This window comes from Arachis hypogaea, chromosome 1 (genome assembly GCF_003086295.3).
Source record: "Arachis hypogaea cultivar Tifrunner chromosome 1, arahy.Tifrunner.gnm2.J5K5, whole genome shotgun sequence".
In the NCBI taxonomy this organism is placed as follows: domain Eukaryota; kingdom Viridiplantae; phylum Streptophyta; class Magnoliopsida; order Fabales; family Fabaceae; genus Arachis; species Arachis hypogaea.
This window is the reverse complement of record NC_092036.1, coordinates 2,093,280-2,237,458: the sequence shown is the minus strand read 5'-3', so window position 1 is coordinate 2,237,458 and position 144,179 is coordinate 2,093,280. Positions and strand designations below refer to the sequence as shown.

Genomic DNA, 144,179 nt, shown 5'->3' with positions numbered 1-144,179 from the left:
TAATCTCTCACCCCACTAAACCATCATATCAGTCTACTGAGACTCTTTTGCTACCTACAAAACCCTATTTTCAGCCCACCAAGGTCACACTTTAGGTCAACAAAGTTTTAACTCAGTCCAAAAGATCATATCAACCTTCCAAGAACTCACAAGATAATAAGAATAAGAAAAATGACAGTGGCTGCACCCTCACAAGATCTGGAAGATGCGTAAAACAAACTCCCAATCAGTAAAAGAGAACAGGGACTCTCATGACTCATATGAGAGTGATGAAGATGAACTATACAAGTCTCCTAAAATTCTAGGCGATAATCTTTATAGCAGTAATAATGATAGTGGACAAAGTGGCGTAAGAAAGAACAAAAAATTTATGGTCAGGAAAAAACATAGACCTCCTGAGTCTAGACTAGGGGATAAAGAAATAGACACAAATGACGCTAACTATGAAGGTTTTGAAGATGAGCAAAGCTCTGAATCTGGTAGGTTTATCTGCTTAGGGTTATTTATGTTTTAATTGATTTAGCAAACGTTTATGAAAATTTATGTTTTAATTTTTTTGGTAGATGTAGAAGAGGATGATGACGACCTTAATGGTGTGTTAGATGTTGAATCATGGCATTCAGATAATTTTGGTAAGGAGTTGGATTCTGATGAGAAATCACCAACTGTGTATCTTTAGTTTAATGATAAGGCCAAGTTTGAAAACCTCAAAATTGAGGTTAGTATGATATTTAAGTTAAAGGCTGATTTTATGCAAGCTACTAGGGACTATACAATCTAATGAAGTAGAAATATTTTATTTATAAAGATTGATAAAGTTAGGGTCAGAGTTATTTGTAAGACAGAGGATTGTCTTTGGGTAGTATATTATGCATGTAACACGCAAGATGGGTCTTGGCCAATTAAAACTCTAGTTGATAGTCACATTTATCCAAAAAAAAAAAAGAAAAATAGAGTTTCCACCCAAATTTGGACACTAAATAAACTAGTACCTAAGTTTAGGAAGCATCCAACTATGAAGCATCATGAGATTTATGATTAGTTTGTAAAAAAGTGTAATGTGCATCTGAATAGTACATGTATTACTAAGACTTTGAAAGCTACTAGAAAAATTGTGGAGGGTGATGAGATAGCTCAGTATGGATTGGTGTGGGATTATGCTCATGAATTACTGACTAGAAATCTGAGATCCATAGTTAAGGTTGGTGTCATCCCCATGTCCGAGAGTCTCCTTCAGTTTTAGAGATTCTATGTTTGTCTTAATGCTTAAAAGAAGGAATTTAAGGCAGATTGTTGACCTTTAATTGGGTTAAATGGTGCGTATCTTAAGACATTATATAGGTGACAAATTCTGACAGTATGTGGACAAGATGCTAACAATCACATCTTTGGGATTGTTTATGCAATTATTGATGTGAAAAATAAGGATAACTAGCACTAATTTCTAGAAGTCCTTCACAATAAACTTAGAGACTACAAAAAGAATAGATGGTGCTTTATTTTAGATCTGCAGAAGGTAACAATCTTTTTTATTCACATTATGTGTTCTGAGGACTATATTGATTTAATGAATATTATTCAAGGACCTTTTTAATTTAATAAATTTTATTGGAAGACTATTTTGATTAACAATTTTTTTGGACTTTGTATTTAGTGTAGAGATTAATTCCTGCCATGTAGAAAGTAATGCCAAGGATTCACCACCAATTTTGTGGGTGGCATTTATGGCACAATTTTTCTAAGCAATGGTATAGCAGTGAGTTAAAAGACTTAGAGTGAAAATGTGCTCAATCAAGGACAAAGAATGAGATTGATAGAAATATGAACATAGTTAAGTTGATTAATGAGAAGGCCTGTGAGTATTTTGACAAATGGCCGAAGGATGCATGGATGAAAGCGTATTTCAGTGAACCTCCAAAGGTGGATAACATATGCAGAAACTCATGTGAGTCATTCAATGCAAAAATCAAGTATGAAAGGAGCAATCTCATCCTGACATTAGCTAAAGAAGTTAGAAGAATTATCATAAAGAGTATGATTGACAACAAGTAGAAGCTGATCAACTATCAAGGTTTCTCCCTTCTATTCCACAAAGTAGAGTAGAATCAATGACAAAATTGTCTAGCCATTTAACTTCTCAGTGGTCTGGTAATGAGAAAGAGGAATTGTATGAAGTGCATAACTAGCCAATGAATATGGTGGTTGACCTGAAAAAACACACATGTATCTGTAGGTTCTGGTAACTCACAAGTAACCGCTTCAACTCTTATTTAATGATCAATTCAATCATGTAACCCATTTTAATTAATCATTTAATTGGTTTTGACAGGTATGCATGTATGCATGCAATATCAGCCATATAAGATAAGAATGACAAGAGGGCTAAAGATTACTGCCATGATTAGTTGAAGATGGATATATATAGGAGAACTTATCCTTTCAATGTTAATCTGGTAAAGGGACATGATCTATGAAAAAAAAAAACATCACCTTCAGCTCCAGTCTAACCCTCAATTAACCTAAACCTAGAAGATCTACAAAAAAAAAAAGGAGAAGGGATAAAAATGAACAACGAATTGGGTCAAAAGCAGAATAAAGAACTTGCACAAACCACAAATGCAATTGCAATGTAATGTGGTGAGGTTGGGCACAACAAAAGAACTTGTGCAAAGAAGAAAGATACAAATGTTGAGGAACAAACCACAAATGCAATTGCAACTTGCACTTGTTGTCCCTGGTGTCCTTGAAGTAAATGCTGTCCTTGTTGCAACTAATATTGCTCCAGAAGTAGTAGCAGTAGCAGTAGCATCATTACCTGCACTTCCACCTCCCATCCAGTCTCCTATAGAGATTGACATTAGAGAATTTGAAAATATTTCACCAACTCAAGAGACACAACAAGTTGTATCTTTAAAAATCATCAACATTTTCATAGCTCTAACTTCAGATTTTAAACTGCCTAATCTCCATACCATATTCACTCTCCATTTATCATAGGCATTCTCAACCTCTAAATCAGTTCCTGCATCTGTCTTTGCGCCACCTTCAGCCACTCTTTAGTAGTCTTTATCACCAACCCACTTAAAGTAATTGCAATGACTTTTTTTTTACAATTTTGAAAAAAAAATTAAAAACACCCAAAAACAGAGAATAAGATGAGAAAGTATTAAATTTTTTTTTGAAATTGCTCACCCGTTGTCTTGGAACAATCTATCTGAGTTCTCTACTATCCCAAAATTTTTAATCACATTTTTCAACCCACAAAAATATGTTTCATCCTGAGTCTTCTTCCTCATTATTCCTGTGGAAGAGCTAGAACCATGATTGTCATGTGACAGACACGATAACCTACTACCACGACCTATATTTTCTATCTCCATCATCGTTGCAACCCAATAATTTCAACTTCTACTCAAGTATAGTGCCATCCAATGCAAGTGTTGAGGAAGTCTTATTTATGATTGAATTTGGAATTAGGGTTCATTCACTTAGGGACGGATTTAAATTGATTTAACATTCTTATCTTGTCAGCAACAAGATGATGCTACTAAACATGTGCCAAGCTGATAGTTAACAGACCACGTCAACAAGCATTAGCCACCTCAATGAAGAAGATGATAGAAGGACTAGTGCGACTAAATTTATTATCTTTCGAGGTCGAATTTGATTAATTTATTTTTTTGGAAACAAAAATAGAGATCGATATATTTTTCAAAAATAATTTTGATTATTAACTCTTTTTATTAATAATAAAAATATTTTATATTATTAATATATTAAAATTAAATTTTTATTTAATTATTAACAATTTTGGTAAGTTATAATAGTTTATGTGAGATATGTTAGCTAGAGTTATTTAATTATTTAAAATTAATTTTATACGAAGTGAGCATCTTATTTTTTTCCTCCTTCCTCCTTACTCCAACTTATTTTAACAGGTGGGGTGGGAGAGGGTTTTCCCATTAATACGATATATAAGTACTTTCATATTATTCTCTAACAATTTCTTTTATCAAATTTGATTCCTAACAAAAAAATCTTTGATCCGGTAGAATATTAAATAAATTAATCCTTAACAAAATAAATATACAAATTTGTTTTTTTCTTTTAAAATTTAGACAATTTAATCCCTCAATTTATTCTTTTATTGTATGAGAAACAAATTTGCAATAATATTTTAAAAGAAAAAGAACTACATTGTCAAATTTTTGTTATTAAGAACTAATTTATGGCATGTAAAAATTATTAGAGACCAATTTAGGATATATTACTCATAAAGTTATCTTCAAAAATAAAATGTTCTATCTGTTGCAAATAATTCACATGTTATTTTAATTTGTGCAAGTAAATGCACTTATATTAAGAATTTAAAATTAAAAATATTTTAAAATATAAATTTACAAAACTGCCCCTATTTAAAAACATTTTATATCAATAACAAAAAATATATTTAATTTTTACTAAAATCATAAATAATTTAATGATACATTTGACAATTCAATAATGAACAATATATACAAAAAAAAAGAATATCTAACTAACAAATAATTTGAGGGAAAAAAAGAAAAACCATTTTTATTACTTGTGTTCAAAACAAGCATGTAGAGTTACTCATATGTTCTCATGTAGTCAAAACAAGCATGCCACTTAGAATTTACTTTTTTGAGTATCCAAACTTGGATGCCAACAATCATTTGTTTCTATTGGCATTAAAACATGCTGTTAAAAAACAATGGAACAGGTACAATTTTCAAGGCTTTTTCACTGTGCATAACACGTAAGATTTAGTTGTACAATTTTTCACCATTGGTTATGAGGGTTACACGGAAGCGCAATCCTAGCATACCCTTCTAAATTTGTCTTTCCACTTTTTCACAAATCCCTTAAACAATTCACTTCATGCCTTTGCCTTTTGTTTGCACCTCCCAAAACCCTTCATATCATTGTAGACTAGTAGAATCCCTTCATCTCCGGTCTTCGTCGTGGTCGCCACCACCACTACCACCACTCTCTCTCTCATATAGAGAATTTAAGAGTTTAGAGTTTAAAAAATATAGTGGAAGAGAGAATTATGGTAAGGACAACGAAGAGAAGATACAACTAAGTGATTACTATATTTAGATATGCACAAGAGGTAGGAGTTGGACTAGTGTGGCTATATTTGGATGAACAAGGAAATAAACAAATTTTTCTTGGCATGATGGAAAATATTAATAAAGATGCAGAGAACGATGCAAACAGTTTCACTGCAATGAGGGGAAGCATGGAAGCAGGTGACGGCTGCTGTGGCGATAGCGGTGGTGCGACAGCGGCGGGAGATGAGGTGGCTTTGAAAAAAGGTCCTTGGACAGCCGCAGAGGATGCAATTTTAGTTGATTACGTAACGAAACACGGTGAAGGGAACTGGAACGCCGTACAAAGAAACACAAAGTTGGCTCGATGTGGAAAGAGTTGTCGGCTAAGATGGGCTAACCATTTGAGACCAAATTTGAAGAAAGGTGCTTTCTCCCCTGAAGAAGAAAAGCTCATCATTGAACTCCATGCTCAATTTGGAAACAAATGGGCTCGAATGGCTGCATTGGTATAACTCCTTCCTCCCTTCTTCAGTTATCTTTGTATAAAATTTATAATCAAGAATATAATAATTTAATCAGAATTATTAAATTATTTAATAATTTTTAAATATCAACTTGTTGCTGTAGTTGCCCGGAAGAACTGACAACGAAATAAAGAATTATTGGAACACAAGGGTGAAGCGGAGGCAAAGGCAAGGGCTTCCTCTGTACTCAGATGACCCTGATCGTCCGACTATATCAAGCACACCCACCACCCCTATAACTCATCTAGGAACAAACTTCATCAACAATTCTCCCACAAGCAAGTTTGAGTTTCTCCACCACCAAAGTTATCTTCATTCTCCATCTCCGCATCATCACCACCACCTCAACCATTCTCCTTTAACATCACCACTTCACAGAGCTCCGTCTTATTCCCCTTTATCCTCTTCATCACTTCACACACCACTCTCCACTCCCATTTCATCTTCACCTCTCTCCTTCACCTTCCATAGACCTGCACCCTTGTTGTGCAACCCTCTTCGCTTTAAGCGTTACCGTTCAACTTCAACTGTGAATCCAACCACACCAACCACGCCAACCCACTTATCTGATCTTGATAATGGGTTTAGGTTCCCAGTTCATCTCAACTCTTCTTCTTCTTCTTCTTTCTCCCATTTCTTTCAGAACCCATCCTTGTTGGATCCTGAAAGAAACATGGTATGTTCGACTTCTCCTTCTAATTTCCTAAGCAAGATAGAGCTCCCTTCAAACCAATTTTCATTGTCATCGCAACCGCACCAAATAGAGCCATCAGAGTTTAAACTAGATGATGTTGAGTATAATAATGACCCTAACTGTTTAAATACAAGTAATGGGTTGGTTGGGGATATTCTATCTGAAGCTCAAACCATGGCTTCTAGTCATCAGAATTTTAAAAAGCGAAGCTACTTCGGCTTGAATGAAGGGCAAGATGAGGCTTTTGAGGGTTGCCAAAGCTTTGATGACTCGGTTCTTAGTTCTCTTTATTGGTCTTCTAGTTCAGGTTGATAAAAAAAAACTTTTAAATCTTAGTTGTTTTTGTTTGATTTACACTACATCAATTAAGCTAAAAATTCAAGTATAATTGACTTTATGGAAAGTTAATAGTCGAGAGTTTTTAGATAATAATTTAATTCAATCTATTAAATTATTTAACGATTTTCAACTATGAACTGCACTTGAATTTTCACTCTCAATCAATTACTTCTTTGTATATTTGAATAGTTGGATCTTCTCGATTGCTTTTAGCAACCTAAGTTTATTTTATGTCACAAAATTAAATCTGATTCTTTCATCTCAATATATTTTTCTAAATTATTTAAGAATTTCCTTAGGTTTAGGAAGAAGAGTCTAAACTAAAATAAATTTGCATGGGTTGAAAATATTAGTATACAGTTTTTTTCTTGTTATATTGATGCTTATGTACTAAATTTTTAATGTCTTTTGACATAGTTTAATATGTCTCTCATAACTGATAACATAATATGAGTGCATTAATTTTTTACTTTGACCTCTTGGAGTTATTATTTTAATTCTAAAATTGGAATGCTTCAAAATTCATTTCAAATATAATATACATTCTAATTGTATAATACTACTACATAGCATGTTTGAAAAATACATTCTAATTGCCACATACGTGTGATAAGTGTGATGAAAAATAATGACTTTTTTATAACTTAAGTAAACACATTTTGATGGAATAATAATAATAATAGTTCTTATTGTGACAATAATGCATATGGTCTTTGGGGTTGATACGTTTTAAAGTAAACATCAAATATTTAAAAATTATTTGGTTTCATACGTTTTAAATTAAATATTAATTTTTAATATTTTTTAACAAATTAAACACACTAAACTTTAGATATGGTGGCAATCATGTTGATTCTATTTTCATAATTTTTGCAGGACTAAAACCAAAGGAAGAAGCAACAAACTTAGAGAAATCCATGAATGAGGACTTGTCAACATTGCTCCCTGTAATGCCTTCAACCTTACAATGCCAACAGAATTGGCAGCATAATAATACAACAGAAGTCTCAAATAATGTCCAATCTTCTTGTCTTATGACAGACGACAATTTTGGACTTGATATAAAGCCTGTAGCTTCATTATTTCCTCTCAACAATGCAACTAACCATGATAATAATAATAATAACACAGGATGTTACTCATGGGACAATTTATCTGGGCTATGTTGACCTTGACTCAAATTATAAATAATGGTCACAATTTATGTATCATAATGACTTTAGAAGCTATTTATTTTGTTGTTGAAATCTCGTGATTGATGTAGATGATACTTATTATTGTTCAGAACATTGATTTTTCAGTTGTAACATGTTTAGTGTTTAACTATTAATTATAATTTGAAAAAGCTTCAGGAGACAATACAAATCCAACCCAAATAGTATTCAATATTCATTGATTCTAAATATAGCATAATTCGGATATTGTATAAACACTAATTACTATTATGTATCAATTTATTATTCATTGATTGCAATAAATTACAATAAATTCAATATATATTAATTTGTTAGAAAGCAATAGGGTTGGCAATGGATAGGATAGGGTAGAGTTTGGACTTTACTCTAATTCTATCTATAGGTTAAAAACTTTTTTAAAATTCTATCCTATTCTATATGCGCATTGAGAATTTCTCAACCCTAACCCTATCATCACCCTAAAGTTTTAAACCCTACCTTACCCAATCCTATCCGCGAAAATATAAAAAAAATTTAAGCAAATAAAAAATAAAAAATTAAGTTCAAATTAAAATTAAAAATAATAAAATCTTAAAAAAATTTAACATAAAATTACAAATAATACTATCATCAACTAGTTTAGTGGTTACTTCAAATTTTTATAAGAGAAAGATTGTGGATTCAACACCCACTTACTTCACTACATACATAACTTTTACATATATGGTATATAATATATTAGGGGTGCGGATAGGGTAGGGTAAGGTAGGTATACCCTGAACTCGTACTCTACCCTACCTGCAGGCGAACTCCCATCGCACCCTACCCTATTTGCAGCGGGTCGGATAAACAACCCCTATCCAAACGAGTTGGTCCGAATTAAATACCTGCAGGTAGAATATAAATTGCCAACCCTAAAAAGCAACTAATTATACATTTTTAATAATTTAACATTTAATTCACCACTAATTTGTTGCAAAGCAACTAATTTTTTATATTTTAACATAATAAATAAATAAATAATAATTTTATATTATTGTACTCAAATATAACTAATAAATAAAAAATATATTTATATGAAATATCTAATATTAAATTAATTTTACTTTTTAAAAACTCTGTTTAAAAGATATATTTTCTTAAAAAGTCACGCATATTTCTCTAATATTTATATACAATTTGAATGAGAAAAATAAGTGATCTGTTAGGAGTTAATATTCAAAATCGTCCGTGAAAGATACCTCGATCTCCATATTAGTCCCCGAAAGAAAAAGTTAATCAAAAGAGTCCCCGAAAGTGACACGAGTTAATCACGTTCATCCTTCCGTCAATTTGCTTGATGACATGGCTAACGTCTGCTCACGTGGCACGTTAACTGCCATGCTGGCAGAGAAGGAATACGACGCCGTTTTGAGTGAATGTCCAGATAGACATGATACGGTGTCGTTTTGTGGAGAAAGTGGATTCAAAACGTTGCAGAGTGGATTCACCCTCTTCCATAACGAGTATCTCCATGTCTGGCTCCAAATTGTTTCGTCTCCCTCAAGCCATGCCCTAACCCCTTCACCTTGCATTCGAACATTGCCATCCACGTTTGTCGTCGTTGGTTGCGATCAAAGCCGATGTCATAAAAGTGGCGTGACGGTTAGAGGTAAGCATTAAAGTTTTTTCCTTTTTTTTTGAAGTCAGTTTGTAGCCTGATGTCATAAAAGTGGCGTTCTGTATATCTCTGTCTGATTAGGGGTAGGGGTTTGTGTGACTATTGTTTAAGTGTCAGAATGTATTTCATTGAATGCTGTTGTGATGATATTGTGTTATGGGTATTTCATGTTAATGAGAGTTAGTTTTCGTTGTTGCATGTTTGTTTTGGGGTTAGTGTTTGTTATGTTATGATTGAGAATAGGCAGTTGCAATCTGTGTGGGCTAAGGAGGTTTTCTTGTTTCTGCTTGTAGATGGAAGGTCCTCCAATGACCTTTGTGTTTCACCATGGGGGACTGTTTAAGAAGAATGCGGAAGGAGATATGATATACGAACCCGATAATACAGAGGTGTTGATGGGGGTTGAAGGAGACACGCTTGACGTCTTCTTTGTAAGGGGTTATTACAGGGAGTTGGGTTACATTGAAGCTGGAAATTGTTGGTGGAAAGATCCTGGAGTTCCTCTTTCATCAGGGTTGAGAAGCTTACTCACAGACGTAGACTTGGTTGCCATGTGCAAGGATTGCAGGAGAAACTACAATCTGATCAATATCTACCTGGAGCATTGTATCTCTCAGCCTTGTATAGTAGACCAGATTGAGGAGGAAGTAGTGAATGTGGAAGCAGAAAAGTTGAAACAGGGGAAGTGCAGCTCCCAAGCTGTGAAGAAACCCACAACAATTGATCCTCATTCCCAGAAGCAAACCTCTCACCCTAACAGAAAAACCTCACAGCCCAAGTCACAGCCCAATCCAACAATGAAGCCCATATCTGAGCCCAATCAACCAAAGGTGAAGCCCATGTCTCAGCCTAATAAAGCAGCCCACCAGCCCAAGAAGACAACATCTCAGCCCAAGAAGACAACTGCTCAGCCCATGAAGCCTGTTCCTCAGGCCAAGAAGACCAGTTATCAGGCCAAATCAGTCCCACCTCAATCAAATTCGTCATCAGAGACAGGCAATAACTCACAAGGGGCAAAAGACAAACAAAATAGCAGTGGCTGCAGAGTCACAAGATCTGGAAGACAAGTGAAGGAAGCTCCCCTCCAGGAAGATGACACTGACTCTCATGACTCTTATGAGAGTACTGAAGATGAACTGTATAGGCCTCCAAAAATTGTAGGAGACAACCTCTATAGCAGTGAGAGTGATAGTGACTCTGGGAAGGGAAAAAGAAGTGGAAAAAGGGACAGCAGGTCTAAAGTCAGAGAAAAGCAGAAGCCCCCTAAGAAAAGACTAGCTGATAAAGAGATAGACACTGATGATTCCAACTATGAGGGGTCTGAAGATGAAGAAAGTTCTAAGTTTGGGATGTTAATTCCATTAGGGTTAGTTGTTTCATAAATTATTTTACAAATGTTAGGGTTTCTAATGTGTTAAACTTTTTGTTACCAGATTTAGATGATAGTGATGCTGCCTCAGATGCTGACTCCTGGCATTCAGAGGATTCTGATAAGGTGTTGGAGTCTGATGAAGAATCACCAGCTGTGTACCCTCAGTTCAATGACAAAACAAAGTTTGGAGAGTTGAAATTCGAGGTCAGTATGGTATTTAAGTCCAAGTCTGAATTCATGCAAGCAACTAGGGATTATACAATCCAGTGGGGTAGAAATATTCTGTTTTCAAAAAATGACAAAGTTAGAATTAGGGCTGTCTGTAAGTTTGAAGATTGTCCCTGGGTAGTTTACTGTGCATGTAATAAGTAAGATGGTTCTTGGCAAATTAAGACACTAGTAGATAGTCACACTTGTCCAAGAAGGAGGAAAAATAAAGCTGCAACCCAAACCTGGACTCTGAGTAAACTAGTACCTAAGCTTAGAAAACACCCAACCATGAAGCATCGAGAGGTTTATGACTGGTTTGTTAGAAAGTGCAATGTCTATCTCAATAGCACATGCATTACAAGAGCTTTGAAAGCCGCTAGGAAAATAGTCGAGGGTGATGAGATAGCTCAATATGGGTTGGTATGGGACTATGCCAATGAGTTGCTAACTAGTAACCCCGGCTCCACAGTTCAAGTGTCTGTTATCCCCATGCCTGAGAGTCCTCCCCTGTTTGATCGCTTTTATGTTTGCCTTGATGCCTGCAAGAGGGGTTTTTAAGGCTGGTTGCAGACCCTTAATTGGTCTTGATGGAGCGTTTCTGAAAACACTACATAGGGGTCAGATTTTAACAGCTTGTGGGCAGGATGCTAACAATCACATACTTGTGATTGCTTATGCCATAGTCAGTGTTGAGAACAAGGACAATTGGAAGTGGTTCCTTGAGTTACTGCACAATGACCTGGGAGACTACAGGGAGAACAAATGGTGCTTCATTTCAGACATGCAGAAGGTTAGCACTTTATTGATTTACGATAAGACAATACTGGGACTATTTTGATTTAATGAAGTAACATTGAGGGATGTATTTGATTTAATGAAGTTATTGTAGGGACGAATTTGACATGTTATCTTCTCGTGTCTGTTTTAACTTGCAGGGGTTAATACCAGCTGTTCAGGAAGTATTTCCCAGGGTACACCATCGATTCTGCATCTGGCATTTATGGCGCAATTTCTCAAAACAGTGGTCTAGTACTGAACTGAAAGATATGGTTTGGGAATGTGCTCGGTCTAGGACAACAGTTGAATTCAACAGAAACATGAACAGAGTGAAGCTAATTAATCAAAAAGCATGGGAATATCTCGACAAATGGCCAAAAGATGCATGGACAAAGGCCCACTTCAGTGAACTGCCAAAGGTGGATAACATATGCAACAATACCTGCGAGTCTTTCAACGCAAAAATCAAGCATGATAGGGGCAAGCCGATTCTGACATTAGCTGAGGAAGTAAGAAGAATCATCATGAAGAGTATTGTTGACAATCGGAAGAAGCTAGAGAATTATCAAGGGATTCTCCCCCCTGTTCAGCAGAGCAGACTTGAAGCCATGATAGCGTTGTTTAGCCACTGGGCTCCTCAATGGTCTGGTGATGAAAAAGAAGAACTGTATGAAGTTCATGGCTGGCCAACCAATATGGTGGTTGACCTGGGAAAGCATACATGCAGCTACCGTTTTTGGCAACTAACAAGTAAAAAATTCAACATTAAGTTACTGTAATTTACTTTTATGCACGATCTTCAAATAATGATTGGTTTGTCTATGCAAGGGATGCCGTGTGTGCATGCAATCTCAGCTATACAGGATAAGAATGACAAACGTGCTGAAGACTATTGTCACGACTGGTTGAAGATGGAAGCGTACAGGAAGACTTATTGCTTCAATGTGAATCCAGTGAAAGGTCAGGATCTGTGGGAAAAAACTCCACACCCAACTCCCGTCCCACCACCATTTAAGGCAAAGCCTGGAAGACCAACAAAGAAAAGGAGAAGAGACAAAGAGGAACAACCCACTGGGTCAAAAACAAAGATGAAAAGGAAGTATAACCCTATCAGATGCATGTATTGCAGTGAGATAGGACACAACAAGCGAAGCTGTGCAAAGAAGAAAGCTATCGAAGCTGAGGAGCATGCTAGGCAGCTGCAGCTGCAACTAGCTCTGGTTGCCCCTGCTGCAGAAGGGGCTGCCCCTGAAGCAACCACTGTCCCAGCTGAACGTAATCCAGCTCCATCACCAACACAGACTCCAACAGTAATTAATATTAGCCAGTGTGACAGTATACCACCAACCCAAGAAACACAACAGGTAATCTGCCATATGTGATTCATTTTAAACATTTGTTATTTCATAAATCTCATTTCTTTAATAAGCTAAATCTAAATCTAGATGTACCATTAATTTCTGTAGGAACAACTCACTGCTAGGCCATCAAAGTTAAAGGTCATTAAAGGGAAAGCCAGACTTCAGTCGTCTCCTAAACCTACTGAAGCAGCACCAGTCACTGTCTCTGCTGAGACAATCAAGGGGACTAGTTCAGCCACTGCTAAAAAACTGGCCGACTTTATGACCTTCGTTCCTACTCCCACCTTCAAGCCCCCAAGAAAGACTGATAAATGACTTTGATTAGTATTGAAATGTATTATGGTTGAATTTGTTTTTTGTGTGAGGATACTTTATGTTTTTTTGCAAAGGGCAATTGAAGTTACATTATCTACATTTTGGTTATCTATGTCACTGAAAGTTGTACTATGCCCTTTATTTTGGTCTACGATACTTTTTAGGTTATGTATCCTCATGTAAAAGCTTATGACTTTGATGTGGTCTGTTTCCTATGTTAAACCTTTTGGTCCTTAAGAAAATGTGACATCTAGCCTTCTATGGCAACTCAATATTTAATAGTACTTTGACTACTCAATGTTTAACACTACTTTCACTACTGATTATGTCCATTCCTTAGTACATGTTACTTTAATAGTCATCCGAATTGGATTGTGTTGTCTTCATATAAAAAAACCAAATGCAACATCTATTCTCATTCAATGGATTCATCTCATTACACCATGAAGTGTTTGGAATTTGCTTTATTTGAAACGAGACAACAAACTACAAACAATCACATTAAGCACAACTACCACAAACAGGAAAACTATTAACATTTTCAATGCTTTTACTTCAGCTTCCAAGCTGCCCAGTCTCCATGCCACCTTCAACCTCCATTCATCACAGTCACTATTAACCTGCAGCTCAGCCCCATAATCTTTCTTCATTCCACCTTGGCCCACCCCTTCATACTCATCATCCTCAACCCACTTAAAGTAGTTGCAGTGACTGCCCTTCTGAAAATTCAGAAATCAAAAAATAAAAAATTAAACAAAATCCCAACACACAAAACAACATCAAAAACCCTTAAAGTCTTACACAACACTCACCCAGTACCTTGGACATGCACGGAATAGTCTATCTGGGTTCTCCGTTGTCCCAGATTTTCTTATCACAGCCTTCAACCCACAGAAACATGATTCCTCATGGGATTTCCTCCTGCTTCGCATTGAGGCGCTGGAACCATTACTACCGTTCGAGAACAACGACACACCACCACCACCACGGCCTCCATTTCCTGCCTCCATCGTCGCCCCAAACCACCAATTTGAACACGAACCCAGGCATATGGCCATCTGATTGATGTAGGCGACCTATTTATCGTGGAATTTAGGATTAGGTTTCAAACACTTAGGGACTTATTTGAACTGTTTTGTCAAACTTACCTTGTCAGCAATAGGTCATGACACGTGGGCCTCTTCCACGTTGGAAGCTAACCACACACATCAGCAACCGTTAGCCAGGTCACCAACGGAGTTAATGGAAGGACGAACGTGATTAACTCGTGTCACTTTCGGGGATTCTTTTGATTAACTTTATCTTCCGGGGACTAATATGGAGATCGAGTTATCTTTCAGGGACGATTTTGAGTATTAACTCGATCTGTTAGCTTATAGTTCAATCTTTATTGTGCATTATGAGTCATAACTTGACTTTATTTGCCTTCATTCTAAATTTGTAACAGACGATCTTAATAACCATTATTCTGACTTAATGACAAACGGTCATAACATTAATTTTATTCATCAACTTTATGCCTATAAAGGCACCAATTTCTATATTTTAAAGAAGACCTAGTGATAAGTTCTATTTCATTTTTAACATTCTATAATTATAGAATTCTTATACCTTTTGACCACTTACTGACTTGAGTATCGGAGTGTCTTTTATAAGGACGGAGCTATATAAAATATTAGAGGAATCGAAAATATTTAGACAATAAAATAAAATTAAAATAAAATTTTAAAAGAGACTAAACTAAAATTTATATATAATTTACATGTAAAAAATTAAAATTAGGGGGTCATTACCCCCTTTCTACAATGTAGCTCCGTCCCTATTTACAGGTATCACCTTCCGTATTCTTCTTGTCAAAATATACATTTTTTAAAAACAAAAATATAAGTTCGATTTTTTTAAATGAGATATTCGTCAAAAATTCATTCACATGTGAACAATAAATATTTACAATTTGCTTGTTTTTAGATCGAATGATTTTTGTTGGAGTGTACCTAATTCTAGTGTTTAATGTATAATCCTTACTTACACAATTTCAGTTTAACATTAATTCGTGCATATTAATAGAAATTAACTAGAAATGTTAGGCAGCTAAGCATTCTTTAAATCAAGTCTAATCAATTAAAATATACACTTATGTTTGTGAGTATTTGTTTCTACTTTATCTTCTTCGTACACAACTTTCATCTGCGTTTATTTTTTTTTTCGTTGACTATTTTTTTCATTCTTTTTCTTCTGCGGCTTCTCTTCTTTCTTCCTCTTCCTCTCTTTATATATCATCGTGGTACAATTTTTTTTTTGTTCTATTTTTTTTATTTTTGTCTTTCTCAAAAAAGAACAATAACAAAAAAAAACAATAATTCAACAATATTCAAACTTTTATTATGGACAAAATATCTACTATTAATTCAGAGATTCAATGGAATAAAAAATAGATATATAAACTAAGAGAAAAGAACATATATATATTATCATAGATATTGTGTCAGTGTTAAGAATTTTTTTTTAAAATTTTGGGACTTTTTTATTTCTTATAATTTTTAATTGGTTAAAAAAATTTTAGTGTTACAATTAAAAAACTTTAATGTTATTTTTCTGCTTTATGTTTTTTTTTTTCAAACGTTTCCTCCTCTCCATTCTCCTCCTCTTTTTCTTTTTGTTTTACTCTCTCATAATTCTTTTTGTTTCATCTTTATAAGAAGAATCAAAACTAAAAAATGAGAATAAAAAATTCAAACATAGAAAAAAAATAAAAGAAATCTATAATAATACTAGGAGAAAAAAAAATAATAGTAATAAAAAAAAGTATATAGGAAGGAAACAGAGAAAGAGAAGAAGAATAAGGAACACAAAAAAGAAAAAGTGCGCGATTTACGTATATTATGTGAGTAATTTTTGTAAAGTTTGGACCAATTTTGTTAGACTTAGTTATAAAAAATGCTTGTACATATAACAATACTAAAAATTTACATCCATAATACATTTTATTCAATTTGAATTTTTTTTTGGTGACTATTCAATTTGTAATTCTTATTTACTTTTAGAAACATTTTATTAACATAATTTATTGCAAAAATCTTACCATTCAATTTTTTTTATTAACCAGAAATGCTGCAATTGATATTGCATAATTTAAATTACATAATTTGACATAAACACAACAATGTTTAAATTCTCCAACTCCATAATTTTTAAGAATACACTAAATTATATGCATCATAAATAACGTCTGAGATTCCACAATTATAACATTCAAAAACCTTCAATACTTACATCCAAAACTAACATTTTGGTGACCTCAACATGATTGGCAATTAACAAATTCAAGTAATTAAACACGAATGCTATGTTTAACGGAATAAAATAGAACAATAAATATAATACAAAAGATAGAAATACAAAAATTAATATTTTATATTTTATTTGTCAATAAAATATAACTCAAATAACATAATTTTTTATATTCATCTAAAAGTCATAGGTTTGAGTCTCACTTCTAATTTTATAAAAAAATATTTTATATTTTATTTGATAATCAACTAAAAATAAAACAATAAATTATAAAAATCTAATTTATTCTAATTTCTTTTATACAAAAACAATTAATAAGAAAAATGTAAAACTGTAATTATGAAAAATGAATAAACATAATAAAAAAAATAAATTCTTCTCTCTTGTTGATACTTTAGTATTTTTTCTGTTAAAAAAAAATACAATATATATTAATTTAGATTAAACATAATTTTGTATCTTTATGTTTTTTCTTAGTATCTCATACTTAGTCAGGCGTGCAAAGCTTAGTTAGTTCAAATCACTTCAATATCAAGCCAGTTAATAGTTATCGTGTACTAACAACTCTGATCCCTTGTGAGTTGTGAAGGTAACATAAAAAGTACAAATCTTGCTATTTAGGCACCGGTTAGCAAAGGGAAGTAGGGAACTTTGAAACTTCATATTTTTTGAAAATGATACCATTGGAATTTTTAAAATGGAAAAAATAACCCTTGTCATCTTAAGAAATAAATAGAGCTTGTGTGTGAATATGAGTGAAAGTTTGGACACTACAACTTATCAAACTACACAATCTCAAATATTTACACATCCTCCCAATAGAAATGTAAATTAAATTCTAAAGCCAGCTATTTTTCTAGAATCTCCCTTGGTCAAGTTTCATTGATAATTATATCATTTGTTTGTGTTGGTTTAATCCTCCTTGTCTCCAGCTTTATACTCATTGTTTTCAACTTCTGAAACAGAGCTCCTTGCTTGAGTAGCAGCCTGTACTTGATTTGAAACTCTCTGGTATTCATCACCTCCTTTAACAAAAAATGTCTGAAGAATCATCATTACTGCAACAATACCAACAAGAATGTACACCAATCTGACGTCAAAAGATCGCTGGAGATATCGCATAAATGAAGGGCCACTCATCTCTTTCTTTATGGTTTTTCCTTCTCGATATCCTTCTACAAATTTAGAGATCTGTGTTGCTTGATCCTCTTCTTCGATGCTTTCAAAACCAACAACCTGAAAATTGTTAAGAGAAATGTTATTGGCTTCAGCAGCAAAAAATTGAGGTATTTAATATGTTTGCATATCCTCACTAGTAAGATACCCCATATAGTCTGAAAGTCAAAATTGGAAAATCCCAGATCGAGTTATATATTGAAAGAATTTGTATATTCATATCAAACATATTTAAGTATTTAATAGTCAATGAGTACACAAAGCTACTGGTGTATATGATATGAACATCAACATATGAAACTTGCTTCTTCTAACTCAACTCCATCTCTCAAATATGCAAGCATAAACGCGTGTGTCCAAGTTGATATGAATACAGAATGCATATATGTAAACACACATGATAGGATAACCTAAAATAACTTGTTTCGGGTAAAAGGCCAGACTTACTGAAAGGTACTCATCGCTGTTATCCCAAACGACCAGTTTTGGCAGTTTAGTGCCAATATCGAATTTTTCAGCAAATTCTTCCATCTGTCTAACTCCAACATAACCAAATATTAAGTCACGATTTGCAGATGCAGCAGCCTTCAATAACTTAACCAGCTCCTTTGATCTTTCTTCATCTTCATCGTCAACAATTGCCAAAACTGTCTTCCTACCATCAGCTTGAATCAACTTAAGTGTGTCACGGGATACAGGCACAGCCAAGGGAATCAGATTTTGTTTTACAAAATCTTCCAAAAATTCATCTGCAAGTGAAAACCAAAACCATAATTGTTAATTCCCATAATTATGTAACAAAATTAAAAACATATAAAGACATTAAGACTGTTGAACCAACATAACACCACATGAGAAAAGAAAAGAATAAAATATTAAGTATAATTCAAGAAATACAGACAAGCTGAACAATAGAGTAATTGATTAGCAATCACTAATCAAGACTAAAGCTGATATTTCATTTATACACAAAAAAAAAAAGAAAAAAAATACTAGAACTGTGGTATTTGTGGCCTCAAAGCTACATTAGTTCCTATCCTGAAACAAAAAAGACCTTTTAGAAGAACTTGCTATGTGTTAATAATCACTTAGTCTCAGATTTTGTTTCCAGTCAAGTTCCATAGCTAATTTTGTCATTAGCTTATTTGATTCAATAGTTAACTGGGTCTAAGCCATAGAATCATCCTAAAGAAACTGAGAGTTGAACTACGTAGGGAACCATAAAGATTGCCCTATCCAATAACAACTGCAAGGATGAAGACACAGGGCTACAAGTTCCACAATTACAATCTAGCCAAATGCACCAAACATTTAAATAGAGCTCAGTTCTATAACCTGCCTCACTATCTTCTAATTCCGAAAAAAACAAATGGATGGTGAATAACAATACACTAACCTTCAAAGGGGCCATAGAATGTACTCCGCTCATTGTATTTTAGATTAAGGGAAACCAATGCAGGAACCTTATCAAAGTCATACAACACCATAAGATCCTCTGAAAAATCTTTTGCCACAGAGAACCATGCATTTTTCTTATACTTTATGCCTAACTTCTCCATCATTGAGCTGTCCAACCCAAAACCTATAAATATGGGGAAAAATTCGCCAGCTTCTTCAACAAATGTTTTGACAGCAGAATCTGAATCAAGAACAGCAACATCAGAAGCAGCAAATTTCTTCAGATAACGAACAAGTAATTCGGCTTTCCTTGGTCCACGGTACTCTACAGGGACGCCATGATTAAACAGCATAATGGTTGGATATGCACTGCACAGCAAAATAGAAGTTTCATCTAAGCTCATTCACAGTAATCACTTATATCAGAATGAAAAAACAAGGTACAGTGGCTCAGAAACATACTCAACATCATATTTTTTCGCAAGGCCAGTATGCTTGTCCGCATCTACCTTCGCTATGACTATGGGATCCTTTAAGGTTGCAAGTACAGGTGCGGCAGCATCTAACTGCAAGGCAGATAATCACAAATGCTAAGGTCTTCAGGAACCAAAAGTTAGAGAATCACAATGAGTACAGTTATTACAAGTGCAATTCTATTCTATCCCAATACCCTTTGATAAATTTTGAGTATAGATAATATGAATTTAATTTTGATGCATTGTAATTTTGTATAGTTTTACATGTCCATTCAACTACATAATGTCACCTAAGCAAAACTAAATACTTTTTACATTGACAACTGTGAATTGGTCATCCAAAAAATAGATGTATTTAGACGACTGACCCTTCGGGTATCAAATTAAACTCTAGATAATACTGAAGTTTAAAAAGTTAAAACCATTACAATGATAAGACAGTTTATACGAATTTAATTTTGATGCACTTCTAGTATTTATCCTTGCATCCAATCACAGAATCTCACGTCAACAAAAATAACTACTTTGAATAGTAGTTCAAAAGAACTTATGTGATCGAATGACTGTCTAAATCAATTTACATTCTAAAAATTAAACTCAATTTACATTTCACAATTATTATTACACAAAAGTGTTCATGCTCACTACAAGCTACTTTCCATATGAGTAACCCTTCATTAACATGCATAGAGCAACTTGAAAGATGCACCAATCAAATAAACAATAAAGTAATAAAACTAAATCTGAGGTAGATTTCTTTCTAAGGGGAATACAAATAAAAATCGAAGAAAGAGGGGAAAAGGGGGTACCTCAGGGGAAAGGCGCTTGCAGTGACCGCACCAGGGAGCGTAGAAATCAACCAAGATGTGATCGAAGGAAGAGATGGCGGAATCGAAGTTGGATTCATCAAGAACCAGCACAGTCCCGTCCATCGCGAACTTCTCCCCTTTGCAAAACTGGATCCACACCAGAACGGTGAAAGTAACCACAAGAATCCTCTTCATCTTCGTCGTCATCATCGCTCTGTGTTGGATTCCAACACCAAAGTGTGTATAATAGTTGTGACTTGTGACTTTTCCTCCTCGGAACTACTTAACCTTGATTCAGTTGATTCCTCTCTCTCTCTCTCTCTCTCTCGGGTTCCCGTGTTTTTGAACTTGAACAAAACTTCATAAATTTATTTAAATAAAATTTTAACCATTAATGCATGTATATCTTAGTTACGAACACAAATATTATAAAAAAAACTTTTAAACTACTTTTGTTTATATAACATTACTCATATAAATATGAAAAATAAAAAATTATACTGTATTATTGACAAGTTCTAATCATGTTAAAGTCAATATGCCAATCCCAAATATGAAGGGTAAAACTTCTTATCTTTTATATTTTATATATTTATATATATATATATATATATATATATATATATATATTTTATATGGTGAATATTTACACGCACTAATGTTTATGTAAAATTAATAGTACAGAATTGTTACATAACACATAATTTTGACAAATTTAATTAAATTATTATTTAAAAATTTTTAACTACTAATTTTCTATGAAAACAACTCCATAAAATTTTCACCATTTTATATATATTATACCAACAGTGAAATGATTTTTAATAAACAGCATAGTTGATCTTTTATAATATAAATACTAATTTTATTTATGATTTAATTATTTTGCAGGTCCTATAATTTCACCGAATTTTTAATTAGGTCCTTATATTTTTTTCTTTTCAATTGGATTCCTAGACATTAAATTTTTTCAATTTAGTCCCTATTAATGTTAAACGTTAAAAAAAACATTTGTAAATTATGAAATTACCTATATGCCTCTGTCTTCCACCTATAAACACTTCATATTTCTGATTTCTCTGAGATTTCTTTTTTTTCCCATTTTTTGTTCTTTTCAAATTTTCTCTTCCACAAATCTATGGATTAAAGTCATGGAACCTCTTTTATTCTCTCTTCGAAAAGCTGTGTTTCGAGGAGTTTCAATCTGAAGGAGAAAAGACACCTGTGTTTTTGTGGAGAGGCGGTAACTATGGGCCTTTATTGACCGCTTTTGAACATGGTAAGAAGTACGTTGCTTGTTAGAAGATTCTAAAATGTATTTTTTTTAGTGGATTGGAGATGATGACAGTTCGAAGAATGGGTGGCTAAAGAAAAAGAAAAGGGAGGTTCACTATTTTTGTGATGATACTCTAATTCTTTGAATTTCTGGAACAATAAAAAATCTTATAGAAGATTTATTTCTTACCCTAACAGAAGATGCAAGTTTTTGAGTGGATTGATGAAGGTGATGGAACAAGAAGCGTATCTGCTGCTGTAACTGCAAGATTATGGTAAGTTTGAGGCTGAAATTAGGAATTAGATGCATAAAAATGGAAGATAGAGAGACTAAACGTGAAAATAGAGAGATTGATTGTTGAAATTGGACAAATAAATACTTGTGTGAATAGATTATGTGATGACTTTAATGTTGTCCAAGAACAAGTTAGAAGATTAGAAGAAAATACGAAGAATAAGTGCAAAATGCAATATATGCTATTTATGTTTTTCATAGTCATAGTAATTGAAATGTGGTTTGTAAGGGTTTAAAGTTCATTGTGTTGTAAAATTTTAATGTAAAAAATTCTACAACTTCAATTTAATTACTGTTAATTATGTTTAGTTTCATTATATTTTGCATTAATATATTGTATAATGTTTAGTTTGATTATATTTTTTCTGTATGCCAATAAAACACAATTAAAGAAAACTTTAGAGTTCAATATTTAAAGTTGCACCATATGTCCACAAGTTACAAAAAATAACTGGCCATATAACCTGCCACATACCTAGAAGTTCATTAAAAAAGTATTTTTTATACCATATGTCCACAATATATTACAAAATAAGTGGTCATATAGTATGCCACATACCTAATCCAAAATAAAAGTCCAAGAAGTGTAACAATTAAAAGTAGTCCAAACTTATAACAAAATATCAAAATAGTAGTCTTACATACATAATAAATATTGACCACAGAAACACAACACTAACAATAAATCCTACACAATTCATCACAACATATATTATTTAATAGCAACCCCAACAATCCTAACTCTAAATATAATCATGCTTCAGTCTTCAGTTAGGTCTATTTGTAGACTTGGTTGCCCTGTTGAATTCCTCACTCCTAACTTGAGTCGTCCACTCCTCCTCACACCAAATACTTTGTCTTTGATAAAGTTTGAGAAGATGTTCTAGGTGGTTGCTGAGAATCTGTAGCTGCGACATGTAAAAGAGGCTGGGAGGTTGGAACCTAAGAATCTGAACTAGCAACTATGGGGGGTGGTTGAGTAGAGGCAGCAATAGCTGTGGCGGGTTTAGGTTGTGAAGATGCAGCAGTAGGTGTGGTGAGAAGTAGTTGTGAAGATGCAGTAGCATTCCTTCCTCTACTCCTTCCTTTGCCTTTTCCTCCGCCCCTGCCTATTCCTACTTGTCTTCTTCTTTTAGATCTACAGTTATTTACACCAGATTTAGTGTCAGCAGCAGCAGCAGCAACAGCTTCATTCGCAATAGCATCTCCATTTAGGCCAGTTGCATCATCTATGTTGGCTGCAGCAGCAGCAACAACAACAACATCAGACTCTGACACCAGGTATAACAGCATGTATTCTTAGAAAATGAATTACATACACTAGCTTAAATGCCATCTATGACAACCTATTCCAATCAATACATGAAACACAAAATATTTCAACTAAAAAACAGTAAAACAACAGCATATATGTTCCCAAAATACAACACATTCACTAGTTTAAATGCCTTATATAACAACATACCCCAATCAACACATGAAATACAAAATATTTCAACCAAAAAACAGTAAAACACATAATGGCAACTTAAAAGTACTAACTTTTTATTGGTTGGACATAAATACCCACTTCCTTCTACTAACATGTCCAATGTCATCCGATAGCTGGTTAATAAACTAACCCCAGTTGTCTCTGTCAGCCTCTACAGTAGCAACAACAATTGAAAAATAATTATCGTTCGGATCTCTTCCAACAGCCACCAAAAGTTGTTGGCCATGATCACCCTTCAGGTGACAGCCATCTACCCCTATGATAGGACTGCAACCAGCCAATAACCCTTGCTACATGTACATCCTCATAAAACTTGGCTAGCTAGGCAATCATTTCAACCTAAATCCACTAAATAGAAATCAATTTTAAAAAACTTTTAGCAATAAAATTAATCATAATCATTGAAACTTAAAATAATAACCAGGCAACTAAATCAATCTAAATTCACTAAACATAAATCAATTTTCAAAAACTTTTAACAATAAAGTTAATCATAATTATTGAAATTTAAAAACACTAACCAGCCAACCAAATCAACCTAAATCCATTAAACAAAAATCAATTTTCAGCAATTTTTAGTAATAACCATAATCATTGAAACAGAAAACACTAACCAGGCAACAAATCAACCTAAATCCACTAGATAGGGATCAATTTTCAGAAACTTTCAGCAATAAAGTTAATCATAATCATTGAAACTTAAAAATACTAACTAGCCAACCAGATCAAACTAAATCCACTAAATAAGAATCAACTTTCAAGAACTTTTAGCAATAAAGTTAATCATAATTATTGAAACTTAAATACACTAACCAGACAGCCAAATCAACCTAAATCCACTAAATAGGAATCAATTTTTCAGGAATTTTTATTAACAACCATAATCATTGAAACAGGAAACACTAACCAAGCCACCAAATCAAGCTAAATTCATTAGACAGGAATCCATTTTCAAGAACTTTAATTTCAGCAATAAAGTTAATCATAATCGTTGAAACTTAAAAAATACTAACCAGCCAACCAAATCAACCTAAATCTACTAAACAATAATAAGTTTTTAGGAACTTTCAACAACAACCATAATCATTGAAATAGAAAATACTAACCAGGCAACCAAATTAACGTAAATCCACTAGACAGGAATCAATTTTCAAGAACTTTTAGCAACAAAGTTAATCATAATCATTGAAACTTAAAAATACTAACCAGTATTCAAACCTAAATCCGCTAAACTAGAATCAATTTTCAGTCACTTTCAGCGATAACCATAAATAGGAAATACACGAGACTCAACATGATACTTACTTTGTGCAGCCATTAGGCCAAATCTTCAACCATACGATAGGAGGTAGTGGATGGGCATCAGCTGCTGTCTCAATTCCGTGGCTGGACTCTTGGTTCATAGCATCCGTCAGTGGAGGCGGCGTCGACATGGATGCGGGCTGCTAAGAGGTAGGAGGCAGCATCGTCACCGTAGACGGAGGCACATAATTGGGGTTAGGGACCATGATGAATGGCTAGTCCGCTAAATTAGCAACCTGTGGCATCATCGGGGTGGTCGAAGTAGAGAGAGAGGATCCAAAAGTCCTGGGGGTATTGGAAGAAACCCTCCCTCTACCCCGACCACGGCTAAGACCACGACCAGCAGCCTGATTCGCAGCATGTCTACCTATCAACATGTTTGCAAATATCAAATTATCAAACAATCTCAGCAACAATTTCTCAGTAAAACAGTAATTAATACAACAATTAACGCAATTAGACAATTCCAAACACTCCAATAATTCAAAACCTAATGTATTGAATCTAACCTAACTTAATCAACTTAAATCCATTAAGATTAGAAAACTAAACTGAACTAACTTTGAAACTGATTCAAAATTGAAATTGAAATTCTAATCAAACCTAAACTAAATTAAACAAAAATTAAATAATCATCAAACAATCTCAGCAACAATTTCTTAATAAAATAGTTATCAACACAACAATTAACATAATTAGACAATCCAAATATTTCAACAATTCAAAACCTAATGTATGAATCTAACATAACTTAATCAACCTAAATCCACTATGATTAGAAAAAACTAAATTGAACTAACTTTGAAATTGTTTCAAAATTAAAATTGAAATTCTAATCAAACCTAAACTAAATTAAACTAAAATTAAATAATTAGTAAACAATCTCAGCAACAATTTCTCAGCAAAATAGTCATCAACGCAGAAAATAACAAAATTTGAGAATTTCAAATACTTCAATAATTCAAAACCTAATATATTGAATCTAACCTAAATTAATCAACCTAAATCTACTAAGATTAGAAAACTAAATTGAACTAACTTTGAAACTGATTCAAAATTAAAATTGAAATTCTACTCAAACCTAAACTAAATTAAACTAAAATTAAAGGAATTCAAAAAGAGTTGCTCAAGAACGTGTAATGAAGAACATAGCAAGAAATAAGGGAAGAGGTGGATGTTGCAGCCTTGGTTGCCAAAGTTGCGGTGGTGGCAGATGATGGTGACTGCATATGGTGGTGACGGCGAAGATGGGAGAGAGAGGGAGGGAAAGAAAGAGAAGAAGGAGGCATCAGCGTAGATAGATAGATAGATAGATAGAGAGAGAGAGAGAGAGAGAGAGAGAGAGAGAGAGAGAGAGAGAGAGAGAGAGAGAGAGAGAGAGAGGTTACTGACGATAAATCCGACGGTACTCAGCATTTTTTTTGTAGTGTTATGTTAATCTTGTGATGCAATTCACCTCTCCTCTAAATTGTGCTTGAAATTCCTTGAACTTCTCGTTAGTATACACATGCTGGAATTGAGCTTCTATTGATAATTTTGTTGCACATAGTATGACAGTACGAAAATCTGTAGCATCGAATTCTCTCTCTCTTTGTTCTCTACCTTATAGGCAATTATCATATTGTTTGACGAATTAGATCCCTGAGCTATTATGCATAATAAACTTGTTAAAAAAAAGCATGCATGCTCTCGCTCCTTTGTTTGTTTCTCATCTCGACCCAGAAGTGGTGATCAAGATAAACCAAGATCCATAAATGACGATTTTCAAAAAATTCTAAAAAATGATAAAATACGTGAATCAGAATCAAATGCACCGAAAAGTGTAAGGGTTCGCAACGTTATCTGAGCAACAATACACATAAATATCCAAATACTAAAAATAATAGCATTAATTAATTCTAATAAAGACATCGTTACCTGAAAGCCACTTATTGTCTCCAATACCATACTTCATAAGAAAATCGTTCTACTTTCTATCAAATGCATCTTTTGTAAAAGAGTTCCAAACAACAAGACTCATCTCTTGTTCAATTTCTTCGTATCTCTTGTAACCATTTAATTTTTGTAGAATCTTCTTCATAATATGCCAAATACACTACCTGTGAATGGTTGTGGACATACAAGTCTCAATAGCTCTTTGCATTGATGCACTTGATCAGTAAGAATGCCTTTTGGAGCATTTTCTCCTATGCAATGAAGCCAACATTCAAACAACTATTTGAATGATTGAATATTCTCATTTTTTATCAAGCACATCCTAGAAGTGTAGAATGACCATAGTGATTAACACCAACAAAAGAACCAAAAATCAAATTATACCTGAATTAACAACACAGAAACAGAATAAGATATGCACCGAAAGAAGAGTCTCATATGCACCCAAAGTTGTTTCACAAAATACATAAACCAAACAAAAAATTACTTATTTGTATTGTAAGTGGTATTGAATGAAATAACATCTCCAAAATACTCACAAGCAGCCTGCTTCTTGCGTAAACCCAAAAAGTAATTTTGATTGAGTGATCAATCTCAAGTTCAAGTTCGAAAAAAATTTATGATTCTTCTCTTTCATTCTTAATAAGTATTTTCCAAATTCTTTGTCATCGTCTAGTTCGGAAACATTATGGACTTCCCTCGTAATGTAAATTCTCACATCTTATTCGATAAAATTTAATTCACAATGACCCCTTGCTGTTGCGACAAATGATTGATATGTTTTGCTTAACCTGATTCCTGCTTCGTCGCTATTCTCAATTGTACGACGTACAAACATGCTTAACTGTCTGTGTTGTTTAAGCGTCTCTGCTTGATTTGGACAGCATGGATGTGAATGATGCAAAACAACTTTCGAAATAACCCAAACACCAACGTCCTTCAATATATGCATATAAATTCTTGGAGGATAATTTAATCAAGTTGAGGGATTTATTTTTTGAGTTTGAGATATATTCGATTTCTATTTTTCCTCTATATTACATGTAATCAATTAGTTCTTAATTCATTTTCTTCTTATTTGTGTTCTGAATTTTCGTAGAAAAACCTGTAAGTTTAGAATAATCTTTATAGAATGTTTCAACTTCTTCAAGTGTGTTAAAAGTCATCTCCCCCTTTGGTACAAACTGCTCATCAGCATAATAGAAAAACTAAAAAAACACCGAAAACTAGTCCTAATTAAACCAAAATGCCTTTCCAAATGTACCGAAACTAGGAACAAAACCAAACTCAATGGAAAAAAATTCAAAAATCATATATTATATTCAAATTCAAACCTTCAACCATAAACACCAATTTTCACAAATAAAAATAAAATTATTCAACTACAGGAGCATCAAATACTAACGAACTATATTTACGAGGTTTAATTTGAACCAAATTTCATCCACTTGATTCATTTTAACACAATAATTCCATTCGCTTTAGTTCAACTGACAGTCTAAACTTGCATTATTCATTGTCTTCAAAAACGAAATATCTATTTAAACATGATTTCATCACAGCTTGATTAAAAAAAGGATCCAAATCTTCAAATCAGATCAAAGAGCATTGATCGTGAACGAAAAGAAAGAAGAGAACACAGAAAAGGAAGAGAATATAAAAGACGTAGAAAATACTGAAAAAAATTGAAAAAAATACAAAATCTTGCATATAAAAGACACACACACACACACACACATATATATATATATATATATATATATATATATATAGTCACACATTAAGTCAAAAAATTATTAAAAGTGTAAAACTGAATTAGATTATAACAACTTAATTGATTAAATGACTTGAATATAAAACTCGATTGTATTATGAATATACTTTATATATAGTCACACATGTTAAGTCAAAAAATTATTAAAAATGTAAAACTGAATTAGATTATAACAACTTAATTGATTAAATGACTTGAATATAGAACTCGATTGTATTATGAATATACTTTATCCAATTTCAATGCTACTAATTATTAATTAACTTGGGACATCCATCAATTCTATACAATATCCCAAGATCCAATAAACTTCACATAGCAGTTATCAAATTGAATTCACTTGGAGCTGTCTAGGGGTGTCAAAAATCCCCAGGAAGCGGGGATCCCCGCGGGGACCGTCCCGAATGGGGCCCCAATGGCGGGGAATTTTTCCTGCGGGAACGGGGATAGGGGACAAAATTCTCCCAAAACAGATGTGGGGACCCGAGCGGGGATCCCCGTCCCCGTCCCCGTATTCCCCACAATTCCCAAATATATTAAATTACTTAAATATCCTTATGAATTTAATTTTTATTATGGTTTTTAAGTAATTTCACTTTGCATATATATATATACAAAAGTTAACCCTAAGTCCCTAACTCCTCTTCCCAATTCCCAGTTCCCACTTCCAACTGAGAGCGCCGCAACCTCCGAGTTCCCAGTTAACCCTAACTCTCCTTCATCTCTGCATTCTCTCCGTCATCCCAGGCTCCTAGCCAGCAACCTCCGACCACCATCGTCACGGCCTCGTCACTGTCCGTTTCAGCCGGCCCATACTGCATCATCACCGCACCGCCCCGTGCGCCCTGTTCCGTTCGCTCTCTTTCCGTCGTTCGCCGCTCTTCTCGTCACCGGCGTTTCTGACCTCTTCAGCCATTTCTCTCTTATCCCTGGTAAGATTCACTACTCTCTCCTTTTCTTCTTTTATTTTGGGATTTCAGTTTAGGTTTTTGCTTTTTTTCATGAATTTGATGGTGATTTTGATTTTTTGAAGTTGGTGGCTGTTGTTTTTGTTAATGGATATTTTGTTCTATGAATTTCTGATAATTGGTGGCTGTTTTTTTCATTATTTTCATACTTTAATTTTTTTATATTCCATTAATTCTGAATTCTGATTTTATTAGCTGTTGCCTGTTGATGAGTTTATACTATGCTATTCTGTATTAATAATTTATATTTTGTAGAATGAAAAATTCTGATTTGTTGCACCATTTATATATTGAATTATAACCCAAAACGGTGATACATGAATCAACTAAACATAAAGCTGATTCACCTTCTTATTGTGCTTAATTTATTGGTTGAGCTACTTTAGTACAAGGATTAAGTGTGTTTCAAGCCTCAAGTTTTAGGTTCTCTGTTTGTTGTAGTAAGTGTTAGTTATGAGTTTTGATTGCACTTAGGATTCAGTATAGTATTAGTTCTAAACTTAAGTTTTCACCTACTGTAATTTCTGACTTTAATATGTATGTACACGGATTTAAGAAAACTCCCCTTGCAGTGCAAAATGTGATTGATTGCATGTGGTTGAAAGAAAGTAATACATAGGTTTCAATCCTTGAGAGTGATGTAATTAGTAATTTGAAATTATCTTTTAATCCAAGTTAAAGCATAGATTTTTTTTTTTGGCGTTTTGTCTTTAATTATTTTCTCTATAGATTTTTTTCTTGTAATTCTGAAATTGGAATATATTGTTCCCAGTGGTTCCTCCAAATTAAGTTATCTTGGCATTTGGATTGATTAGCTGAAGTTAGAAATGGTTAAAAGGTTAGCTGGCCAAAATGAGATGATGAAAAACAAAAAATACTAAGTGAGATCTTTAGAATATTGATTACTTAAGGGATGTAAAATAAGCAATCTGACTTCAAAAAATGACCAAAACACAAGCTCTATAAACTGTTACTGCATGTGTATGTAATCCATAACGTCACATGTTTGATATTTTTCTATATTATAGAAATCATTAAAGATCATACTGTATGTAATCTATAATATCACATGTTTGATATTTTTCTATATTATAGAAATCATTAAAGATCATACTATTTTCCTGAAGTTTATTTTCTGAGCCACAAATTAGTAGTATGCTGTTTCCTGGTGCGGGATTAATTATATTGAATTAGAAAAGTACAATAATGAAAAAGTCACTTAATAATTTGTTTCTTAGCATTGGATACACTCTTCAGGTAAAAGTACTAATAACTCAAATTTTATTTCGTATTAAAGTTCAATTTCATGTTAAATTTAACTCGTAAATTGTTGGTTGATATAATATAGGTAAATCAGGGTCAAAAATTTCAATTCCTTGGGACTATATGATGGATATGGAGATTTAAGAGTTTAGGTAATTATTTTTTTATTATGTCAATTCTTATTAATTATATGGTATTCTTGTTTATGATGTATGTTAACATATTCATGTTTGTGTTGTATTTTAACAGAGAACATGAAGTTGAAGACTTTATTTTATGGTTTTTTAAAGAATGGATGTTGTATTTAAAATTTCGTTTTATGAACTATGATCACTTGATTTTATATTTCTTTATTTGTAAGTTGTAATCATGGAAAAAATATATATGTTTGTGTGTTGTTTTGACATATATTTTTTTAAATTTTTATGGTAATTTTCATATAAATATTCAACATAAGCAAATGGGGAATGGGGACCAGCGGAAAACACGGAGAACGTGGAGAATGGGGATGGGGGCAATTATTCCCCCACGGCGGGAAATGGGGTGGGGACGGAGATAAAATTTGAGGGCGGGGACGGAGAACAGGGAGGCATCCCCCGCTCCCGCCCCGCCCCATTGACACCCCTAGAGCTGCCACCCCGGATTTTGATTCTTTGCTTTCCCATAATAAATGCCCAAAGGAATCATTTGATACCCTCCTAAAGAAAGAAGGTGCGTGATTTGTACAATATTTTCACATTTTTAAGGTTTTTTTTTTTTTTTTTTTTTTTTTTTTACATGAAAGTTGATTTGTATTAATTATTAGGACCTAGAGTGTCCTTGTAAACCAAATTACAAACTTCAGCAAGTATCTCTTCCAGCCATATCATTTAATACTATTCTGCAAACCGTAAAACCACCCAAAAAAATGAACACAATCTTCATAGATAAATCAACCACGGACAACAAAACCACCACATACATCATAAAACATCCAAACAGTATCCAAAAAAATTTCAGATCAATCACATTAATCCCCAATAAATTTTTATTTTTTAAAAACTTTCAAAAATTATTTTCATTAGACAAATTGGTCCTCATTTATTTTGAAAAAGAAATTATCTTAAAATATATTTTTTAAAGATCTAATTATATTATAATAAAATTTATTAGAAATTTATTTGTCCAACACATTTTAAAAATTTTATTGAAAACGATAAAAGACCAATATGTTAATGAGGGTAATTTTTGAAAATTTTTAGAAGATAAAAAATTTTCTAAGACCAAAGTGTTCGATCTAAAATTTTCTAAAAACTAATTTGACTATTTATTTTGAGCTGTGGTTTCATTCTTTCTAAAAATAAAAAATAAAAATAAAAATAAAAAATAAAAATAAAAATAAAAAACTTCAAAGTGATTCAAGAAAACCTGTTTTTGTGAGAACAGCATTCCTAACTTTACTAAGGTCCCTGCCTTTGAGGGTCCTCCCAACACCTTCAAATACTGAAAATGATGAAATCTGAGTCCTTGCAAGCCTCCTTGCAATGATTTCATGTGGTGGTAGCTTTGGATCATACTCATCATCATCAATTTCCTCTTCATCATTGTTTTCTTCTTCATCATCAAAAGAAACACAAAAATTTTTATTATTATTATTATTATTATTATTTTGCTTCTTGTTGGTCCTATAAATCGTTGACCAATCAGGAACGTTGACCGGGGCTGATTGCTGATGCAGAACGTTGACCTCATGTGAAGAACTCGCACAGCTGCTGCTGGTGTTGCTGTGGTCCCTCGGAATCATTCTTGCTGCAGATGGCAGTTTTCTTGGAACAGGAAGAGGAGGAGAAGAAGGTGTATCCATGCACCTCTTCAGTGCTGAACCACTATAATAATCTCCTCTCTCTTTCATAACTGACCAAACCTCTTCTTCTTCAAATTCTCCTTCTCTTAAGGATCTCCATATCCCACTGTATTTATCATCCATTAATTAATTACTACCTGCATACACAAATTCACAAGAAAATTCTTTCATCTCAGAATTAATTAGAATTTTAGGTCTTTAAGAAAACAAAAATAACAGGAGAGGATTTTAGGATGTGAAAAATGGTAACTGATATTTCTTCAAGCAAGGAAAAATTAAAGAAAAAAAAATTAAAATGTGTACCTTTTTTTGGAATCAGGGACTCAGCTCCAAATTCTTATGTTGATTCTAGACACAGTTTATTCCTGAAATAATTAGTGAAAAAAAAATTGGAATGAAGGTGATAAAATCACATATAATAACTATATATTATAATTGTGATACAAGAATTTCTATGTTGATGAGAATCCAGTAGATTCCAAAAGTTTTGCTTACCTCTCAATATGTTTGAAAGAGTGAAGCATATTATTATGATATGAATAATATTTATGGAGAGCAAGAAACACAGCAACAGTAGCTTAAAGAGTTAAAGGGCACAGCAACAAAGCAACCAAATTAAAGAGCAAGAATAAGACACACCTAACTTGTGTGCCCTAGATATATCATGAATATAGCTAAATGATGAAAAGGAATATTTTTTTTTGTATAATCTTTTAATGTTATTCATATGAATTTCATTTTAATACACTGTATGTGTAAAATAATTCTGTATATATATCTAATTATATAATATTAAAATAATTATTTTTTTATTGATTATATAAATAGTCATAAAAAAATAATATAATTAAATAACATTATAAAATATTTTATATTATCAGTATATTAAAATTAAACTCTATTTATATTGCCCAACTTTTATTGATAATTTCTGCAAATAATTAGTTCATTTAAAAGGGGTATGCCAAAAAATTGGAATAAAATTTGATAACTAGATCCCTTATTTTATTTTTCTAGAAACATTCGGCCATTTGTGTACATCATTAAAAAAATCCACTTGGCATAATAAACAAAATTTTAAGGATAAAAAAATTTGTTTTCTAAACATGCTGAAATTCTATTTCTAAAGTTTTTTGAAAGTATATCTCTCCATAATATTAGAAAGACAAAAAATAACCAACCTAAATAGTCCAAACTTATTTTATTGCATGATGCATTAAATAAAACTAAAAATAATAATCTTTTGTCTTTTTAGTTAATAGGGTTTTTTTTTGTGACTTTTAGTTAATAGGGTTTAATTATTCTATTTGATCTCTATAAATTTGTAAAATTTTCAATTAAGTTTTTATACTTTTTTTTTTCTTTTTAGTTGGGTCTTTGCACCGATTTTTTTTAATTAGGTCCTCTTAACAATAATTGGTTTAATTATATAAGGACCCAATTAAAAAAAATTAGTGCAGGAACCCAAATAAAAGAAAAAAAGTATAGAGACTCAATTAAAAATAAAATTTGGTGTAAAGACTCAATTAAAAAAAAAGTATAGAGACCTAATTGAAATTTCGCAAAACTATAAAAATCAACAGAATATTTAAACCATATTTTTATTTACCAAATATTTCCGTTACTTTATTTTGTATAATATAAATCTTTGTGATTATTTTTTGAATTTACTCACTTTTTGCCAAAACAACGCCTAATGGTACCTAGGATTTAGGAAGATTAACTTTTGAAAAGGAAATTAAAGGTAGAGGGGAAGATGCAAATCTCTTTTATAACTATCTTCATTTGACAATGCATCTAATGGAATCAGGAATCTTTGATGCCCAACAGAGGAAAAAGAAACAAAGGATGTTGAATTTCATGTGACACAGTCATTGATAGTGGATGCTTAGTTGTTTTTTTCTTCCCTCCATTTCAATTAAATAAAAAGTTATGCATCTTCGTCTTTTCCAAATTGTGGCATTTCAGGGCACAGAGTTTTCCTTTTCTATCATCCCCATTTATAGCTATCACAAGCCCACTTGCAATTACTATTTTCAATTTTCCGCCATTTGATTTGATGATTTGAGTATAGGTAGTGTTTGTTATGATATCTAAAAATTGATGTCTAATTATCAAAAAAATTTAAATAATCAATATTTAATTTAAAAATATAAAAAGTTTAATTATTCTGTTGGTCTTTATAGTTTTGTAAAATTTTTAATTAGATCTCTATATTTTTTTTCCTTTTAATTGGGTCATGTATTAGTTTTTTTTTTAATTGAGTTCTTATACTTTTTTTTCTTTTATTTGAGTTCCTGCACAATTTTTTTTAGTTGGATCTCTATGCAATTAAGACAATTACTACTAAGAGGGACCTAATTGAAAAAAAATTGGTGCAGGGATCTAATTAAAAGAAAAAAAAGTATAGGAATCTAATTAAAAATTTTGCAAAACTATAAAGACTAACGGAGTAATTAAACCAATATAAAAATTAATAAAATTTATTAAGATTTATTATAAAAAATAAATTAAACAAAAGTTAGAGAATAAATAAAAAGTATCATAGAAGTGGCTTTGAATATTTTCTTTAAATGAGAATCTGTCTGTTAAAATTATGAGTTGTATTATGGCTTGTACTATGCAGTATGCAGAACATCATTTACTCTCTCCATTCTAAATTATTAACTGTTTAATTTAAAAGTTTCATAAACATTGAAAAATTATTAATATTTCTCTATATTAATGGACGGCTAATAGATAAAGATTGGTTATTGTCAAGGAAAGAGACAAAAAGTGTCAAAGTTTTCATTATAAAAATACAAAAATGCACTTAATTTTAACACACAAAATAAATAAATATTTAATTATTTTATATTTTAAGAGTATATATTTATAATATAATAATATCAAAAATTTAAACTTTTAATAAAGTTAATGTATAAAAATATAAAAACAATTAATAACTTTAATAAAATATTTATTTTTATGATATTTTTAAAATATAATATTAAAACACGTATTAATAAATTCCATGAATAAATAAAATCATATATCCACAAGTAGCTTTTTTTTTTCTACTCTCGTTTTGATTTCTTTATATTATGTGGTACTTAAGCGTATATCTCAAATGAATGGTACATATTTATTATTTGTTTATTAAGATATAAATTTTTTATATATATAATGATATATAAATACACACAAAATATATATGCTTTTTGTATCCCTTTTTAATAGTGATAGATCTAAAGTTTAATGATAAAGACAAAAAATATATAAAAATAAAATTTAAGTATAAATATATTTATAATTTGAAATTAAAACTAGAATTATATAAAAAAAAACATACATATATATAAATTAAGTTTAAATTTCTAATAAATTAATTAACCGATAAAAGATATATTAATATAAAATAATTAAAAAATAATTTATAATGATTCTCTCTTTAAACATAATTAAATATTTTTATTTTATATATGTTCTAAAATAATTATTTAACTATTTACTATTTTCTTTTCTTTTGCAAAATTTCACTTGTTATAATATTCATGGTATAAATAATTTTTTTAAATAAAAACAATTACCATAGACAATATCATTTTAATAAAAAAATATAATATATTAATATATAGATAATATGCATTTTAATCTTAAACAACTTTTAAAAATATTACTAATAATTTTAGTTATATTTAGAAACTAAGTTTCAATTTGATTATTAACTACTTATTAGCTAGTGTTAACTATCACTATTTATTATTTTTTATTGAGTTAATTGATTTATTTATTTTTTGTTTCCATGCCAGAAATTAAACTTAATAAGATAATTATAATTTTTTTTATCATAAAACTCAAAATATTTATATATAATTTTATTTCTTTTCCAAGATATTTGTGAGTGGGGACGGATCCAGAAATTTTAATATGGAGGACCGAATTTTGGATAATTGTTTTCATTCTATAAAAATAATTAACACATAATTATTAGAGTTAATTTTTTAAAAGATTTATCAAAATATATACATATATATAATTATAAATTTTTTTCATAATTTTATTTTTAATATTATATAAAAGAAATATAACAATATCAATAATACATTATAAAATTATAAAATACCAATAAGTTATAGCGTGTTTAGTTAAAAATTATCACATATCTTATTAATTAAAATTAATTCTTTCAAAAATTTTAAAAAATTTAAAAATAAATTATAAATTATTAATTGTTTAAAAGACAGTACCCTTATAGAAAACAAGATATAAGATATCTTTATAAAAATTTTTCTTTTAACCATGTAAATTTAGAAGAAAAATGAGTATTTTTTACAAGAAAAAATATCTAAAGTATATAATGTAATTACTAAAATATAACTACGTAAGTCATTATTAATATAATAATATAAATGTTAAATATGTTAATATAAAAAAATAAATGATTTTTTTTTAAAATAAATTATTTTAAAAAAATGACATCGTATAATACACAAAATAAATTAAAATAAAAATATAATATATAATTATATATTTACTGCAAAATATATGTTTTTAGGATTTAGTTAACATATGGGCACATAATAGGATTTTTTTAAATAAATATTAATTATTAAAATATGTATTTTTCAGCGTTTATATCGAAAAATATCACATCACTTATCTCGTTTACGGTGTAAACGAAATAAGTTAATATGTATTTCGTTTATATCGTAAATGAGATAAGACTTGAGAAAACATGGTTGTATCACGTTTATACATGTGTTGTGTAACAGTCTTATCTCTTTTACAGTGTAAACGAGATAAGTAGAACAAAGGTCTATATAGAGATGGCAACGGATCTCCATAGGGGTGGGGACATGCCCCCGCCCCCCGTCACCATAATCCGCCCCCCATCCCTGTCCCGTCTCTGCCACGGGTGACGGGAACCCCGTATCTGCCGAGGTCCTGGATATTCACGGATATCCGCAGTTTTTACAAATTAACAATCTCAAACACAGAACCTTAATAATTTCAAGCACAGAACATTAACAATTGAACAAATCCTAAATTTACAAATAAAAATTCAACAACAATTGTCCAAACAGAAACAAAACTCATAAGATTAACAATTTCAAACAATTTCAAATACAGAAAATTAGCAATTGAACAAATCCTGAATTCCCAAATTAAAATTCAACAACATGCAATTGCAGAAATAAAGGTATAAACACAGAAGATAAACAATTTGAAACATTGAACAAACCTTAAACCCCAAATGTTGAAACAAAAGACTTAAAAGAAACTAATCAAATAGATAGCGACTTATTGATGCGGCGACGACGAGACTTCGGGAGGCAGCGACGATGAGCGGTGAAGAGGTTGTTGGAGGCGACAACGATTGTGCTGGTGGCAGTGACGATTCTGCTTGAGGAGGCAGTGACGATGAGCGGTGAAGAGGTTGTTGGAGGCGACAACGATTGTGCTGGTGGCAGTGACGATTCTGCTTGAGGAGGCAGAGACTAGGAAGACCGATTAGTAGGCTGCAATGATGATGAACGATCAAAGAGCAGGAGGCGGCGATGATGAGGCAGCGGTGATTTGCGATGTGAATGAGGGAGGGAGGCAGTGACCAACGGTGAGACTTGTACGCAGCGGAGAACCTTGGAGTCGCTGACAAACCCCAATTTGACGGTTTATCTTATATTGATTTTAGGGGATTTTATAACCTTTCACCCACATTTATTTAATGAAATAGCATGGTTTTGTATATTCTCCTTTAATTGTGCTTAAGAGTGAAAACATGCTTTTTAGGTCTTAAAATAGCTAAATGTAATTTACCTTGATTCCATTAGATGCCTTGATATGTTTGCTAAGTGATTTCAGATTTAGGAGGCAAAGATTGGATCAAGGGAATGAAGAAAAAGCATGTAAAGTTGGAGAACTCATGAAGAAATGAAAGAACCGGAAAGCTGTCAGTCGCTGACGAGGTGACGAGGTAGAAGGAAGACGGCAGTGACGCTGTTGTTAGAGAAGAGAAGAAGCAGCTGGAGGCAGAGGATCGGAAGAAGGAGGTGGCTAGGTCAAGGTGAGGCTGCTGGTGCTGGGTGAAGGAAAGAGCCTAAGAGTGAATCTGAAGTGAGGGCATGAGTGTGAGGCTGTTAGGGTACCATTAGGGTTTTTAACTTAACATATATATATATATATGGGCATTTATGTAATTTTATATTTGTGGGTATTATATGGGTACCCACGGGGCGGGTACCTCTTCCCCTGCCCCCGCCCCATTTAATAGACGGGTACCCGTCCCCGCCTCCCGTGGGGATAAAACGCTTTCCATATCTGCTCCCCGGCGGGTAAATTCCCGCGGATACCCGCCCCGTCGGGAGAAATTGCCATCCCTCTATATATGTATGTCGTCTACATGGGTCATTTTTACCCTTTCACTTTTTTAGTCTTTTCTCCTACTTTTAACCCTTTTTAGTCATATTTCTGAGTTACCTGAAGAATATGGCACATGCTGATAACCATGACGGAGAGATTTATAGGCTCAACGCAACTTGGCACATTGCAAGGGTAGAGGAATTTAAGATTGATATTGTTTTTCTTTTTATGGTTATAGTAAAGCATAGATGTTACTCCTTAATAAGTAGGGTAATTTTATGTAGGTAGTATGCAGTACATGTTAGGATATAATGTTAAGTACGCTTTAAATTAGATGTTATTGATTTTGTTATTAATTTGGGTTACTAAGTGAGGCTAGGATTTGTTTAAATGGACGGATATGATGTTAGGTTTAAATGCTAGGGGATTAACAATTTGTGATAAACCTAATGACATAGCATAAGTTATCTTATGAGACACTATTTTTATTTATTTAAAATGTCTCTGAATAAATTTATTTAAATTAATTAAAATAGATGTTTATTACTGTAGTCATTAGTGATCTTATGAGATATTTTTATGTGCATTATACTATACAGACGTTAAAGTTAATTATTTTTTGTGACATTTTGATTATTCAAGTAAATTAATTGATGTAAATAAATTCATAAATTATGTGTTTGTACTTGTTTGGTTGAGTAGTTTAGTTATAAGCTAAATTAATTTCTGATCCGATATTTCTTAATGTTTATCAGAGGCCTCGCCTACTTCTTTCGAAGAGGGTGAGTCATACATTCACATCGCCGGACGCCATTGTTCCGTACCAGGATTTGGCGATGCGTTGCCATTCATGAATTTTGTGTTCGACAACTCCCTTATCAAGACATTCGTCAAGCATTGGCAGTCAAAGGCCCACACCTTCCACATGCCATAGGGTGAGTGTACAATCACCTTACAGGACGTTGCATACCACATCGGGTTGCACACCATTGGAGAGCCCGTGGGCTATTTGCAACATATTCCACGTTCGACTCCTCACCGTCGACCTCCATGTCTTCTACTGGAGTGGCGACATGAATTGGTGATGGTGCGAGAGGTGGCTCATCCTGGACAAAGTCTGACGATCCAGATCCACTACTACCAACGTCGCCAACCTTTGTAAAAAGCTCCATCACTTGTTCCGCCGTGATTCTCTCAATGATGTCAAACATCAGCTGCACATGTTCGTCTTCATGGAGCTAAAACAGACAGAACCGAAAAACTCCATTTTCCATCGGTGCTAGCAACTTATACCCTACCCTTCTGATTTCTTTTCTCCCACTCCCACCGATGCTAACCAATAACAAACTCTTCAATTTCGCCAACGAGTTTACTGGCCAAGTACGCAACAGAATAGGATTTTCACACTCAAATGTTACCCTATTATCACTATTTCTCATACGGCAATTAGGATATACATACACTTACAACCAAGAAAACACCACTGCTAGACATTTTGACTTATTTTCGGGAGGAATAGATAGCAAAAAAGTAGTGAAATATCTGTAGGGATACTAAGGGTTGCACATCTTTTTATAGCCGTTGAAAATTTGTCTTAACATATTTTATTTACATTGTAAACGAAATATACACTGCATTTATTTTTAGTCTTATCTCGTTTACAGTGTAAACAAAATAAATTAACACGTATCTCATTTACACTGTAAACGAGATAAGTGATGTGATGCTTTTCGATAAAAACATTGAAAAATGCATATTTTGATAATTAATATATTTATTTTTAAAAAAATCCCACATAATAAGCTTATTATTTGTAAAAAATTTTAAATGTTTTCATTTAATAAAGCCAAAACAAATACATTGAAAATTTGAATTTTTCTTTTATATTTTTAATAAAAAGTTTTCAATGACAAACTCATCATGAACTCTTAGGATACATATTAGCTAAATTCAAATTTTTATTATAAAATTCAAATCTATTAAATCATAATTGAAACTCAATTAAAAAGTCACGTTTAATAAATTTTAAATTCGAAAAAATATACTCTTAAATCTCTATTGAGTTTTGAGCTAAATCAGATCTTGTAGACCCGTCCACCAAATTATGAAGCCGTCACAGCCGTCATTCAATGCATTTGGGATACTTGTGTTACCAAATCTTGAGAAGTAAAAACCAATCTTGTCAGTGAGAATTGTCAGGGTCTTAACCAAATCAATCTTCTTAATTAAGATTCAAAAATTTTAACCGTGAGGAATTGCATCATATGATAGTGCATTAAAGTGGCGGCTGTAAAAGTGAAGAGAGTGGATCCCACAAAGTAGTGTTGCGAGTTGCGACAATTATTTGTGACGTTAATGCAGTATCAGCACAATTAAATAGTCATCATAGGCAAATATCATTTGTTAATCGTGCAACTAAAGTTTGCCACTTTTTCTTTTGTGATCTTCGACTTTAATCAACGAAAAGATTAGTGCCACCTTTGACTCATGTTTCTATTTTTTTTCTCCTTTTTTTTCCTGCAAGTTGTATTGTAGGTCTTTTTCTTTCTTATTTTTAGGATATGTTTGGGAGATTAAAATTGAGGATTAGATTTTCTTTTGGTGTTCAAAATTTTCATTTTCAAAACTACCCTTTTATATGTTTTTTTTTTGGACAAAATAGAATATTAAATATAATTTTACTATACATACAAGTTTTTTAGGCAACCAAATCCAACTAAATTAGTCCAAATCCAACAAAAACCAACTTCAAATTAGAGTGTGCATAAATACGCGCTCTCCTAATTGTTGAATAGCGAGAACGTCATTATGAAAAACGGTTCTTCTTTTTTTATCAAAACCACAATGCTCAAAATTCAAACCATGCTTAAAATCTCTCAAAATTATCGTGAAAAGTCAAGGAAATTTCAAAGCTAAATTCGAAATCTTCACCAAAAACCACAAAAAGAGAACACGAAAGATTATTGAAGGTACTGTTTAAGTATTGAATTTCTACACTACTTAGGTATTGAATTGTCTGTGTATTGTATATTTAAAACAAACAAATCCCATCAAATAATTGAAGAAACTAATTTCAAAACAACCAGCAACATGGTAAAATCGAACAAAACAAGAAAATATAAAAACTAAACCTCACTTCCATAAAAAAAAGAACATTACGTAGATTACACCGAAATTGTGTCAAAAAACAACAAAATGGATTCATAAAAACATCGAAAATCTATCTTATTCTCTTGAATCTCTGAATTGATAATTCATAATATGTCTATGATAATGGCTAAAATTTGACTGCACCACTGAACCACTATAAAAAAAAAAAGATTCAACTGCAAAAAGTAAATCATATATTCGCAAAACTATTAATATGCACAAACTCAATTTTTCATGTTTAAAGAATATCACTTTTACCTCACTTATAGCTTTATTTTTCTTTCTTTTTTTTTTTTTGAAGCATTTGCAATATGTTTTTCCATATTTAATCTCAATCTATTTTTCGGACGTCTTCTTGTTCTCATTCGTGGAGGGCTTTGAAGCTCGTTAATATCTTCCAACGAAGTATCATCGTGAGATAACTAACAAATTTTTTTGCTTTTGGCTTTGTATTCATGCATCTCAACTATAGAATTATCATAAGCACAGTGCAGAATCACAATCAACTCCTCAGATTCTGATGCAAATTCACATATATTTGTGACCAAAACACCAAATTGTCAAATCTTCTACTTCTTGACTCTGATAGAGGCTTGTTGTGGCTGCTTTTGATATGTGTGTTCCTCCTCTTTACGTTCTTACTCCATCGTTCCAATATATATCTTGGCGACACTTTATTTTCTCGCTCAAAACTTAACGCGCTCAAAGCTTTAATGCACTCAAAGAGTGACGGCATAGTATCCCTGTTAACTCGAATAATAAACACTGGTATTTAACTTCAGATGATAAGGCGTCGTATGTAACCGCAAACTTGTTGAATGTTGAGTTAAAAACTTGTTTCACAACTTCATATACCGTATAACTTAGAGTGAACTGTGTTGATCTTGTGATGAAATTCACATTTCCTCTAAATTATGCTTGGACTTCTCTGAACTTCTCGTGAGTATATACATATTGAAATTGAGCTTCTATTGAGGATTTTGTTGCACACAGTATGATGGTATGAAAATCTGCAGCATCCGATTCTCTCTCTACTCTTTACTTCCTAGGCAATTATTATATTTTTTGATGAATTGGATAAATGAGCTGTTGCGCGTAGTAAACTTGTTAAAAAAAATATGCATACTCTCGCTCTTTTGTGTGCTTCTCATCCCGATCCAAAAATGGTGATCAAAATAAACTGGAATCCATAAATGACGATCTTCGAAAAGTTCTGAAAAAATGAGAAAATACCTAAATCAAAATACACCAAAAAACATACAGTTTGACACCTTTACTGCATAAGCAAAACACATAAATATTCACACACTAAAAGTAACAACATCAGTTAATCCTAATAAAGACATCATTATTTAAAAGCCACTTGATGTCCCCAACACTATACTTCATCAGAAAATTATTTCAATTCCTATCAAATGATTCTTTTGTAAAAGAGTTCCAAACAACATGACTCATCTCGTGTTCAATTTCTTCATGTAGCTTGTAACCATTTAATTTACTTGGGATCTTCTTCATAATATGTCAAATACACCACCGGTGGATTGTTGTGGGCATACAAGCCTCAATAGTCTTTTGCATCGATGCACATTGATCGGTAAGAATGTCTTTCGTAGCATTTTCTCCCATACAAGGAAGCTAACATTTAAATAACAATTTGAATAATTGAATGTCCTCGTTTTTCATCAAAGCACATCCCAGAAGTATTGACTGACCGTGGTGATTCTCTCTAACAAAAGAACCAAAAATCAGATTATACCTAAATACAACGACACAGAAACAAATCATATACACCGAAAGTGTTTCAAAATACACATAAACCAGAACAACATATTACCTGTTTGTATTGTAAGTAATATCGAATGAAATAACATCTCCAAAATACTCACAGATAGCCCTCTTCTTGCGTTTGCCCAAAAAGCAATCTTAATTGACTGATCAATCTTAAGTTTAAGCTAAAAAAAAAATTCTGATTCTTCTCTTTCATTCTTAATAAGTATTTTCCAAATTTTTTTGCATCATCTAGTTCCAAAACATTGCACACTTCTCTCGTGATGTAATTTCTCACATCTTTTTCAATAAAACTTAATTCATGATGACCCTCTGCTGTTGCGACAAATAATTGATATGTTTTACTTGGTCTGATTCTGACTTTCTCATTATTCTCTATTGTACCTCGTATATATACATGCTTAATTGCCTTTTGTGTTGTTTAAGCATCTCTGCTTGATTTGGACAGCACGGATGTGAATGATACAACACAACTTCGAAATGATTTAAACACCAACATCTTTCAATATATGTATATAAATTCTTGCAGGACAATTTAATCCAGAAGAGGGATTTATCTTTTTGGTTGGAGATATGTTCGATTTTCATTTTTCCTCTCGGTACATGTAATAAATTGGTTCTTAATTTCATTTTCTTTCTTATTTGTGTTCTAGATTTTCGTAGAAAAACCTGCAAGTTTAGAATAATCTTTATAGAATTTTTTAGCTTTTTCAAACGTGTTAAAAGTCATCCTAACCTTTGGAACATACTGCTCATCAACATCACATAGAAACTAAAAATACACCGAAATTGTTCCAAAATAAATCATATTAGTATCTAAAATATACCAAAACTTTGAAAAATATATTCATCAAAATAATAAAATTAGATTCAGAACTCGTACATTACATTTAAATTCAAACCATCAACCATGAACAATAATTTTCAGAAATAAAAACAAAATTATTCAACTACAGAATCATAAACAACTAACAAACTAAATTAACTAGATTCAAATCATACCTCATGACCACTTGATTCGATTCAAAACAATAATATAATTTGCCCTGGTTCAATTGAAAGTCTTAACATAAAAATACATTGAAATATTTTCAAAATACACCAATTTATAATAGAAATATACCGAAATAAGAACGGGACAGATTTATCACAATAATAATTCAAAGTTAGAATTCCTACATTATATTCAGTTCAAACCATCAACCATGAACAATAATTTTCAAAGACAAAAACAACATTATTCACTACAGAATCATAAACTACTAATGAACTACATTAGCTATAATCGAATCACACCTCAGCCACTTGATTAAATTCAAAATAATAATCTACTTCACTCTAGTTCAATTGACAGTTTGAACTTGAATAATTCATTCTCTTCGACAATGAAATACCTGTTCAAACTTGATTTCACAGCTTGATTTCAAAAACTTTGATTCAAATATTCAAATAAGATAAAAGAACATTGAACTTGAATGAAGAGAACACAGAAAACGAAGAGAATATAGAGAAGGAAGAGAAACGCAGAGAACAAGGATGGAACAAAACGTAGAGTCGCAAAAAACATTGAGAAAATTCGAAAGAGAAAACGAAATCTGCATGAAAAAGGCAGTTATATATATTCGCGCGTTGAGTCAAAAGTTTGTTATTAGAAGTAATAGTGCGTAGAGGTGAATTAGGTCAGCTATTTGGTTGGACTTGGTTGGTTAAATGATTTGGATGTAGAGATAGATTAATTGTACTAGATATATAATATTATTTATTAAAATTTTAAAAATAAGTTAAAAGACCAAGAATAATTAAAAAGTTAAAAAATAAAAGAGTAAAATTATCAAAATGGTATCTGAAAGTTCACAATGCTGACAAAAATAGCCCTAAAAAATATTACGACAAATAAGTTTTTGAAAGATTTAAAAATACGACAGAAATAATTAGATGTTAAATATATATTCTAAAAAAGACTTTAGAGATCATATTTTGATACAATTTTTTGCAAGCATCGTTATAAAAATAATATATTTCTATCCTTAAAATTTGATAATTTTATTAGATCAAGTGATTTAAAAAAAATTAATTGTAAATGACCAAATTTTTTTAAGAAAATAAAAAGAAAACTCTAGAGATCAAATTTTACTCCGAATTTTGTTGTACAACTTTTAAATATTTATTCAAATATTATCACAAAAAATTTAAAACAAATAAATAAGTCATTTGCAAAATACAAAAGTTTTTTGTCACTTATGAAAAATATAATATTTATTAGTTATTTTTGTCGCGCTTTCAAATCATTCAAAGGATATTTTGTCGATAATATCTTTCAGAAACCTTTTTAACAGTGTCAAAATTTTTTGGGTTCTGAATTGATAGTTAACTCAAAATAAAACATGCATGGATATTGATATTGCTATATACTTAAAGTAACAATATCATTAGCAAGATAATCCAACCTAGACCCAACCAACATCAAGAGGTTCAATCTTGACTAGCCTTGACAAGATAATTCGTTTTCCTCTTGGATCGAATTAGATCAAGTTTGTTCTATCAGAATCTAATGCATGCAGCAACCCATTGGCCAGCGACTAACTCTTAAATGGAACTTAGATCCGCGATGAATTAGCCCTTAGCCTGTCGGACTTGGAGATACCGTGGGCAACCAACCCGAAAAAAAAAAGAATCTAACTAGCCTCCTTGACATAAAAATCTCGCTCTTCATCAGGTGGACTTGCAAGAACTTGGTCCCAATCTTACAATCATCAAATAATTAACCGTACAAATGCTAGAAATAAGATTTTAGTAGCCTAACCTCTAAACAAACTAACTCTATCAACTCTTTATAAAATACCTTTCAAGTAGAAATTATTTCATAATTCATTTTCATTAACTTAATAGCTAACTTAAACATTAAAGCCTCTTTTAATCATCTCTTCTTCGTCAATGATTGAAGTAGAGACATCAATTCCCATACTTTTATGAAATTCAAAATGGCTCTTTATTCACTCATTGTGTCTACTACATTATTAATCTTAACATGAGATGCAAACTTTTCGACTTGAAATCTATAAACACTCATTTCAGTTTTGCCGACTATACTTGATCTAATGAACCATTTTATTTTCTTCCTATAGCAACGTGTTGAGTATGAAATCCTTGTGTTCATTTTCTGACATATAAATATTCTTGAAGATATGCTTTAATTTATATTATGGTCCTGAAGGAATAATGTCACTCCAACATAGAATGAATACATATAAGAAAATTTTGGAATTAAGGTACATGACAAAGTAGCTGAAATAAACCATCCCCATGTTATGCCAAATTTTCACATCCTCGATTATTAGGATAGAAAACCGCACCACATGAATCAAGGAGGATGTAGATTTGTTTCAAGCTGAACCCTTATCATATTAATTGAGTCAATTTTGGAAGGATTGGTAGTAAAAGTAATCTACATGCAGAGAATCTGTTTCCATATACTTTTAAAAAAAAAAATTATATATTGATATATAATTTGACTTATTTCCATAGATTTTAATTGCATTTAGTTTAATGTGTAGACCAAACTTATCACTTGACCGGTTCATCAGTTTTTTTTTTAACTGTCTCGACTAATTCGATTCGATTTTGATAACTACGATTAAAATGAATCCTACCTGTTTAACGTATGAAAAACCAATGCAAACTCACCTCATCACCAAAATACTAATATTTGTTTAAGTCCCCTTTTTTCTTTTGTATTATTTATATTTTTGAAATAAGGTGAAAATTCAGGTGCAGTCAACTTTACGTGAAGTGAATAGTTAAAAGCCTTTAGATGATTTGATTGATTTGACTAAATTTTTATCTAACGGCTTTCATTTATCAATTTTACATGAAGTCGACTGTACCTGAGTTTTCACTTTGGAAAAATGTGAAAACTCATGTGCAGTTGACTTCACTTAAAGTGGATAGCTGAGAGTCGTTAGATGATTTGATTGGTTTGACTAAATTTTTATCTAACGGCTTTCATTTATCAACTTTACGTGAAGTTGATGACTGAGAACCGTTAGTTAGATTAATACAAACACAAATACACAAATAGTGGATATTTCCTAGGGTGTGCACGTCTCACATGATTACATGAACAATAAGAACAAAACATTGGCCTAGATTCTAAGTTGTAGCGGCGATGTGAAATTGTAGCAGCAGAGGAACGCAAAGTGCGGAATGTGGGTCAAGGATCTCTCTTGATATTGACAGCGAAACACCAAAGGCACGCGTGAACTTCTTTTGCCATCTCTCATGGTAGACCATATTTCGAATAATCAATTAATATTATGGGACCAAACCACACCTTTCTTCATCGAAATGGTTAGCTTTTCTTTGTCAATACATTAATCTCAATTTCATGCTTGTGTCATTAATAAAGTTTTTTTTTTCATGGAAAGAACCTGTATTTTTAGTTTGTTAATAAGTTAACGGTAGAAATTCACATATATAGTTGTCTTCACATAAAGTTGCTAGTTGAGAATCGTTAGATAATAATTTAATTAAATATATATGTCAAATCATTTAACAATTTTCAGATAATAATTTAGTTAAACATATATGTCAAATCATCTAATAATTTTCAACTAATAATTTCGTATGAAAATAACTGTACGTGAGACTTTTCTTAAGTTAATATTATGTTAGAGTAAATATATGCTATTTTGATGTTTTAAGTGTGAATTATAAGTTTTTCATTATTTATTACCTTAAAAGTTTTAGATCAAAATATGGTATCTAATCATGTTCATGTTTTTCCTTTAATATATTAAGTAGAATATTCTATATTTCTATCTATAACGTTATGATTTTGGACACACTTTATCGTTCGATATCATTTGATTTTTGAAGTCATTTAACTTCTTGAATTGAGATCAAGAAAGTCTAATTTTTACTATTTTGCAAAAAAACTAATACAAAAGAATATAAAAAAAATTTTGGTAGAAAAAATACTTCACTACATAAGTGTTTATTACAAATAATTTACACACTCTAATTTAACTCTTATTTTTATTTATAATCATTCACTTACTAAATGAACGATTAAGATTAAATTTAATCAACAAAATCAATGGTCCAAATCAAGTAATTGATTTTATTAATATAAAAAAATATGTTATTTAATTTAATGTCTTTTATTTTAAAATACTTGTAAAAAAACACATATATGTTTATTATCATTTTAAATTTTTAAAGTATTTTTTATATTTGCATTACGTAGTTAGCATCATTTATCTAGTAAACTATTTGAATTATCAATATATACGACTTAAATCTTTAGCGATTAAACGAACTTTATATATCAAATAAATATCCATTTACAACTAATTGGTTTTACACCTTCAGGTAATTCTATGAGATCTCAAATGTCATTGTCTTTCATAGATTTTATCTCTTTTTTCATAGTATCGATTCACTTTTCATAATTAAAACTTTGAATGGCTTGTTAAAAATTGATTCGATCATTTTCTGCTAAACCAATGACATCCTCATATTCTTGAAAATAGACTATAATATATTCATTCGAAATTACACTTCTCTTTTATCTGTTGGATCTTTTTAATGACACTTCTTGAAGTTGTTGAGCTTGTTGTATGGGTTGGGGTTGAAGAGGATTCTCATTATTATCCTGTACTGTAGTAGTATCTTGAGCAATAATAATATTTTCATTGTTTTCTTGTCTTGTAACTGGATCTACAATAAGAATCTCATTGTTCTCTTATACTATAACTGTATTTTGGACAATAATAAGTATAAAAATCTGATCAATATTAGTTACAGAATTCTTATCAAAAGCAACATCCCTAATATTTTCTTCCTCCAAACTCAACCTCCTCAAGAAATATCGCATTTTCTATTTCAAAAATAGACCTTGATGCAGGATTGTAAAATTTGTACCCTCGTGAACGCTCATCATAACCAACAAAGTAGCAACTAATTGTTCTTGAGTCCAATTTTCTTTCATGTAGCCTATAAGGTTGTGCCTCAGCTGGATATCTCCAAATGTGTAAATGCTTTATACTAAGTCTTTTCCTAGTCCAAATTTCATAAGGGGTTTTGTTAACTACATTGCATAGCACCCTATTAAGGATGTACACTGTGGTCTTTAAGGCTTCTCTCCAGAGTGATTCAGATAAGGAAAAATGACTAATCATACTTTTCACCGTGTCCTTAAGAATTCAGTTTCTTCGCTCTGCAACACCATTCATGCTAGGTTTTTTGGCATGGTGTATTGCGGAACAATACTGCATTCCTCTAGAAAAAGTGAAAAAGGCCTAAGATGTTGTTCACCTGAATCATCATATCATTCGTAGTATTCACCACCACGATTAGATTTGACAGCTTTAATTTTCTTTTCAAGTTAAAGTTCAACTTCAACTTTAAAAGACTTGAAAGCATCCAAAACTTGAGACTTTTCATGAATTAAATATAAATACCTATAACGAGAATAATTATCTATGAACGTAATAAAATACCGTTATCCGTTCCAAGAGACAGTAAGGCAGCTTCAGCTGAGGAATGTGCCATTGCTTTGTACTCAACTTCAGCTGAGGAATGTGCTCCTGTGTGCTGCTTCTTGCTGCGCCAAGATATCAATGATCTCCCAAGAAAGAAACAGAATCCAGATATATACAAAACGGCGAGTACCAAGGCAAGCACTCTAGTATAAGTCAGAAAAAGTAGTCAGAGTGAATTCATCAGAGGTGGAAAAGAGCACTTCCTTAACTGGAGCACCCTTGACCTTGAGGTAGCGAAGAACACGGAGCCCAGCCTGAAAGTGCTTGGTAGTGGCATAATCAAGAAATTGACTAAGCTTATTCACGGTGAAGCATATATCATGACGTTTATTGGTATTGGCTAAATAATTTGACACCCAATCAACCTCCAATAGGGTGTGACATCATCCAAAGGGGTTCCCCCCCCTAATGTTTTAGGCAGCAAGCGCCCTTACCTTATGGAGCCTAGCCCGGCAGCAGCCCTTTTCTCATCCTTTCTGGGACCATTCCGCAGCGCCTGAGAAGGTCGAGTAATTCTAATTGTGAAGTTTGTTCTCGATTAGTCATGTGTGGAGGGAGAGAACGGTGCAATTGCCCCACACCAAGTCTCATCCCCCTACTCCAAAAGGCTTCACCCTCTGGGAGTTTGGTCCTATTGATTCAATCTTTATGCCTGGCACTAAATCCTATGTTGGTGGCTGTTCCTTGCCCCGAGGCTGTAACCTAAGTTACGACCTCTCCTTCAAATTCTTGGAGAGTTATGTGGTGTAATCCATTGGGGTGGTGGCCGATTTGGCATTCATCAGCCCAAACTCATCAAGAAAGTCCAAAGTATACTTGCATTGTTACATTGCAATTACATCTAGCCATTTCTAGACCAAGAAATTCACGTAGACCTTTGATTCTAAACCTGTCATCAAGTAATTTTACAATCTCAGCAAAATCACTTCCTGCCAAATCTAGATCGTCGACATATACTAGGATACATGTAAAACCAGAATTAGAAAACAAGCAACAGGCATACAAGAAAATAAGGAAGGGAAAGATAAGTAATAAACCAACCTTTATTATCTGCCAAACTTAGTATAGTTTAAAACGTTGAGACTCGCCAAATTTTCTGAAGTGAACTCATACATTTGGTTAGAAAACTAGCAAAACATAAGCAATCTGAATAAGTATGAAATATCAAGGAAAGCATAAATATATTTTCACTTTGATACAACAACACATAAAAGTATTACAGGTCAAAATTGGCCACTATAGTTATCATTCCTTAATCTAGTTCTACTTGCAGTTAACAATGTTGGCAAACTTCATAATCCCATGTTCTATATAACAATTAACAGATTTTGGTATTTCAAGGCAAAATTTATGACAAGAAAAGTTGCAACTTGTCAATCAACTGGTATTAGTGCCTCAGCTCCGGCCACAATCTCCAATATCTCCCCTGTGATCTTTGCCTGCCGTTCACGATTATAAGCAACCGACAGATTCTTCTTCAATTCAACAGCATTATCGGTTGCATTAGACATTGCAGCCATCCTAGCAGCAAGCTCACTCGCTAGTGATTCCTGCAAACCCCTCAAGATCTGGCTGTTCAAATACAGAGGCAACATAGCATCAAGAATCTGAACCGGATCTTGCTCGAACTCCATAATCGGCGGCGTAGCAAATTCCCTGACAGCAACATCCCTCTCCACTGCCAACTTCCCTTCCTTTGTAGTCAACCTAAAGTATTCGTCATCAATGGCATCAATGCAGTTCCCATTCACATCGCGAACCTCGCCTTTAGCCGTTAACGGCAACAGAGTTTGAATCACAGGATCAAACTTCACCAATGACACAAACTTGGTGTAAACAATCTCAACCTTGTCAACCTCCTCTGTAACAAACAGTGAATACACATCATCAGCAATGATTTGAGCTTCTTTCACAGTGGGGAAGCTCCCACATTCAACGAACCTATCAACCCTAACACTTCCCTTGCGGCTGAAAAACGCGTTCCCCTTCTTCCCAACGCTAATCACAACGCAATTCAAGCCAAGCTTGTGTAGCTGTTGGATCCGAGCTTCGGCTTTCTTCAAGACGGCGTTATTGAAACCGCCACAGAGGCCGCGGTCTCCGGTGACGACAACGAGGGCGACGGAGTTGACGGGCCTGACGTCCGTTAGGGGGACGATGACGTCGTCGTCTCGGAGACGGCAGTTGATGTCGTGCAAGACTTCAACGAGCGTTTCGGCGAAGGGTCTGCCGTTTAGGACGGCTTCTTGGGCCCGTCGGACCCTGGCAGCCGCGACGAGCTTCATTGCTTCAGTGATCTTGTGAGTGTTCTTAACGATGTCGATTCTTTCTCGGAGTTCCCTAATGCCGCAGCGAATGGAAGGAGGAAACGGAGGGCGAGAGTGAGGGAACGGTGGTTGGTGGAGTGAGGGGGAGAGTGGGTGAGAGAGGTAAGGTTTTGGAGGAAGGGAAGTTGAGAGTGATGAGGAAAACATGAGCGGTGGAATGAAGAAGCTTTGGGTTGGATTTCGGGGGGAGTGGGGATAGTGGTGGTGGTAGGGCTGGCGCTACTTTCCAACCCGTTACAATTTATTTTTAGTATTTATTATTGTTCAAAAATTAAAACCAAAGAAAATTACAAACATTAATATTATGTTTCTAATCAAATTTATCATGTAGAATTTTCTTCATGTAAATTTTACAACGGTGAGTTATTACTTATTAGTTTATAATTTAGTTAAATTTATTAAATTGTTTTAATTATTTTGTTGATCTTTATAGTTTTATAAAATTTTTAATTAGATCTTTATATTTTTTTTAATTAGTTTCTGTACCAATTTTTTTTTTTAATTAGGTCCCTCTTAGCAGTAATTGGCTTAATTTTATAGAGACTTAACTAAAAAAAGAAATTGGTACAGAAATCCAAATAAAAGAAAAAAAAGTGTAGGGATCCAATTAAAAAAAAGTTTTAGTACAAAGACTTAATTAAAATTAAAAAAAAAAGTATAGGGACCTAATTAAAAATTTTGCGAAACTATAAGGATCAACAGAATAATTAAATCTAAATTATTTAATAATTTTTTATTATTAATTTTATATAAATATATATACATTTGAGTTTTTATTAATTTATTATTTTAAAAATTTTATTTTATATTTATAATAATTCATTAATTAACGAATAAATTTTTAAATAGAACTTAAATTCGCTATAAATTAATCTTTAATCTATTTAAAAATACTGAAACAAAATTATGGGTAAAAAACACAAATAAACCATGGGAGAAAAATTGTTACATGAATAAGCCAAATTGAATATTGATTCACGAATGAGCCAAAGCATACTTATATGTAATTCAAACCTATTTGGTTCGAACTATATTTGCATATAAATCGAACATATTTGGTTCGAACTACACACACATAATTCGAACCTAATTGGTTCGAATTACACACGAATAGGTGCCATCACATAATTCGAACATAATTGGTTCGAATTACTCATGATTAAGTGCCACCACAAATTCGAACCTAATTGATTTGAATTACGTACAATTGGGCTATATAAGGAGTTCGAATGAAGCAAATTCGAACCACTTCTCATTTTCCATACCCCACCAAATTCCAGAGAAAACGACCCAGATTCGATCCGAGAAATAGTATAACCGAAGACTCAACTGATGGGGGACGATCCTGCAAGACTGTACCGGTTGGATGGGGTTGCTCATATAGCCGGGGTCATCAACGACGATGTTAGTACATAGAAAACTTTGTGCACACGGTTTATTTGAGTTAGTGGTTTTGCATGTGGTTTTAGTGGCAGTTTATGTTAGTGGTTTATCGTGGTGGTATTGCAAATGGTTTATATTAGAGGTTTTGCGTGCGATTTAGTTGGTGATTTATGGTAAGTGGTTTTTTGTAAGTGGTTTTATATGCGGTTGTGTTAATGGTTTATGTAAGTGGTTTATGTTAGGTGGTATTGTTAGTGGTTTATTGTAGTGGTATTGCAAATGATTTATTTTAGTAATTTTGCATGCGGTTTAGTTGGCAGTTTAGGATAAGTGGTTTTTTGTAAGTGATTTTATATGCGGTTGTGTTGATGATTTATGTAAGTGGTTTATGTTAGTGGTTTTATATGAAGTTGTGTTTATGGTTTATGTAAGTGGTTTATGTAAGTGGTTTATTGTGTTAGTTTTTTTTTTGTTACCAGTATTGTATGTGGTTCTAATAATGCGGTCCATTTAATGCGCAGCCACAGCGATGCATCAGGAGCATGCAGCGGCAACAAGGCATGCCACTCGATGAGCGTTATGTTCCCTACTTGCAGATGGCCGGGTTATACCATCTGGCTAGGTTGAACGATAGATGGTTTCGGTTAGATGAGCCCCTTGTCAGCACCTTCGTCGAGCGATGGCGTCCTGAGACGCACACCTTTCAAATTCCCTTCGGAGAGTGCACGATCATGCTTCAGGACGTGGCGTACCAGTTGGGGTTGGCAGTGGACGGGCGTTATGTCAGCGGTTGCCTTACAGATTTCCATATGTATATCGAGGGTGGACGTCCAGCGTGGGTGTGGTTCGAAGAGTTGCTTGGAGTGATTTCTCCTCCGAGCCAGGTTCAGAAGTTCGCAGTAAACTGCACCTGGTTCCAGGAGACATTCGGAGAGTGCCCCGAGGGAGCCAATGAGGAGACTGTGCGGCGCTTTGCTCGTGCCTATATCATGATGTTGTTGGGCACTCAGCTGTTTGCCGACAAGTCCAGCAACCGCATTCACATCAAATGGCTTCCCTACGTAGCTAGGCTTGAAGAGATGGGTTCCTACAGTTGGGGGTCTGCAGCATTGGCATGGTTGTACCGGTGCATGTACCGAGTGGCAAACAGACATGTGGTGAAGTTAGCGGGCCCACTTCAGCTACTTCAGTCCTGGATCTTTTGGCGCTTTCCCAGGTTTAGGCCTGCTGGGTATGATACGTGCAGCTGGCCTTTGGCATCGAGGTATGCTACTCAGGCTTTTCTATTTCAAGTTAAAATAGCTAATGTTCATGTACGCTTGTACTGTATTACAAATCTGTCATACTTCTGATTAAAAATAACGCCCACGTGCGCTGCAGGTGGTCAAGTTACATCCCTTCCTATAGTGAGAAAGGTCCTAGAGTGCAGAGCACGAGACTAAAGATAGACATGTTACAGCCCAGGTATGTGAGTGTTGTTCCGATTACTTTTATTTGAATAACTAGACATCAGATGTTTCTGTAAAGGGAGTTGGCGTGACAACATAGCTATTTTTTGTGTGCAGTTTATCTGGATGCCGTATAGCTCCCCTGAGGTACTTCAAGTTGTGCATCCAGAGGCGTTGGAGCCTCGACACATGGCGGTGTGGCGGTCTGTCACATCACTGATATACTTTGCCGTTGTAGAGTGGCATCAGGTAGATAGGGTTCTACCGCAGTTCGGTAGTGTGCAGCCCCTCTCGCGTCCCACCCTTAACACCGACTTTCTGATGTCGAAGGACGGGAGAGGTGATGATCGTTGGTTCCCGTCTGCTTTACAGCATTGGCATATTCTTTGGGAGACCCGTGCGGACCACGTCTTCCGGTTTGATGTTGTTGCTGACCCTGGACCTTCGCACACCTACCTAGACTGGTGGAGTCAGCATGGAAAGAGGTTCTTGTCACTCGAGTTTTATCTGGGGGATCCGAGGGGCGTTCCTATTCCTGTCGAGGCATCATAGAGGGGTCTTGGGCGAGTTCCTGACATGGATCGAGTCGATGACGTCCCTGATAGGCGTCGGGTTGAGAGGAGAGCTCGTGTCGGGACACGACGGCGCCAGTGTGAGTGGAGGTGGCTAGAGTAGGCTATGGGGGAGGCTGATGAGACAGGTTGGGGTGGTGGTCAAAGACGAGGGCGTGGAGGCAGACGGAGGGCACCCGTTGCGGGCCACGACGATGGTGATCTTCGTGACGTGGACGGTGGGGGAAGGGGTGCAGTCAGGTTGTTAGTCCCCATCATGGCGGCCATGGTGGAGAGGGGTACGCCACCGGAGATCCCACTGCCCATGGTGAGGCTGGACTTGGGGAGGGGCCACTCGGAGATTACTTCGTTGGAGTTCCCCCTGACGACCACACATTTCAGGAGAGTACGCCATGGGTGAGTCCGGGCAGCACGTTTTCAGACTTCCTTGCCGGTGTTGGGTATGATGGGGATTTTGGTGGATCCCCCTTCTTAGATGAGATCAGTGCCATCATGCATGATGATGAGGCTGCCCGTGGGCAGAGTCAGACGACGGGGACACAGGCACCGTTACATGTCGATCTGAATGAGCCTCCCTCCGTGCCTCCTCCTGAGTATTTCGCTTTGGGTGGTACCCCAACTTCGGCACATACTGCTGGGTCACATTCAGTTGTCGGGCCGTCCTCATCCCGACCGGTACATGTCCAGCCTAGGATGCCTGCACAGCCAGCCCCGCAGGACGAGGACGAGGACGACGAGATCAAGGATGAGGAGCCGCTTATCCGGAGAGGTCAGAGAACACGAGTTCCACGTCGTTGCTTCACGGGGTCGCACCTGTTTAGATGATTTCTGTGTCGAGTTGTATATTACCTATCTTTGTCTATGTATTTTGTTATCAGTGTTACTTCGTATCCACCTTTAAATGTATGTGTGTGTTACTATGAAAACATCTGTATTTTGCGTTTTGATGTTATTTAATTTCCGCATCATGTCTTAATTAATTTAATTTGTAGACTAATTTATTCCCATGTGTGTTCAACAGACATTTCGTTTAAAACTCCTTAAACGAAACATATTCATCAATTACGATCCCATGCACGTAACATATTCAGGTCTGTTCCTTAGTAATTCGAACCATCTTGGTTCGATTTACAATTTGTGGAATTCGAATCAATTAGGTTCAAATTATGTGATGGCAGCTATTCGTATGTAATTCGAACTAATTAGGTTCGAATTATGTGTGTGTAGTTCAAACCAAATAGGTTCGATTTATCTGCAAATGTAGTTCGAACCAAATAGATTCGAATTACATATAAGTATGCTTTGACTCATTCGTGAATCACTCTTCAATTTGGCTTATTCATGTAACAACGTTTCTCCCATGGTTTATTTGTGTTTTTTATCCCAAAATTATCATTTTTAATAATACACGAATTCTAATTTAATATTATTCAAAAATTAAAATTTAAAATAATCATAAACGGCAATATCTACATGATTAATAAAATTTATAATTTTTGGTTAATATTTAAACAATTTTAAATACCAAAAATTGAATTTTATATTTTAAATTTTAATAATATAAAATAAAATATTAATTTTTGTTGATAAAAAGCATCTGTCTCCATATTTCTCTTAAGCTTTTAATTGATTCATTACATTTTAGCTTTCCTCACCGATTGCCGAAATTCTAATCCACCATAGCACCCACCCCCCAATCTCCTCTAACTGTACCCGCCGGCGACATCCCAACGACGGTGGCGATTTCAACACTATAGTGGCGACAACACCAGCCAACAGCGGCAGCCATTCCACATCCACAACCCATAACCACCGCCACACAACAGTGGTTGCCTGCTCATCTCATCATTGATCTCAACCCCCGATTCCACATCTCCGCCCTCTGTGGTTAGTGTTTTTTGAACTGTTCATTTGTAGTTCTGCAGTTAGATTGATTCTTTTTCTGGAATTTAATATGATATGTGAATTCATCTTTCCACTTAGTATTTTAGTCACGTACACCTTTTCTTTTTGGATATTTAGAACATTCAATCGTTTTATTTTGTTTATCATAGTGTACAAACTTAAAAGCTTAATATTGTGGAATGAAGGGAGTGATGGAGTATCATCTTGTAAATTGTTTTTGAAGTTTGCAATCTCCAATCCAACCCTGTAACATGTTTCAACTGTTATTCTTTGAAAAGGAAACGGCAAAACTAAATAAAATGCGGAGGGTTCTGGGGAAGATTTCTGGGTTACTGAGCAATCGAAATATGGTTGGAGTGGATAAAACTGGAAACAAATACTTCACCAAAATGGAAGAGGTTGATGGTATCAGTAAGTGTTTCTCTCTTTCTCCTTATGCATATGCTGCAGTTATTCTGGTTTTAATATTGAATTATGTTATTATTTATTTTTATAGATTATATGGGTGATAATACTGGACCGTGCTATTATTTATTTATTTATTTTGTGGTAAAAGAAGAATTTCATTAAGGTGGAGAGAAGAAGAATACAATTTAGAGGATAAGAGGTCCTCTATACCTGATCAAAACAACGAAAGAGTTATCTATAAAGAATAAGTTTCAATCTCTCAATATGTCTAGGACGGAAAGTCCTCCTTAAAGAGTTACACCAAATAGATGCCAAACATCTATGCCAAAAAACTTGCTTGTTAGAAAATTTGTCATTGTAGGTGTGTGCATTGTGCTCCAACCAAATACTCCAAATAGTAGCGTATATTGCACAGTGCCACAATGATTTTGCCTCTTTTTCTACTTCTGAAACCAATAAAAACCTAGTTAAGAGGAATTCATCTAAGGTTGCAGGGACCACCCAATATTCATCAAAGATGGCAAACAAATTGTTACACAAGATCACATGCGAAAATGCAAAAGCAGATGTGAACTTGATTCTGAGTTTTCCGAAAAATAACACACATTTGGGGAGACAACCTATGTGGCCTTTGAACCTAAACCCTAAACATGTCATTGGTGTTAATTCTGTTAAGCATATCTATCCATATTGAATATTTGAGGGAGCTTTGGACTTCCAAATAGGTTTTGTCAATATGGGAAGAGATTGTATTTTGGGAATGCATTAGAGATGAATGATTTACAACTAAAACTACCAAAGGAATAAAGAGACCATGACCTTTTGTCGGGGTTGGAATATAAAGAAAAATGATCAAGGAGACTTAAGAGTATCATAAGTTCAGAGGATTCCTTATCATTTAGGTTATGGAAGAATTGGAAGTCCCATGTGAAGAAAGAACCCCGTCTAGGGTAGAAGGCCTGGATAGGGGAGTGATTCAAGGAAGATAGTCAATAGAGATGCAGAAACTCTTAAGAGAGGTATCTTCTATTCAGTTGTCTTCCCTTAAGTTAAAACAAGAACTATCACCTACATTCAAAGAAAGATGTGGTTTAGAAATAGTATAACCTTGAGAGATGAACTTCCAAGGGCTAGAATGAGTAGTATGGGCAGCAGCATTAGCATCCTAACCGGTCTTGTCCAAACCATACTTATTCTTGATAAGTTGATGCCATAGAGAGTGAGGTTCTAAAGGAAAGCGACAAAGCCATTTAGCTACCAGTGTAATTTTCTTACTTCTTAGACACAATATTGCCGAGACTCAAGCCTCCTTCCTTGTTCAGCAAATCATCCTGGTTTGTATCCATAGTTCCACACGAAAGAGTCTCTCATAATCTTTTCAATGGTGTTGGCCACTCCTGCTTGGACTGTGCTATTTTTTTTATTATTATTTAAGGGTGTTTTGCTGTGTTTTGGGTTTTACTTTCTTGTCTTGTAGGATTTCTGGTCTTATCTAGTTTTTGTAGGCAAAAGGGATATTATTTTTCCATATTTGTTTAATGGATTTCTTGATTTTGGAGATTCTGTTTCTTATACTCTGGTTTCATTGTGAGGGATGTAATTCAAAGTAAGAAATCTAAATCAAATGAATACAAATGATATAAGAAACCCATCTAAAACTAAACAAGTAACAATCTATAATGTGTATGTAATTATGTATATGTTTTAGGGTGGTTTCTTTGGCAAGAGTGTCCGCTCCTAACAACCTTGAAAGTATGGCAATGTTCCCTTTTGTTGGACAAATTGGGAATTAATACTCAACATGACCCTTGAAATTTGACCCCGGCTCAATTTAGCCCCCAATTTTTCAATCGACCCAATTTGTACCCTAAAATTTTGAGTCGTGACTTAATTTGGCCCTTCCATCCATTTCCGTCACCGGAGAGTTGACGTGGCAATTTTAATTGACACCTGGCACTACATAAACGACATCGTGTAGTTGTTGGCGCCCAAAATGTATTAAAACGATGCCATGTGACATGAGAAGGGAGTTAAACAAAACCCCAAATGTAAAACACTTCATTACTGAAACCTCAATTGACCCTTCTTCTTCCCCCTCTTGTATACGTTGTGGCAACGGAAAATCAATCTTGTCGCCGTAGGTGAAGTTTGAAGCTTTTTGCACTTGTTTCGTCGGCCTATAGTGAAGATAAAGAACCTAGGAACCACCATTTGTTCAAAAAAAAGTTAGTAACAAAATCATTACTCCCAACATGCAATGCTTTGTTTTGTTGGAATATGTTGGTTGAGGTTTGTTGTTCTTTGTTTTTTACTCTATTTGATCAGTGAATCTTTCAGGCACTTAGGTTGATTATGGTTGTTAGTACTGGTAGGGTTCTTGTACGCTAGGGTTTAATTTTTTTATGTATGTGACTGAGATCAACTGACTCTGATGCATTGGGCAAATGGATATTAGTAGCAATGTTGTTTGATAGTAAAAATAAATGAGGCTTGTTGCTGGCATTTTTTTTTTTGTTTTCGTGTTAAGAGAAGTTGGAATGAATGGAAGACTTAATAGTTTATGTTTTCGAATGGAGGTTCATGATTGTTGATTTAAAATAGACTGAAGTAAGTGTAAATGTTAATCATTTCTACAACCACACCATTGCGGAACCTTCCCAGCTGCCATGCGAACGCGATCTACTTGAGCTTTGGGAAGCTTTGCTGCCGCTCCTCAGCATCCTCCCCAACTCACCAAAAACGGCTTCAATTTGGGAGATTTGGGGCACAATCTAGGTTTTTATGTTCAGATCCCTCGGGGCTAAATTGGTGCTTATAAGATTTTTGCCACATCATATAACTGTTGACTGTGCCAAGTGTCAATTAAAATTGCCATGTTAGCTCTCGGGTGACGGAAATTGACGAAAGGGCCAAATTGAGTCCCAACTCAAAATTTTAAAGTACAAATTGAGTCAATCGGAAATTTGGGGGCTAAATTGAATCGGGGTCAAATTTCAAGGGGCCATTTTGAGCATTAACTTGACAAATTTGTGTTGAGTTACTTAAAATGTTATTTTGATCTGTGAGCATGGGTTTGGAGTGTAAAAACTGTAATGCTACTTATATTTTCGTTGTTGTGTGATTTTGCTTTGTATGTTTGTAGGCTGTATCTACCTAATTCTGTTGTCTTGTTTTGGTTTATTAGTGAAAGAGAAAAGATGGGTGGTGTTTAAGGGAGAGGAGGACCCTACCTCAATTCCAGGTATATATTCGACTTGTTGATTTGTAGTAGCTTTCTCTAAGTTGCTAAATTATTTGAATTTAGAGCCTTCTTTTGTTCTGTTGATTATGGATTTGTTCCATCCAATTTTCACATCTCTTTAATGAATTTATTTTCATAATCTTCTGTTGCTAAAGATATTTCTTAGTCTTCACCACCTTCAGCTTCAGTGTGAAAGGCATGATTATATTTAAGTTATTCAGATAACAGTCTATGTTTATTTATTTCTTTTTTCTACTGTTGATGAATAGTTATTGTCCAATTACTTTAGTTGAATGGATATGTTGGCTGAACGGGCAACGCAAAAAAGCTCCAACTCCAGAGGTAAATTGAAATGCATATCATATCATAAATTCATCTAATGACAAGGCTATTTAAGTCTATATATTTTCCAGTTACGGTTTGGCTAGATGACATGACATTACTTGCAATGCTTTCCAATAGAATTGTTGTTTGTATTCACTGGTTAATTTGTGGTTTCTATTGTGGAAGGAAGGAAGAGGGGAGGGGGAGGAGGGGGGGGGGAGTGTTGATCTGTGGTGAATAAATATATAATGTTGTTGTAGTCTCTCATTGGTAAAACTGTTGTGTCTTCTCTTCTTGTTTTTGTTACTTTTTTTTTTTTTAATAAATACAAGAGTAGCATTGAAAGGAACCATAGAAGTACCTATGGGCAATATAAGGCATACTCAAGTTTTGTGAACAAAAAATATAGAACATAAGTAAACTAAGAAAACAAGAAATGCAACAGGTTAGCCTTATCCTCTGATTAGTAAACACTCTTAAAAGTTATAACATTATGTTCTTGTTTATGCCCCCACAGTCAATATAGTCTCTTCAACAGATATAGGCAAGCTGATATCATCTCTATTGTGTATCATATTATTTTAAATACTATAATTGATAATTGAATAGCACCAATTGTTCCAAACTAATTTGTACAGATCATTTGTCATAAATAAATTAGCATGTTTGGCCATGAATAGTTCCGAAGATGGTGTGTCATGACAACTTTGGAATCATGCAAGTCTAATGGGTATTATTAGATGAATGTATAAAAGAATGAAATCAGAGATCCCTGTGATTCATTGACTTATACAATATATATATATAAGGAACATATCAAAGTGAGAATGGTATTTTTATATGAGAATGTGATTGTAGCCGCTAGATCAAATTGTGTGTAGATTAAATTTATAATTAACAAAGTCATAAAAAATCATTCTTACATGGTAACCACTTGAGTTATATTCTAATTCTTTAACATGAATATAGTTCTAATCAATTGTTTAAAGGAATGGAAATATGTTTGTTTTGTCTTCTTTTTTTTGGTGGTTTTTTCTTGGCCAAGGCGCTCTACTTTTTTGGTGAGGGGGGTTGTTTTTTGTTTGAGGTTTAAATGGGGTTAGGATTATAAAGGGATGAATAAATAAGGGATAGTTGTTCATCAATATTTTCAACCAAAACTAATCCATTAGTTGGTTACTCCTATTTGTAACTTTTGCAATGGAATAACAAAATCTTAAACTAAATAATGGCCTCTATTGTTTACTGAGAAGTTAAACTTTTATGAAGAGGCTTTTTGGCAGAACAACTTATACTATTGCAGTAGTGCTTGATAACACTTTCTTATTCCTCTCAGGAAATGATGGAATTGGAAGCAAGGCGTGAACGTGTTAGACAAAATGTTGCTCGTATGTGTAACTTATATTTCCATGTTAGCTATTAAGTGCAATGAAACAATAATTTTTTCGTAAAAAGTCTAGGTCTACAGTCCCTAACACTCTCTTCTTTTGTTTGCGTGTTTCTTTTTAATTAAGTTCTAAAGAAAGAAGAAGAGGAAAGGAGAGCCAAAGAAGGCAGTACAGGCAAACGTGTCAGCACTGGTTAGAAGCTTAAAATTGTTACATCCCAAATTTTCTTCTACTACTTGATTTATCGATTAATTGAATTTTGATGCAGGAAAGGTTGCTGGTCCAGACTTGAAAAGTTTTATCCGGCAAATCCCAGTTGGCTCAGAAGGTCATCACCATACATTGCTTTTCTTTTTAAATTATTTGATTCTTTTTGGGGGGTAAATAAAAATGTTTTGCTTAAATTCAGGGTAATGAAGATCGACTTTTTATCTCAAGTACTTAAACGTTTCTACCCTCAAAGCAGAATAATACATCAATTTTTTTTTTTCACAAAAGAAGCCATTAAATTTTTATCATTCTATGCAGATGATTTACTGATTTTTATGCTTTGCCATCTAGCATTGAGGTTTCGTACAATTACAATACATTAGTAAACCAGCTCTCTTATTAATACAGTTTGAGTTTGACATAATTGCATTATAGGTAGTGAGGTTGAAGAATCATCTGTTGCAAGGGGTAGCTTGAGGTGAGTCTTTTTGGAATTGATGGATCAATAGACAAATATCTATTTGAAATTGAAAATGCACATGCTTTGTCATGTGTCGCAGTCATGTTTTTTGCTGAGTTCTTGTTTTCGATTTTTCAACTTGTGTTGCTTTTAGGCTCTGTTCAAGTCATGCTTCGGGCTGTTAACATACTCTTTGGTGAAATTAGTGATAAATTGTTAGCCTTATATACTTCAACTAACATTTTTTATATTATATAATATTATTTTTCCATTGAAATAATTTATTTTGATATAAATATTGTATAATATCTATTGAATTTTATCTCTAACTTTTGATATTCCATTACTTTACTATGTGTAATGTCCAAAATTATATAAATTAAGTGTTAGGTCGACCCCATTGTCCTGGTCCTTTTTGGATTATTTTTGGATGAAGTTTAGGTCTCTTTTTTTTACTGGGATGAAGTTTAGGTCTGGAAAAAGCCCATCCAAGAAATGGGGTCGGGCCTGGGACTGGGTCTGGGTTTGGGTTTAGCTAAACCTGGTCCAGCCCATGTTCCAGTGGGTGTATTTTGGTTGAGCTTCTCTAAGGAGTAAAATTAATTACTATACATACCTAGAGGCTAGAGTGCATCTCTGATGTTTACCAGAAGAAAAAAAAAAGCCAGTGCATCTCTGATGCTGTACTATAGAAAACTAAGTGTCATTCCTTGGTTACCAGTACTCTGACATAGAAATTCATCTTCTATGAAAGGTACTTCATTTTTCTTTAGATGTTCTTCATTTTGTGTGACCTGAAGGTCACGAGTTAAAGCCGTAGAATCTACAGATGACTTTATCAAATTATGTTGCATACATTACACCCTTTGGGTGCAACCCTTTCCTGGGTTATTTTCTCCAAATTCCAGATTGTATTTGTCATTAAGTAATGCTTTTATTTTTCACTTTTTCATATAAAAATACTTTAGAAGTAACCATTCAACATATAGTAATTACATACTCTTTTTGCAGGAGTACTCAAGAGAACAAAACTGAGAAAGAAAAAGTGGAACCTGAGTAAGTTCACAGCCACATGAGTGGATATTCCAAGTCAATTAACATTAAAATGAGCCAAATTTCTATAAATCACATTTTCATTTGGAGATCTATATAAAAATCATAACTCAGCTAATTGAGACAAATCTATGCTATAAACACAATTATTTCAAACATGTTGAATTTCTGAAAGTAATCATTTCCCAAGCTTTTGGCTTATGATATATAATTTCTGAACTTTCTTATTTGCTCCTTGTTAATATATTGTTTAGGTCCTCGGAGCCAACAGGATCTGGTGCAACTTTTAGGCCAGGAACCTGGCAACCGCCAACTTGAGTTTTTGTTACAACAAAGAGGGGCCTTTTTGACATCAACATTCTTGTGTTAGCCTCATGCTATGTTTATTAGAAATTACATGCTTGGTTTATTTTCTTGCCAAAATTTTTTTGACAAATTTCTTCCCATACAAAATTGTAGTATTTCCTTGTTCATTCATAAACATCAATTCAACAAATATGAACACCAGAATAACCCAACATGAGGGTACAGCCAAAACAATGGTGACCTATGGATTTATGATGCGGTAAGCTCTAAAATCAAAGGACCAGATAAGGGTATTTCCTTTAGACATCCATTATTTTCTGTCATGGTGAAAGGACAACCATTTGGTTACTTTGAATCAGATAAGGGTATTCGTTAAGACAGAACATGACACATTGATTCAAGGTCTTCATATCAACTGTAACTGTTCAACTATTAGCCATCTCTTATTTGTTGATGATTCTATATCTTTTTGCAAGGCTTCCCAATAAAATTGTGTCAACCTGTTGGTTATCTTATTAGATTATGGGGCTATCAATGACCAAAAAATTAATCTGAACAAATTAATTGTTTTTTTTTTTAGCTTTAATACTCTTTTAACATATACAATTGGCCTTCATTCTATGATTCAAAGATCAAAGAAAATAATTTTTAATTTCATCAAGGAAAAGGTCAGAAAAAAAACTTCGGCTTTGGAAGTGAAAACTACGCTCTTTAGGTGGTAGACAAGTTCTTGGTTTTGGAAGCGAAAACTACACTCTTTAAGTGGTAGACAAGTTCTAATTAAAGCTATTGGTGAGACTATCCCTGTTTATATTCTAGCTGGTTTTAAGTTTTTAAATTATCTTCTTATTGAATTTCATCAACTAATGATGCAATTTTGGTAGGGTTAAACAAAAATTATTTGAATAAGCTAGGACAAAATGAGTAGGAAAAAATGCAAGGTGGTCTTGGTATTAAAGACTTTAAGGGCTATGAATCTGTGGTCCAAGGCTAGTGGCAAATTTGTAAGTCTCATAAACTATATCTACAAGTTCGAGTCTTAATGGAGACCGTGGATTGAGAAATCTTAAATAGTGTATTAGAGTATGTGTGTGTAGGGGTGGCAAGCGGGAAGCCCGCCCCGTCCCGTCTAGTGAGGCGGTTCCAGAATCTCAGCCCGCTCCGTCTAAAGTCTTTTTAATTATAAATATCTAATAAACATAATTATAAATATTGTTCTCAAAACAAAATAAACATAATCACAAACATAATTATAAATATTGTCTCTAAAACAAAATAAACATAATCCAAAACATTCAATTTTCATCTTCATTCTCTTGTAAGTTGGGTTGGGGAAAGTTGAGTTTTGGCAAAACAAATTGTAAGAATATCCCTTGCCAAAAAAATACTAAGCCCGGCGGGGAAGCCTGTCCCGTCCCGCCAAAACCCACGGTTTCAGCGATGCGGGTTAGGCGAGTTTTTGCTATTTGGCGGTCCCAATTTTTCAGTCCGACCCACCTTTTTCGGCGGGTTATGGGGGCCAGCCCGGCGGGTTTAGACCCGTTTGCCACCCCTATGTGTATGTGATTGCATGACAAGAAAAAAAAACTATGAATCTAGCTCTTCTTGAAAAACATTGTTGGCGTATTGCAAGTCAGCCTCATTCCTTATTTAACCATGTCTTCAAGGGTAAATATCTTAAATATGAGAATGTCATGTCAGCCGAAATCGGTACTAGTCCTTCATGTTCATGGGCTTAGAAGAGAATTTTGGAATGGAGAAAGGTAGTAAAGAAGAGTAAAAAGTAACTTTTTTGTCTTAGGAAGTAACTTTTCAGCAGACATATTGACCATCATTTGCCACAATTCACAACCATTCTTCTCACTCCAATAGCTTTACGAAGGATTTGGATTCTCTAAATTTTGAATTTCACTTTAGAGAGTAAAATATGATCTCTCACCATTTATTTCATAGGTGGGACCAAGAGTAAATATGAGAGAGAAATCATTCAAGGGTAGAAGATCACACTTTACCCTTTAAAGTAAAAATTCAAAATTTAAAGGATCCAAATAGTTTTATGAGTGGCAGCTTTATCTGAGGAGGGACAACATAATCCAATCTCAGCTGCAAGAAGGAAACAAGATCAAAACTTTAGACATGGTAAGAGAGTAAGAATGGAAGATGATGGCCAAGTTTTCACAGGAGAACAAGACCCAACGTTAATACCTAGAGTGGAAGACTAGATGCAAGGAGCTGAAGAAGAAAGAATATAAACTAAGGAATAAAGGAGATCCTTCAGTGATATGGTGGAGAAAGGCAGAGTCAATATAAAAGCTGAAGTTGAAAGAAATGAAGAAAAAAGAGCATCTTTAAAGGAGAAGCAACCTAGGAAGACAGAAGAGGAGCTGGCCCAAGGTATTATAGTGGATAAAGTTGAAGGAATCTATAACTTCAAGATCAATGAGGCTACTATAAAGAAGTTACAACACCCATGGTGGGACACCCTATTTGTTAAGTTGTTAAGGAAGGAAAATATTCCTAATGACTCTAGCAGGGAGGCTAGAAACCATGTGGAAAAAAATGGATAGTATTAATGTGATTGACATAGGTAATGATTTCTCCATTATTAAATTTTTTTTCTAATGGAGATTTAGATTTTGCCATCAGACCTCGAAAAATTTTTTATCACTACCTTCCTGTTCGCCTTTGGAAGCCGAATTTTAATCTCACAAAAGCCGAGATTGATAGAATTGTAACTTGGGGGCTTCCAGGGTTAGCAATAGAATATTATAAGGAGAGAGTATGCTAAGGAAGATAGGGAATATAGTACGACAAACTATTAAAGTTGATACCTATGTGACATAAAAAAGTAGAGAAAAATTTACTAGACTATCTATTGAATTAGACCTAATAGAGACTCTAATTGCTCAGTACTCCATTGATGAAGTCAAGTATAAAGTGGAGTATAAAAATCTTCATAGCATTTATTTTGGGTGTGGCAGAGTGGGACACAAAAAAGCTAACTGCCCCCAAATCAGCAATGCTGGAACTTCAAAAGAGGCAGCCATGGAAGCTGGAAAAGTGCAAGGAAGGGAGGAGCAGAGAGGAGACAAGGTGGAGGGTAGTGATGAAAATTTGAGAAAAGATAAGGGCAAACAAGTCATGACAACAGAACATTAATGTAACTTGTTAATGGAAAAGAAGAAGCCTGCATGGGAAAGGTCATAAACCTCAACCTCAGGTAACTTCTTCTTTGTTTTTTCATGATGACAATATTCTCATGAAATTGTAGAGGAACGGCAAATAAAGATTTTTGCCGCACCTTGAAGGAAAGTATAAATTAGGTATTATTTTATTTTTGGAGACTAGAATAAGTGGTAATAGGATAATAGAAGTTATTACTTATTAGAAGGTTTGGCTTGCTCTTTCTACCACTTAGAGGAAGCAAATGGATTCACTAGGAGAATTTGGATATTGTGAAATAATCTTGGTGTAAATGGTTATGTTATAAGATCCAAACAACAGTATGTGCATAGAAAAATTAGTGTGAATAACTAAAGAAGTTGGATGCTCACTACAGTATATGCCATCCCTCTAAAAAATAACTGTAGAAGATTATGGGAGAGTTGTTTACGGATTTGGATCTTCTAAAGTTTGAATTTCACTTTAGAGAGTAAAGTGTGATCTTTCTACCCTTGAATGATTTCTCTTTCATATTTATTCTTGGTCCCACATATAAAATAAATGGTAAGAGATCAAACTTTACTCTCTAAAACGAAATTCAAACTTTAGAGAATCCAAATCCGCTGTTTACTATGGCGAGTAGCATGACTGAAGAGTGAGTTATGGTTGGAGACTTTAATGAAATAGCTAACCTTTTAGAGAAGAAGGGAGGTGCCAGAGTAGATATGAATGCTTGTAAAAAGTTTTCTGATTGGATAACTAAGTGTAGCCTCAAAGAAGGCTTTGTGTGAGAGGCCTACGAGGAGGGAAATCCGAAAGGCCATATTTAATATTAGGTCACTAAAGGTACCGGGGTATGATGGCTTCTCAGTCCTTTTCTATAAGGAAAACCGGGGTATGATCCCTTACCCCTAAAGTTCAAGCGCCAAAATTTATTTGGTAGTTTTGTCTTAGAATAAACTATCATTTGTACCTATAAAAGATACAGATGCTGACAAATGTACTCATATAAGAATAAAACGACAATTATAACCACGGAAGATGGCTTCCGTGTGCCAAGAGTACCTGGACGTTAGTTATATAATTGGTTCGTTAGGATATTCTTGGCACACGGAAGTACAATTGTCGTTTTATTCTTATATGGATATATTTGTCCGCGCTTGTATCTTTCATGAATACAAATGGTAATTTATTCTTTTGTAATATAAATTACAAGTGTATAACTAAAAATATGGTGGGAGACTTAAACCTTTGCTGCCCCAATGAATATCTCCCTGTCAAGCTAGCTTTGTCCTAGGTAGAAGGATTCAAGATAATATTCTAATTGCGAAGGAGATGGTTTCACTTGATGAAAAAGGCTAAAGGCAAGAAAAAACTTATGGCCATAAAGTCCGATTTATGAAAGTCTATGATTGAATTAGATGGAATTATTTGAAGGTTTGTCTCATACTTTGGATTTCCTCTCCAGATGATGAATTTAATTATGGAATGTGTTTCAACTTTAACTTACAACATATTGTAGAATGGAGTAAAGACCGATAATTTCCAACCATCTTGAGGCCTGAGGCAGGACGATCCAATTTCGCCATACTTATTCGTCAGGATGATAGGTAGGTGAAGAATATTGGGAATCTCAGAAAGCATGCAATTATAACCGTCCTAAACAATAAAAAAGAAATAAAAGTAGTAAGACTATTTTTTTATTATAAAATGAAAAAAAATATTTTACAAAAAAATTATTAAAACTTTATTTTCGAGATCACTTTTGGCACTTTTAGTTGCTCATACTTTAATGGTTGCTGAAGAATCTATAAGCACGACCATTTTGCTAACTTGTGTTTTAAAATAAAAAGACACATGCTAAGAAGTAAGAACGCTATAGACAAGTATTTTATTAAAAATTATTGAAATATAATTTTTTTATACGTTTCCAATTCATTTAAAGTTTTATTATTATACTGTTACCATGTTCCCTTACACATACTAAAAACTTTTACCAGTAGTTTTTCCAAGTCTTTAGAAATACTAAAAACTTGAATGATTAGTCTTTGTTACAAACATTCTTTTGAAATCGGAAGCCCAATAAACATTTTGCTTCTTTTAGTTGTTTACTAGCTATAATGTTGTACTTCGTGTATGTCTCATGGTGATGGCAACTATAACTTTGGGAAGGTACACTTACAAACATGATTGTTAGGATAATGAAGATATACTATTCACAATATTGTCATTGATTACACTATAATGCACATGCCACTCTTCATACTTTTACACAACATATGTAAGATGTAGTGAACACTAATTCTTTATGTACCACGACTAAATCCCCATTTTGGTCCCTGAGATTCACGCGATTACTCATTTTGGTCCCCAAAATTCAAAATTACCTATATTGGTCCTCCAGATTCAAGTTTGGGCACCAATGTGGTCCCTCGACTATTTTCGGCGATGATAAGGCAAACGACGTGCTAAGATGACACCCTCCTTACCACGCTAGACACTGCAACGGCTAGCTGACGTGACAAGAGTCGTATTTGTATCCAATTTAGTCCCTAAAACCCTAATTATCTTATTATTTATCAGAGTTATAATGACAAAATTTTAACAAGAGAGGACTAAATTGGATACAAATACAACTCTCGCAACATTAACTAACCGTTGCAGCGTCCAACGTGACAGAAAGTGTGTCATCTCAGCACTCCATTTGCCTAATCATCACCGAAAAGGGTCGAGGGACCATATTGGTGTCCAAACTTGAATCTAGATGACCAGTATAAGTAATTTCGAATTTCGGAGACCAAAATGAATAATCGCGTGAATCTCAGGAACCAAAATGGGGATTTAGTCCATGTACCACACTCATGGCAAGATGCTTAAATCTACCTTACATATATACTTAATGTCAAGGACAGAAAGGTCAATTCATCTGGTCACTCCTGCATAAATAACAAATTCTCCAATTGACTAGGTGGTGTAACCCTTTTCCTGACCAACATTTCTACAGTAGGACACACTCTCTTCCTCCCACCCCTTGGCCTTGACCTGAATTGTTCATCAGCTTCTTCAAAATCCCCCTGAATCAAGAAAAGCTTCATTGATCATTTCTGCTAATGCAAACGCCAGGCAATGCAAGGAAATTATTGAACTGGAATATGAAGTCAGAAAAGAATTTACATGGGTAAAAACATGTTTCCCAGTTTTTTCGTGTTTATCTCTGACATGTTTGTAAGCAAATCTCAGGCCACAATCAGGAAAACCACACACAAAGGGCTTTTCTTTAAAGTGCACGGCCTTCTTATGTGTAACGAGATTAGATTTCTGTTGAGGCATAACCAAAAGAATCAATCAATACAATGTTCAATATGTAACCATGGTTGTGGATTCACTTAGAACGAATATGCGGGGGCTTAAAGATTAAGGGGTCTTACACTTGAGAATTTGCAGCTACAGCCCTTAAATTCACATTTAAACTCTGCCAATGATTTGTCAGCTTCATGTGTGCGAAGGTGCCTTTTAATATTCTTTTTCAGTTGTCTACTTCCACAAGTGTCGCAGGTTACATATTGATGACAGGATTCAATATGTTCTTTAAGGCACTGGTTATTAGTGAAATGTTTCATGCAACCAGGCTCCAAGCACACTACATCTACCGACTGCAGCTTAACTGCAGAACAAAAGTTCTCTTAACAATTTTTCCCAACATTTTCAAAACATAACATGGAAACTTTGATTATTCACAAAGAAAATCAAATTAGATGAAAACTTGCCATGAGAATCTGCATGTTTACGAAGCTTTGATGCAAACTTGAAAACCTTTCCACAGCCAGTTTCTGGGCACACAAACTGCTTACTTTCTACATTTGTGGATGTAGATCCTTCATCATGAATCTCTTTAACATGTCTTGCCATATTACCTTTTATTGAGAAGATTAGGTTGCAATTCTCCATTGGACATTTAAAAGTTTTCCCTTCATGCTGTAGAAGGTGACGATTCAAATGATCCTTTCTTCTGTAACTTGCCTGACAATCATCAACCATACACACATACGGCCTCTGGGGCCATTAAAAGAAATGTCAAAAGATGCCAACCAAAAAAACGCAATGGGTGTCAATTGGTTAAATAAGAACAAGACATGGAAGAACAAATTGCCAACCTCATCTTGAATAAAGCGTGATTGAGGCATCCTTGATGGAGCTTCACAGGAGGTCTCCCTACCTGATACTAATCCATCAAGTCCAATTATGCTGCCTCATGCATTTTGGAGTTCTTTGTCTGGGATCCAATGCTTCACACTATAACATTATTATAGTTATAGTATATTATAAATTACTTTCCTGCAAAAATATGTGCTTCAGTGATACATCTTAAATCATATAGTATTAACCTATAGAAGATTTTTCCAGTGTACTCATTTTAAAAAAGGTATAGTAGCTTGCTGGATTAGTTTACACTCCTTGGCTCTCCATATAGTCACAAATTTTCCACATGTAAAAAGTTTATCCTATATTGTAATATTTCAGTTAATTAGTTACAAAAGGGTGTTTTGTTAATAAATCAAATACCTCAAGTGAATGGCTTTGCATGTGCTGCAACAAGTAGGCAGGTTTTTTGAAGCTAGCACCACATTGTTGGCAAGTGTTGTTGGGCTTTTCGCAATGTGCTTCATTATTTCCTTCAGCTCTAGCTTTTTCCAACTCGTCCTAAACACATCAATTCAAATCAAATAAGATAACCAAGTGCAATTGCATATTATCATATTCTTAACTTTGAAATAGATAGGTAAAAAAGCAACCAATAACTAGTAAAATATACAACTGCATATAAGGGATTTTCATTGCAAAACCATGCCAATCATTGGGTTTGAAATACAGCAAAGACAATTAGAGATTAGATAACTATTAAGAAAAAGGATAATCATCAAATATGCTGAAACAAAAGACAGAAAGAACAAAGTACCTTGTGTTGTGAATTGATGTGGGAGGTAATTAAGATCTTTTTAGACCTGCAAATGCCACAGTATTCACAGAAGTAGCGTCTAATATCTTTGAAGACTGGCCTCTCACCACTTTCCATGGGTTCATCCATCTGCATTTCAGGCATTGACGAGGACAACTATCAGAGATTGCAACAATTCCACGCCACCTGAAACCATACAAATCCATTTGGACACAGGGTTAACAAATTCGCCTGGTTTTCTATATATAGCTAACCAAATCACAAATTCACAATGCAACAGAGGGTGAAGTTAATAATTTACATAACAGATTTTTTTTTTTTTGTGGGGGGGGGGGGGGGGGGAGGGGAGGGGAGTGTACAGAGATCATGAATCCCACGTGTTTAAGTTCCACTAAACCAAACACAACATTGAATTCATATAGGTAATAACATGAGCATTCAACTAATCATCAAAGAAAGACAATAAATTAAAGCAATGTTACATTTGTTCCTTAGGATTTGTAAGATTGCACTGCAAATTTTTCAAGCACAAACCATCACTAAATAAAACAAACATGCGAGAGCGGAAAGCAAGGATTCAAACTCTCAAAAGTTCAGACAAAGAAGGGCCAAATAAAACCTTGGAATTCTGGAACAGATGAATAACAAATATAGGCCATTTCATGAAGGAGGATTTGTGGGTACACCGGAACAAAGGTTCCATACTATTATAATAAACATATAGAAAGCTTTCAGATCTCAGTTTTATCTTAAGAAAACCCACTATGGGAGTGATAGGTGTTCGCACAGCTACAGGTGGTGGTGATGATGGAGGTATGCCCGGTTCGGACGGCAGAGAGAAAAATGGGGTGAACCAAAAAGGTCGGCCATTGAGACAGTACGGCGGAGATATGACTGGAGATAGCGAAGCAGAGGATCCAACGGTTATCCCGCCGGCAATTGAACCGGTAAGAGTCAGACTAATCCAATCGGTCGCTGGACTGACCCGTCATAATTAAATAAATATAAAATTATATATTTTCACTAATTACCAACTAATTATGAACTTAGGCGAATATTTTCACTGTAAAGATCCCAGAATTCACAACAGATTCAATTCAATTCAAATGTCCATTTTTCATCTCAGCACAAAAGAGGCAAGCAGAAAAAAGCAAAGGCTATCACATCACAATACCTAACACACACTAAATTCACATCATCAAATTTTTTTTTCTCCCTAATTCTCCTCTTATTTTTCAATTTTCATGTACCTATAACCTTCTACTTTTCTGATTAAAAGGAAGCCCCACAACAAGGTTTTTAAAAAGACTCACTTCTTCTACATCTTTACCAACACAATCAACTAATTGTAAACCAATTATCAACTAATTAATAAAAATTAAAAACGAAAGAAAGAAAAAATGCTCACCAGATTGACCAAAATACGCAGATCAGGGTGAAGCGAAGCAGAGGTGAGGCCGTGAGGTTGGGCAGCTGCAAGGAGGGAAGGGAGACTCAGAGTGAGAGATTGGGTGATTGAGGTCTCTCAGAAGTGCGGCTGTGGGGGAAGTGAGATACGAAGCGAGCAATATTAGGGTTTCTAGAAAACCAAAAAGATTGGTAAGGGTATACAAGTACTTTCACATTGTGTGTATGCGAATCGCGAAATTTTGATATTTTATTTAATTAATTAAATTTATTCATTATTATCATCTTTCAACAACACATGATTTCACAATTTAAAATCTTATTCATCAGCTTCTCTTTTAATTCATCTGAAATATGTACAAATACACTTTACATATCCAAATATCTAAATACAACAACTCAATAATCTCATGTTCTCAACTCTCAGAACAGCAACAGGTATACAACAAAAAAATTATTGACTCATCTTTGTACAATAATATATTATTTGACCTTTTAATACTCCTCTAAAAAAAATGCCTCCATCTTTATACAATAATATAATGACCCGTCATTATCTAAGATCCATCTGTTAGAGCATGCAAATAGTTTTTTTCTTCTAAAAAATAACTAAAAATAGTCACCATTCATATCTATCACATTTATTTTACCTTTTTTATCCAATTTTTCTATAAACATTGTTTCATAAAATCTAAATTGACTCTCTTTTCAAGAATTTTAACAATGAGAGCAACATGTTATGATTTATACCATTTTTTAAATTCTTCTCTAATAACTTTGATCCCAGGGCATAGATCCCAGGGCATAGATGAAAAAAATTTTCTTGATATAAAATTTCTCTTTCTTCCTTATACCAACGATCTTCGGAATCAGAATTATCTTTTCTTACATCCTCGAAAATTTAATCTTCTTCTCCTAAAACTGGCTCAAGAGGTCAATAACGAATCTTTATAAGAAACGAAAACTTTAGAAGTAGTAGGAGCATTTTTGTTAAGCAAGACTTCTATGTCCTCTCCAAAAGTATTCTTGATGTGTATCCAAGAATCTATTATATTTATTTGTTATGTTTTTAATGAATTACATATTGCTTAATAATGTGTAATGAATAAGAGAAATGTGATGTTATGAACTTTGAGTGACTAATACCAAAAAAAAATATTTTTATTTATTTAAATAAAATTTGATCAATTTTAAAAAAAATTATTTCATGTATCATTTCATTATTGAAAAATATAAAAAAGAGTACTTCATTAAAACAAATACTAGTTAAATGGTTGAATATTTAATCTCCTGTGTTTAGTTCAATATATATACATTAAAACAATATATATACATTAAAACAAACACTAGATGAATATGTATTAATCTGATGAGTAATTAAAATTTTAGATTATGTTATAATTTTTTTAAAAAAGAAATATTTTATTTAATTTTTTTGTAATAAAAATTCATATCTAAAAAGATGAGAAGAATATTACGTGGAGATTTTTTTGTGCATTTATTTAAATGAGTGAAAATAAAAGAATAATAACTTTTAAGATTTGGAAACCATTTTTATTTATTTTAATATATTTATGATTAGTGATATGTGTGATTAGTTTTTTAATATATTGTATTATATTAATATGTATGAATAAATTTTATAAATTGTTAACAAAAAATTTATTATGTAAAATTGCATTAATATATTTTATGGTTTTTTATATATTGGTCTTGCAGTATTTTATCAAATAATGAAAATATTTTTGTTTTGGAGAAATAGTAATTAAATTAAATCAATTCATACTTACGTTTAGTAGTAAGTAGTATGAATGTTAGATAAATTTTTTGAATTGTAGTAATGTATGTAATTAATTTGTGTAATTGGTAGAATAGTTTTTTAATATTGTATAGTATAAAATTATGTGATTTTAATACTGTTAGGATTATTTATTAAAATATTAATTTCTATCTAATAATTTTGCAAATGTTTAAATTATACGAAATGTTAGAAATTTATTTTTTATTATTAATTTTTTTTAGGATTTAAGATTATTCGAACCTAAACATTTGAATGTGTCAAAATTTTGGGATTAAATTGCTGTTGAATTTTTAAATGAGATTGGATTTAGACACATATCTCGTATTGGAAGAATATACGAACACTCGATAATATTGACAGGGGATAAGTACTTTTTTCGTCCCCAAGGTCTGGGGTCAAAATCAAAATCGTCCCTAACCTTTTTTTGTTATTAAAATCATCCTCAACATTACAAAACGTTATAAAATCGTCCTTTTCTACTTCAATTTTTTTATCAAATTATCCTTTATTATTAAAAAATTATAAAATAAATAAAAAAAAGAAAAGGGGGTGGGGACTGGGGAGAGAAAGAAAGGGGGAGGCCGCGAGAAAAAGGGAGGGGGGAGGAGGGGGAGAGAAGGAAATCGGAGGGGAAGGGGCCACGTTCCACGCCGTCCGGTCGCACCGCCGTCGCGCCGTGCTCAGCCCGATGCGTGCCTCGCCGCGCCTCGCCGCCAAATCCGCGCGAAGGACAGAGGTCCGAGAGAGCAGAGAGGTAGAGAGAGAGAGAAGCTTGGCGCCGCCGTACATCTTGCCGCGCCTCCTGTCACTGCCGCCCCACTGATCCACCGAACCCGTCACGCCTTGCCGCCAACTACGCCTCATACCGTCACCCATGGAGCCACGAGCTGCGTTGGTCGTAGTCGCTTTGCCGTCCTGCCGCACCGCACCACCGCCTTGTCGCCCTGTCGTCCTGCCGCACCGCACCGCACCACCCCACCACCGCTTCTTCTTCTTCTTCTTCTTCTGTAAACTGAATTTGTTGTGGAATATTGTTATTGTTGAAATTTTGGTAAAATATGTGGACTGAATTTTTTGTAAAATTTGTTGTGCATGAAGTTTGAATTTTCTGTTGATGATGATGATAACGACCATGAAGAGAGGGGCATGAGGAAGGAGGTGGGGGTTACGGTGAGGGGGTGAGGGGCTGAGGGAGTGGGGTGAGGGGTGGGGGGGTTACGGTGAGAGGGTGAGGGGGTGAAGGAGTGAGGTGAGGGGTTGAGGGAGTGAGGGGGTTACGGTGAGGGGTGAGGGAGTGGGGTGAGGGGTGGGGGGTTACCGGAGTGGGGTGAGGGAGTGCTGTTTGTGTTTGTGGTGGTGGCAGTGGTGGTGGTGGTGTTGATGGTGGTTGTGGTGGTAATGTTGGTGGCAGTGGAGGTGGTGGGGTGAGGAAGGTGAAGAGGAGAATGATGATGATGAGGATATTTTGGTCCAAAAATTCGGGAAATGATGATTTTAAAGCGTTTTTGAACGTTAGGGATGATTTTAATAAGGAAAAAAGGTTGGGGACGATTTTGATTTCGACCCCAGACCTTGGGGACGAAAAAAGTACTTATCAAAGGTATATAAAAGCTCACATTATGTTATTGTTTGGTACGACCTTGTTCTATGATAAATCTGACACCGGAGTCTATTAAAATTTTTTACTGTTGCTCTATGATTTTCACCGGATAAGTGAATTTAGTTGGAGTTCAGCATGTCTTACCCATCTATATTGGTCATTGTGTCAGGCATCGCGTTTTGATTATAAGGACATCTTGGTACTTCTCCTCCAAGTATGAGCTTTACACATTATAAAAAAATATTCGAACTATAAATAATGTTAGGAATTTAGGAATTTACACACTTTAAAAAAGATTCAAACTTCTATAATGTTAAATGTTATTTACGTATGTTGACAATAAGCTTTTGTAAGTACGGTGCTTTGAAATTTCTCAAAAAGTTCGCTGCTATATGCCTAATACAATGCATATGGATAGCTCTCGGAGAATTCTATGTTCCATCACTATGGGCTATGACTGAAATAATAGACTCATGACGATCATACATAAGACCCACACCATCTTGAGTCACGACATATCTTCTTAAATTATAAAGAAAAAAGTACTATGCATAAGCAATTTCCCCTTTGAAAATGAGAAAGGCCATAGGCACAATATTTCCGTTGTCATTCCGTGATACTGTAACTGTAACACCCTAACTACCAAAGCTCACGCTTCCGGCTGCGCAACTCTGATAGCTCGGACATTACGACGACATTTATACTATTTAATACTAAAATATGAGCCTGTTTAAAAACTTTAAACCGCAATACCATTCCCAAAAATACTTTCGCCATACAACGTACGTCCATACATACCATACAACTTACAGAAACTCATAAAGAGTACATCCATATATATACATATATATATATATATGTATATATATATATATATAAATAATATTACAAACATTATCCGGTACAATTCCTATCCCTCTCACAGAATATATCAAGATAAAGGCGAGGGTACAAAAATAATAATCTAAAGCAATACAGAGCATCTCAATAACAAATAATTAAACTCTTCATAACTTCTGCGCCCAAATCCTGAAAGGGGAAAAATGTAGGGGGTGAGAACATCATCCTCGAAAGGGTTCTCAGTAGAGGGTTTTTGGGAATTACTGTAATAGGATACATGAAGATAAACCGTACCAGTGATTAATAACCATCTTATGCCTCTTTTCAAAAACAACAGTTTACAATAAAAGTAAAGTCAGAAATCTTTTCTGAAAGAGGAACTGTTCAATTCTCAAAACATCAAAGCATTTCAAAAAGGTTTATCTATACTGAACCAAAATAACCTTTCATATCTTATTCCAAACCAGAACCACAAAACTGAAATCAACCATCGGTCCATCTCATTCAACCACGGCCCTAGGCCCAAACAATCCAACCACAACCAATCCACCACAATCCAACAGAGTTCCAGATGCAAACACAAGTAGGAAGATGCAAACACAAACAGTTATTGCAAGTAGAACAATTAGCAGTTAATCACATAGGCAAACCAAGTACAATATACATACCCAAACAATGTCACATAGATGCATATGATGCATGCCTGTCCCTAGTGGCTGATGATATCATCTGTCGGTTATAGAGCCAACCCGACAAGTCCTGGTAGCTAACCATTGGACTGTCCCTCTGTCGCGCATCCCCAGCTCAAGTTATACTCATCATAAACTTGATCATAAACATGATCCATATCCATCACCCTCACTGGTGAATATTTCGGGGGCGAGCTCATCCGGGACTTTCACAGTGCCCGGCCACACTTACGACATAGGGTCAACAGAGTATCAAGTCTCAACATGGAGCACGTGGTGGCTAGCCACTGCTACTACCCAGGGAAACTCGTATCTCAGATAGTGGAAGTGCAAATCACAATTATCAATAATTCAGCATATACATGCATTCATTCTCATCCGTCAATCAAATAATACATAAGGCAGATACAATCACCAAATACACAATATCTCACATTGGTATCCATATGTAATAATTCCAATATACAAAACATAGTTTTTGGAAAGCGCCCCTACCTCAAAACGCAAATTCATAACCCAAACGTCTCACAGAGTCCTTTCCGCCTCATCCCGAAATCACCGGCAGCTTGAACCACAGCTTTGCTCACTTTTGCAGTAACCACATCAACTCTAATCGCAATACGTAACAAACAGGATTAACTCTCATAACAACGAATGCTACAACACCTCAACGTTTAAAAGGACAGCGACTAAAGGGGTTACCAGAACGTAAACGCTTACCACAAATAAGAAGGAACAGCTGAACCGGAACAGCGACGGTTTCCGGACTGGTTCGGCAGCCACCTCAAGTAGTAGCAGTGACCGGACTCCGGCAATGGCGCCTGGAACCCACATACAGAGACGTTAAAGCTTCCAAAATCTTAAACGAATGAAGACCGAATTCAAAAACCCTAACCGGCAGAGTTTTCCGGTGACTTCAGCGGGTTTTTTCGGCGGCCAGGCACGGCGGCAGCCTCCAGCAACTCCGGTGAGCTTCCTCAACGATGGTGATGGCCAAAGCTTCGGCGGTGCTAACCGAGGCTTACCGGCGGCAGGAGCAGCGGCGATAGCTTCGTGCAGCACGGCGGCGCCTGTCTTTTCCCCCACCGCGAGCTCTCTGTCTCTCTCTCGCCCTCTGTTCCGATGACGGCGGCCATGGCTTCACCGACGAGGCCAGGTGCGGCGGTTTCAGGCCCTCAGACCCTCCTCGCTCGCGTACCCTCTCTCTCCATGTCTCAGCTTCGATGGCGACCCTCGGTGGACCAACAGCGACGACGATAGCGCGGGCAGCCGCGGCGCCCAGGTACGACGGCGACGGCGCAAGACAGCGCCCTCTCCTCCTCTTCTCTTGCGCCAGCTTCGATGGATCAACAGTGGCGGAGGCGGTGCGAGTTCTCCCTTTTCTCCATGGCACAGTGGCTGCGGCGACGTGGTGGCGCAACGGTGGTGGTCCCAGGCCGACAGAAACGCGTGATGGAGGTGGTGGCAAAGGCCCCCTCCCCTCCTTCTCCTCCGATCTCCTATACTCCCCCTCAGATCTCTTTCTTTCTTTGTTTGTTTTTTTCTATTTCTTTCGGGGAGCACAAGGGAAACTCAGCTTGTGTTGCCGCTGCTGAGAGAAGGGAAAGGTTGGGGGTGTGGCTAAAGGGAACCGGGTCATGGGTTAGGGTTTTATTTTGAAAATTAGGGTTAAGGGCATTATGGTAATTTCACATAAAATTAGGAATAATATAGTAATTGAAACCCAAATTAAATCCAACACTATTTGTACATTGAAAATACTATTTGCTCATCAATTTCACAAATTATTTTCAATAAAATGCCCAAATCCAAAAATTAGAAATAATATACTTAATTTCTTCATTTTCCAAAATAGCAGTAATAATATTTAAAATATTACTTATCTAATCCAAATCATATAAAATCTTTATTATTTCATAACTATCAACTTTATACTTTAAATATAGAAAATAATCCAATAATTATAAAATTGGATAATAATCATAACTTATCTCAAATCCAATAAATCAAAACTTGCCTTAATTATCTATAATAAAATAATCTTTGAAATTAAGGCTATAAATAACTGTAGGATTTGAGACTTGCTCATAATAAGACTTTTCAAAGATTCTGGTTCTGGGTCTTACAGTAACCATCAGAAATCACTTGTATTTTTCATATAAGTGTATGTCATCTACCTGTATAACTGGTTTGTAATGTCTGAATGCTCTAATACTAGGATAAAAATTCCAGAACATTCGCTGTAATACCCAAACATTCTGAGCCAACTCATACCCTCAATAAACAGGCACCGTTTCAAATTGCACAGTTGCTGATGGTTCTTTTTTACACATAACTTTAAACCATGTTGGCAGGGCCTCATATGAGACATCCCAACCACCAAAAATCTTTTCCACTGCTTTTTGTTTTGCCAATCATGGTTTGTGGTAGCTCAATGTGTAACTGAACTTTGCCTGAACATATGCAACATAGATCGCACTTTTAGAGATGTGTCAACTTCCACTAATGGCTTTATTGTTTCTGTGATTGTATCTGAGTCCAACTTGCAGTGGTCATGAGAAATGGTAGATCTGGTATTGGTGTGGCTACCATTATAACGTCTTATTTTCCAACAATATTTCTTTCGGATCAAACTAACCTTGATAATCCAATCACAATTATTTTCATATTATGCATATTCGTCATAAAAATATCGTTGGCTTAGACTCGTATACTTGGTAGTTATAAGACCCTGGATTTTTGAAAATTAAATAATTAGTTATTTATGAGCTAATATATTATATTGAGATGTAGTTTTTAAGAATACTATTTTTAACAAAAATAATTAAATAGAATTTTATGATTATTAAAGAGGTAAACCTCACCCTCCTCTCAAATCTGTTAGAGAATCAGACATTGATCATTTTGCTCATAAATCCCACTTCATGACATCACACTCAAATTATAATCCATATAAATTTAGGTCTGCCATGAACAATGATTTCTTTGAAGGAGTTGTTAAGTATCGTATCATGTGTCCATCTTTTCTCAAAGACTTACCAACTTTGAAAAAGAAAGGTTTTTCTTTTGTTGAAAAACTGAAATTTTTGGATTAGAATCATCTCTTTAAAATCAAAAAGCCTGTTTATCCTCTGTTGGTTCAAGAGTTTTATGCAAATCTGACATATCATGAAGGGACTGTTCACTCTTATGTTAAAGGTCGAGACATTGTCTTGAACAATGAAACAACCAGTGATGCATTGAAGTATACTGATGTTGGACCTTGTGCTTACACTTCAGTTAAGTGGGATGAAGATGTTAGTATTTCTTACAATGATGTATTGGCTCACATTTGTGAACATGTTTCTTTAATTGATGGCATCACACCCACTCAATAAGCCCTAGGATATGAACGTGCTCAGTTGCACCGAATTGTCAACCACATCATACTCGGTTCATATCAAAGGGTTTCTTACACAGACACACTTGTTTTATATGCCATTCTCACTAAAACAGAAATTTCATTTGCATATTTGATGGTTAGATACATGTTTGACTCTGTTGGGAGTGAAAAAGACAAAACACTTCCTTACGACATGTTTCTAACTTGCATATTTGAATATTTTGGTGTTGACTTGACAAATGAGAATTATGAAAATAAACATTCATATCTAAAAGGAGGTGGTGTAGTGAAACAGCAAAAAGGACCTACTCGATCTGAACGAGTGGTTCTAGATGATGATGAAGAGTTTATTCCAAACGAATCTCCTCCTCCTTCCACCGAGAGTACTTCCATCTCTACAAGCCAAAAATCTGCTCTACTGAATATTGTCAAGGATGTTGTTCAGGAGTTTATCTCACAATCTAATCACATGATTGAAGTGAGCAAGGAGCAAAGAAAGCTAGCCAGCAAACATGAGAATTTCCTCCGAAAGTCAAGGGATAGAGTGGCTGTGTTTATGACATTCATTGACAACTTACAGAAGGATGAAGACCCTGCCACTGATCCTGATGAAGAAGTTCACTCAGAGGTGAACGGTTCTGATGCTTAGGATTGTCTCATCAAGATGCTGCTGTCTACCTTTTTTGTCTCATGAATTCTGTTAATTTCGCTACTTTTGAACTAGTTTTTGTTGTCTTGGATGACTGTAATACTCTAACTAACTGCTGCACTTTATTATAGTTCACTTCATATTTTGGATTGTGCTCTAACACATTATTGCAGGATCTAAGATGCGACTTTCATTGATCATGCTTATGCTCCACCCTTGATGCAAAAAGGGGGAGTAATAACTACTGAATTGACTTTTGCTGCTACTTAATTTTTTGTGATTTGTTGTAATTTAATTGTGAATTTCTGATTACCGCTAATGATAGTGTTGAGCATATAATTTTTGTTTTGCAACTGTGCTATTGCAGGGAATGTATTGACATAACATTTGGAACTTGCTTTCATATATTATCAGTTTGCCCTTGATTATTCTTGATACTTAGTTTTTGCTGCTGACATGATATGATATATACTGGGCTGAATCTGTGACGTTGGTTATGTAGTATCCCTTAGTTAAAACATAATGTACAGCTCTTTTTGTAAGTTTAATGTAAACATGAACAAAAAGGAAAGAACATAAATCCAGGGGGAGCTACTCTTGAAAAGGAGAGAGGGAGCAGCACTAAAGCAAGAAACATAAATTAAAGGGAAGTTTTCTAACTTTACTAAAATTCAATTCCTTTTGGTTATTGCTTAAATATGTTTGTCATCTAGGGAGAGATTGTTGAGTTAAGAAATTAACTAAAGTAATTAGTGATGACAAACATTATTTTATTGGGCAAAATAAATAATTAAATGTTGATTGTTTATAATTATATGTTGCTGATTATTTAATGTTGCAGGCCAAAACTCAACATTGCAACAGCCCAATATAAAAGCAAGTAGTCCAAATTGAATGAAATCAAGAAACAAGGTTGGCGGGCTATAAAGCAATGAAAGCCCAAAGAAAATCAAAGCAAGATGTCTAACGGACTGAACTTGAGTATATACCCAAGCCCGATTTGATACTCAGCAAGCAATTCTCTCTCACTTGCTTTCACCAACTCAACGTACACTTTAACCTGCTGTGGTCAGAACTCAAAGAAAGTGAGAGAAAGCTTCTTCCTCAAGCTGATCACCAAAAAAGAAAGAAAGAGAAAGACTAAGCTTGAAAGGCAGAAGTCTAATCAACCATTTCAAACCAAATCAAGCTTAAGTAAAGGTAAAAGGTAACCCATTTTCTCATACATGCATCATATATTTTTCTCATCTTCTCAACTCTCTGCTCAGTCCGAAATGAGATACAAAATAAAGTTGATTTCTGTTCTTCATTGCTGTGTATCTACAGTCACAAGTAATTCTTGGGGACCAAGTAGTTTTTCAATGGCTCAGATTCAGTTTACTATTGAAAAACTTTTGTGGTTGCTGTTTTATGGCTTTCGGTCAACAAGAGAAGGTCATAAGCAAATTTTCTACTCTGAGGATTAATGAGAAAAAGTGAGTTTGCGGGTTGGTGAAGCACAGTGCTCAAGAAGTTGACCTAGGAAGAAGAACCCAGCAACATGCAAGGAGATAAAAGAAGATTTTCTATTCATTCAGAAATAAGGAGAGAAAACCAGAGTTTGGTGAGTTGTGTTCTGTGAAGAGTTCCTGAAGAAGTTCCTCTACTTGGATAATGCTTTCTTTCAAAGAAGCATTCGGTCAATACTGAAGAGCTAACTCAGAGGTTGGCAAATCTGGTTTATCACATAGCAAAGAGGCTGTTGATGAAGTCAATCTCCTTCATATTTTACAGATTGTAATTCACTTTTCAATGTTTATCTTTCTATAATTTCTTGAGTAAAAAGGCATATTGAGAGAGTTCAAGTAAAAAGTCATGAGTGGAAAGAGGCTGAGTGATACACTTGAGAGAAAAGTCTAGAGTTATTTTCAGATTTCTTTAGGTATGTCTGTATCTTGTATCTTGTACCCGTAAGGTATCCATTTCTTAGTTGGGTTAGCACTAAGAGTGAAGAGTTAGGTATTAGCATAGCCAATGTCAAGTTAGGTTAGAACTTGAGTGTGAAAGGATTATGTCAATCCTGTGGAATTGGTGTATGTAATACTTATAACTATAGTGGAAATTCCTCCATTATTGTGGAGGAGACTGGATGTAGATTGCATAGCACAAGGCAATCGAACCAAGATACATGCTGGTGTTAGCTTCTCTCTTCTCTGCAATGTTCTGTTTTCTGATATTTATGAGACAAAAATAAATTGTCTTATAAATTTTCTGCTGTTGAGTTCAAACAGAATCAGAATTGAAAGTTTGATTTAAATGGTCATTTCAGTAACTTAAAAGAGAGGCATAGATTCAACCCCCTTCTCTAAGCCTACCACAACCTTCCTGGATTTTCTGGTGTTCCGAATTTCTTGATCACAATTTTCAGCCCACAAAAACAGGTTCTGTCCATGTTCATCCTCCGTTTTCGCATGGAGGAGCTAGAGCCAAAGCTACCTAGCGATCGCGGTAATAACCCACCACTTCGTCCTCCACCGGCGCTCCGCATCCTGGTTTCTAAACCTAAGTGATGTCTTTGCACCACTACAACACCACTCCTCAAGATGGATTAACGATTCCGTTTGATTTGGGGATTAGGGTTTATAAAATGGGGATATGGACTATTTTGACATAATAAGGTGAACATATCTTATTAGCTTCCAACTAGGTACATAACTGTTAACATACCTGTCACTTAACGGTTCACGTGTACCGCCGTTAACGAAATATGTGAATTCATAAACAGAAAGACAAACGTGATTGATGTCAAATATTTTGAGAACTAATTTGATTAAAAAAAAATTCGAAAACAAATATGACGATTGTATAATCTTTTAAGAACCAATTTGACCATTACCATATATATATATATATATATATATATATATATATATATAAAAGAGTATTTTATTATTAGTGTATAGATTGCCTTCAAATCATGTTCTTATTTATACATAAATGAGGTGTTTATTTTCAACCTTCATTTAATATAATTTCTCTTAAAAACATGAGCATTTTACCATACAAAAATTGAACTGCACATAAACATCCATATTATAATACCACAAATTTTTTTTCTTTCTGCTCAATTTCTCTTCTGATTTAATCAAAGAAAAACTGTTTTTTAGTTATTTTCTTTCCTTTTAACTTCTTTTGATCCAAATGCTGTTGAAGAAACGAGGGGTTACGCAAGTTGCCCCCATTTAGATCCGTTAATGTCACATTTACCCCTATTGGCTGCCTTTTGAAAACCCCATATATGGTCTTTGCCTTGTGCCACTGTGCAAAGATTTCTCTCTCTCTCTCTCTCTCTCTCCGCCATCGTCAGTCGTCACCTACAAAACTATGTAATCACGCAAACGCAGGTGCTTCTCGCTTCTTGTATCCTGTCAGGTTTATTCCGTTCTTTATTGCCCTTCAATTAACGCCTCTTAGTCTTTCATTTACACTTTAATTTCTGTTACATTCGACTTCTAGTTACTTTTAAACCATGCCTTAATTCCTTTTCCGCCGAAATGAAACAAATTCAGCAAAAAAAAAAAGTTTTAATGTGGAGTTTACTCAGATTATTATTGTTGTTGTTGTTGTCCATTTTTTTTTTTTTGATATTGCTTGCACCTCGTGGGAAATCGAAGGCATTAGTAATTGGAGTACATGGAGTTTAGTTGATAACTTATTTATGTTTTATGATAAGGCTTTCCAAATTCGAAGTTTCTTCTTAGCTTCATTTGTTTTTGTACTGTAGTGATTGCTGTTGAAGCTTGGTTAAATGACTGATTTTGTGAAATCTGGTGAAATTTTGGAATTTTTGGTAGGTTTTGATCAAGAAGAGTGGGTGCACCGGATTGAATTAGTTTGAGTTTGGTTCGAGATAGGTGAGTTGAGATGAGTGCTGTGGGTTTTGACATTGGTAATGAGAACTGTGTCATTGCTGTGGTAAAGCAAAGGGGGATCGATGTTTTGCTGAATGACGAGTCCAAGCGCGAAACCCCTTCTGTGGTCTGCTTTGGAGAGAAGCAACGGTTTTTGGGCTCTGCTGCCGCTGCTTCTGCTATGATGCACCTAAAGTCAACGGTGTCGCAAGTGAAGAGACTGATTGGGAGGAAATTTGTCGATGATGATGTTGAAAGGGAGCTGAAAATGCTTCCCATTGCCACTTCTCAAGGCCCGGATGGCGGCATTTTGATTCACTTGGAATACTTGAACAGGACTCATATGTTCACACCAGTGCAGATAATGTCCATGCTCTTGGCTCACTTGAAGACGATGACAGAGAAAGATCTGGGTTTGCCTGTTTCGGATTGCGTTATTGGGATCCCATCATACTTTAATGACTTACAGAGAAGGGCATATCTGGATGCAGCAAAAATTGCTGGGTTGAAGCCTTTGAGATTGATCCATGATTGTACTGCAACTGCTCTTAGCTATGGAATTTATAAAACAGATATTCAAAGTACAGGTTCAATTAATGTTGCATTTATTGACATTGGTCACTGTGATACTCAGGTCTCAATTGCAGCATTTGAGTTTGGGCAAATGAAGATACTTTCGCATGCATCTGACAGGAGCTTAGGAGGGAGGGATTTTGATGAAGTTCTATTTAATCATTTTGCAGCACAATTTAAGGAGAAGTACAACATTGACGTGTATTCTAATTCTAAAGCAAGCATTAGGTTACGCGCAGCATGCGAGAAGTTGAAGAAAGTTTTGAGTGCAAATCTAGAGGCACCTCTAAATATTGAATGCTTGATGGATGAGAAAGATGTTAAGGGCTTTATCACGAGGGAAGAATTTGAGAAGCTGGCATCGGAATTATTGGAAAGAGTTTCTGTTCCTTGCAAAAGAGCATTAGTTGATGCAAACTTGACTGCAGAAAAAATTTCTTCTGTGGAACTTGTTGGCTCGGGTTCTAGGATTCCAGCTATTGCTAAGATATTAACATGTCTTTTCAAGAAAGAACCCAGCCGAAAGCTGAATGCAAGTGAGTGTGTAGCTCGAGGTTGTGCTTTACAGTGTGCAATGCTCCATCCCAATTACCGCGTGAGAGAATATGAGGTGTGTATCTGTATATATTCTTAACTTAAATTTGTTTATCCAATATGTTGTAGGTTAAATTTATTTCATGTTCGTAGATTCTTAGCATTGTCAAAAAAACTAGTTATTGCCTAGACTTACTTTTACAAGGTGTCCAGGTTTAACTATGTTGCTGTTAATTGGAATTTCTGCGACTTTAGTTTCATATAGGTATAGATAATGTGCCTCTTTATGTTATATTATCCTCTATTAAATTAATGTAATATCTCGTATTTGTTCAGGTCCGGGATTCTTTTCCTTTTTCTGTTGGACTTTCATCAGATGAAGGTCCAATTAGTGCAGGATCAAATAATGTACTATTCCCCAAAGGCCATCCCATTCCGAGTGTTAAAGTCCTCACATTGCATCGGACCAATTTGTTCAATTTGGAAGCCTTCTATGCTAATCAAAATGAACTACCACCTGGGGCATCTCCTAAACTTGGTTGCTTCACGGTATGCCTAATTTGGAACAATTTGACTTATGTGAAGCAGTTAAAAATATCTTATGCACATATTTATATGTTTAATTTATCCCCTCCTTTCTCCCTTATTATTAGTTATTACCCTTGCTCTCTTCTATTGGCTGCTTTTTGTGTGTCAATATGAGTTCTATTATCTTTCTTTGTGGGTACTCAATTTTCAAAAATATTATTCCAATACGACAGAAGGATTGTCCTTGGTAGGAAGTAATTGTTGTCACACTCAACATGTTATTGTTTTTGAGTTGTAAGTTCTTAAGTATTTTGTTTATAATTATCTAGCTGCTGTTATTTGTTCATACTTCATATATGCAAGATTGCAAGCATCTCCTTATGTTCTTTGATTCCTGCTAGAGATGGAAAAATAAGCTTGTTTTGATTTCAAAGGGAGCTATTATTGCTAAACTAATTAGGTACAACAATACAAGAGCATGTTCATGTATTTACCTGAATAAATTGTTATGTTAGGGAAAAAAGGAAGTGTATGTGGTAGTTTTTTACGGTTCCTGTTTCACTCGTTACTTTTTCTGCATGCCTAAACCTTGTTATATGTTAATGCAATGTTCACTACTTTTCAGATTGGTCCTTTCCAAGGATCCAATGGTAGTAAGACAAAAGTTAAAGTTAGAGTTCAACTAGATTTGCATGGCATTGTCAGTATAGAATCTGCTACAGTAAGTACTAATAAGAAGTTTCTTTCACTGTTTTCAATAGATCGTCCGAGAGATCTTGGTATACTCATGAACCCTTTTATGGCTTCAGTTGATCAGGGATCAGGTGGGCGATTCAGTTGCAACGGGTGATTATCATTCAAATTCTGATCCAATGGATGTTGATATTCCAGATACAGTTGCCAATGGAGATGATGATACTTCTGTAAGTACTTTAATGATTTACCACACTGTATCTCGTGCAATTTTGACTTTTCTTTTTGGTAGATCTCAGTTGGTGGAAGTTCTGGATAACTTGTTTATTCTGCATGAAATATATTATAGCTATGTGTTAGGATGCAATCATATCTGATAATGATTTCTGCAACATATGTTTTATGATCGGTTTTCATGATCTCCATATTATATAGCTGTAACATTTTTCTTATTATCTTTTGGGAATTACTGAGTATGGCTGTAGATTAATTCATAAAACTGTTTGAAGTTAATAAAATAAAAATTAATATCGTATTGCAGGCTGATGGTGCAAGGAAAGATAAAGCCAACAGAAGGCTTAATGTGCCAGTAAGTGAGAATATTGATGGTGCAATGTCAAAGGCTGAAATATCGGAAGCTTATGAAAAAGAACTACAGTTGGCCCAACAGGACAGAACTGTAGAGCTAACCAAAGAAAAGAAGAACACCTTGGAGTCTTATGTCTATGATATGAGAAATAAGGTAGACATAATATCTCAATGAGTATACATGACTGGTTTTTACGGTTCATCATACTTGGTTAATGGAGTCACACACAACCTCTTCCGCAACCACTATATACAGATTTAATGCATTGCATGATCTTTCTATTTTTACTCTTTTTGGGTCTTTTTTAATTGGTACCTTGATATTGGGAGTATTAAATGAGAAACCTTGTGCTATAGTAACTGAAGTCTTGTAGGAGCATGTGTCCATTGATAAGTCTATCAACAACTATCACAATAGTGTATGTCGCATTGGCTTTTGCAAGGCTGTCAATGAAATCATGGACAAATCTTCGTATCTTCAGTGGGAATGGGAACATGTTAATGATCAACTATGATGATTACCACTGGCAAAAATCTTGATTCTGGGAATATTTCCAAATAGTCCTCTTTGTCCCTTCCTACCATAGTAGCCTAGATACCTGCTTCTAGGTTGTAAAGAAATTTGAATGCCTCCAATTGCTTCTTCATAGAATTTCTGCTTTATCATAGGAATCCTTGGGGAGTTGGTACCACTAGCCTTTCCTTGTGATAGTGTCTACCTCTTTTCAATTGGATTCAGAACCTTCTAGAGTCCTCCCTTGCAATAAAGCTTGATTAATCTCTTTTAGCTTGATGTCTGCTTGGACATCTTCTTTCAATCCCGTTTAGGCTCCTACTTTCAGAAGGTCATGAAAATATTTTACTATAGTCGAGCTTGAGAGACAGTCCATCTGCTGCCATAACGTGTTCCAGGCTCCCAACTTTTATGGTAGATTTCGAAATCAAAAACCAAGTTTAGCAATGATTTCAAACTTTACTAGTGAGTATGCACTATGCACCACAGTATTCCTCCCCTATAAGCAGTACCTCCATTTTTGAACGATCAACGCAATAACCATTAGCTTACTCCCTTGATCGACTTCTGTTGTTTAGGCTCATATGAGGTATGGTATTCATTCTTGAATCAATAACCGTAGACACTTGCTTGAGGCACGGAATGATCCTTTTAATTCTTTTTCCCAATTGATGTTGTCAAGTGTGATCTCGCATTATACATTTTTTAAGTGGGACCAAGAGAAAACATGTGAGAGAAAATGTTGTATGATAAAAGAGCACGCTTGACGATAACAATATTAATTGAGAGAAAAAATTGAGAGGATCTATTCCTCCAGAGGCACCCTTAAAGCATGGAACAAGTACAGGCAGTGATGCCATTGCCTGTTTTAGGTTCTCAAAAACTAGTTGTGCTTCCACACACTGTTGGAATTTTTTTTTCAATAGTTGCGTTAGAGGCTAAGCTATCATTCTCCTATAATAGCCAGCTAGACTTAAGAACCCCCTCAACCACTTCAAATCTGTTGGTGGTGCGCAAGACACCATGGTCTCAAGGGATCCGCAGCCACTCCCCCTCCCAGAAATGTTAAAGTTGTTGCTATTGTTATTGATGTATAAGTTCTGCTCCTTCAAAATTTCCAGTGCCTTCATTAGATGTCCACTTGGCTCAAATACATAGTGTGTACAAGGAGACAGAAGGGAGATAGATAGCCACCAGCCACAGAAGACCTGTGATCAGTTCCAATAGAAGAGAAAATATAATCGTGAGAATTGGAAGAAAGGAAATATGTTGGATTGATTAGGAGAGAACAAGCTAATTTACTATTCCTTTTGGTAGCTACGTCTGATTAGATAAGGGAGGAAATGGTTGGTTCAATGAGGCCTGGAGGAGTGGATGGAAAAGGGGTTATATATTCCTAGGATACGGTCTTATGTTATATTTATTGCTCTCTTTAAACTTGCGATTCAATTATACTATTTTGAAGTTAATATTCCTCACTCCTATGCCAATTTATTCAATAAATTTAGTGTTATTCAAAATTCTTATTCACAAAGGGGAAGTCTCATAACAAATAGTTGTCTCTGGGTGTTGTTGAGGTTCAAGTCACGGAATCAGCCATTGATGCTTGCAACAAGTTAGGTTGTCTACATTACGACCTTCGAGTGCGACTATTCCTGGATCTTGCATAATGTGGGATGTGCTTTGCACCAGGCTGCCCTTCCCCCTTTTTTTTTTTTGCAAAATTCATATTCACCTGGTATCATTGTACTTGTAACAACTTGTATTGTAGCTCCTCATCCTAGGGGGAGCATGTGAATGGCATTTCCCATGTCCCTACAATCAAAGAAGCCACGGAATCAAGAAAGGAGGTGTTTGCGAGGCAAAAAAAAGCCGAGAAAGATTCTTGGAAATTTGTCTCAATTGATTGAGAGGCTGGGACATGCATTGAGTCAGAGCCATTCTTGTAGCAGAGATTATGATCGAAGGGATAACAACTGTTGCTATCTGCATTGACTTGGAAAGTTGAAACTTGACAGCAAATAGATTCTTGAAAGTTAAAATGTGGCAACATTGTAGTGTTTCTAAGGGAACTTCCTGCATAACTGTTTGATGTCATACCTCACTAGAAAAATATCTTGTTTTCTTTCCATGTCATTGATGTTCTGTAACCAGGCATTTGAAATTCTTTTCATGGGGTTCTATATTTTGATGACTTGAAATCAAATTTATTTGCATTTTCAAATAGCTATTCAACACATATCGGAGCTTTGCAACTGATCAAGAGAGGGATGACATATCCAAGAGGCTTCAAGAGACTGAGGAGTGGCTTTATGAGGATGGTTATGATGAAACTGAACTTGCTTACACTACAAAACTAGAAGACCTAAAGAAGGTTACTTTTTTTTTTCTCTAGAATCATTGTTTCCGTTGCAATGCTTCTTGTTAACATTCTACATATTTATGTAGCTGGTGGATCCAATCGAGAATAGGTATAAAGATGAAGAAGGAAGAGATCAAGCCAGAAGAGATTTGTTAAAATGCATTTTAGAGCTTCGCGGGACTGCAGATTCCCTTCCACCCCAAGACAAAGAACTGGTAAAATAATGAATAGGTCAAAAAGTATTACCTTTCTTTCTCATAAGATTGGTTCCGAGTGATCTCTATTTTGTTTCAGGTATTGAATGAGTGTAATAAAGCAGAGCAGTGGCTAAGTGAGAAGATGCAGCAACAAGAATCTTGGCCCAAGAACATTGACCCAATATTTTGGTCAAGTGATATTCAGGGCAAGGCAGAGGATTTAAAAATGTATGATGCTCGCCCATTGTGATAAATTTTTGTTTGCCATGAGTCAGTGGTATCCAAATAAAGCAAAAAGTATATGAGGAAATCCAATTCATCGAATATAAAATTCACATATCAATCAATATATCCGATTTGGAAGAAATTTCATGTGATCATTCAATTAGGTCTGATATATATTGTGCAAAAAAAAGGGGGTATTCTCTCATGACTATCATGTTATCATAGATTTCATCTATTACTTAGTTATTGTTCTATTTTGTTGGGTTTCAGAACATGTCAACGGAAATTGGATTCCAGGACGTCTCCAATGGAAGAAGACGTTGGCGAAGACAAGCCGGATGCTTCAAATCAGCCATGAATATTGGATTCCAGGACTTATCCAATCAAAGAAGACACTGGCGAAGACAAACCGGATGCTTCAAATCAGCCATTAATATATTGATGGTGTTGCTAATATATCCCATTGACTAAAATCAAGTTTTCATTACAGATACTTTCTGACAAGTATAGAATTTTTTGCCACTCTCCTTGCATTTTCCTTTCTTTTTTTTTTTCCCTGTTTTCTCACCGCCCAACCTTCCTGGGGTTTTGAAAGAGGAAAGTTTAAGTATGAAATCATCTACGGTCATCAGTTCAATCATTTTGTTCTTCCAAGGTTCTTCTCCTCTCTCTGGTGTTTTGTATTTTGATATTGTTATCCAATCTTTTTTAGGGAGATATGTTTTGTGAATCAAGTAGGTTTGGCTCCCTGGAAGAAAATCTCTGTGAAATATGTATATGTAGTATCAATGACCCTTGTTTCTGCATTGTAATCGAAGAAACTATTATTGAAAGATGGAAATGATTGGTTAGCCTGTAATCTTTTGGGAGTTGGCGAGATTAAAAGGCACATAATACCTTGTTCGGCTTTTTGAAATTGAACTATATATTTTGCACTCGACTATGCTAGAGTATGCTAAAATTAGCTATCAATATAAAATACATGTTGAAATATAAATAAACATAAAAAATAAACTAAATTATAAACATATTTTATACGTAAATATATTGGTGATTAATTTTAGTGACTGATTTTAGTATATAAATAGTGTTTTTAATTTGTATTGAGTTTTTAGTTTTTTTTTTCTAATGAAAATTTAATTATTTTAGGTTGAGTTTTTATTTTGGTAATTGCACCGGTATCTTTTTTATTTTGGGTCAGACACCGGAATCCTTTTTAATCGGGTTTTTTGCACGTTAAAAAAAACACACAAACTTCTAGTTGTCCAAATGGGAGAGAGATGAATATAAAATAATAAAATATGCAGAGTAAAGTTAATTTTATTCTCTTAAAAATCTTAAAACTTCCCTTTTTTACATTGGAAAAAAAAGTAGTCGCGTTTTTATTTTCAATCATATTAGGTGTGTATTAAACTCAACTATTAAAATTAGTTATTAGTATAAAATATAAAATAAATATTAAAATTAAATTAAATTAAATATGTATTTACACTTAAATATATGATGGTTGATGTGCACATAATATTTTTATTTTATTTTATTTTAGATAAAATATATTTTTTGTCTCTAATATTTGTAATTTTTTTTAAAAATATCCTTAACGTTTAACTATATTCAATTTCATCTCTAACGTTTTTGGTTTGTATCAAAATTATCCCTGAATGTTAATTTCATATGAAATATTGGGGGACAAAATTGAAAATGTTTAAAAATAGTTTTTCACAAATCAAAGACGTTAAGGACAAAAATGAATAAACCAAAAATTTTAGGAATAAAATTGAATAAAATTAAACGTTAAAAATATTTTTTTTAATTACAAAAATAAAAAATATACTTTACCCTTTTATTTTTTATATAATTATATTGATTGGCTTACAATACTCTTCTTCTCTCCGTATCTATTGCTTGTTATTTGTGTTTCTTTTGTTCGTTCTCCCACCTGCGTCTTGCAATAGGGGTAGGTACGGATCGCAGGTACTCGATTATTTGTCCGAACCCGAAACGAACCAATTAAATTAGTTTTGAAATTAACGGGTAATCGGGTCCAATCCTAACCAAATCAATGACTCTCTCTGGTAATTGGTTCGGATAGCGGTTTTTGGGAGTGTAGAATCCGAACCAATTTGTAGACCCGACTATATATTAATTAAATAAAAAAATAAAAATTTAAAAAATATATATGCTTTTTAATATGCTTGAATTTTAATATCTTTAGGGTTTAATATGTTTGAATTTTAATGTATTTAGTTTTTAATATATTTGGCGTTTAACATATTCGAATTATTTCTATTAATGTTATATGTTTATTGTACTTACAGATTTTTTAAGATATATTTTTTTAATTTGTTTTATGAATGTTTGTTTTATCGATACCTAATTATTCGAATCGAACCAATCCGTTTTTAATCAATTTGATTTGGTTCGAGTACATAAAAAAAACATATAAATTCGAACCAAATCGAACCAATTACAATTCAATTAGTTTGGTTCTAATTTAACATTAAACCCGAACCAACCCGACCTGTCTTCATCCTATCTTACAAGTTGCAATACCATAGCAAATCTCATGGCCGTGCTTATGATTAGTCTAGACCAATTTCGCACAACCCGTAGTTAGTGGAGAATATGACACGTGAAATATATGAATTCTGGTTTGTAGTAAACTTCTTGTATAATTAAGTGGTGAAAAACATATATTGATAGTTCTCTACGATTATAAAACAATAAAATGTCCGTAAAATTTCAAGTAAAAGTCATACGAGTGAATGTTTACATAAGATAAAGACGATTTTGTTGGGAGTTGTTTTGATGGTGAGTTTTTCGGTTGTGTTACGTAAATTTGATGGTAAGTTTGTTTTGTGTGATGTAAATATATTTGTTGAATGATGAGATATTTTTTCTCTAAGGATGTTTTGTTACGGAAAAGAATACGATAAAATTTTTAGAAGCTTATATGTAATGATCATATTCCAAATCTGTAAGAGAAAAGTTTTAAAATGTCTTCAAATCTTTCTTACAAGTACCATTACTTGTTGCTGTAGGTTTTTATCTCCTACAATCTTCAACACCGAGTCTTATAAAAGCGATCCTGAGTAAGTCAAACCATCCTTCAAAATTGTACCAGCAATTGCCGTCATTTGGATTTACATTTTATTTAATTGCATATCTAAAATTTTTTTCTACTATAAAATAAAAAAGATTATTTTTCGAAAAAAAAAAATTCAAACTTCAAAACTTGAAATATGTTTTTCTTTTTCGGTATTTAAGGGAAGTTTGTCACACTCCCGGCAAATCCTATTATATTAATAAGGTTTGCAATATCCCCAATGAACTCTATGAATTATAGAGTTCGCCGTTCTCGACAAACTTTACGTTACCCCCTCCATAAATACCCACACAACCTCAATCTTAATGACAGGATAGAGTGGGACTTTCTCGAAGATACTTTGAAGGCTTTTGGTTTCGACAATGGATAGACAGAGTGCATCATAAAGTGCGTCAGAAATGTCCAATACAAATTTAAGATAAATGAAAGCCTGACAAAAAAAAGTAAAACCGCATAGAAGACTAAGACAAAGAGACTCTCTGTCACTTTATTTATTCATTATAGCTCTTGAAGTTTTTTCTATATTGATGGCAAAAGCCCAAAGTGAAATGCTCATTTAAGGGGTGAAACTTGCCCATACAACACCTTCTTTAACCCGTTTATTTTTCGCTGATGATTGTATTATGGAAAAGTATGAGAAGCCAATAGAATATTTATATAATGTGTATAATGGAGATTTATGGAGTATTAGAAATATAATCATTAGTGTTACTTTATTTCATCAGCTGAAACTTTTGGGATGAGTGGTATCATGACATGGTATTAGAGCGCTAGATCCGAAAGATCAAGAGTTCGATCCATGGTGAACCCCAAAATCGTTATTCTAGATAGTATGGGAGATGTTCATTTTGTAACTCAATAACCCATTATACATATTGTACAAATAATCCATTGTCTTCCTAGCGAGATCCGGCAAATACCTAGGGCTACCAACGCATTGGGGAAGATTAAGAGGTAGAGCATTGGATTTGATAGTAAAAAAAGTGGAAGGAAAATTGAGGGATGAAAGGAGAACTTATTGAACCAAGCGCGAAAAGAGACACTAATAAAAGCGATCATCCAAGCAATTCCATGGTATGCTATGAGCTTATTAGATCCCCAAAGAAATTCTGTAGAAAATTTTGTGCTAAAATAGCAAGGTTTTGGTGGAGATCTTCAGACAAGGATAAAGGTATATATTAGAAGAGTTGGAACAAAATGTGTGAGAGCAAGAAGGATGGGGGAATGAGATTTAAGGAGTTCTATCACCAGAACACGACTCAATTAGCCAAGCAAGTTTGGAGGATTGCGAAGAACTTGGGTGCACGGTGTACAAGAATTCTTAAAGCAATATATTTTTCAAAAGAGAATTTCTGGAAAGCTAAGAATCAGAAGAACTCTCTACCTGCATATGGAAAAGTATTATCCAAGGCAAGAACTTCCTAAAAAGAAATAGCAAGTGGAATCTAGGTGATGGATCCAAAGTAAATATTTGGAAGGATAACTGGGTTCATGGCTTAGAGGGTCGATTAAAGGAATTTAGATCCTCTAAATTTTAAATTTGTACTTTATAGAATAAGGTGTGATTTTTTACCCTTAAATAGTTTATGTCTCATATTTATTCTTGGTCCCACCTATAAAATAAATGGTAAGAAATTACCTTATTCTCTAAAATGAAATTCAAATTTTAGAAAATTCAAATTCCGATTAAAGGGTATAATCCAATCTATACTAGAGTGGCAGACCTTTTGAATCTAGACAGAGGGTGGAACATGAACAGAGTTCAAGAATTATTTTCTCCATTCATTAGGGACAAAATCCTACAAACCCCAACCAATAAATTCAAAGGAGAAGATGAGTTTATTTGGCCTCTCAAAAAAGATGTAGAATACAATACACTGTAAAAAATGGATATTATATAGCCAGGAAAGAAAAAAGAGAGAGCCAAAAGAACAGGCCAAGTCTTAGCCTAGACCTTAAGACTCTTTGGAAAAGAATTTGGGAGATGAAGATCCCCTAACGGATCAGAATGTTTCTCTAGAAAGCTGCACAGAATATACTACCAGTAAGAGGTAATCTATGCAAAAAAGGATTACTAACGGAAGATATTTGTCTTATTTGGTTGTAGTATCCAGAAACAATAGAGCATGCTTTGTCATCGGAGTGAAGTACCAATCCGATCCCTGTCTATTTTTAAAAATGACAATGCGACCCTTCAAAATAAAATCGATTCACTTCGGTCTCTGTCCCCTAATTCCGTCACACAACGCGGTTCCTGTGGGTATTTTTCCGTCAATTCTGAACGAAAAATGTTGACGTATCAGGTTCAGAAATGGACAGGGTCTAATTGTCTCTAAATTTAAATTGGTTAGGGGTTTATTTGTCTTTATAATTTTTTAAACAATATTTTTTAAAATTATTTTTTTATTTATTATATTAATATTCTTTTTCCAATAAATTATTAAATATATGGTATAATAAGTACATATTAATTAATAAATTATTCAAATTTAAAAATATTATTTATTATGAAACTAAATAAATAATTCTCAAATATAATTTTTAAATACATAAATAATAAACGTTAAAATTCAGTTAATACATTAATAATAATAACCCTATGATATACTATTAGTATTATGATCTAGATAATTTTTCACAATAAAGTGAAAATTAATAAACACATTACTTAATATATAGTAAAATATTTTTGAGTAATAATAAATTTAATTTTTTATCTCTTTAAACTAAATTAATAATTTATTTGATATCTTTGTAATAAAATACACTATGAACAAATTACTAATACTAAAAGAAATAACTAAAATATATAACCTTTAATGAAATAATTACTGTGTCAGTAGATCAGAGCAACATAGTTTGGAGCGTAGGTTCACATTCAGTTAATTCAACAAGAGGGTGGTTGTTAGATAAATTGAGGAAAATTAAAGAAGAAACTAAGGAATAATGAGCGAACAAATGGAGTTGTCTAAGTCTTATCATGTGGTCAATTTGAAAGACTAGAAATGCAGCAATTTTCAAACACATCAAACCAGATCCTAAAACCATTATACTTTATGCTAATATGCAACAAGCAGAATTCAGGAAGGCAACAGAAGCAACTAAGCAACCCATCATGGAGACAAGAAGTAGAGAAAGGTTATATGTAAAGTGGAGACCACCATTGAACTACTGGACTAAATCAACAATGATTCCTCATTCTCCAGTTTTTTTTTTATTTTATTAGAGAGGATCCACTCCCTATGATCAAAGACATTAGTGAAAGAAAACATCATTTAAAGCATCATTATTGCTCATGGCAGAAGCTCTTCTATCTTCAATAGATTGTTGTGGTGTAATTTGAATTTGGGTAGATAAATGTTAGTTGAGGTTTTATAAAGGGAGAGTCAGGTTTAGGGGTGGCAATATGTATCCTATCTACGGTACCCAATCCGATCCTATCCGGTCGGGTAGGGTTGCCAATTCGATCCGCAGCGGATAGGGTAGCGTGCGGGTAAGGTTTTCGTGCGGGTAGGATAGAGTGCAGGTTGAGCTTTAATCCTATCCGACCAACGCGCACTCTATATATGTATATATTATATATTTATATAAAAATATGTTTTAAGTGGATGTTGAATCAAAGATCTCTCGTTAAATACAAAAGATTCTTAGCTATTAAAAGAAAATCATTAATTGATAATTTATTTTTTTTATATAAAAATCAGTTCTATTTTGAATTATCATCAAGTTATATAATAATAATCTATCTTTTTTGTAACTCGTGGGTTAAAAGCGGATAGGATTAAGATTGAGATATTCTCAACCCGCGAATAGAGTAGGATTGAGTTTATATCAGATAGAATTAAGATTAGATCGAAACCCTACTCTATCCTATCTATTATCACCCTAGTCAGGTTGACCGGTTCTGTAATTTTAAGTTAGTAGTTGGGTTATGGTGGGTTTGTGTTTGGGTGTGTGTGGGTCGGGCTTTCCGGTCCATACCATGACCCCCAAAAAAACCCTTTCAGTTGGAGCATTTTATAATGCAAATCTTTACTGATATCAAACCCATTATAACAACAATCAATATAATGATAATCTGTCTTGATTGGCTTTTTATATCATTCACTTTGATTCACAATAACTCCGAATCCTAAACCCTAGTTTATAAACTTTAAATCTTATACCCTCAAAATTATATCAAAGCCTATAATCCTAAAATTTTAAATAATAATATTTTAGACTTAAATTTTAAATCTTAAACTATAAATGTTAGACAATAACCTCTTAAATTTATAGTCTAAACTTTAAACTTTATACCCTAAATAATAAACCTTGAAAAAAAAAAAACGCCAACCCTAACCCTTAACAAATGATTATACACACTCAATCTTCAATTATAATTCTTAAATCCTAAATACTAAATAATTAGTCCTAATCTCAAAATTCTATAACATAAATTCTAAATTTTAAATCTTAAATCCTACCCCTAAACCAAAAATTCTTAAAACCTAAATTCTTTTTAATTTCTAAATAATAAATCCTAATCTTAACCCATAAATCAAAATCATAAAACTTAAATCTTAAATCTCAAACTCTAATTAAAAATTTCTCAACCATAGCCTTCTAACCCTAAACCTACCATAAAGTTATCATGGAATTTTTTATGTATTTCTTATGAACATTCCAAAAGATACTTTTTTTTTTTTACACCATACTTGATACATGCATTAATACATATAAGAAGTTAATGAACTTTTCTCACCAGTATCGTAATCTACAAAATAAATTTTTATAAAAAAAATTTCTCTCCAAATAAAGATCGAGGACTTTTTATTTTAATAAATAAAATAAATATAATAATTTAAAAAATATTTATCGTTTTAAATTTTCCAATCTTCTCTCGTTTACACTGTAAACAAGATAAATTTTTACATATCTCAGACTGTAAACGAGATAAGACACGTTAGCATGACATGTGATTATCTCGTTTACACTGTAAACGAAATACGCGCATATTCATCTAACTTACCGCTACTTTTACTTAAGTACATATTTCGATATTTCTAGTCTGTACATGTCTCTAAATTACATATTTCATACTAAGCAAATTCATACTAGAACGTTATAAATACTAACATAACAACCTAGTACAAGTAAAACATAGTTTTAAACTAATAATTATGTCATAACAACTTTACACAAGCAAACAGAGTTTTAAATTTCTCCTAGAGACCTATCCCTAACAATGGCCACATACTTAGATCAAATAAACAGGACATAACTAACCTCGAAGTCGGCCGCTCCGACGTAATGCGACATCTCGTTCAACCTATTGATATCTTCGTCGTTCCCCGCTTGACATGTCATTACCGTATCAGTCTAAAATATGGGAAGAATAAAAGGGTCAAAAGAGAGAAGAAAGGTTGACAAGGTCAAATGGAGGCCCGGGATAAAGTTGTAAACGACTTCTACTTATAAGCATGGACATGCCTTATCTCGTTTATAATATAAACGAGATAACCACATGTCATGCTAATGTATCTTATCTCATTTACATTGTAAATGAGATACGCGCATATTCATCTCGTTTACACCGTAAACGAGATAAAATTAAAAAATTTAAAACGATAAATATTTTTTAAATTATTTATTTCAATAATTATTATATTTATTTTATTTATTAAAATAAAAAATTCTAAAGATCCAACATCATTTTCATAATCACTAATTAAATAAATATTTACTAGTTATCACACTTAGTTCCAATTTAGATAAATAACTTAATTAAGTTTTTTTAAAAAAATAGTTTAAATAATAAATAACTATATTGAAAGTAATTTATAAATAAGTTATTTTATATTTAAATTTTTAATTTTAAAACTATTTATTTTATAAAAATGTGATTAAAAATAATAATATTATAAAAAAGTTTTTTTTAATTTCTTTTATAAATTTTTAGATAATTTTTTAAAAATTTATAATTTAATTTTAAAAATTATATCAAATATTAATATTACTACTTTTCAAAAGCCAAAAATTAAAACATATTACTTCTGAAACTTTGCAAACGGCTCTTACTCATTAAGTAGGGGTGTGCATGAACCGGGTGAAACCGGGTTTAATGTGACCCAGATCCGACCCGAAATATGTACTGGGTCCATTTATGAGACTCGAACCCGACCATAGACCCGATGAAATCTATACCCTTTCGGGCCACAACTATACCGGGTGAAAACCGGGCCATTAACATTATATTACCTTGCTACCTTCTTGTAAGTTAGCATGTAAAAATATCCAAATTTTCAAAACTCCAACCATTATTTTACATGGTAAAATTCACTTAGAAAATTATAACAAGAACCAACTATTCTCTAAAATTAAAGCATAACCATAATAAATACTAATATTACCTAATAACACCAAATATTTAAATCAATATAAATAACACAATATTATGCATTAGTCTAAAGTCTTATGCATTTTAAATATAAAACATTAACTTATAGTCTTATATATAATGACTAATAACAAAAAATATTAAGGTTTACAATACTTAAATTCTACATAATAATAGCAATCATCCACCACTAATAATACAAAATATTTAATGTGTATGGTGACCGGGCCACCGAGCCGATTTCAGATGATCCGAGTTATAATCCGGACCCGACTCGAAATAATGACCAAATCTATTTTTAAGACTCTTACCCGACCCTAAACTCAATGAAATCATATCAAATTAGCTCCTAAAATATTCGAGATCAGGCCAAATCTTCAAATCGAGCCGGACCATACACACCCTTATCATTAAGTTCCTTCACGTGCATAAGGATACAACGAAGTGAAAGAACTCTCCAACTTCACCTAAATAATGACACATTATTTTCACATTCTCTCTCTCTCTCTGAACACTATACGTCTGTGGTTGACAACACAAATACAGATGTAAAAAATTCTTCCCTTCTCCTAATATGACAATGACGAGAGATAAAATAATGATGATGCATGTATGTTATCTTCTCGGGACTAATTACTATTTACTGGTTTATTCTAAAAAACTAAACCAACACAGCTGTAACCTGTAAGTACTAGGTAATAAAATAATCGGCAGTATATAAGATAGATTTGATTTTAAATTTTAATACATTAAAATTTCTAAGTACAAAATAATTATATATAAATCTAATTATAAAATATAACTATTTTTTATATTAATTATATAAATAATCATCTAAAAAAATATAAATATAATTAAATTATTATGTAAAATATTTTTGTAAATATATCAAAATTAAACTTTCTTATAATATTGTTAACAATTGTTCTTAAACCAAGCAGAGCTCATAAAATAATAATATAAAATAAAATAAAACAACTGTGAGTACTATTCGTGACTTACGTTGTAGCATCAGTCTCGATAGATATATTTTATTGTTATTAAAATATAAAATAATTTTTTAATTATTTTTAATATTTTTTTAATTAGATAAAAATATTTAAAATATTTTTGTTTTAATAAATAATAATATTTATTATTTTAAATTCATTTCAATAATACACGTTAAACATAAAACTGAATACGCTGAGACGTAATAATATTTAAATATGTCTAAATGTGTCCAAAAATTTTTTTATTTTTTATTAAGATATATTTAAACACACTTGAATACGTCAGACACTCGTATTTATATCAGATAAATATTAAAATGTGTCTGATACATAAACACAATAACTTAATAGTGTTGGTGCTTTGTAGGTAAAAGTATTGGAAGCATTTTAAAAGGACTGGAGTACCGATACACAAGTTATTTTAACCGTTGATCTGAATTATAAAAAATTATATAATATATATTAATTAAAATCAATGGTTAAAACAACTGGTGCACCAATGCTCTCCGGAGCACTTGAAATGTTTCCAAAAGTATTTAACATTAATATATCTATTATCTCTCTCCTTTTAAAGTTTTCTCTAATTAATTACCAGACGTATTCACCTAAAAGAAGGCAATGGCAACATCTAACTCCAATAGAACAACGGCTCCCTATGGTTCCTGGAAATCACCCATCACCGCCGATGCTGTCTCCGGCGCCTCTAAGATGCTCGGCGGCACCGCTGTCGACGGCCGTGGCCGCCTCGTTTGGCTTGAATCGCGTCCCACTGAAGGAGGGTAAACTTTAACTCTAATTTTGATCATTCTTCAACCATTTTTCCTCAAGATATATACTTTAAATCTTTAAATAAAAATTATATACATAGAAATACATTATCACCTCCTCAATATACTACATACAGTTTGAGGCTAATTTTTTTGCTATGGAAGTGAGATCTAGGGATGGCAAAAAGAATCGTGAGCCATATAGAAGTATATATTTGCGGGGTTAGTGAAAGAAATCTTAGAAAGACTAACTCTGATATTTGTATATATCTGTTTTAGGAAGCAAAATGAAACTTATATTAATTTTGAAACCACATTGATTAACTGTGATTTTTTATTAATCCATAACTTAAATATACAAAAATATCATTATTTTATTTTGTAAAAATATTATATGTGAATAAAAGTCAATTACTAAATTATTTATGAATATTTGTGTATGTATATATAATACATTTTAATAAGTATTTCATATTTCAACTTATATCTTAATTTATATGATTGGCTGATTTTTGTGCTAATTTTGATGTATATATAATATAATTAATTATTTTATTTAATATATTGTTTTTCATAAACATCAAAATTGATACTTAATAAATTTTAGATTGTACATTTTGGTTTTTAATAAATTTTTATTTGTTAAAAATTTTCGAAAATTTCTCATCGGATAAATTGATTTATCTATCACTTTAAATCAAATTTTTAATAAAATTTATTATAAAATAATGTCTTAAAAATATTAATACAAGACAGATTAGTTCTTTTTAAGATAATGAAAGAAACCAATTTATCTAATCACAGTAATAATTTTTTTAAAAACTCCTAGAAAATAAGAATTTGTTGAAGAATGTAGTATTCTATCTAAAACTTCACTTGGTGATTGATTGTATTTTTCAGACGGGAGGTTCTTGTTGTTGAGTCGGAAAATCCAGAAGGGGCTGGAGTGGACGTGACTCCGAAAGAGTTTGGAGTAAGGACACTGGCCCAAGAGTATGGAGGTGGTGCTTTCACTGTTTCCGGGGATCTCGTCTTTTTTGCAAACTACAAGGATCAAAGATTGTATATGCAATCCCTCACTGCTTCAGGTGAGCATTAAAGAGTATTGTCCTCAAATCCTCAATACTATTATATCATGTATTTAGGGACGGATGTAGAAATAGTATCATGGGGCAATAACATATATAATATTAAAAGATTATGCAAAAAATTATATAATATAAAATACATTACAAAAATATACTGATAGAGAATATATTTTAAAGTATAAAAAATATGTATGTACTTTAATTAACAAATTGTTCAATTCTTCGTATCATAAAATATATCGATAATGGAATTTGTGTCAAATTTTTCAACAATTTTCTTTTCAATATAATTAAAAGATAATTAGCAAGAAATTTATCTTTTATTTTATTTTTGAATTATTCTTCACAATATTAATAGCTGAAAAAGAACTCTCAGTTGTAGTAGTTGAAACAGATAGAATTAATACCAAATGAATCAAGAAGGACGCTCACAAGAAAAAAAAATCTACTTTATAGAATTTGAATAATTTTATTTAATTAAAAAATATTAGTAATAATATCTTTCGTATTTTTTTTTAATATTGTTACTTACTTTTTAGATGTTAGAAATCATTAATATTTAGATTAGACTTGATTTTTATTTATATTAAACTAAATACTAAATAAATTTTTTAAAAATTAAATCGTACTTAATAAATTATTACTATTAATCTTTTTTAAAAAAGTTTGGGGGACCGAGGCCTCCACTCGCCCCCGTATGTCCGTTCCTGCATGTATTATTAAAGATAAAAATTTACTACAGTTCTCTTTACGTGATTTGATATATTTGACTAAATTGTCGTACAATAATTTTTAACTATTACCTTCGCATGATAACAATTACTAAAGAGAAAATACGTTTTAAGATTCGTCGTTACATTAATTATTTTGCAATTAATCTAAAAATGTTAAATCTTTTATCGTTTAACTAAAATAAGGTGAAATATTTAATTAGTTTTAAAAATTAGACCGGTTATTGATTAAAAATTTAAAAAATGAGAAAATACCTAAATTAGTTTCTAAAAAAATTCTAATTCCATATAATGAAATCTTAAAAAGTCTAAAATCGATACTTGTTGACAAAAAAAATTTACACATAAAGTAAATAAAAAAAAAAGAAAGAAAATTTATGCCCCCAATGAATGATTGTATGAACTGGTACCAATCTTGGAACATTAATTGTCTCTCAAAAGTTTAGTGAAGAAATTTTATTCTTTAATGCTAAGATTTTAATGAATACCTAGCAGATGTGGCTCCTATACCTCTCACTCCAAGTTATGATGGAGCCTTAGTCAGCTATGCAGATGGAATATTGGATCCACGCTTTAACCGCTTTATCAGTGTAAGGGAAGGTAATAAGTTGTTTTATTTGCTTTTTACAAAGTTTCATTTTCAGTCTTTTGTTTTGCTGGATAATTTATTGTTATTTTTGGTAACAACAAATTTTTTTTTTTTGGGGGCGATGAAATTTCTTTCGTTTGAGTATTAAGGGGTGTGGTCTTTCCTTCTTTTACTTGTTACTTCTTACTTGATTATGGAAAATTTTATGGAAAAGTCTAAGGGCCAGCAGTTTTGTTGAATTTTGGCTAGCATATAACCAGCAGAGAAAGATGAGTCATTAGATGAAATTTTACACCAATCTCACACCATTAAATCATCATTGATAGCTATTTGCTGAATACCAATCACAAAAATTACTACCCCTAACATTGTTCTAATTTTTTTTTTTCATAATTATATAACTGTATTGGTAGATCGACGAGAGAGCCGTCTTAATCCACCTGCAACAATTGTGTCCATAGCACTTGATAGCAAGCATGTTCAGGGTGAGACTTCCCATTATTTTAGCATTGATTTTAGCTTTAATTATTTTGTTCAATTTTTTTTAACTGTTTATTATCTTTTAGTTTACTCGGGTTGAAATGTTGAATCATATTCGTGCAAGTTTTTAGCTTTTAATTCCAAAATAATTATAGTGAAAAATTGAACCTATATATCATTTTATATTTTGAAGATGACTTGCACACAACTTTTAACTAATAGATTATGATTGATTTTATACTTTTTTTTTTCTATAATAAAAAAGATGTAGATTTAGCCAACAAGTTATAATTCAAATGTCGTAGTCTTTCCATCTTCATCTAGGGATTTCAGGTTTGAATCTTATTCCTAACTTTTAAAAAACAATATGTGGATTTAAATCTAGAAATACGACTTACCATACCGAGCAAGATACTTTTTTTTTTGGTAATAAACGAGGGAATATATCTGTTCATACCCTGACCCAATGATAAAGGCCCAGGTCCAAATAGAAAGGCTTAATCCGAAGAATTAAGCCTAGCTAAGCACCGACCTTCATATAAGAAGTCGGTGTTGACTACGACTTACTTCGAAAAAGTCGGACATGAGGTTAGCTGGCGGATAAACACTCATTTGAATGAGTAACCGCCCCTAAAATCTCTCTAACCGCTTCATCAAGTCATATCTTAACCTCCCTAAGATAGAGGGACGGTTAACACCCAAAAGATACGGCACTACTCCAACAGTGGTTATTGGCTCACCACTATAAATACACTGACACCCCTCAGGTATCTCAAAGGCCCAATACTCTCTAGACCTGCTAACGCCCTTGCTGACTTAGGCATCGGAGTGTCTTTGCAGGTACCACCCCCCATTCACTCACGCACACAAGTCGGAAGGAGGCTCCCGCGTGCGAACCAGCTCGGAGACTACCATCCGCGGGCGATTGGGCCAACCAACGTCATCTATTCTGTTAATCTCCGGTTACCCACCGTAACATTGGCGCCGTTGCCGGGGAACCGAGAGATCATCCATCGATGGCGGACAGATCCCACGAAGAAGGCCATGTGGAGACAGACTCTGAGTAAGAGAATCTGGACACAGGCAACAACGATGTGGACCTCGCCCTCCACCAGGAAGTGGATAATCAGCATAGAGAAGGCACCTCCGGGGTAAAAAACTCGAAGGTAAACTCCTCAGAAGGGCGCGAGTCAGAGAAAGGAGGACCATCCCACGTAACTGAACTCATGGGGTTAATCCACAGCCGCCTGGAACAGTTAGAACAAGAGCGGGAGCGGCAAAAGAAAACCGAAAAGAGCCTAAAAGAGGAGATGGAACAACGAAAAGAGTTGGAAAGAAAACTCTTGAAGTTAGAATCCTCCCTCAAAGGTCGTAACTCCCGTGATGAACAAGAAGAACTGCCTTTAGGTGGGGAGGATCCTTTTAGCGAGGACATAATGAGAGCAAAGGTTCCGAGGAACTTTAAAAGCCCTGACATGGACCTCTACGATGGAACCACGGATCCAAAGCATCACCTGAGTAATTTCAAAAGTCGGATGTATCTAGCCGATGCTTCCGACGCTACGCGATGCAAAGCTTTTCCGACCACTCTATCAAAAGCATCGATGAAGTGGTTCGACAGCCTCCCCCCGAGGTCGGTTACTAGCTTTGAAGACCTCTCAAGGAAGTTTTTGATGAGGTTCTCAATCCAAAAAGACAAAGTAAAACATGCACCGAGCCTCCTGGGAATAAAACAGGAGGTCAGAGAATCTTTACGAGCCTATATGGAAAGGTTCAACAAAGCATGTTTGGAGATTCAAGACCTGCCCACAGAGGCAGTCATAATGGGGTTAGTCAACGGACTCAGAGAAGGTCCCTTCTCACAGTCCATATCTAAAAGACACCCCGTTCCTCTAAGTGATGTACAAGAAAGAGCTGAAAAGTACAGGAAAATTCCAAATTGAGAGACCTGAGCTGGCGACCTGGGGTCCCTCCCTCAACAAAAGAGAGGGAAAGGGAAACCAAGAAAAAGGAAGAACTCGGTCTCGAGAGGCCAAGGAAATATCACTCTTATACTCCCCTGAAAGTTTCTATAGTGGATGTATACAGAGAAATTTGCAACACTGAAAGACTGCCACCCCCTAGACCCATTAAAAATAAAAAAGGGGGGAGCCGCAGCGATTACTGTGAGTACCATAAAATATATGGTCACTCCACAAACGACTGTTACGACCTTAAAAATGTGATAGAAAAGCTGGCCAGAGAAGGTCGACTTGATAGATATCTCATAGAAAGGTCGGACAGTCATGGAAAGAGAAAGCGAGATGATATGGATAGAAGAGACCCACCACCGCAGACTCCAGAAAGACATATCCATATGATCTCAGGAGGGTTTGCGGGAGGGGGACTCACCAAATCCTCTCGCAAAAGACATCTCAAAAGAGTCTACCAGGTCGGAGAGGAGTCACCCGACCTTTCTACCATTTCATTCACAAAAGAAGATGGGCAATGAATAATCCCTGGACACGACGATCCAGTGGTAATAGCTATGATCCTAGCAAATGCCCATCTCCACAGAACCCTAGTAGACCAAGGAAGCTCGGCAGACATTCTCTTTAAGCCTGCTTTCGACAAGTTAGGGTTAGATGAGAAAGAGTTGAGAGCCTACCCCGACACCCTATACGGATTAGGGGACACGCCAATAAAACCACTAGGATTTTTGCCCATTCACACCACTTTTAGAAAAGGGGAAAAATCAAAGACCCTGAGCATAGACTTCATAGTCATCGACGTGGGGTCAGCATATAATGCTTTAATCGGCAGAGCTACCCTTAATCGGCTCGGAGCTGTGGTATCCACTCCCCACCTCTGCATGAAATTCCCGACCTCAGTGGGGATAGCAACGGTAAAGGGAGACCAAAAATTGGCAAGGAAATGTTACAATGAAAGCCTAAATCTGAGAGGAAAGAACAGAGAAGTTCACACAATAGAGCTCGGCGGCGCAAGGGCCAGAGAAGAGTTGCGACCACAACCGGGAGGAAAAACCGAGGAGATACAGGTCGGCGAAGAGGAAGGGAAAAACACTTATATAAGAGCCGACCTAGAGGAAACTCTAAAACAAGGGTTGGCAAAACTCCTAAGAGATAATTTCGACCTCTTCGCCTGGAAGGCCTCTGACATGCCTGGGATTGACCCCGAGCTCATGTCCCACAAGCTCTCGGTTTATCCAGGGTCCCGACCCGTACAACAAAGAAGACGCAAGCTCGGCCCAGAACGAGCCCTAATAGTAGAAGAGCAAGTACAGACGCTCCTGGAAGCCGGCTTTATCAGAGAGGTCAAGTACCCAACATGGCTAGCCAATGTAGTGCTAGTCAAAAAACAGAATGGCAAATGGAGAATGTGTGTCGACTATACCGATTTAAATAAGGCATGTCCCAAGGACCCTTATCCCCTACCAAGTATTGATACCCTAGTGGATTCCAGCTCGGGGTACCAATACTTATCGTTCATGGACGCCTACTCGGGATATAATCAAATCCCGATGTATGAGCCAGACCAGGAGAAAACTTCATTCATCACACCTAGAGCTAACTTTTGCTACGTGGTCATGCCATTCGGATTGAAGAATGCAGGAGCCACATATCAAAGGTTGATGAATAAAGTATTTTCCCCCCACCTGGGGAACCTAATGGAAGTATACGTCGACGACATGCTAGTAAAAAATAAGAAGAAAGTCGACCTCTTGTCCGACCTCTCACAAGTCTTCGACACCATAAGGCTGCATGGGATGAGGCTAAATCCCGCAAAGTGCGCCTTCGCGGTGGAGGCAGGAAAATTTCTAGGGTTTATGCTGACACAAAGAGGGATTGAAGCCAATCCCGACAAGTGTAGAGCCATCCTAGAAATGAAAAGCCCGACTTGTTTGAGAGAAGTACAGCAGCTCAATGGCCGACTTGCAGCCCTCTCTAGATTTCTGGCGGGATCGGCGCTAAAATTCCTTCCACTATTTTCCTTATTAAGAAAGGGATGCCAGTTCAAATGGACTCCTGAATGCGAGGAGGCGTTCCAGGAGTTCAAAAAGTTTTTAAGCCAACCTCCTATCCTAACCCGACCAGTACCGGGGAAAGACCTCGTTCTGTACCTATCCGTAGCAAACAGGGCTATCTCGTCAGCCCTGATAAAAGAAGACGAGGTCGGATAACATCCAGTCTACTTTATCAGTAAAGTACTACAAGGCCCTGAACTAAGGTACCACAAACTAGAAAAGTTTGCCTACTCCTTAGTAATAGCCTCACGAAGGCTACGACCTTACTTTCAAGCTCACACAATACGAGTCCGTACGAACCAACCCATGAAGCAAATCCTTCAAAAGACAGATGTTGCAGGAAGAATGGTTCAATGGGCAATAGAACTCTCCGAGTTCGATTTGAGATATGAAACTCGGACAGCAATTAAAGCCCAATGCCTCGCCGACTTCGTGGCGGAATACGCAGGGGATCAAGAGGAAAAACCGACTACATGGGAACTCTATGTAGACGGATCCTCCAACAAAACGGGAAGCGGCGCAGGCATAATATTGGTAGATGAAAGAGGAACCCAGATAGAGGTTTCCTTAAAATTTGAATTTCCGGCTTCAAATAATCAGGCAGAATATGAAGCCTTGATCGCCGGACTAAAGTTGGCAGAAGAAGTCGGTGCTACAAAGGTAAGGATATACAGCGACTCACAGGTGGTGACCTCCTAGATAAGTGGAGAATATCAGGCAAAGGACCCAAACATGAAGAGGTACTTGGACAAAACTCTGGAACACCTCGGGCATTTTGCGGAAACCGAGGTTAAACACATAACTCAGGACTTAAACAGCAGAGCAGACGCCCTGTCCAAGTTAGCAAGTACCAAACCAGGAGGGAACAATAGAAGCCTGATTCAAGAAACCCTCCAAGAACCCTCCGTAACAAAAACAAAAGACAAGCAAGAAGTACTTGAGGTAACAGGTTTAAACCTCGGATGGATGAACCCCCTAGTCGAATACATAAAATTCAACGTCCTCCCTAAGGAGGAGAAAGAAGCTAAAAAGATCCGAAGGGAGGCACAACACTACACCTTGGTAAGAAATGTCCTCTATAGAAGGGGGATATCAACGCCATTGTTAAAGTGCGTACCGACCTCAAAAACTCCCGAGGTATTGGAGGAAGTACATAGTGGGATCTGCGGAAATCATCTCGGAGCAAGGTCACTAGCCAGAAAAATAATCCGAGCTGGATTCTACTGGCCGACCTTGCAGAAAGATGCCACAGAATTTGTGAAAAAGTGTCAACCATGTTAGATACATGCGAATTTCCATGTGGCTCCACCAGAAGAACTCATCAGTATCACTTCTCCATGGCCTTTTGCAAAATGGGGAATGGATTGGTTAGGTCCTTTTCCCCAAGCGCTAGGACAAGTCAAATACCTGATCGTGGGAAATAGATTACTACACAAAGTGGATAGAAGCAGAACCATTGGCCACCATCACCGCTCAAAGAAGTCGCAGGTTCCTCTACAAGAACATCATCACAAGATATGGGATACCTTATTCCATTACTACAGATAATGGAACCCAATTCACCGACGCTACCTTCAGAAGCTTAATAGCCAGTATGAAAATCAAACATCAGTTCACCTCGGTAGAGCACCCACAAGCCAATGGGCAAGCCGAGGCAGCCAATAAAGTCATACTGGCAGGGCTAAAGAAGAGACTACAGGAAGCAAAAGGAGCTTGGGCTGAAGAGCTCCCTCAGGTGCTATGGGCTTATAGGACAACCCCCCAATCCGCCATGGGAGAAACACCTTTCCGACTAGTCTATGGCGTAGAAGCCATGATACCAATAGAAATCAATGAGCAAAGTCCAAGGGTAGTTCTCCATGACGAGGTCGGAAACGTACGGGGACACAAAGAGGAGCTCGACTTGCTCCCCGAAGTCCGAGAAGATGCCCAGATAAGAGAAGCAGCCTTGAAACAAAGGATGACTACAAGGTACAACAAAAAAGTCATTCGAAGAACATTCGCCCCTGATGACTTGGTCCTAATCAGAAACGACATTGGAGTCAACAAATCAGGAGAAGGAAAGCTCGCCGCAAATTGGAAGGGACCATACAAAGTCAATGAAGTTTTAGGAAAAGGTTATTATAAAGTAACCGACTTGAACGACATTGAATTACCAAGGTCGTGGCATGCTTGTAATATGAAAAGGTACTACAGTTAAAAGCGAACTCTACTCCCTGATGTACTCTTTTCCCAACTTCATAATTTTTTCCCAAAAGGATTTTTTCTGAAGAAAGGTTTTTAACGAGGCATCATAGTAGAGGTTAAGGGAAGATAGGCTATAAAAATCCTTAGTAGCAAGAAGGTACCTCCCCAATAAATAAAGATCTTTTTCATCTACAATATCTCTTATAAAATCCTTTTTTATTTTTTATAAGTCTTTCTACGAAACGCGCCGACTTAAGCTTGACAAAACGTGAAAATCCCATGAACCGACCTAGATGGTCGTCAGGATAAAACGACGAGGTACAAGTCGGTATAAAGAGGTTATATGAGTTGAACGTGAAAACTCGGGGACAATCCAACTCATAAGTCGAAATGAGAACCCGAGTAGAAAAGCTCGGAAATACTCCGACCCGTAAATCGGAGCGAAGAACCGAGTATAAGAGAAACGTATCGCAAAAATAACCTAAGTCACAAAAACTCGCTAAAACTAAGTCGAGTATAGGGGATAACAAAAAGAGATTGGAAAACCTAGGAAAAGTTTAAAGGCTGTCCCAAAAGTCCTTAAACAAGAAGCTCATAAAAACAAACAAGCCAAAAGGAAAGGTTTTCAAGAAAAGATCAAGGGGACTTCAAAAAACCAAAAAGCATACACGCATAAGGTAATCTAAACCCTTATCCCAAAAAGGTATCCATTTTGTTAACTTAAAAACCCTCATCAAAAAATGGTATTTTTTAAATATTTTGTTTACGGCCTGAGGAGGCCAGAAGAAATTGTTCAAACCACACAACCAGTTATAAATAAATAAAGAGTTTAAAAATGGGGGGGGGGGGGCCACAAGCCGGACCCCCAAATAGCCAAAGATCATTTTTTCACAGCAGACGGATCGCCACCACCAGAATCAGGAGGAGCGCCACCAGAAGCATCCATGGGAGATGAAGAGATCGGAGGAACTGCTGAAGAACTCGGAGCGTCTTTAGAACGAGGAGGAGACTCAATAATCCTCTGCCCCCGAGTCTTCAACTCTGACTCAGAAACGATTACGGGGACAGGAGGATCTACAATGGCACCGTCAATAACAACTTTGTCGGGATGTAAAGGAGAAAGATCCAAGTCGGGAGCAATAACTCTGACCTGCTCCAGGAAGATCCTCCAAGACTCCTCGGCACCATCGGCAATAGAGTCCTCCAACTCCTCATATGCTTTCCGAGAATTCAACAGGTCAGTCTTCACAGACACAAGATCTTTGAATAAGCTTTGATAGCTGGCCTACGCTGTTTTCCTCAGATCCATCTCCATGTTGCATTGGGCCTGCAAAGCCTTCCCTTTCTCCCGGAGGGTATCTCTCTCCTCCCTCAGCTTGGCAATTTCCTTCCTCAACTCTCCCTCATGCTCTTGATATGCACGAAGCCTTCCTTCCAGCTCCTCGACCCTCGAGGTCATCCCTAAAGAGCTGAGAGGAGCCTTTTCGAAAATATCCAAGAGCTTGCCACAGACCCCCGCCGCTTTGAGACTCTCCTCGATCATAGTGGTAAGGTGGCTCTGAACAGACATATCATCCATGCCTATACGAGCATGAAGACAGATATTCTTTCGGACGAACGCAAGAGCATCCGCCTTAATCTCACCAGAAGAACCAGACTCTAAGGTCTTGCGCTTCTTGGGATCAGGGGAAGGTCGGACGACGGGGGGCGGCTGAGAGGGAGCTGAAGAAGAAATCATCATGGGATTGGAAAGAGTCCCAACGTTCCGAGGAGGAGGAGGAGGAGAGATAACCCTGGCACCACCAGCCCGAGCGCGGGACTTAGCTTTAGCCTCCTAGACCCTCTGGAAAGATTCTTGAGCATTTGTCTTTGTCATTTCTGAAAAAGAAAACAATAGCTAAAGAATCAAACAAGTCGGGCTTCTCATTTAACAAGTCAGAAATCTAACAGACAAGAGAAAACTACCTAGCTGCGATTGGATAAAGGCCGGAGACCCTTGGAGAAACCTTTTAGTATCCAAATATGGGGCCCTCCCCCATACTTCTCGGAGGAACCCCACAACGGCAGCCTCTACTTCATCCAGGTCATCCAGACCATATTTCTCACAAGGGGAGGCCTCCAGCCAGTATAAAGGAAAGCGAGGAGAAGAATTATCATCCAGAAAAAAGGGGTGATGACCCTCTACAGCTTGCACTTTGAAAAAGAAATTTTTAAAGTCATGAAAAGATTCGTCGAAAAGGGTAAAAATCCTCCGACCTTGTATGGCTCGGAAGGAAACCCATTGTTGTTTATTGTTCAGCCCACTAAAAGGCTTGGTCATATGAAAAAGATGGAAAAAGATTTTCAGAGAGGTCGGGAAATCCAGAGCATGGCTAATAAACTGATAAATTTTCAAGAAACCCCAAGAGTTGGGATGAAGCTGGGTAGGGGCAACCCGACAATGCTGCAAAACAGATATCTCAAAATCTGAAAAGGGTAGAAAGACGCCCAGACGGGTGATCATGCACTCATACATAAAGAAGAAATGGGGAGCCGTTTCGTTGGCTCTCCCATGACAAACTCGGTCCTCTGAACCAGGAACCAGCAATTCATACTTAGGCTCATCCTCGTCCGAAGTACAGAGCCAGTGGTGGGTGCGAAGATGAGTAATAAACTCCGCATCAACCAACGGCTCCTCCCCTAGAACAGTAACATCGACCCAATCTACGGAGGCCATTTTCTTTCTCTAAGGAAAAATGAAGAAACCTACAAAGGGAAAAAGAAAAGAAAAAATCAAAAACAAAGGTCTCTAGAGAGGAGAAAAAGGAACCAAGCAAAAGTCCACAAACCTATTTCTCTACAAAGTAAAGTCATACAAAAAGCGCGAAGAAGGAAAAAGAAGCTAACCGCTTTCTGAAAATGAAGGTTGGAAGAAGCAGAAGTCTCCGGAGCACGAGAACACAGTACAAATAAATGCAGCACGAACAAAGAAAGAAGAAGTTTGAAAGATTGCAGAAACGGAAAAATGAAAGAGAGGGAAAGTATTTATAAACATGCTAAGGGGCATAATGGTAAAAACGGAGCAGTCATTAATGAGAATGCACCGTTATCAAAGCCATCAATCCCTAAATGCATCCCTAACGGACACAACACTTGAATAGACGTAACTGTCAGAAACAAAAGGTCGCGAAAATCACGTCGGTTTAAAAACCCGTGTTTCCTCCAAGAAAGTCGGCTACGAATCCGAGTTGAATACTTGAACCCAAAGCCCTAAAGAGATCTTGGGCTCAAGTATGGGCACTGTTCATACCCTGGCCCAATGATAAAGGCCCAGGTCCAAATAGAAAGGCTTAATCCGAAAAATTAAGCCTAGCTAAGCACCGACCTTCATATAAGAAGTCGGTATTGACTACGACTTACTTCGAAGAAGTCGGATATGAGGTTAGCTGGCGGATAAACACTCATTTGAATGAGTAACCGCCCCTAAAATCTCTCTAACCGCTTCATCAAGCCATATCTTAACCTCCCTAAGATAGAGGGACGGTTAACACCCAAAAGATACGGCACTACTCCAACGGTGGTTATTGGCTCACCACTATAAATACACTGACACCCCTCAGGTATCTCAAAGGCCCAATACTCTCTAGACCTGCTAACGCCCTTGCTGACTTAGGCATCAGAGTGTCTTTGCAGGTACTACCCCCCATTCACTCACGCACACAAGTCGGAAGGAGGCTCCCGCGTGCGAACCAGCTCAGAGACTACCATTCGCGGGCGATTGGGCCAACCAATGTCATCTATTCTGTTAATCTCCGGTTACCCACCGTAACAATATCATATATGATGTATCTCTATGAAAGTCTTCATTTATTGATTATAATGTTTTGAAATTATAAAGTACTCTAAAATAATTCATCATTATATTTTTTTAACATATAGAGTGGTTGAATTAATATTTCAAATAAATAAGTATTTAATTTGTCAAACATAAAAAATTGCAGTATTATTTCTGACTGGATTATGTGTATGTGATGATGTTTAGAACCCAAAGTTCTAGTTGAGGGGAGTGACTTTTATGCCTTCCCACGTCTTGATCCTAAAAGTGAAAAAATAGCATGGATTCAGTGGAGCCACCCCAACATGCCATGGGACAAATCAGAACTTTGGGTTGGATATATTTCTGAAAATGGGTAAGCAAATACAATACAGAAACTTCATTATTGTTAGTTGTGTTGTAAAAACTAAGTAAGCTTCTTATTGTTGTTTGTGGGATACATGATAATTAGTGCATTTTTATCTCTATATATATATATATATATATATATATATATAAAAGAAAAGTATAAGTAGTCAATGAAAATATTAAACAATGTGAACAATAGATATATTAGATGTTCAATTCACTAGGTGTACGGATGATTATTTTAATATTAAAATTTAGATGGTTAATTTAGAGGTGTAGTGTATTTTTATTTAATTGGTGGTTATTCATGTTATTCAAGATGGTCATTGTTTATCTAGCACTCCCCATAATATTGCAAATTAAACATCCATTTTTTTATCTATTTGTTATTAATATATGTTGCTCAATAATTCTTGTAAGTTATGATTTTTTCCTTTTAGAAAAAAATTAATGAATTTTATTTGGTGGGGACTTGTGTAATTGTCTTTACGTGAAACTGATAGTTAAAAATTGTTAAATGATTTGACATTTTTAACTAAATTATCACTTTATGATTTTAATTTATCAACATTACATAAAGACAATTAAATGCGAGTTTTCGGCTAATTTTTTTGCTTATGAGATTGAAAGGAGAATGATATGAGGTTGAAGAAGACAACTCAGAATATCTGAATCTGATTTGAATGTTTTATTTTTTAAAAAAATTAATTGCATTGATTAGTATTTTTAATGGTGTGAGATTATATCTAATAGTGTTCTTTTGCTGATTAAGTGCTGGTCAGGTTTTAATAAAAATACTAGTCCCATAAACTTTCTCGTGGTTTAATAACCTTAATAATGTTCCGTGCAGAGAGATCTACAAGCGAATGTGTGTTGCCGGGGATGATCCTTTGCTCGTGGAGTCGCCAACAGAACCTAAATGGTCCCCTAATAGTATGTAAATTTGTGGAATAACTATATTCAAAAAGATTTAGTGCACACAATTTAACTTGATAATTACATTAGTAACTTATGTCACAGTTTGAACCTGTGAATTTATTGGATCTAAAATGATCTCTAAAATTTAACACCGTGACGACATTATGTGAGTCAAATTTAGACTGTCATTTTGGATAATTGAAATTAGAATATCAAATTAAGTGGTCCAATAAATTAATTTTGAAGATATGTTTTCTTAATATTCTCAAGTCATCTAGTCACACTTTGGAGTGTTAATTTTATGATCTAATAATGTTTTATTATGTGAAACTCTTATAAGTTTACCGTTGGGATCATGCTTTTGGAGTGTATCTTGTTGTTCTTTTGTTGTTTTGAAGGTTATGATTCAAAGTTTACTAACCATTTAATTTGAGGCATATCTTGGTTTCAATTATTGTTGGAAACTTTTAACATGCAGGCCAGCTTTTTTTCATCACCGACAGGAAAAATGGTTTCTGGAATCTCCATAGATGGGTAAATTTTTTTTCTCCATCTTAATTGTTTTGTAAGCCATTAGTTGCTTATTATGTTCGATAAATGCTTGCTATATTCATCAGCATATATATTTTTAATAAAAAAACAAGTTCTACACATGATCATAAATTCATGATTAAGGTCATGTTTTTGGGAATTCAATTATGTTTTGTTAGTAAAAGTTACTATTATATTACTTGCTATCAGTTCACTTAGCAGCATCATATTTTTTACATGAAATTAAGGTTATAACCTATTTAGTATTTTATATCATCTGAATTTGAGGCCAAAAGATTTTAATATGGATTTAGATTAAATATACTATATTTTTTGTTTTTTCTCCAAAATGTGTGGGACTGTTTAGAAAAAAAATCAGAAAGTATGATTTTATTTTAATTTTTTTGAGAAAATGACAAATAGGTCCCTGATCTTTTGTCCTGCGGACATTTTCGTCCCTGACAATTGAAAAATACTTTTAAGTTTCTGATCTTCACAAAAATTGGACAGATCAATCCCTCCGTCTAAATGTCTCCGTCAGGGACTGATCCGTCCAAATTTTGTAAAGGTCAGAGACTTAAAAGTATTTTTTAATGGTCAAAGACAAAAATGTCAGGGACCTATTTGTCCTTTTTTCTATTTTTTTTTATTTTTGAAACCAAAAATCGAAAGGTTTGATTTTAATTTAAATTATTTGAAATCATAAATTCAATGGTCCGATTTTTATATTTTAAAATTTTTAATTATTTGAAAAGTAAAATCGGAGAGGCTGATTTCAACTTTAAAAATATTTTCATTTCTAAAATTAAAAATTAGAGGGTTTGGTTTTAGTATTATAAAATTTTTTTAATGTTTTTTAAACTAATCGAATGATTCGATTTGTGATTTGTGAATAGCCACATCAATGAGATACACTTTTATACATCACATGTGTGCATTTCACGCATTGGTTGCCCATAAAAAATTACTTTGCATTAATTTGATGAGATAAAGTTTGTTAATTTTTTTGGTATGTAAAAGGAGGGTTCTAAGAAGAGAAGAAGCAATTTTAAAAGTTCATAAAAACCAATCAAGACTTGCTGAATAACATAATTAAATCTAATTATTGTGCTTCTCTTCGCTTATCTTGCATTGTTTTAGATACCAAAATTATGACGTAGAAATGAGAAAATGGGAATTTTACATAATAGCAAAGATGAAATTATTAAATAACTTTTTTTAAGGATTACAATTTCTCTCTTGTTGTATACAAGGAGAAAATTCTTTCAAAGAAAATAAAGAAAGTCTCTAATGTTAGAACGGTAAATGACGATATGGAATAAGAAAATGGTTTTTACACTAAAATCAACCATTAAAATCAATCACCAGAGTATAATATATATTAAAATATAAAATATACATTAAAAATAAATTAAATTACACATATATGATCTTAGTGTATAAAATAATATTTTTGCTCTTATTTATATAGTTGAATGCTTTCATTTTCATCCATCCAAAAATAAATAAATAAATCACACAGTAGAAAATGGTTGATAGCTACAAACTAAGAGACTAATGTCAGCTACATTACACATTTTCACACTACAGTAGACTACTTTTTTTTTTTTTTACTAGAATAGCTTTTACACATTTTTACAATTTAAATTAATTTCATATATTAAAGAATAGAAAAAAGTGAAATGTATATTAGATAAAAGACATTTATCTTAATATCTTAAGATTTTGAGTTAAATATAGGGCTTGTTTAGGTGAACTTTTAAGAAAAGATCTTTTTTCGAGTTATCTTTTTTTAAAAGATCTTGTAGAGAAGTAAAAGTAATTTTATGTTTGGATATTTCACGTAAAAAAGTCTTTTTATCTATCAATATGTTTGGGTATAACAATTTAAAAGTACTTTTTTGTTTATTTATTACATGAAAAACATCTTTTTTTTAAGGAAAAAATATCTTTTAAAAAAAGATGTAAATTACAGTTTCTCAAAAAAGATATTTTTTTATTTTACTAGTGTTTTTACTCTTACTACTAGAAATTTGTCAAACACGTTAAAAAATAAAAAAAGATCTTTTTTATTAAAAAAAGATTTTTTTTAACAAAATAATGGCGCTAAAACATGTACACGATGTCTTCTGAGGTTTCATCTTGTTTGCTCTGACTTGAATTTTAATGTGTACCTTCTTGATGTTTCTGCGGAAGTTAAAGCTCCTAGCTTTGGCCAATAAGTAGTATCAAAGCCGATGTTATTATTCTTCTAACATAATTTGTTATAGATTGAAAGTGAGAATAAGGTGGTGCCTGTTTATTCTTTGGATGCTGAGTTTACAAGGCCATCGTGGGTTTTTGGTTTCAACTCCTATGAATTTGTTCCAAGTCATGACCAGAGAAACAAAATCATTTGTAGTTACAGGTCATTCTAATAACTCTTGTATCTGCAAAGCTTTCTCTTTGGTCTTTTCTATTGAATAAATATAAATAAATAATTTATTAGAGACTGATTTGAGATATTACTTTTTTCGATTGTATTTTCAGGCAGCAAGGGCGGTCTTATCTTGGAATGATTGATGATGCGCAGGGCTCAAAACTAACTCTGCTTCATATTCCTTTCACTAATATAGACAACATTGTAATTTTCAAAACTTACTATTGCTTCTATGTTTTTGGTTAAATTAAGAATAACATTTTAAATCAATCTTTAAAGTAATAAAGAGTTGAGCACTAATTTGACCACTAGAATTTGTTGGAGACTTTAAAGTTGCGTTTGTTTATAAAAACAGGACACTGAGACAAGGATATAGAGACATAAAATCGTGTTTGACAGATGAGACATGAAGAAAGACACTGAATTAGTATATTTTGTGTCTATCCTAATAGGAAGGACACAGAGACACTAACAAGGGACACGACTTATTTTTTATTTTTTCTTTTATTATGTTTGTTAATTTTTCATAATTATATTTTTTTATTATTGTATTTTTCTTCTCAAATTTTTTAAATGAAAAGAAATGAGAATAAATTGAATTTTCATAATTTGTTCTAGTTTATCACCAAATAGAATAGAAGAACACAAAATTTTGTGTCTCTGTCCTTTATGTCTTGTCTTGTCCTGTTCTAAAAAACAAACGCAGAACTATAAATTTCTTATAACCTGTTGTAGAGTATTACTAGTAAATTAATTAAGTAGCTTATCTTCAAAATGACAAAATTTAAGTTGTGGAACCATACCATTGCAGACATTTGGTAATGACTCCCTATTTGTTGAGGGAGCTTCCCCAGTTCATCCATCATCAGTGGCCAAGGTGAGTCAAAATTTCAAAATAAAAAAAAAAATTGTTACGTGCACACCAAAAATCAACCACCAAATTAGTCACTAAGTCTTTGTATATGAATATCGATATTGTTTAATTCATTTTCAATATGTATTCTATATGGGTGGCTAATTTGGTGGCTGATTGAATAAATAAATGCAAAAATAAAAGTAAGAATTTAAATTTGATATAGCTGTGTTGCTCTTCAGGTGACTTTAGATGATGATAAATCAGAAGTAGTCAACTTCAATATCATATGGTCCTCCTCACCTGACAGCTTAAAATATAGTTCATATATCAGTAAGCCAGAGCTGATTGAATTCCCAACTGAGGTTCCTAGTCAAAATGCTTATGCATATTTCTATCAACCAACTAATCCTTTTTACCAACCTAATCAAGGAGAAAAGCCTCCTCTGTTACTGCAAAGCCATGGTAAATCACTAAATCTTCTTCTTATAGAAAAAATGGTCACCATTATTTTAGTTACTTCATTTGACCTTACATTCTTAAACAATATTACAATTTACTATTCCCTTCCCCAACCAAAATTCATGTATGATTTTTTATGTAATTGTTACAGAAATATTTGGTAACCAAAGAAAATTAGTAAAAAACAGTCATAACTTGTCTTATTTAGTATTCATTAATTGTTGCGATAATTAATAAATGCTAAATAAAGTAAATTCCGGCTGTTTTTTTGTCTCATTAGCATTAGCGCTGTCTCATATTGTTACTTGACCAACAAGGAACTGAAACTGGCACGAGAGTTGGTTAGTTAGTTAGTTCAACAAGTTTGTTAAGATTTATTTTTCTCTCATTATTGTGTCACTTTCAATTGAGGAAGTGAGTCTTATCGCTCTTTTTGTTAAGATTTTGTTATAAATGTATTTTGAATTGAGAGTATAATCTTCCAAATGATATTATCAATTTCAGAGATGTCATACCTTTTGTGCTACTGTTATTTGGTAAAATTTTAACGCTTAATATATAGTAAGTGATGACATTAGGGGTCTCAAGTATATAAAAGTTGAATGTTAATCAACTGAAATAAATTTATCAATTTTTCTCAATTGAAAGTGGAGTACTTATTTATTAATTATTATAGTTAATTTTGGAAACCGGTTATGTGTGGTTGACTCGATTATTCTCTTAGCTAATAATTGAGCTAATTAGCTACTTTTATATTGTTTCTATTTTGTTTTAATATATTTCAGGAGGACCAACTTATCAAGCACATGGAATTTTGGATTTGAACATTCAATATTGGACTAGTAGAGGTTGGGCATTTGCTGATGTTAATTACGGTGGTAGCACTGGTATGCTTCTTAATTTGGTTATATTCATTTTGCTCAGTTGTAGCATGTTATGTCTTTGAACAGGAAGAACTAAAATTTATTAAGGTTTAATTACTCCGTTCGTCTTTATAGTTTTACAAAATTTGTAATTAGTTCTTATACTTTTTTTCCTTTTAATTGGGCCTATATTTTATAATTAGGTCCTTGCTAGTGTAAAAAAAAGTTAGAACTAATTAAGGTGAAAATTCAGGTGAAGTCGACTTCACGTGAAGTTGATATCTGAGAACTGTTAAATGAAAATTTAGTCAAATCAGTCAGATCAGTTAACGGCTCTTAGGTATCAACTTCACGTGAACTGAACTGCATCTGAGTTTCCACCACTAATTAAATCTTTAACCACATTTTTTTAAAGGAATATTCCGTTAATTTTAACATTTTTAACACGAAAAGGACCTGATTACAAAATTAAAAACAGTATAGAGACTCAATTTAAAAAAATTATAAAAATTTAATTACAAATTTGGTAAAACTATAATCACTGATAAAGTAATTAAACCTTTTATTAACTATAAAATTTTTCGGAAGGTTATGGCAGGAAGTACAGAGAACGGCTTTTGGGACAGTGGGGAATAGTTGATGTCAATGACTGCTGTAGTTGTGCTAAATATTTGGTAATTATTACTAACTGTTTTTCTTTATCATTTAATACAATTGTTTAGAGCTAATGTACCTTTTGATCTCCGAGATTGTCGTATGAAGTAATTTTTGATGTTTCTAAAATAACCAGCTAAATCTCTTCTCCAATAGTTCTTGACCAAATTTCTATCCCACAAGCTGTTAGTATAATGAACTAAATGCCACTATGGTGCTATAATGTTGCTTGGCGCAAATATCTTTTAATTTTATTCAATATAAAGTTTAAAATTAGTCTATAGAACTTAATTAAATCAAAATTGGTGAACACCAATTAAGTCGCATAAACCAACTTTGTAAACCATATCAACCACCATTAAAATGTACCACATATACTACAAGTTATATTAGAACGACAGAGACTAGAAGAAAGAGATTGAGAGACTGAAATTAAAATGTATTGTGTTTGGTGTAAAATATACATAATTTAGTTATTTATCAATATTTTGTTTGATTTAAGATAAATAAAAAATTAAAATAAGTAAAACTAATTAAATATCTTTGTTAATTTAAAAAAAGAGGGGATTTTTAGAAAAAGTTATTAAAATTTGAGTAAATGCCCCTCATCGGTCCCTAACCATTTGTCCGATGGACTTCTCACCCCCTAAGAAATCTAAAAACCCAAATCGGTTCCTATCTACTATCTACTTTGATATATGTATGTTCCAGTCCTTGCAACTGGTTCCGAGCATGTCACTTGCTGATGTGTCAGTAACTTGTCCACGTGGGTTTCTCTCCTTCATAATTGAGACAAATCGCTCCCTGGGACCTTTGTTGAAACGTTGCCTTTATGAAGGAGAGAAACCCACGTGGACAAGTTACTGACACATCAGCAAGTGACATGCTCGGAACCAGTTGCAGGGACTGAAACGTACATATATCAAAGTAGACAAGGACTAATTTGGGTTTTTAGATTTCTTAGGGGGTGAAAAGTCTATCGGACAAATGGTTAGGGACCGGAAAGAATATTTACTCTTAAAATTTTAGTCTTCGTTTCCAGAAATTTCAGTTTCCGGTGTCTTTACTATCTGAAAGTACTGAAAAGATTAAAATTTTGTGTCCCAAAACTGAAATTTTAGTTTCTGACCACCAAATACAAAACTGAGATCTAGTCTCCTAGTCTCAGTCCCTAAACACAAATGCTACTTTAAGCACTTTATAAAGTTAGAGACTATCAATCAACTCTTATTTAAGGAGTCAAAGTGAACATTATCTTCTTGCGGTTTAAGTAATGGTTTTACCTTTGCAGGTGAAGAAGGAGAAGGTAGATGGGGAGCGTCTTTGCATAACAGGGTGCTCTGCTGGTGGATACACTGCCTTAGCTGCGCTTGCTTTTAGGGATACTTTTAAGGCTGGAGCTTCTTTGTTCGGTGTGAGTACCTCTCCTCATTCTTGTGATTTTACCTTTATTATCCATGGGTATAGAGCTTATGTGATTTTTGAATTGTCATAATGAGTTCACGTTTGTTGTTTTAAAATGACATTTATTTTAATTGAGTTTGATTAGACTTATGGTTAACTCATTAGTCAACTTAAACAAGTATCGTGGTTCAAATCTTTGCCTCCTGCATGCCGGGGGATATCGAGAGAGACCAGGAAAAACAAAAAATAAATGGCATTTATTTTTTCTTTATGAAAATTGCCTAAGTAATTACAGGAGAAATAAAAAGTTTATTTATATGTATGTATGGTAATTAAAAAGATTTTTTCTAAAATAAAATAAAATTTAGGACTTGTTTGGAAGAGTTTATAAGAAAATATATTTTTTTGAATTTTTTTAAGATTTTATAAAAAAATAATTTATATTTAGATATCTCATATAAAAAAATTTATTAGTTATATATTATGGATACAATAATATACAAATATTTTTTTTGTTTATTTATTATGTAAAAATTATTTTTTTAGAAAAAAATCTTTTTAAAAAGATGTAAATTATAATTTTTCAAAAAATATATATTTTTATTTTTTTAGTGTTTTTATTTTTACTATTTAAAATTTGTTAAATATGTTAAAAAATAAAAAGATCTTTTTTTCATTTGAAAAAAAAAATCATTTTCTATCAACTTAGGGTGTGTTTGGGAAACCCGTTAGAAGGGAAGAAGCACGTTTAAATTTCTTGAAAGTTTCAACTTTTGATTTGGCAAATTTTTTTCTCATGAACGCAGAAGTGATTCTGCTGCCAAAACCAGCGTTTACAAGAAGCAACTATTTTTAGCTTCTGCGTTTTCTTAACGGGCTTTTAGCCATAGATACTAACCTTTTATTTACTTTTTACCAACTTTATCCTTTGTATATGTTATTGTATTATTTATAAAATTCTTGTTATTTCTATTTATATGAGATCTAATTTTCTATTATTTATTATTTTTATTTTTTTAACTATTTGTTTGACATTATACACTTTTATAATCGTGATTTTTATGTATTATGTTTGTTATTATCTTTTTATAATATGATTTATTAATTCTATTAGTTAAGTAAATTAAATAAAAAAATTAACTGTAAATAATAATAATAGTAAAAAATTATAACATACTAAAAAAAGAGTACTAAAAATATATTATATAAAAAGATCATTAAGAACTTTTAGATTTGTTTCAATCACTTAATTTTTTTTTATTATTTTCAGTACTATCTTTTATAATTGTAATTCTCCTATACTATATTTTAGTGTAATTTTTTATAATATAGATTATGATTCCATTAAAAAAGATAAATTAAATAAAAAATTAATCATATATAATAATAAAATCATAAACGTTGGATTTGAAATTAATATTAAGAATAAGATTATTGAGAGTAGTAGAATAAGAGTACTGTTACGGTGGGTAACCGGAGATTAATAAGATAGATGGCGTTTGGTGGCCCAAGTGTATGAAGGAGGAGGGCTCCGGATGAATCTGCGACTCGGGAGGCTCCGTCCGACTTGTGCTCGCGAGTGAATGGGGGGTGGTACCTGCAAAGACACTCCGATGCCTAAGTTAGCAAGAGTGTAAGCAGGTCTAGAGAGTATTGGGCTTAGAGATACCTGAGGGGTGTCAGTGTATTTATAGTGGTGAGCCAATAACCACCGTTGGAGTAGTGCCGTATCTTTAGGATGTTAACCGTCCCCATTATCTTGGGGAGGTTAGGATATGGCTTTATGAAGTGGTTAGAGAGATTTTAGGGGCGGTTACTCATTTGAATGAGTGTTTATCTGCCAGCTGATCTCACATCCGACTTCTTCAGACCAAGTCGTGGTTGATACCGACTTCTTACGTGGAGGTCGGTACTTAGCTAGGCTTAACCCTTCAGATTAGGCCTTTTAGTTGGACCTGGGCCCTTGCATTGGGCCAGGGTATGAACAGTGCCCCTACTTGAGTCCAAATTTTCTTTAAAGTTTGGGTTCAAGTATTTAACTCGGGTTCGTAGTCGACTTGTTTGGAGGAAATACGGGTTTTAGAAACCGACGTGATTTTCGCGACCTTTTGTTTCTGACAGTTACGTCAGTTCAAGCGTCGTGTCCGTTGGGGAAGTGTTAAGGGCTTTGGTAACGGTGCAATCTCATTAATGACCGCTCCGTTTTTACCATTATGCCCCTTAGCGTGTTTATAAATACTTTCCCTCTCTTTCATTTTTCCGTTTCTGCAATCTTTCAAACTTCTTCTTTCCTTGCTCGTGCTGTATTCTTGTGTTTGAAGATTTCTGTTCTCTCCAACCTTCATTTCTCGGATAAATGTTAGTTTTGTTTCTTTCATGTCATGCCTCGTGTTTGCATGCTTGGTTTTGTGGGTGGATAGGTTGGTCTGTAGATTTTGGCTTCGTATTCCTCTCTTTAGGGATTGATTTTCTTTTTCTTTTTCCCTTTTTGTAGGTTTCTGTCGTCTTTTATATAAACAAAAATGGCTTCTGTAGACGTTCTTTCTCAATGGGTTGATGTTACGGTCCTTGGGGAGGAACCGTTGGTCGATGCTGAGTTTATCACTCATCTTCGTACTCATCACAGGCTCTGTACTTCGGAGGAGGACGAGCCAAAATATGAACTGATAATCCCGGGTCCGGAAGACCGGGTTTGTTTCGGGAGAGAAAATGAGGCGGCCCCTCATTTTTTTTTATGTATGAATGTATGATCACCCGCTTGGGTGTTTTTCTTCCTTTCTCGGATTTCGAGATATCTGTTTTGCACCACTGTAGAGTTGCCCCTACTCAACTTCACCCCAACTCTTGGGGTTTTTTGAAGATCTATCAGTTTATTAGCCACGCTCTGGACTTTCCGACCTCTTTGAGGATTTTCGTCTTTCTTTTTCATATGACTAAGCCCTTTAGTGGGCTAAACAACAAACAGCAATGGGTATCCTTCCGAGCCATACAAGGTCGGAGGATTTTCACCCTTTTCGACGAATCTTTTCATGACTTCAAAAACTATTTTTTCAAAGTTCAAGCCGTAGAGGGTCACCACCCCTTCTTCCTTGATGAGCACTCTTCCCCTCGCTTCCCCCTTTATTGGCTGGAGGCCTCTCCTTGCGAAAAGTATGGTCTAGATGACCTAGACGAGGTGGAGGCGGCCATTGTGGGGTTTTTCCGAGAAGCGTGGGGGAGGGCCCCATACTTGGATACTAGGAAAATCCTCCAGGGGACACCGACTTTTGTTCAAACTTGCATAGGTAGTGCATGCATTACTTATTTCCGAGTTGTTTCTGCCGACTTGTATTTTACCGACTTGTAACTTGGTTGTTTCTTTTGTAGATATGGCAAAGAAGAATGCTCAGGAGTCCTACCAGAGGGTCCAGGAGGCTAAAGCGAAGTCCCGGGCTAGGGCCGGGAGTGCCAAAGCAGTCATCTCTCCTCCTCCTCCTCCTCCTCCTTCTAGGAATGTGGGCACTCCCTCTCAACCCATTATTATTTCTTCCTCAAGTTTGTCTCGACCACTCCCTTCTGCCCAGCTTCTCTCCGAGCCAGAGAAGAAGAAGCGTAAGACTTCAGAGTCTGGCTCTTCTTGGGATGGTGGGGTTAAGGCGGATGCTCTTGCATTCGTCCGAAAGAACATCTATCCTTTTATAAATATGGATGATGTTTCTGTTCGGAATCACCTCACCACTCTAGCCGAGGAGAGTTTTTAGGGCGGCAGGTGTTTGTGGCAAACTTTTGGACATCTTCGAGAAGACTCCCCTCAGCTCTTTGAGGGCAACCTCGAAGGTTGAGGAGCTGGAGGGAAGGCTTCTTGTTTTTCAAAAACACGAGAGGGAGTTGAAGGAGGAAAGAGATAAATTGAGGGAGGAGAGAGATAGCCTCCGGGAGAAGGAGAGCCAGCTGCAGGCCCAACTTAATATGGAGGCGAATCTGAGGAAGGCAGCCCAGGAGAGTTACCAAAGTTTATTTCGAGATATTGTGGCTGTGAGGAAGGATTTGCTGAACTCTCGGAATGCTTATGCCGAGTTGGAGGACTCTATCGCTGAGGGCGCTGAGGAGTCTTGGAGAATTTTCTTGGAGCAAGTCAGAGTTATTGCTCCCGACTTGGATCTTTCTCCTCTTCATCCTGACAAGGTAGTTATTGATGGCGCCATCGTTGATCCTCCTGTCCCCGAGGTTGTTTCTGAGTCAGACTTGAAGACTCGGGGGCAGAGGATCATTGAGTCTCCTCCTCGTTCCCGAGATGCTCCGGGTTCTTCGGCCGTTCATCCGACTTCCTCTTCAGCTCCTCCTCCTGGTCCTGGTGGCGCTCCTCCCGAGTCTGGCGGTGGTGATTCCTCTACTCCTTTGAAAAAATGACTCCTATTTTTTATGGCTATATGGGGGCCCGGCCTGTGGGTCCCCCTTTTTTAAACTTATTTATATGTTTGTGTTGGTGGTTGTGAGAACGATTTCGTTTGGCCTTTTAAGGCCGTAAACAAAATATTTCTGGCAAGTGCCCTTTTTAAACAAGGGCGTAGGAAAATAAATGCCCTTTTTTGGATAAGGGTTCTAAGTTACCTTGTGCGTGCATGCTTTCCTGTTTTCGATATGTTTGATCTTTTCGGAAAGAACCTTTTTGTTGGCTTGCATTGTTTTCTCGAGCCTTTTTCGTTCAAGGGCTTTTATGCAGCCTTTAAACTTTTTCTAGGTTTTCTAATCTCTTTTGTTATCCTTTATACTCAACTTTGCTTTAGTGAGTTTTTATGACTTAGGTTATTTTTGTGATGCGTTTTTCATCTACTCGGAGTGTTTCCGAGTTTGTCTACTCGGGTTCTTGTCTCGACTTACGAGTCGGACTGTCCCCGAGTTTGTTACGATCAACTCATACAACCTCTTTACACCGACTTGTGCCTCGTCGTTTTATCCTGACGACCATCTTAGGTCGGTTCATGGGATTTTCACGTTTTGTCGAGCTTAAGTCGGTGCGTTTCGTAGAAAAACTTAGATAAATAAAGAAGGATATTGTAAGAGATATTGTAAATGAAAAAGATCTTTATTAATTGGGAAGGTACCTTTTTGCTACTAAGGGTCTTGATAGCCTATTTCCCTTAGCCTCTACTGTGATGCCTCGTTAAAAACCCTTCTCCAGAAAAAACCCTTTTTGGGTAAAAATCATGAAGTTGGGAAAAGAGTACATCAGGGAGTAGAGTTCGCTTTTAACTGTAGTACCTTTTCATATTACAAGCATGCCACGACCTCGGTAGCTCAGTGCCATCCAGGTCGGTTACTTTATAATAACCTTTTCCTAACACTTCCTTGATTTTGTATGGCCCCTTCCAATTTGCGGCGAGCTTTCCTTCTCCTGATTTGTTGACTCCAATGTCGTTTCTGATGAGGACCAAGTCATCCGAGACAAATGTTCTTCGAATGACTTTCTTGTTGTATCTAGTAGTCATCCTTTGCTTTAATGCCGCTTCTCTTATTTGGGCACCTTCTCGGACTTCGGGGAGCAAGTCGAGCTCCTCTTTGTGCCCCTGTATATTTCCGACCTCGTCATGGAGAATTACCCTTGGGCTTTGCTCATTGATTTCTATTGGAATCATGGCTTCTACGCCGTAGACTAGTCGGAAGGGTGTTTCTCCTGTGGCGGATTGGGGGGTTGTCCTATAAGCCCATAACACTTGAGGGAGCTCTTCAGCCCAAGCTCCCTTCGCTTCCTGTAATCTCTTCTTTAGTCCTGCCAGTATGACCTTGTTAGCTGCCTCGACTTGCCCATTGGCTTGTGGGTGTTCCACCGAGGTAAATTGGTGCTTGATTTTCAGACTGGCTACTAGACTTTTGAAGGTGGCATCGGTAAATTGGGTTCCATTGTCTGTAGTGATGGAATAAGGTATTCCATACCTTGTGATGATGTTTTTGTAGAGGAATCTGCGACTTCTTTGAGCGGTGATAGTGGCTAATGGTTCTGCTTCTATCCACTTTGTGAAGTAATCTATTCCCACGATCAAGTATTTGACTTGTCCTGGTGCTTGGGGATAAGGACCTAACAAATCCATTTCCCATTTTGCAAAAGGCCAGGGAGAAGTGATACTGATGAGCTCTTCTGGCGAAGCTACGTGGAAATTTGCATGCATCTGACATGGTTGGCATTTTTTCACAAAGTCTGTGGCATCTCTCTGCAAGGTCGGCCAATAGAATCCTGCTCGGATCACTTTTCTGGCCAGCGACCTTGCTCCGAGATGGTTTCCGCAGATCCCACTATGTACTTCCTCCAACACCTCGGTGGTTCTTGAGGTCGGTACGCACTTTAGCAATGGCGTTGATATCCCTCTTCTGTAAAGGACATTTCTTACCAAAGTATAATGTTGTGCTTCCCTTCGGATCTTTTTAGCTTCTTTCTCCTCCTTAGGGAGGATGTCGAATTTCAGGTATTCGACTAAGGGATTCATCCATCCGAGGTTTAAACCGACTACCTCAAGCACCTCTTGTTTATCTTCTGTTTTTGATACCGAGGGCTCTTGGAGGGTTTCTTGGATCAGGCTTCTGTTGTTTCCTCCTGGTTTGGTGCTTGCTAACTTGGATAGGGCATCCGCTCTGCTATTTAGATCCCGAGTTATGTGTTTAACCTCGGTTTCTGCAAAGCGCCCGAGGTGCTCCAATATTTTTTCCAAGTACCTCTTCATATTAGGGTCCTTTGCCTGATATTCTCCGCTTATTTGGGAGGTCACCACTTGTGAGTCGCTGTAAATCATCACCTTTGTAGCACCAACTTCTTCTGCTAACTTTAATCCGGCGATCAAGGCTTCATATTCTGCCTGATTATTTGAAGCCGGAAATTCAAATTTTAAGGAGACCTCTATCTGGGTTCCTCTTTCATCTACCAATATTATGCCTGCGCCGCTCCCTGTTTTGTTGGAGGATCCATCTACATAGAGTTCCCATGTAGTCGGCTTTTCCTCTTGATCTCCTGCATATTCTGCTACGAAGTCGGCGAGGCATTGGGCTTTAATTGCTGTCCGAGTTTCATATCTCAAATCGAACTCGGAGAGCTCTATTGCCCATTGGACCATTCTCCCTGCAACATCCGTCTTTTGGAGGATTTGCTTCATGGGTTAGTTTGTGCGGACTCTTATTGTGTGAGCTTGAAAGTAAGGTCGTAGCCTTCGTGAGGCTATCACTAAGGAGTAAGCAAACTTTTCTAGTTTGTGGTACCTTAGTTCAGGGCCTTGTAGGACCTTACTGATGAAGTAGACCGGGTGTTGTCCGACCTCGTCTTCTCTAATCAGGGCTGATGAGACAGCCCTGTTTGCTACGGATAGGTATAGGACGAGGTCTTTTCCCGGTACTGGTCGGGTTAAGATAGGAGGTTGACTTAGGAATCTTTTGAACTCTTGGAATGCCTCCTCGCATTCCGAAGTCCATTCAAATTGGCATCCCTTTCTTAATAAGGAAAATAGTGGAAGGGATTTTAGTGCCGATCCTGCCAAAAATCTGGAGAGGGCTGCAAGTCGGCTGTTGAGCTGTTGAACCTCTCTCAAACAAGTCGGGCTTTGCATTTCTAGGATGGCTCTGCATTTGTCGGGATTGGCCTCAATCCCTCTTTGTGTTAGCATGAATCCTAGAAATTTTCCTGCTTCCACCGCGAAGGCGCATTTTGCGGGATTTAGTCTCATCCCATGCAACCTTATAGTGTTGAAGACTTGTGAGAGGTCGGATAAGAGGTCGACTTCTTGCTTGGTTTTTACTAACATGTCATCGACGTATACTTCCATTAGGCTCCCTAGATGGGGGGAAAACACCTTATTCATAGGCCTTTGATACGTGGCTCATGCATTCTTTAGTCCGAATGGCATGACCACGTAGCAATAGTTGGCTTTGGGTGTGATGAATGATGTTTTCTCCTGGTCGGGTTCATACATCGGGATTTGGTTATATCCCGAGTAGGCGTCCATGAAAGATAAGTATTGGTACCCCGAGCTGGAGTCCACCAGGGTATCAATACTCGGTAGGGGATAAGGGTCCTTAGGACATGCCTTATTTAAGTCGGTATAGTCGACGCACATTCTCCATTTACCATTCTGTTTTTTGACTAGCACTACATTGGCTAGCCAAATTGGGTATTTGACCTCTCTAATAAAGCCGGCTTCCAGGAGCGCCTGTACTTGCTCTTCTACTATTAAGGCTCGTTCCGGGCCGAGCTTGCGTCTTCTTTGCTGTACAGGTCGGGACCCTGGGTAAACCGAGAGCCTGTGGGACATGAGCTCGGGATCAATCCCAGGCATGTCGGAAGCCTTCCATGCGAAGAGGTCAGAATTAGCTCTTAGGAGTTCACCCAACCTTTGTTTTAGGGTTTCCCCTAGGTTGGCTCCTATGTAAGTGTTTTTTCCTTCCTCCTCACCGACTTGTATCTCCTCGGTTTTTCCTCCCGGTTGGGGTCGCAGCTCTTCTCTGGTCCTTGTGCCGCCTAGCTCTATGGTGTGGACTTCTTTGCCCTTTCCCCTCAGATTTAGGCTTTCGTTATAGCACTTCCTTGCCAATTTTTTATCTCCCTTCACCGTTGCTATTCCTCCTGGAGTCGGGAATTTCATGCAAAGGTGGGGAGTGGATACCACTGCTCCAAGGCGATTAAGGGTAGTCCTGCCAATTAAGGCATTGTAGGCTGACCCTTCGTCGATGACTATGAAGTCTATGCTTAGAGTCCTTGATTTTTCCCCTTTTCCAAAAGTGGTGTGAATGGGTAAGAATCCCAGTGGTTTTATCGGCGTATCCCCTAATCCGTATAGGGTGTCGGGGTAGGCTCTCAACTCTTTTTCATCTAACCCTAGCTTGTTGAAGGCGGGCTTGAAAAGGATGTCCGCCGAGCTTTCTTGGTCTACTAGGGTCCTGTGGAGATGGGCATTAGCTAGGATCATAGTTATCACCACGGGATCATCATGCCCGGGGATTATTCCTTGCCCATCTTCTTTTGTGAATGAGATAGTGGGGAGGTCGGGTGTCTCTTCCCCGACCTGATAGACTCTTTTGAGATATCTTTTGCGAGAAGATTTGGTGATTCCACCTCCCGCAAATCCTCCTGAGATCATAAGGATATGTCTCTCTGGGGTCTGTGGTGGTGGATCTCTTCTATCCATATCATCTCGCTTTCTCTTTCCGTGACTGTCCGACCTTTCCATGAGATATCTATCAAGTCGACCTTCTCTAGCCAGCTTTTCTATCACATTCTTAAGGTCGTAGCAGTCGTTAGTGGAGTGACCATATATCTTATGGTACTCGCAATAATCGCCGCGGCTTCCCCCTTTTTTATTTTTAATAGGTCTAGGGGGTGGCAGCCTTTCAGTGTGGCAAATTTCTCTGTATACGTCCACTATAGAAGTTTTTAGAGGAGTATAAGAGTGATACTTCCTGGGCCTTTCGAGACCGAGTTCTTCCTTTCTCTTGACTTCCCTTTCCTTCTCCTTAGATGAAGGAGGGGGTCCAGGTCGCCAACTCAGGTCCCTTAGTTTTGCATTTTCTTCCATATTGATGTACTTTTCAGCCCTTTCTTGTACATCACTTAGAGAAACGGGGTGTCTTTTAGATATGGACTGTGAGAAGGGACCTTCTCTAAGTCCATTGACTAACCCCATTATGACTGCCTCTGTGGGCAGGTCTTGGATCTCTAAACATGCTTTGTTGAACCTTTCCATATAGGCTCGCAGAGATTCTCCGACCTCCTGTTTTATTCCTAGGAGGCTCGACGCATGTTTTACCTTATCTTTCTGAATTGAGAACCTCATCAAGAACTTCCTTGAGAGGTCTTCAAAGCTAGTGATGGATCTCGGGGGAAGGCTATCGAACCACTTCATCGCTGCTTTCGATAAAGTGGTCGGGAAAGCCTTGCATCTCATAGCGTCGGAGGCATCAGCTAGATACATCCGACTTTTGAAGTTGCTTAGATGATGCTTTGGATCCGTGGTTCCATCATAGAGGTCCATATCAGGGCTTTTGAAGTTCCTCGGAACTTTTGCCCTCATTATGTCCTCGTTGAAAGGATCTTCTCCACCCGAGAGTTGGTCTTCTTGTTCGTCGCGGGAGTTGTGACTCTTGAGGGAGGATTCTAGCTGTAAGAGTTTTCTTTCTAACTCTTTTCGCCGCTCCATCTCCTCTTTAAGGTACTTTTCAGTTTCCTTTTGTTTCTCCCGCTCTTGCTCCAATTGTTCCAGGCGGCTATGAACTAATCCCATCAATTCAGCTACGTGGGATGGTCCGCCTTTTTCTGATTCACGCCCATCTGAGGAATTTACCTTCGGATTCTTCACTCCGGAGGTACCCTCTCTGTGTTGGTTGTTGTCCTCCTGGTGTTGGGCCAGGTCTTCATTGTCATTACCCATGTCTAGATTCTCTTGTTCAGAATCTGTTTCTACATGGCCTTCTTCGTGGGATCTATCAGCCATCTATGGATGATCTCTCGGGTCCCCGGCAACGGCGCCAATGTTACGGTGGGTAACCGGAGATTAATAGGATAGATGGCGTTTGGTGGCCCAAGTGTATGAAGGAGGAGGGCTCCGGATGAATATGCGACTCGGGAGGCTCCGTCCGACTTGTGCTCGCGAGTGAATAGGGGGTGGTACCTGCAAAGACACTCCGATGCCTAAGTTAGCAAGAGTGTAAGCAGGTCTAGAGAGTATTGGGTTTAGAGATACCTGAGGGGTGTCAGTGTATTTATAGTGGTGAGCCAATAACCACCGTTGGAGTAGTGCCGTATCTTTAGGATGTTAACCGTCCCCATTATCTTGGGGAGGTTAGGATATGGCTTTATGAAGCGGTTAGAGAGATTTTAGGGGCGGTTACTCATTTGAATGAGTGTTTATCTGCCAGCTGATCTCACATCCGACTTCTTCAGACCAAGTCGTGGTTGATACCGACTTCTTACGTGGAGGTCGGTACTTAGCTAGGCTTAACCCTTCAGATTAGGCCTTTTAGTTGGACCTGGGCCCTTGCATTGGGCCAGGGTATGAACAAGTACGATGTAAAAAAATACTAAAGTAACATTTAATACTTAAAAAATATAACATATTTGATTAAATATTCTTATATATATATATATATCTAAAATATATAATTTTTATTTTTATTTAAAAAAAATATTTTGTCTATTTTTATATGTTATTTTTATTTTAGTAAGTAAATATTAATTTTATTATAAAATTAACTAATAAAATCTATTTAAATATCTAAATTAAAACAATAGGATAATATAAAAAAAATCTAAGTTGATGTCCATTTTAGTAATTTTTTATCTAAAAGTGATTTTGAATGGTATAAGCCAAACAACATTTATTTTACTATAATCCATTTTGATACAAAAATTACCAAACATAAATCACTTTAACACAAACCTACTTTTGACCAAAATCAAGTTTGCAAAAAATACTGATGTAATCGCCGGAAGAGAGCTCCAATGATAGTAGAGAGCTCCAGCGACATTTCCGGCAACCTTCTTCTTTGTGTTCGTTGTTTCTTCTTCTTCAACACGTCGCTGCGTCCCCTTCTGCCATGGCAGCTGAAGAAGAAGACCACCATGCCACGCCGCTGCACCTCACCGCATTTTTCGTATTCGCTGCTTCTTCTTCAACATGCAGGTGCGTCCCCTTCTGCCATGACAGCACCTAGCCGCGTTTTCGTGTTAGCTGCTTCTTCTTCTTCAACACGCCATTGTGTTCTTTTCGCATCCCCTCCACCATGGTAGCACTTCACTGCTGCGTTCCCTTCTGCCATGGCAAAGAAGAAGAAAACGTTGCTGGATATGTCGTCGGAGCTCTCTTCTAACAGCCACATCAAGATTTTCCGTTTACTGTCATGTCATCTTTTTATGGTTGGGTGATTTTGTCAAATTTTAAAATCTTTTAGGGGATATTTTTTCAATAACAAAAATCAGGTACTATTTTGTTAATACTAGAATCTTTCAGGTACCGATTTGGTATTTACCTCAAAATAAACACTTAAACATATACCATTTTCAGTAGTTTGGTCAATATCAAGTACACAGTATAGCATATTATTTTCCTAACATTTGATGAAGGTGAATATTGTCCAACTTGCTTCTCTAACAGATAGCTGATTTGAACATGCTGAGTGAAGAATCTCTTAAATTTGAATCCCATTACAATGATAACCTTGTTGGTAAGTCATTGATGATCATTATAGCTCTTTTTCGTTATCATCACCATTTGCTTCACTTTCATTTGATTTTCACTGTATGTCATAACTGATTTCAGGAACAAAAAAGGAGTGCTTTGAGAGATCTCCAATCAATCATGTTGACAAATTTTCTTGTCCCATAATTTTATTCCAAGGATTGGAGGACAAGGTTAGTGACCTTGAAATCATTATTATTGTCCCTTTTGGTTATACTTGAAGGATTATTAGGAATAGATTTGGGTTGGTTTATAGGTACGATTAGGGAAAAAATGAAGGCTCAAAATGAGAATTTCAGTAGCCACTAAGAATTCATGTTGATTTTAACAACAATGCTACTGTAAACAAAAACAATTACCAAACTAGTTATTCTTATAAAATACATGTTAAAACATAAAATATACATTGAAAATAAATTAAATACCACACGTATTTGTGTATAAATACAGAGTGATTTATTTTTTTTGCATATAAAAAAATTGAATCAAACACACGTGAAATAAAGAAATTGACAAAGTAATAGTGTAAAATTTTAATTACTCTTGAATTAGAATAATAAAACTCATATATGAAAAAATTATAAATTTAATGATAATAAAAAACTCAGTTTTTCACTTTCTCAATATGTTCACTTTAATTAAGAAATATAAAAATGCTATATACACACTAAAAATTAACTATCAAATTAAGTACTATGTATTTGTGTATAAATATATGGATTTAGATTCTCTAAAGTTTGAATTTTATTTTAGAGAGTAAAGTGTAATTTCTCACCATTAATTTCATAGGTGGGACCAAGAATAAATATGAAAGAGAAACTATTCAAAGGTAGAAGATCATACTTTACTCTCTAAAGTGAAATTCAAACTTTAGAGGATCTAAATCCTAAATATATATATTATTTAATTTATTTTTTAATCTGTATTTTATATATCAATATATATTCTATACAAATGACTAATTTAGTAATTGATTTTTGATGTATCTAGAATATATTATGATTCTAACTAAATATATTTGAAAAGTTCTACAAAGATTGGTTTGATGAGTCTCTGCAATGTACCGCAGATTGTGCAGCCTAAGCAAGCACGAAAAATTTACCAAGCACTGAAAGAGAAAGGTCTCCCAGTGGCTCTTGTTGAGTATGAAGGAGAACAACATGGTTTTCGAAAGGTATATATATGCGCAAGTGAAGAATAATAAGCAGTTGTTTTCCTGTAAAATTGATAGCTGAAACTGTTAGATCCACTATAAATTTTACCGGAAGATAACTGCATGTTAGTTTTTACTATATGCGAATTTAATTAGGTAAAAATTCACATGCAACTATTTTTATGTGAAGTTGATGGTTGAAAACTATTAGATGGTTTGACATATTTGACTAAACTATTATTTAATATCTTTTAGCTATTAATTTCACATAAAAACAATTGCATGTGAGTTTTTTCTATATAGTTAGTTATATTTCTTGTAAAAATGAATGTCATATAGGAAACACTACCAGTGAATATATTCATCAATAATGGGTTCAAATTCAATGCAGGCTGAGAGCATTAAGTTTACACTTGAACAACAAATGGTCTTCTTTGCGCGATTGATTGGGAAATATAACGTTGCCGACGAGATTACTCCCATCAAAATTGACAACTTTGACACTTAACGGAGTCATGTAGTTTTTGCTTCATTTTCTTGAAGTTGATTAAGGATTTGTTTTGGTGAGTTTCTAAGAAAAGATCTTTTTTCGAGTTATTTTTTTAAAAGATCTTATAAAAAAAGTAAAAGTAATTTTATGTTTGGATATCTCATGTAAAAAGATCTTTTTATCTATTAATTGTGTTTGGATATAACAATATAAAAGTACTTTTGTTTATTTATTATATGAAAAACATCTTTTTTTTTTAAGAAAATTTTTTTTTAAAAAAAATATAAATTACAGCATCTCAAAAAAGATATTTTTTTTTCTAATACTTTTATTTTTATTACTATAAATTTGTCAAACATGCCAAAAAATAAAAAAAAATATTTTTTCAATATAAATTTTTTTTTATCAAAATAATGGCGTCCAAACAAATACTAAGTGTAATTTAGTCTTGTTTTTGTTCTAGAGATATATTGCATGTTTCCTAGAGTATTTGGCATCACACACGGATTACATTCTAGTATTCATAAAATGTAGAAAACCTAAACTTCTTCAACAATATTACTGATATGAATGTGTTTTATATGACCCATCTATTTTGGATAAAAACATAATTGATGTGCTTTTGGTCTGTTATATATATATATATATATATATATATATATATATATATATATATATATATATATTCCTCTTAAGAAGATAAACAAAAGGGAAAAAACTGAAAAAAAAAATAAAAGAGAGAAAGAGGAAGAAAAGAAATACTGATCATGGAGTGAAATTTTTTATACGACTATTATTTTAATATCTAAATTCTACCTTTTTTATTTTCCAATCAAATTGGATGACAATAAATCAATAAGTATATTATTTTCTGACTTTTTAATAATAATTTTATTTTCCTGCATCAAGAGTGTATTATTATACTCAAAGCACTAACTATTATCAATACAAAATATTTCAATATTTTTTTTATATCAAACATAATTTTAGTATGATCAAATTGTAACTTAAAAAAATTAATATGTTTTATATTTTTGGAATATTTTAAAGCGTTTCATATCGAATAGAATCAAATTCAATATTAATTAGCAGACTTGTTACACATATAAGTCTTTTTAACCTACAAGTCTTTTTGACCTACAAATTATACAAGTTGGACCAAATCCAATAAAAGGATCTCACCCATACAAGCGTGTTAACACACGCGCTACTCAATAACTCAATGGTTTTCATAGCATGCTCACTCACCATTATAAAAGGCGCATCTTCTTCTTGGATCAAAATCACAATCGTCGTTTTTTCTTCGCGTTTCTCCTCCTCTTCCTCCTCTTCCTTCTTCTTCTTCTTTGCGTTTCTCCTCCTTTTTCTTCGCATGTTACATCTTCATGGTCGTTTTTTTATTACTGTTGTTGTTGCTTAATTTTTTTCCTCTTTCTATGGATTTTATAACATTATGTATTTTTTCTTTTTTTGTTTAATTTTTTCCTCTCAAGAAGAATGATTAGAATATGAAATAAGAAGATGATCAAAGAAGAAGAAGCAGTGGAAGATGAGGAGGAGGAAGCGGTTGAATTATGCATAACTTATCAGCAAACATATACCAAAAATTCTTAAATTATACACCCGAATATTTTTGTGTTATACCCAAATTGGCTGCAAATACAAAAAAATGTTTCTTTTAATGCTGTATTTTTTTTTCTTATTTCTTTCTTTCTTTTAATTGAACAAATGTAAGTTCATCATCTTTCAAGTAATTTTGTACCATTATGTGTTTCTTTTTTTTTTTTGTTAAAAAATAAAACAAGAAGAAACTTGAGAAAATAAAACAAGAAAAAAAGATGAATAAGAAAAAAAAGAAGATAATGATAATGATGATGAAAAAGAAGAAGAAGAAACAGCAGAAGATGAGAAGGAGGGAGAAGAAGAGTTTTGAATTATGCAAAACTTATCAGTACACATACACCGACCCAAATATCTTCGTGTTACACCCAAATATCTTTGTGTTACATCCAAATACAGAAAAATATTTTCTTTAATGCAGAACTTTTACATTACATTCAATTCAAACCATCAACGATGAACAACAATTTTCACAAATAAAAATAACATTATTCACCTACAGAATCATAAACTACTAATGAAAATATTAACTAGAATCGAACCACACCTCAGCCTACTTGATTGGATTCAAAATAATCAATTTCGTTTTGGTTCAATTGTCAATCTGAACTTGAATTATTCATTATCTTCAACAACGAGATAATTGATGGTGGAGGAGAAGGAGGAAAAGAAATGAGAAAAAATTCCAATAAAAAAAGAATGAAGAAGAAGAGGAGGAGGAGGAGGTGGTGTTGGTCAGAAAGTAAAATAAGAAGAAACTTGAAAATGTAAAACAAGAAGGAAAAGATGAATAAAAAAAAAGAAGATGGTGATGATGATGAAAAAAAGAAAAAGAAGCAGCAGAAGATGAGAAGGAAGAAGAGAAAAAGTTTTGAATTATACAGAACTTAGCAACACACATACCAAAAATTCTTAAACAATACATCCAAATATCTTCGTGTTACACTCAAATCTGCTACAAATACAGAAAAGTGTTTCCTCTAATGCTGCATTTTTTTCTTCTTCTTTTTTCTTTATTTCTTTCTTTCTTTTAGTTGAATGAATGTAAGTTCATCATATTTCAAATAATTTTGTACTATTATGTGTTTCTTTTTCTTCTTCTTTGTTTGATTTTTTTGTTTTTATTTTTGTTAAAAGAGTTAAACAAGAAAAAACTTGAGAAGATAAAACAAGAAAAAAATGAATAAAAAAATGAATAAGAAAAAAAAAAGATAATGATAATGATGATGATGAAAATGAAGAAGCAGCAGCAGAAGATGAGGAGGAGGGAGAAGAAGAGTTTTAAATTATGTAGAACTTATCAACACACATACACCAAAAATTCTTAAACAATACACTCAAATATCTTCGTGTTACATCCAAATTTGCTGTAAATACAAAAAAATATTTTCTTTAATGCAAAAATTTTACATTACATTCAATTCAAACCATCAACGATGAAACATTATTCACTTACAGAATTATAAACTATTAACGAAAAAATTAACTAGAATCAAAACACACATAAGCCACTTGATTGAATTCAAAATAATAATCAATTTTGTTTTGGTTCAATTGACAATTTGAATTTGAATTATTCATTATCTTCAACAACAAGATAAGGAGGAGAAGAAATTTCAATAAAAAAAATAGAGAAAGAAGAGGAAGAGGTGATGTTACTAACGATGACAACAAAATAGAAGAACGTGCAATAACGGCACGAAGAAAAATGTGCGTATGTTGATTGAAATTTGTGAAATTAAAAAGCGCATGAAATGTGCGTATGTAAGACGCATGCATAAAAGTGATTTAGAAAAAAATTTGTATAAATTTGTATAGTAAAATAGTTTGTAAGTAAAGAATAATTAATTAATTAACACATCAAGTTAATACATAAATCAAT

The 144,179-nt window shown here is 34.6% G+C and overlaps 9 protein-coding genes across 16 annotated transcripts; 5 read left to right on the top strand and 4 right to left on the bottom strand.

Moving 5' to 3' along the window:
* Positions 1 to 4,959: 4,959 nt before the first annotated feature.
* LOC112790007 (transcription factor MYB97-like) lies at positions 4,960 to 7,884 on the top strand. Its single transcript, XM_025832218.3, has 3 exons — positions 4,960 to 5,581; positions 5,703 to 6,600; positions 7,509 to 7,884. The coding sequence occupies exons 1-3, from the start codon at positions 5,198 to 5,200 to the stop codon at positions 7,799 to 7,801; spliced, it is 1,575 nt and encodes a 524-aa protein (XP_025688003.1). The 5' UTR covers positions 4,960 to 5,197; the 3' UTR covers positions 7,802 to 7,884.
* Positions 7,885 to 17,303: 9,419 nt separating this feature from the next.
* On the bottom strand, positions 17,304 to 21,224 carry LOC112789998 (protein disulfide-isomerase 5-2). The gene is made up of 5 exons (XM_025832207.3): positions 20,653 to 21,224; positions 19,830 to 19,933; positions 19,366 to 19,736; positions 18,417 to 18,718; positions 17,304 to 18,029 (listed from the first exon to the last, which is right to left on the bottom strand). The coding sequence occupies exons 1-5, from the start codon at positions 20,860 to 20,862 to the stop codon at positions 17,706 to 17,708; spliced, it is 1,311 nt and encodes a 436-aa protein (XP_025687992.1). The 5' UTR covers positions 20,863 to 21,224; the 3' UTR covers positions 17,304 to 17,705.
* A 10,634-nt stretch (positions 21,225 to 31,858) lies between these two features.
* On the bottom strand, positions 31,859 to 33,441 carry LOC112789996 (uncharacterized). The gene is made up of 3 exons (XM_025832195.3): positions 33,295 to 33,441; positions 33,103 to 33,164; positions 31,859 to 32,936 (listed from the first exon to the last, which is right to left on the bottom strand). Exon 3 carries the CDS (start codon positions 32,920 to 32,922, stop codon positions 32,344 to 32,346), a length of 579 nt encoding a protein of 192 aa, XP_025687980.1. The 5' UTR covers positions 32,923 to 32,936; positions 33,103 to 33,164; positions 33,295 to 33,441; the 3' UTR covers positions 31,859 to 32,343.
* Positions 33,442 to 51,776: 18,335 nt separating this feature from the next.
* LOC112789985 (ATP synthase gamma chain, chloroplastic) lies at positions 51,777 to 53,186 on the bottom strand. The gene has a single exon (XM_025832183.2). It carries the CDS (start codon positions 53,093 to 53,095, stop codon positions 51,995 to 51,997), a length of 1,101 nt encoding a protein of 366 aa, XP_025687968.1. The 5' UTR covers positions 53,096 to 53,186; the 3' UTR covers positions 51,777 to 51,994.
* Positions 53,187 to 54,280: 1,094 nt separating this feature from the next.
* Positions 54,281 to 56,331, top strand: LOC140175378 (serine/threonine-protein phosphatase 7 long form homolog). The gene is made up of 5 exons (XM_072203531.1): positions 54,281 to 54,352; positions 54,853 to 55,293; positions 55,342 to 55,595; positions 55,712 to 55,795; positions 55,917 to 56,331. Exons 1-5 carry the CDS (start codon positions 54,281 to 54,283, stop codon positions 56,329 to 56,331), a joined length of 1,266 nt encoding a protein of 421 aa, XP_072059632.1.
* A 1,625-nt stretch (positions 56,332 to 57,956) lies between these two features.
* On the top strand, positions 57,957 to 66,164 carry LOC112789975 (uncharacterized). Its single transcript, XM_025832175.3, has 10 exons — positions 57,957 to 58,238; positions 58,535 to 58,667; positions 61,849 to 61,905; positions 62,195 to 62,247; positions 63,566 to 63,617; positions 63,744 to 63,809; positions 63,886 to 63,945; positions 64,263 to 64,305; positions 65,299 to 65,343; positions 65,595 to 66,164. Exons 2-10 carry the CDS (start codon positions 58,556 to 58,558, stop codon positions 65,656 to 65,658), a joined length of 552 nt encoding a protein of 183 aa, XP_025687960.1. The 5' UTR covers positions 57,957 to 58,238; positions 58,535 to 58,555; the 3' UTR covers positions 65,659 to 66,164.
* Positions 66,165 to 70,998: 4,834 nt separating this feature from the next.
* Positions 70,999 to 75,348, bottom strand: LOC112789956 (transcription factor IIIA). Its single transcript, XM_025832149.3, has 7 exons — positions 75,174 to 75,348; positions 73,766 to 73,951; positions 73,372 to 73,509; positions 72,576 to 72,861; positions 72,237 to 72,472; positions 71,983 to 72,126; positions 70,999 to 71,882 (listed from the first exon to the last, which is right to left on the bottom strand). Exons 2-7 carry the CDS (start codon positions 73,907 to 73,909, stop codon positions 71,739 to 71,741), a joined length of 1,092 nt encoding a protein of 363 aa, XP_025687934.1. The 5' UTR covers positions 73,910 to 73,951; positions 75,174 to 75,348; the 3' UTR covers positions 70,999 to 71,738.
* Positions 75,349 to 87,281: 11,933 nt separating this feature from the next.
* On the top strand, positions 87,282 to 95,096 carry LOC112789940 (heat shock 70 kDa protein 16). Of its 3 annotated transcripts, none has more exons than XM_025832130.3 (10): positions 87,282 to 87,516; positions 87,967 to 89,206; positions 89,467 to 89,679; positions 90,284 to 90,379; positions 90,468 to 90,581; positions 90,893 to 91,093; positions 93,681 to 93,827; positions 93,902 to 94,030; positions 94,110 to 94,240; positions 94,508 to 95,096. In XM_025832130.3, the coding sequence occupies exons 2-10, from the start codon at positions 88,037 to 88,039 to the stop codon at positions 94,593 to 94,595; spliced, it is 2,289 nt and encodes a 762-aa protein (XP_025687915.1). In that variant the 5' UTR covers positions 87,282 to 87,516; positions 87,967 to 88,036; the 3' UTR covers positions 94,596 to 95,096. The 3 variants fall into 3 exon arrangements, with proteins under 3 accessions (XP_025687915.1, XP_025687908.1, XP_072091267.1); XM_025832123.3 differs by having other exon boundaries at positions 87,384 to 87,544; XM_072235166.1 differs by having other exon boundaries at positions 87,430 to 87,516; positions 87,897 to 89,206.
* Positions 95,097 to 105,283: 10,187 nt separating this feature from the next.
* On the top strand, positions 105,284 to 140,892 carry LOC112789916 (uncharacterized). 6 transcript variants are annotated; one of them, XM_025832089.3, is made up of 18 exons: positions 105,284 to 105,493; positions 106,382 to 106,569; positions 107,796 to 107,900; positions 108,303 to 108,374; positions 118,602 to 118,749; positions 119,593 to 119,675; positions 120,139 to 120,194; positions 122,462 to 122,598; positions 122,721 to 122,814; positions 123,422 to 123,487; positions 123,706 to 123,928; positions 124,711 to 124,812; positions 125,377 to 125,462; positions 126,734 to 126,856; positions 138,951 to 139,020; positions 139,116 to 139,207; positions 140,104 to 140,208; positions 140,579 to 140,892. In XM_025832089.3, the coding sequence occupies exons 1-18, from the start codon at positions 105,333 to 105,335 to the stop codon at positions 140,693 to 140,695; spliced, it is 2,028 nt and encodes a 675-aa protein (XP_025687874.1). In that variant the 5' UTR covers positions 105,284 to 105,332; the 3' UTR covers positions 140,696 to 140,892. The 6 variants fall into 6 exon arrangements, with proteins under 6 accessions (XP_025687874.1, XP_072091457.1, XP_072091448.1 ...); XM_072235347.1 differs by having other exon boundaries at positions 105,287 to 105,493; positions 107,793 to 107,900; XM_072235367.1 differs by lacking the exons at positions 138,951 to 139,020; positions 139,116 to 139,207 and having other exon boundaries at positions 105,287 to 105,493; positions 107,793 to 107,900.
* The last annotated feature ends 3,287 nt before the right edge of the window (positions 140,893 to 144,179 follow it).

Excerpts from the sequence above, each read along its gene's own strand:
- LOC112790007 (XM_025832218.3), top strand. The coding sequence starts at position 5,198 with ATGATGGAAAATATTAATAAAGATGCAGAGAACGATGCAAACAGTTTC. Across the intron at positions 5,582-5,702 it reads GGGCTCGAATGGCTGCATTG|TTGCCCGGAAGAACTGACAA; the intron begins GTATAACTCCTT and ends TTGTTGCTGTAG. Across the intron at positions 6,601-7,508 it reads TTATTGGTCTTCTAGTTCAG|GACTAAAACCAAAGGAAGAA; the intron begins GTTGATAAAAAA and ends TAATTTTTGCAG.
- LOC112789998 (XM_025832207.3), bottom strand. The coding sequence starts at position 20,862 with ATGATGACGACGAAGATGAAGAGGATTCTTGTGGTTACTTTCACCGTT. Across the intron at positions 18,719-19,365 it reads ATTCTATGGCCCCTTTGAAG|ATGAATTTTTGGAAGATTTT; the intron begins GTTAGTGTATTG and ends TTTCACTTGCAG. Across the intron at positions 18,030-18,416 it reads ACAGCGATGAGTACCTTTCA|GTTGTTGGTTTTGAAAGCAT; the intron begins GTAAGTCTGGCC and ends AACAATTTTCAG.
- LOC112789996 (XM_025832195.3), bottom strand. The coding sequence starts at position 32,922 with ATGGATGATAAATACAGTGGGATATGGAGATCCTTAAGAGAAGGAGAA.
- LOC112789985 (XM_025832183.2), bottom strand. The coding sequence starts at position 53,095 with ATGTTTTCCTCATCACTCTCAACTTCCCTTCCTCCAAAACCTTACCTC.
- LOC140175378 (XM_072203531.1), top strand. The coding sequence starts at position 54,281 with ATGGGGGACGATCCTGCAAGACTGTACCGGTTGGATGGGGTTGCTCAT. Across the intron at positions 55,294-55,341 it reads AGGGAGCCAATGAGGAGACT|CTGTTTGCCGACAAGTCCAG; the intron begins GTGCGGCGCTTT and ends TTGGGCACTCAG. Across the intron at positions 55,596-55,711 it reads AGCTGGCCTTTGGCATCGAG|GTGGTCAAGTTACATCCCTT; the intron begins GTATGCTACTCA and ends CGTGCGCTGCAG.
- LOC112789975 (XM_025832175.3), top strand. The coding sequence starts at position 58,556 with ATGCGGAGGGTTCTGGGGAAGATTTCTGGGTTACTGAGCAATCGAAAT. Across the intron at positions 63,618-63,743 it reads TGTTAGACAAAATGTTGCTC|TTCTAAAGAAAGAAGAAGAG; the intron begins GTATGTGTAACT and ends TTTTTAATTAAG. Across the intron at positions 65,344-65,594 it reads AAAGAAAAAGTGGAACCTGA|GTCCTCGGAGCCAACAGGAT; the intron begins GTAAGTTCACAG and ends TATATTGTTTAG.
- LOC112789956 (XM_025832149.3), bottom strand. The coding sequence starts at position 73,909 with ATGCCTGAAATGCAGATGGATGAACCCATGGAAAGTGGTGAGAGGCCA. Across the intron at positions 72,862-73,371 it reads TGCAAAGCCATTCACTTGAG|AGGCCGTATGTGTGTATGGT; the intron begins GTATTTGATTTA and ends TAATGGCCCCAG. Across the intron at positions 72,473-72,575 it reads TAAACATGCAGATTCTCATG|TTAAGCTGCAGTCGGTAGAT; the intron begins GCAAGTTTTCAT and ends TTTGTTCTGCAG.
- LOC112789940 (XM_025832130.3), top strand. The coding sequence starts at position 88,037 with ATGAGTGCTGTGGGTTTTGACATTGGTAATGAGAACTGTGTCATTGCT. Across the intron at positions 89,207-89,466 it reads ACCGCGTGAGAGAATATGAG|GTCCGGGATTCTTTTCCTTT; the intron begins GTGTGTATCTGT and ends GTATTTGTTCAG. Across the intron at positions 89,680-90,283 it reads CTAAACTTGGTTGCTTCACG|ATTGGTCCTTTCCAAGGATC; the intron begins GTATGCCTAATT and ends ACTACTTTTCAG.
- LOC112789916 (XM_072235347.1), top strand. The coding sequence starts at position 105,333 with ATGGCAACATCTAACTCCAATAGAACAACGGCTCCCTATGGTTCCTGG. Across the intron at positions 123,929-124,710 it reads TCTGTTACTGCAAAGCCATG|GAGGACCAACTTATCAAGCA; the intron begins GTAAATCACTAA and ends AATATATTTCAG. Across the intron at positions 126,857-138,950 it reads CTGGAGCTTCTTTGTTCGGT|ATAGCTGATTTGAACATGCT; the intron begins GTGAGTACCTCT and ends CTTCTCTAACAG.